The 144,179-nt window shown below is 40.8% G+C and overlaps 2 protein-coding genes across 5 annotated transcripts in view; one reads left to right on the top strand and one right to left on the bottom strand.

Moving 5' to 3' along the window:
- Svopl (SVOP like) overlaps positions 1–17,295 on the top strand; it is a 54,503-nt gene extending 37,208 nt beyond the window's left edge. The window contains exons 14-15 of the mRNA XM_059256555.1: positions 14,551–14,664; positions 17,193–17,295. Coding sequence (XP_059112538.1) covers positions 14,551–14,664; positions 17,193–17,204 — 126 coding nt within the window. The 3' untranslated portion in view covers positions 17,205–17,295. The remainder of the gene's footprint in view (positions 1–14,550; positions 14,665–17,192) is intronic.
- Positions 17,296–24,719: 7,424 nt separating this feature from the next.
- On the bottom strand, positions 24,720–136,837 carry Trim24 (tripartite motif containing 24). Of its 4 annotated transcripts, none has more exons than XM_059257578.1 (19): positions 136,371–136,837; positions 85,259–85,377; positions 80,264–80,411; positions 75,309–75,441; positions 71,907–72,023; positions 66,507–66,621; positions 63,491–63,637; positions 52,628–52,745; positions 49,750–50,018; positions 46,371–46,463; positions 43,645–43,818; positions 41,606–41,741; positions 38,362–38,434; positions 36,809–36,977; positions 34,959–35,287; positions 34,108–34,240; positions 29,774–29,848; positions 25,628–25,777; positions 24,720–25,002 (listed from the first exon to the last, which is right to left on the bottom strand). In XM_059257578.1, exons 1-19 carry the CDS (start codon positions 136,732–136,734, stop codon positions 24,793–24,795), a joined length of 3,072 nt encoding a protein of 1,023 aa, XP_059113561.1. In that variant the 5' UTR covers positions 136,735–136,837; the 3' UTR covers positions 24,720–24,792. The 4 variants fall into 4 exon arrangements, with proteins under 4 accessions (XP_059113561.1, XP_059113563.1, XP_059113560.1 ...); XM_059257580.1 differs by having other exon boundaries at positions 49,852–50,018; XM_059257577.1 differs by having other exon boundaries at positions 46,371–46,544; positions 136,371–136,836.
- Positions 136,838–144,179: the final 7,342 nt, after the last annotated feature.

Here is a 144,179-nt window from a genome sequence, read left to right as displayed (position 1 = left end):
TGGAACTCATTATTTAGATAAGAGATTGTATCACTTTGGAGATATCTTCTAGCTTTAAAAAAAGAAAAAACATATCCTTTAAAAATGTTGTTTTTTAATTTTGAGAATTATACATGAGTGCTGTATTTATCATTTCCCTCTTTCTTTTGTTCCAACTTCTCCCATGTCCACCCCTCACGCCCTCTCACATCTGTGAGCTCTCTCTTTTTTAGTGTTTTTGAGACAGGGTTTCTCTGTGTAGCTCTGGGTGTCCTGGAACTTGTGCTGTAGACCAGAACTCTGTGGCCTTGAACTCAGAGATTCCCTTGCCTCTGCCTCCCGAGTGTTGGGATTAATGGTGTGCACCAGCACTGCCTGGAAAATTTGTGATCTCTTAATTATTGTTGTGTACACACACACACACACACACACACACACACACACACACACACACTCACAAATACAGCTCACTGAGTCCATCTAATGTTGCTCATATATGCATGCGTTTGGGGCTGACTGCTTAGGATTGGATAACTCTCAGCAGGCTTGTACCTAGGGAAGGTACCTAGGTTTGTTTCTCCCTCGCATCCACTCTTAATTGCCGTGGCTTTTCATCTAGGGGTGGGGCCTTGTGAGCTGTCCCCCATCTATGCTGGCATGTTAGTATTGTTGTCATTTCATGGCCACAGCTCCCCGTCATAAGGAGACACTATCTTACAGCAGATATCCTGGTCCCCTGGATCTCAGTCTTTCTGCTGCTGCTTCTGCACTGTTCCCTGAGGCGTAGGTGTGGGGTTGTATTGTGTCATTGCAGCTGGGCATCCCATTGTCAGCTGCTCTTAGCTTTTTGATCAATTATGAATTTCTGTGGTGGTTTCCTTCTGATGCAAAATGAAGCTTCTTTGATGAGGGGCAAGAGCTACACTTATTTGTGGCTATAAGGGTAAATATTTAGAAAGCAGAAAACGTATTGGTTTAGGAAAATGATAGTAGTAGGTTCTTTAGGGAGATCCACCAGCTGCAGGTAGTCGACTAGGTTTATAGTATAAACCGTAAACTATTATAGTTTATAGCTTAAGTTCTCTCGTATTGAGCAAGCCTTAGGCCCTATTAGACAGTCAGTGGGTATCCCTAAGACAGAGATGCCACCATTGCGTCACTGGGGATAGCTTGCCACGCCGGTGATTGCTGTGGTTCTTATGTTTTATAACTAGGTAGGACTACTGATTGCTTTTCTCGCTTGGCAGTTTGCATAGCCTCATTAGATACTGAGGGCTAGTCCTCTAGGAGGCGGCTTCCAGGTCAGTTCTGCCTCAGTTCTTCCAAGTCCCGTGTCCAAAGTGTGTGGTGTCTTCAGCAATAGGTGTTACCTTCAAGTTTGGGGAGGTAACCAAGGGCAACAGCAATAACCTACATACTGTTTTAGAAGTCTCTTTGATTTCCCTGGCCAACAACTCAAAAGGTTTGCCATACTTGGTATCGGGGCTTTTGTTAGACAGTCTATGGCTCTTGAGGTGAGGTATCACCCCAAGTGTCATAGCACCCCCTCTCTATATCTATCTATATGTGTGTGTGTGTGTATTTTTGAGAAAACATAAACCAATATATTTCCCTATGACTTTTCAAACATTAAGTGTGATTTATTCCTCTTCCCTCCCTTCCTGTCTACACTGGCCTCCTCATCCCTGCCCAGCTAAATCCCTACGCCGCCATTTCCCCTTCATAGCGCCTGTGTCCTATTAACCCCCTTTCAAGAGCTCCCTCTCTCTCATCCCCCATGGTCCCTTTCCTGGTTTCTGTGGTGACTCCTGGTTAGATTACTCAGATCTAAAAACTCACAATGTTTGTTTTTCTGGGTCTGAGTTACTATAATATCTTGAGACAGGGTCTCTCTATGTAGCTCTGGTTGGGGATTTAGCTCAGTGGTAGAGCACTTGTCTAGCAAGTGCAAGGCCCTGGGTTTGGTCCTCAGCTCAAATAAAAAGACAATATAATAAGAATAAGTAATTTTTGAAAGAAATAACCCAATTTAAAAATAGGCTACAGATACGAATGATCAAATATCCTGCAATATGAGAGTGTGTCCATGATCTCTTTCTCAGCCTGCTTGTTGTTGATATATAGAGAGGCTATTGATTTTGTGTCCTGCAACTATGCTAGAATTATTGATCATTAATAGTTTTCTAGTGGAATTACTGGGATCTGTTATGTGTAATATTAAATCATCTGCAAAAAGGTACAATTTGACTTTTCCTGCTTGTGTCTCTTTAATTTCCTTCTCCTTACTGCTCCAGCTAGTGCTTCAAGCACGTATCCAAAAGGCAAAGGATAGCGGACAGCCTCGTCTCATTCCTGATTTGAATGGAATTGCTTTGAGTTTTTCTCCATTTAAAAGGATGATGTTGGCTGTGGGTTGTCGTGTACAGACCTATCATGTTGAGCTGTGTTCCCTCCAGTCCCCCTCTCTCTAGGACTTTTATCATGAACGCATGTCGGAGTTGGTCAAATACCTTTTCTGCACCTGTTGGGATGATCATATGACTTTTGTCTTTAAGTCCAATTATATGATTTATTACACTTACTGACTTACGTTGAGCCATCCTGCATCTCTGCAGCAAAGCCACCTTATCATGGTGCTTGATCTTTTTGATACATGCCTGTGTTTGGTTTGCAAGTATCTGACTGAGATTTTTATATGGGTGTTCACTGAAGATTATTGGCCTGTAGTTTTCCTTTTTGTGTGTGTCTTTACCTGCTTTTGATAATAAAGTAATACTAGATTTACAGAGTTTAGGAGTGAGCCTTCCCTCTCTCCCCCTTTCCCCCCTCTCTTGAATAGTTTAAGAAAAACAGGCTGTAGATCTTTGAAAGTCTAGTAGAATTCTGCTGTAAATTCATGTGGCCCTGGATTTTTTTTTTAAACGGAAGGCTTTTTATTACTGTTCCAATCTCATTTGTTATGCGTTTATTTTTGTTGGTCTCTTGTTTAACTTTGGGAGTTTAGATGAACTTACAAATTTATCATTTCTTTTAGATTTTATAACTTAATGGACCATAGGTTTTAAAGTATTCCTTTGTAACATTCTGATTCTGTGTGTGCCTGTTGTAACGTTTCCCTGTTCATTACTGATAATGCTAATTTGGGTCATGTCTGTCTTTTGGTTAGTTGGCCAAGGGTCTGTCATGTTATGTTTTCAAGGAACCAGCTCTTAGGTTTGCTGATTCTTCCTATTGTTTTCTTCATTTCTAGTTCTGCTCTGGTTTTTATTATTCATTGCTGTCTATTGGATCTGTTGCTCTTCCAAATGCTTGGGTTGCATCATTTAGTTATTTGTGCCCTTGTTTTTTTAATGTAGGTGCTTAGAGCTAGGTGTTTCCCTTGGGGCTGCTTTTAATATATCCCAGAGGGCTTGTTGTATTGTGTTTGTATTTTTATTTAACTCCTAGAAATTTTAAATTTCAGTCTTAATTTCCTTTCTGGCCCATCCATTGTTCAGTAATGTGTGATTTAATCTTCATGAGTTTATATAATTACTGGGGATTTGTTTTCTGCTGATTTTAAGCTTTATTGCATTGTGGTCAGACAGGATGCATAGAATTATTTCAATTCTTCTGAAATTAAGATTTTTTTTTGTGTGTGTGTTCCCAGGATGTGTTCTATTTTAGAGTTGCTTTCATGGGCTGCTGAATAGAATGATATTCTTTGGTATTTAGGTAGAATATTCTGTACATATATTAGGTTCATTTGATGTATTTATTTTAATTTTGATGTATATTCATCTTTTGTATTGAAAAAAATGATTTATAGAAATCACCCACTATTATTGAGTTGAAATTTATCTGTGTCTTAAAGTCCAATATGCTTAAGATTGTAATATATCCTTGGCTAATTGTTCCCTTGATTAGAAGGATGCATCCTTCTTTATCTTATGATTAATTTTAATTGGAGTCCATTCTGTTGAATAGTAGACTATCTGCTGGCATCTGCTTGTCTCCTGGTCCCATCTGCTTGGGATACTTTCTCTCATCCCTTCACTTTAAGGTTGTGACTGTCAGTGAAGGTAAGATGATGAGTTTCCTGTAGATAACAGGAAGATGGAAATTTTTTAATTTTTAATTTTGTTTTTTCCAGATAGTGTTTCTCTGTGTAACTGCCCTGGAATGGTTTTGTAGACCAGGCTAGCCTCAAACTCACAGAGATCTGCCTGCCTCTGCCTCCCAAATGCTGGATCAAAGGCATATGTCACCACTGCCCTGCTGAAGATGGATTTCTTTAAAAACAAAACAAAACATTTCTTTTTTTTTTTTTAGATTTATTTATTTATTATGTATACAGTGTTCTGCCTACATGTGTCCTTGCAGGCCAGAAGAGGGCGCCAGATTTCATTATGGATGGTTATGAGCCACCATGTGGTTGCTGGGAATTGAACTCAGGACCTCTGGAAGAGCAGCCAGTGCTGCTAAGCCATCTCTCCAGCCTGAAGATGGATTTCTTAATCCATTCAAATACTTTGTGTCTTTTGATTCGTAAGTTGAGGCCATTAATACTTAAAGATTATTGAAAAGCGTGTGTCGATTGCTGTCATTTTATTATATTTTTTCCTGTTTGTGTTCTTAGTCCTATTTTGTCTCAATAATTATCGCCTCATTTGCTTTCTTTTAATAGTCTCTTGATTATGCTTATTCCTCTTTTCAGTCTGAAGTATTGTGTCAATATTCTGTGTAGGGCTGGTTAGGTAGACATAATTCTTTTAGCTTGTTTGTATCATGGAAACTTTTCCTTTCTTCAGCTATAGTAGATGGTTTTGATAGGTATAGTAATCTAGGTTGGCATGCATGGTCTTTTAGAAATTAAAGTGCATAAATCCAGGCTCCTCTGGCTTTTAAATTTTCCACTGAGGAATCAGCTACTGTTGTTGTTGGGGTTGTCTTTATATGTCATTTGGGATTTTTCTCTTATGGCGTTCAACACCCTCTTTGTTCTGTATATCTACCGTTTTAATTATAATACACCATGGGGAGTTTTTCTGGTCTGGTTTTTGATGTTCAGTGTGCTTTTTATATCTCTTATGCATGTGCCATTCCTTGAGTTGGGAATTTCTTCTATGATCTTATTGGAGATCCCGTCTATGCCATTGATCTGCAACTCTTCTTCATCTATGCCTACAACCCAAAGGTTTGGATTTTGGATTAATTAATGAATGAATGGTATCCCATAATTCCTGCATGTTTCTTTCACGTGTTTTAACCCCCCCCCCCCCCATTCTTTGCTTGTGTGGTTCAATTCCTCCAACTTATCTTCACATTCTGGTATTCTGTCTTCTACTTGGTTCATTGTTTTTAGGCTTCCCTTAAGTTTTGTAGTTTGCTTCCCGAGTTTTTCAGTTCTATCTTTATTCCAGCTTGAGTTTTCAATAGTTCTCCTTACTGAATTCAGTTTTCAAATCTTGAATTATGAGTTTCATTTCATTTTGCCAGGCATATTTTCTTTAGCATTACTCAGGCATTTATTGATACCTCTTTTAAATTCACTGAGTTATTCATTCATTTCTTCTTTAAACTTCTCAAGTTTTTGATGGTGACAATTGTTTTTACATTTTGCATCCTGGGATTCATCTAGGTAATTCTCATTGGAGAGTTTGGGTTTGGGGAATACTGTCTTGGCCATTCATATTGTTCATGCTTTGGGGATGTGACTTGGGCATGTGGTCTTCCTTCCTTGGTTGTATATCTGATATGTGATTCCAGCCTGCCTCAGGCTGGGCTAAGGCAGGACCTGTGTGACCAGAGTTAGGCTTGGGAATGTGGACAGGCTTGATTCTGGGCAGATTCACTAGGGAAAGTTGGTGCATAAGCTGTATACCCACAGGTAGGCCTGAGCGTGTAGGGGATAATATGGGCTACCTTGGAGAACTCACCTAGAGTTAGGCCTAGGTGAGGTGTGGGGATGGCACAGGATGGTATGGGAGCATGCGCCAGGATAAGCTGGTGGACAAGTTCAATTATATGGGTGGACATGTGCATATGAGTGCAGTTGTCCATGGGGGTCTTAAGAGAGCACTGGATCCCTTGGAGCTGGAGTTACAGGGAGTTATAAGCCAATCACCATGGGTGCTGGGAACTGACCTATGGTACTCTGAAAGAACAGCAAACACATTAGATTGCTATGTTACTATCTCTCTACTCCCTCTGCTAACACTTAATGGGGACTTATAAAGGTTTGTTTAGCTCAGCTTTGGAAGTTGAAAGTCCAAGATCAAAAGTGTCCATTAGTTCAGCCTCTGATGAGAGCTTCATGGTCAGCATGTGCAGAGTGGGGAGCAGCAGAGGGGGAGATTACATTAGCAAATGGGAAGTGCAGAAGGCCAAGAAGCTGGAGTCCCCCAGTCCCTCCTGAGCTCACATCTCCAACTGACCTCAGGTCCTTCCACCAGACCCCACTTCTCAATGTCACCTGAACAAAGACCAAGCTCCCAGTGAATAAGCTCTTGGGGGAGACAATGAAATGCTGGCAGTCCTGTTTCAATTTTTGTAGCAGCAAATAAACTGGACAAGGTTCTAGTAGTAGGCTAGAGCCAACTTGTGCTGACTAGGGAAAGCTGGCTCTTATATTTTCAGGAAATTCTACAGCTTCTTAATATGCTGTCATTTAAAGTTAGCCATGGGGAGTGTTTACAACCCCAATGGTTTAGGACTTTTGGTGTCTTGAGAACCTGCTGTTAAATATTTGGCAGCACACCACTGTAAGGTTCCTCCCTCAAGAAATTTACATCGAAATTGGGTAATTTGTAAATATGCAAGTAATATAATTTATGAGTGCTTTGGAAACAGTATGAGTAAAGAGGTGACAAGCTTTGAAAACAAATTCTCTCTGGCAAGTGACATTGAAATTGAGATCTAAAGTGTAAGTTGACATCTGTGTAAAGAGAAAGAGCCTTTTAAGTAGGATAACAATTGCTACAGGATCATGAGGTGGGACAGAGATTGGTGTGTTCCAGAAACAGAAAATTGCCAGTGACAGAATATGGCAGAGTGTTTCTGCCCAGCACAGGAAGGGCTTCATTTGCTAGACTCTGTGACTAAGGTGGTGAAACCCATGCTTCTCTGCCGCTCTAGGTTCTCCATGGCCTTATTTTGGTGTAGGTGGATATAAACCTCCTGTTAGTTGTAATGTACAAATGTCCAAATCATGTCGTTTAACAAACTTTTGTTGTGTGTGCGCACCATATGTGCAGACAGAGGCCAGAGAAAGATGTCAGGTGTCCTCTATTGTCTTATTCCTTTGATGTAGTCCCACTGGTAACTTGGATTTACCTCCAGCTGTTGGCTAGGCTAGCAACCAAGAAGCCCAGTGATGCTCCAATCTCCACCTCTTCCAGCACTGAGAATACAGGTATGCTGACCATTCCCAGCTTTTTACGTGGGTTCTGGGGAATCCAAACCCAGGTTCTCATAGTGCTCTTAACCACTATGCTATCTCGCCAACCTAAACTACTTTTATAAAAACGCAGCCCAGATTCCGACTAGAAATCCCTGAGATGCCTGCCCTCTTCAAGTCTACTGGAATTTCTTCATTGAGGTCTCAAGCAGCAAAGAGCTCTGTGATTTTTTCAAATGGCGGGCTGGTTGTCCCAACACTACCAAACAATCTGTCTTTTGCTGAGGAATTAGAGATGCCTGTCTGCTCATGTCTCCTGCTGCTTGGTGCATTGCTAACTCATTATTTCAGTCCTCAGCTAGCCTGTTTTGTTGCCAATTACATTTCTGTTACTTTGATGATAGTGCTGTTTAAAACACCTCTCCTTCGTTCTTAGTTAGACACAAGAATTATTTGTTTACATTCTGCCTCCTGTGTTTGCCCAAATCCTAAGATTGATTTTTTTAATCTTTTTGACTTGGTACTACGGATTGAACACAGGATCTCATATATGCCAGGCAAACTCTACCATTGATACATGCACACAAATATACACATATATCTCACCACAAAGATTTTGATGGTTTGTTAAAGCTATTGGTTAGAGTTACCTTTTAAAAAATGTCTCTACCTTCCTAAGAATTAAGTTTGTGTGTCCATTTGTTCCTTGTCCATTTGTGCTCCTTTACTAGAACTGTTTTCTTCAATAGCTCCTGAAGTTCACACACAGACATCTTATGCTTTTCTCTTGAGACTTACTTAACTTCCATTTTAACTTGTTTGAATACCTGCTCATGTGTATGCATATGTGTAAGCAGAAGCACATACATGTGGTGAACGTGTAGGCCAGAGATTGACATCAAGTGCCTTTATTATCCTTATTCTCTCAAGCAGGGGGTCTCTTGTTGAATCTGCCAGTGGCCTGGCTTGCTGGGCATTAACATGGGTACTGGGGAGCTGAAGTGCTTTACTCCAAGCCGTCTCCCCAAGCCCTGGCTCTTGTCTTTAACTTACCGTTCTCAAGAAGCCAGCTGACTGACCTTGTTCTGCAGTGGTTGCTCAAGCCTCCGAGTTCTCGGGTTTGTTATCGCATCCTTCTGTGACTGCTGCATCCAGTCAGCATTTGAATGTGTTTCGGATCCCAGCACAGACTGTACACAGTCCTCTGGACTCTCCAGTAGACTTGTAAGAGGAGTTTCTTCCTTGCCCCCTCCCTCCACTGACTCACCAGCCACCCCTCCTCTAGCCCTGCTCAGAGCTCGAAATTCAAAGGTTACTTGAGCTGCCAGCCATATTAAGGAGTTTGCTCCTTTCTGGTAGCTTCTATCATCCTACCTTCTTATTCTTCCTCCTAAGGCCCTGGTGGGTTCATCTCAGTTGCTTTAAGACTTATCTTTATTCTTCTTCCTTTACTTGTTGGATTTTTTTTTAATTATTTTATTTTCTGGAGCTGAGGACCGAACCCAGGGCCTTGTGCTTGCTAGGCAAGTGCTCTACCACTGAGCTAAATCCCCAACCCTGGAAATTTCTTACTGCTTAGTATTAGACACTGATCTTTCCTTCTCATCCTGTGCTTACATACCATCACCTTTGCCGTTTAAATTACCAACTCTCTGCCCATGACCTTTTTTTTTTAAGGGGAGGTGCCACCAGTTTTGCTTTAAATTTTTATTTTTTAATTAAAAAAAACCCCTTACGTGTATGGGTGTTTTGCCTGTCTGTGTCTATGTTTGTGCACCGTGACTGCAGTGTCTGAGTCCAGAGAGGCATTGGCTCCCCTGGAACTGGAGTTATGGATGGTGTGAGTCACCGTGTGTGTGCTAAGATATGGACAATTGTGAGTCACCGTGTGTGTGCTAAGACATGGACAGTTGTGAGTCACCATGTGTGTGCTAGAAACTGAACCCAGGTCTTCTGGAAGAGCAGCCAGTCCTAACCTCTGAGATCTCTCTCCAGCTTTAAATTTGTGTGTATATGTGCATGGATATGCCATGATGTATAAGGATGTCAGTCTTTCCATCATGTGGATCCATCATAGGGCTTGAATTTAGGTTTGGTGGTATCGGGCTTTGCTACTCTCCACTCCGCCCCACCTACCTTGAGATAGGCAGGGTTGCATGTAGTCCAGATTGGCCTCAAGTGCCCTGTGTCGCAGAGGATGACCTTGAAATCCCAACTCTCCTGCTTCTAATCCTAAATGCTAGGATTACAGCTGTGCTGCCATGCTTAAATTCATGACTCCTAAAATTTCATCTCTGCATCTTCTGAGCTCCAGATTCATCTAATTACCTTCTCAGCATTTCCATTGGACTGTCTCAAAAGAATCTTAATTCCAGCATTTCTAATTAAACTTCAGACATCCCCCCCAATCCTTCCCTACAGTTTTTATCAGTTGCTTCACTATTCAGCTGGTGTAAACGAGACACCATGGGCTGTATGGGAATAAACAGACATTATTTTAGGTTCTAGTCAGAGCTCTCTTCCTGGCTTGTAGGTGTCTCCCATCATGGGACATCTGATGTCTCTCTCCTCTTTCTGGAAGGGCATTGATCTTGTCATGGTAGAACTCTGTTTTATCATTGCAAAACAAAAGATGTACTTTTTATTATATTTTAAATTATATGTATGCACATATATCTGTATTGGGGTATGTGTACATGGGTGCATGTTGTATCTCTCTGGAGCTGGAGCTATGGGCAACTGTGAACTGCCTGACATGGGTGCTGGGAATTGAACTCAGGTTCTCTGCTATTACCACCCCCCCCCCCAAAAAAAAAAAAAAAGACAGGGTTTCTCTGTATAAGAGCCCTGGCTGGCTTGAACTGCTTCTGCCTCCCGAGTGTTGGGAATAAAAGCACGCACCACTACTGGCTGGCTAGGTTCTCTGCAAGTGTGGTAAACTAGGCTGGGCGGTGGTGGCGCACGCCTTTAGTCCCAGCACTCAGGAGGCAGACCAGGCAGATCTCTGAGTTCGAGGCCAGCCTGGTCTACAGAGTGAGATCTAGGACAGGCACCAAAACTATACAGAGAAACCCTGTCTTGAAAAACCAAACCAAACCAAACCAAACAAAGTGGTAAATTATTGTTCTAACCATATCTCCAGCCCCAACAATACAGGTAATTTTACAGTTTGCCTTTTAATTTTACCATCAAAACTTTTGGGCATATGAACTTTTAAATGTTTATGTAGTCAATGAAACAATTATTTTAACCTATGGTTAAATGATGGTTTTGTCATGTTTAAGTATCTTTCCATGATACATTTTTTTTTTTTTTTTTAAAATGACAAGGTCTTTCTATGTAGTCCTGGCTGTCCTGGAACTCTCTTATGTAGACTAGACTCAAACTCACGGAGAGTCCCCTATCTCTGCCTCCCAAGTGCTGGATTAAAAGTACGCACAATGCCCAGCTACATTCATTTGCTTCTTACACTTTGATTTCTACTTTACGTTTAAGGCCTGAGGTAAGAATCTAGCTTTCAGAAGCCACAAAAAGATTGGGGATGTAGCTCAAGAGTAGAGAGGCTGCCTCTCTACTCTTGGGAGTGTGCTGTTGACCACTAGCACACTCCCAACCGACTTATTAGTCCCTGCTATAAAATCCTCCGCAGGTACTCACTGATATTTTGTGATTCACCACTGTATTGCTCTGCTCTCTAACCTCCTGTTTAATACCTGAGGCTAATAACTTCCCTCGGGCTCCCTGACAGTTTTCAGGTTTCCTGTTTCTTACATGTTAATTCTTTCAAATTCATTTAAAAAGCATTTTCTTTTCCAATTTGATTGCATGTTCCTACTGGGAATTTTTATTTCCATTAGAATTACAAATTACCTTGGTGAGAATTATGTAAGACTTTAAGAACTAAAACTCATTCATGTGCTGTTTGTTTAATTAATGTCTGAGTATGCATTTTTCTATTTTTTTTCATGCTTGTTTAATTTTGAGCCTAGGATTTATGTAGGCTATGTTCTCCTCCATGTTATGTATCTAAGGATGGATGACCTGCCTAGCACTAAGATTACAAGTGCAGACCACCATGAACTAGTTAGCCAATGCTTGGTGCAGGTGGGCTGCAGTCTACTGAGCTCTATCCCCAGCCCCTTCATGTTTTATTTATTCTTAAATATTTTTTTACACTGTTAGCTGTTTCTCATAAATTTAATGCTGTATTTCCATTATATTCAGTTTAGATTATTTTGAGATTTTGATAGCTTAGAAATGGAGATTTTTGCTACTGTTTTTATTTATAACTTGATGCCATTTTAGTTAGAAAACAATGATTTCAGCTGTTTTAAACCTATTGAAATTTACTTTATTATAGCCAACCAAGGATGTGAGGTTAATCCCCGTTAGCATTTGATGAACACTTGAAAGAGGATAGGCTTTCTGTTGATTTAATAGTGTCTTCAAGTTGTGATTCCTCTAGTCATTCTATTAAGAAAGGGATAGTGGACTCAGCAGTTAGGGGCTCCTGTTGGTCTTCCAGAGGACCAGAGTTCAGTCCTTACCATCCACATCAGGTCTCTCAGAACTGCCTCTTACTCCAGCTCCAAGGGATCTGATACCCCCTCTGGCCTTAATGGGCATCTCATGCACATGCATGCATGTAAGTGGAAAATAAATCTTAGAATGAGAAATGGATACATGAAAGTTTCCAGTCATGTGTTATTCCTCCACTCAGCTGGGTGTTTGAGCTCCTCCATCTTGTCTATTAACCTATGACTTGTCTTGACAGACCCTTTTCATATAAAGCTTCTTCTTGTCTTTGCTCTAGGTTCTGCTTCTTAAGTGTTTCTCCTCCCTGATGAGTTGAACCCTAGTCCATGTTCATACTAGGTAAATGCTCTCCCAAAAACCCCAGCCCTGCCTTTTAGTTTTTAGGGTTTTTTGTGCTGATTATACCTAGGGCCTCCTACAAGCTAGACAAGCTATGTCCTTAGTTTTTGTAACTCTTTTAGAAGTGGAGATCTCTTTTCTTTCGGCTTAGTCAGTGTGGACTGAACTGGAACTATGCATTTTAACTTTTTTCCATCTATTTAATTAATTAATTAACTAATTCATTCATTCTTGTTTTTTGAGACAGGGTTTCTCTGTGTAGTTTTGGTGCCTGCCCTGGATCTCACGCTGTAGACTAGGCTGGCCTCGAACTCACAGAGATCTGCCTGGCTCTGCCTCCCGAGTGCTGGGATTAAAGGTGTGCACCACCACCTCCTGGCTCTTAACTTTTTTTTTTAAATGATGCTGACTGTACTCAGGGCTCATACATGCTAAGCATGGGCTCTAACACCGAGCTACATCCCCAGGTCCCCAGATGACTTCTATAATACTCCATAGACTTCTTGCTTACAAATAACAGAAAATTACTTAAGCTAGCTAAGGTTGTGTAAGAATGTGCAGTGACAGCTATACACCGGATTGCTATGAAGAAGAGCCCTGCCTCTCTCTAGGGAAGCAAAGACTAGACAGTTGCTGGAATAGTTATGTAATTTAAACTCAACTCTTTAGGGTCTTGTCCAACTCAGTACTCTGAAATAGGTGCAAAAAATAAAAATAAAAATAAGGGTAGGGATAATTAGAATCCATTCTGGCGGCAGTGAGAATTCTGATATACAGTAACCAAAGTGGTAAATTCTAGACATGTACTATTATTGATCTCATCACGCACTGTGCAGGCTACCTAGTCTCTTGGTTTCTGTTCCTTTTCTGTTTCCCTAGCCTCCTGCTTCAGAAAGTTTTACTTTGGTGATGAAAATCAAAGAACTGAGGGCTAGGTAACTAGCATTTGGAGGCAGAGAAGAACTGAGTTCAAGGCCAGCCTGAGCTGTGTGAGACTGCACCACCCCAAACCCAGAACCTTCCCAAATCAGAATATTAGCTATCATTTGCTAGGTCAACTCCGAGTAGTTAGAGATGTTAATCTGTTGGGTTCTGTTGACATATGTGGAGTCACTTGCCAGTTTGGAAGGCAGTAGACTTTATATACTGGAGTTGGGTTTCTGAGTTTGGTGTCTTAAAGGAACATACATGGTGGTGGTCTTATCACTAGGCTCTGATTCCCAGAGGCCTGAGACTTTGAGGCTATAGTTCTTGCGATGAGTCAGGGAAAGCTTATCTGTAAAATGACTGGGTTGGACTAGACTAGGTATTTCCAGATTTCCTAAATTGTATAGAGTCTGATTCTAACAGGCTGCCTTGTTCCTTTTTCACTGTGTAGGCAACTATCCTGTTAAAATTAGCTGATAACTATCCAGTCCTTGACTATCTGACAACTTTGGGCACTAGCCTGGAGAAACAGGTACATGGAGTCTTTAGTTATTCAGCAGCAAAGTGAAAAGATCCAGCCAAAAGATGTATGTAGACTGACAGAAAGCCTTTTTTTTTTTTTTTTTTTTGGTTTTTCGAGACAGGGTTTCTCTGTGTAGTTTTGGTGCCTGTCCTGGATCTCGCTCTGTAGCCCAGGCTGGCCTCGAACTCACAAAGATCCTCCTGCCTCTGCCTCCCAAGTGCTGGGATTAAAGGCGTGCGCCACCACCGCCCGGCCCAGAAAGCCTTTTTTATATGGAAAAAGACACCAAAGTTTTGACAGTCAGCTGGATGTGGTGGTGTGTGCCTTTAATCCCGGCATTTGAGAGGCAGAGGCAAGCAGATCTCTGCGTTTGAGGCCAGTCTGGTCTACAGAGTGAGTTCCAGGACAGCCAGGCTACAGAGAAACCCTGTCTCAAACAACAAAAGAAAGTTCTGACAGTCACACAAAACAGAATAGAGATAAGATGAATTAGCAATCTTTTCAGACTCTGGAGATTATCTCTCTTGTGAAAAGAAAAGTTCTACTGTTTTGTCCTGACAGAAGTGGAGGTTAGGAGTTAAGTAGGCTGAATTAGTATAAGAGTGGCCAGGAGAACAGGAAGCTCTCCTGTCTGGCCAGATGTAGGTAGGTGCAATGAGATTGAAGCTGTCCAGTGTTCATTAATGCCAGCCACTCAAGATGCCTCTACCAGCTTGGTCTAATTAAACCAATGTTCCAAAAGCACAATGTATAGAACAGGCTACAAATGACCATTTATACATGTATTGGGTAATGCAAATCCTTTGACATAAAGTAATAGTTGAAGTGACTGGGGCATGGTGAATGAAGTGATTGTTTTGACCTACAGGTCCTAATGAGTGCCTCCTTCCTGGGAGCCCTATGTCTTTTCTCATCTGTCTGTGTTGTGTGCGCCATTTCTGCATTTACTCTCCCCATTGAGACCAAAGGACGTGCCTTGCAGGTAAGTGACTCAGGAAGCTCTTGATTTTCTTACAATTAACCGCTTAAAAACGATTTTTTAATTATGTGTATGCATATGTGTGGATATATATGTGAACGGGTGCAGATCCCCTGGAGTTACAGGAGTTTGGGAGATGTCCAACATGGGTGCTAGCTGAGAAGTGAACTCAGAATAGTAACGTATCTGCTGAGCCACCTTTTAGCTCCTCAGCCACCACTTTTTGACCCAAGAGAAGTTTGGGATATAGGTAGCCTTTACTTAAGCAGGCAATGAAATCTCATTAGAGGGTCCTGATTGAAATTCTAGGTTTCCAGTCTCTCACATGTAGTTTTGAGCAGCAATAAAGGTGAAGTTAACTAAGAATTCACTTCATATATTTTCATGTAAAAGCTACTGTTTAACAAATGGGGCTGGGTTCAAACATCACTGCAGAGCCTTTAGGATCACATGGCTTGGATGCAACAGACTAGCTTCTTTCCCCAACACCCACAGTGAGTGGTTAAAGCTTCAGCGCAGCTTCCCTGGTCCAGCTGTGGAGGGTGCAGCCTGTGATCTCCACTTGCCACAAGAAAACTGACCTCCAGTCCCACTGCACCTGGAAAGCTCCAGAGCAGCATTAAGCCCATCTATCTAAAATGAAGCCTGCCTGAGCAAACACCTTACCAGACCACCATGGCACTCACTAGGGAAGGGACCCATTCATAGGGCCTGATGGCCTCTAATGTCTTCACCACCTCAAACTAATGAGTTCTGCTGCAAAGGACTGGCTTTTATCCCTTTAAATTTTTCTTATCTTCCATGATTGGTCTACTTAACATTAAAGATTATGAAGGCAGGCAGTATTTTGGCCTATGAAATGAAATGGCCCTGAGCTCTGTATTTAGGCTTCTCTGGAGGCTGTGGATAAAGTCAGGGCACAGGCTCCTTAACATACCTCTCTGCTCAAGTCCCTGAGAACTTGGAACTGTGGCTGTAGAATATTATTTTCAGATGTGTTACATTGTTTATGGCTGTGGAACATTTAATGATGAAAAGATGTGTTGCATTCTTTTATGTTGCATTTAACTCTGTGAAGCTGTGTTACTGTGCCTGTCTAAAACACCTGATGGTCTAATAAAGAGCTGAATGGCCAATAACGACGCAGGAGAAAGGATAGGCAGGGTTGGCAGACAGAGAATAAATAGGAGAAATCTGGGAGGAAGGAAAGAAAGAGCAAGAAAACAAGGAGAAGAGGATGCCAGGGGCCAGCCACCCAGGCACAGAGTAAGAGTAAAAGTAAGATATACAGAAGTAAGAGAAAGGTAAAAGCCCTGAGGCAAAAAAGGTAGACGGGATAACTGAAAGTTAAGAAAAGCTGGCTAGCAACAAGCCAAGGGCATTTATAATTAAGAATAAGCCCCCGTGTGTGATTTATTTGGGAGCTGGGTGGTAGGCCCCCCAAAAGAGCAAAACCAACTACAGTAGCTTCCAGTGTGGAGCACAGACACCAATCGAGATTTGGCTATCACTGAGAAAGGAGTCAGGTACATGAAAGGAGGATCTGGGGGCTTTTCTACCTTACAGCAAAATGTTAATAGAAGTCATTTGCAGTTGCCCCATCACTGAATGCTTAAGTGGACAAAATAACTCATGTGTTTCCTTTCAGTATTACATAGGATTACCACACACTTTTTACTAGGGTACAAGTTGGGCAAATTTTTACATCAATGTAAAAAACACCAAGTTTTATGCTAATTTTCCATTCCCTACATTTGTGATGACTTTCCTGCCTCAGCCTTCCAAGTGCTGGGGTTATTAGGTACGAGCTACCACAAGTGGCTCCCAATTTAAAAAGGAGTTTTACAAATAAGACTGAAGGAATCTAACAGATCATTTGATGTTCCCTACGGATGTCCGACTCACTACAGTGCCAAGCCTTTTCCTGTTGCTGGGGCGTGACTGAAGAACTCCGCATTGGGACACGGTAGAATGTTAACATGGTGCAATACATACATGTGAACACACCCTGGCCACTGAGTGCTGGTATGTCTTCAGGATAATTAAATGCATACACATATATACATACCCACCTCACTGCTGTGATCATATGCACATCTTTTCAAAAACAAGAAAACAGCATAACAGTCATCTGTCTGGATAAACCAACTTGCTCACTAGCTTAAAGGTAGTGTTGAGTCAATAAACTTAAATTCAATCATTAAAGAATGTTTGTAGTGCCAGACATGGTGACGCATGCCTTTAATTCCATCACTCAGGACGCAGAGGCAGGTGATGTGAGTTCAAAGCCAGCCAAGATGACATCAAGAGATCCTGCCTCAATAACAAACAAAAACCAAGAAAATAAACAGAATGTTTATGGTGTGAATTTTTTTAGATCATGTCTGTATAACACCAACTTTACATTATAAAAGCAGCATTGTCATTTCATAAACAAGGGTAAATGATGGATCTTAATTCCATGTAAATTATACAATTTAAGGACAAAGACTTACAAACTAATTTCTTTTTCTTTCTTTTTTCTCCCATAGCAAATTAAATGAGGACCCACAATACTATGGCTACCAAAGGAAAAATATTTGATCTTCACTGTTACTGAGTGTCCCAGCATATTGGAGGTCGAGGGGGCAGGAGTTCAAGGTCATCCTTAGCTATAAAAGCAAGTTTGAGGCCAGCCTGGTTATCTAAAATGAAACAAAAAAACTCAACAATCTACCACCAAACCACTTAACCCCCACTACCCAAACAAACCAATAAACCCTGAAATTGAATGGGAATAAAAGGTGGTGGGTGGAGAATACAGCTTTTCTTACTTGGCATCAACAACTACTTAACCTTAGACAAAACACTTAGTATTGCTCCATATGGTCTATGGTTGAAGGACAAAGATTCTGTACTTAAGGCAAGAAACTAGACTGGTATCACTGAACTTAAATTTTGGCCTTTGTATCTTTAAAAAAAAAAAAAAAAGAACTACTACTTTATTCTGTATGTAACTACCAAGAAGCTGGGAATAAAGTTAATTTTTTCCATACATCATTACTCTTTTTTTGTTTTTCGAGACAGGGTTTCTCTGTGTAGCTTTGCACCTTTCCTGGAACTCACTTGGTAGTCCAGGCTGGCCTCGAACTCACAGAGATCCGCCTGGCTCTGCCTCCCAAGTGCTGGGATTAAAGGCGTGCGCCACCACCGCCCGGCCATTACTCTTTTTTAATCTTAGGAGGGACTCACTGATTCTCATGATGCATGTGCAGTTTTCCTGTAACACATAACTACTTACATACTGTTGGTGGGCGTTGTGCACACCAAGTTCTCCTGGGAAAAGCATGCTTCATTAAGAAAACATCTTCTATTGCTTTTCAGGCTTACTGTGGAAGCCCACTCTAGTCTCAGATCCCCAGGCTGGCTGAGGATTTCCCCCTCAGTAACAGTGGAGAAGATCGCAGCTGCAACCACAATGAAATGCTGTTATGTTAGCACACTGCAGCCAAGAGGTGTAACCTCTGCTTAGGGAGCAAACAACCCCTACTCAAACAGTCTATGGATGGCTTAAAATCAGTTTCTTATAAACTTAGCAGTTTAGAGGATTGGTCCCAGGACTCCTGGTAGAGACCAAACAGCCCATCCTATACAGAACGGTACAGCAAGTGTATTCCCTTCCTTATACTTCTGTCAACTCCAGATTGTATCCATTATTATAGCAACGACATGTATGAAATAATGACAAGGAAGTCTGTGTATATTTAGGATGAACATTTTTCTTTTTGGTTTCTTGAGACAGGGTTTCTCTGGCTGTCCTGGAACTTGCTCTGTAGACCAGCTGGCCTCGAACTCACAGAAATCCATCTGCCTCTGCCTCCTAAGTGCTGGGATTAAAGGCGTGCACCACCACCACCCAGCAAACACCAAACACACTCCCCCCCGCCCCCCCCCCCCAAATATTTATCTGACTGGTTGAATCCTGGATTTGAAACCCATGGATAAGCCAAGCATGGTGATGCACACCTTTAATCCATCCCACCACTTGGCAGGCAGATCTGTGTTCAAAGCCAGCCTAGTCTACATGGAGAATTCCAGGACAGCCAGGGCTACTTGCTACATAGACTTCATCTCAAAAAGTAAAGCAAACAACAAAAAACACATGAATTTGAAAGACCAACTGTATTATAGGCTTTTCAAGTTATATACATGAGCCTACAACATTTCTAACTTCAAGCTATATGAAAAGCTCATGTGATTAATCTGGCTAACAGGCAAACAATCACCTTGAAGCCTAGTTATTATTTCAGGCCCAAACTGTTCGATGGAAAACTATGTTGGCTACATTTGCAGGAGCAAGACAAGCCATCTACTCTAAGTCATAACTGGAAATCACAAAGCTGGAGTTTGAAGACACGTAGTTAATCCAAGGCTGGCAGTGGTGGCAAGCCAAGGACAAAGCTAATGGCCCAGCACTCTCTTAAGATTTCAGAATTCTCAGTGTCTGTGGGATACTCAGGCTTACGGAACTTCACGGTGCTACCTAACACTGTCTAGCACTCAGGCTTTTCAGACAACAGCAAATCAAGCCTACAGCAAGCTATTAACATAATTTTAATGGAATCCTTGATAACTAGCTTGATAACACAACTTTTCTACAACACAAATTGCAAGTTGTTTGTGGAGACGGTTGTTTAGCACACTTAGTCATTAGTAGAAACAAATTCCAAGTCATTTCCTTATATGAACTTATTGGGCTTGTTTCACAGATACCTAAAGACCGAGTACTAAAGAATAAAAATTATAGTAGAAATAGTATGACAGGATCTAATAGTTTTGCACAGAGAATCTAAGACTCTTTAGACTAATCTATAACAGGTAATTACTTTCTGTAATATGATGCTGAATTTTCTTTATTTTGGAATTTAATATACACAAGATTAATGTACTGTTAAAAGAGATTGGATTAGGTAACTGTCACTATAGATAAAAGATTACATTTTCTGGCTCACTTGTTTTGGGATTAAGGCATAAGAACACAGGCAAAGAATTTGTTCCCACACTTCCTGCTAAATGGTGGGGGATGATAAAACCACCCTTCTTTCATGCCACATTAGAGAATGTGCAAAGACAGGATTTTGTTAATGTTTTAAACTACCAAGGAAGGCATTTCTAGGATTCAAATTACGTCTATTTATTCTGTTTTAAATCCAATTGATCATTTCCACCAAAGATCTATTAAAAGCTCAAAAGTGGGGCTGAAGAGATGGTTCAGTGGTTAAGTACACCGACTGCTTTTCTAGAGGAACCAGGTTCAATTCCCAGCACATATGTGGTAATTCACAATGTCCGTACCTCATGCTTATGGAACAGAGATGGATAGACGCAAAAAAGACAGCAGTAGACACAAAACACACATTAAAAAGTCCAGTGGTGACTTTAAAATGTTATCACTTACGAGTATCACACTTTCCACAATTTTAAGATAAAGTGAATATAAGCGAAGTTTTAAGACACAAGTCCGCACCCTGTGCTGCCTTCTCCCCAGTGGATTTTCATGACAAAACTTCCTCTGTACTATGAACTGGACCTCTTGTATGTTGGGGTGGCTTTCTTTTCTTTTTTTTTGGTGGGGGGACAGGGTTTCTCTCTGTAGCTTTGGAGCCTGTCCTGGATCTCGCTCTGTAGACGAGGCTGGCCTTGAACTCACAGAGATCCGCCTGGCTCTGCCTGGCGAGTGCTGGGATCAAAGGCTTGTGTCACTGCTTCCCGGCTGGGGTGGCCTTCTTAAACCGTCCTTAGCATATCCTTAAAGAGACTGGATTAGGTAACCAGTTAAAATCTACCTCCAAGGAGGAAAATACTATAGTGTATTTTTTTTCCTATTTGTCACTTTTTTCTTGGTTTATCTTTTGAAGGTCAAGGAAATACGTTTTAGAATTAGAGTTCTCCTGTTATTTCTGGCCCATACCACATCCCCACAGACAACAGTGCTGCAGTTATAGGGATAGACGAGGGCTACGATTACAGGCTCACACTAGGTCAAATACTACGGAAATGCATTTCTTCATTAAGTCTTCCATTACAAAAGTCTCGGCTGCGGTAAAATAGTCACAGTAAAAATATCTACCAGTTAATTTTTATGAAATCCAAAGCACCAAAGTCCCCAATTCCTGTTGCCTCAGATGTTCTTCCCATCTTGGGAAACCTCCATGGAGAAGCCTGTGACCCGACTATCGCAGGAACGCAAGTCACCTGTATGGGAATTATGACAGAATTCCCACCCAAGTCAAAATAAATATAACATTATCAATTATTAGTTTACATGGAACTATAAAATACTTAAATATAGCTTGGTTATTTGATTGAAAAAAAATACAGTAATTGAATTCAGGGTCACATCCACAATTTTAATGATCAACCAATCACTCTATTCCCCTCATTCATATGGACTTTAGATAAACAGGAAATGAATACAACTTTCTTTTTACGACACTTTCAATTGCAACTCAAAATCTTTTGGTTCTCAGGAAGCAACTCACATTAGTTTGGATCAGGCCTCAGCAAAAGGGGAGCCTTCCATACATGTTAAACAATATAAAAATGTACATACCGGTAACAGCAGTGACCTGCAAATGTACCTTCTAAATGAGGAATTGGCAGTGTATTCCCTATTCTGACTGGAGGGGCCTTCCTGACAGTGTTCTCAAGTTACACTTCTGCACCTCCGCTGGGTGGCAGCCAAAGCCCAGTCTTTAGCGTAGAAAGGCAGAGCTACTGTGGTGGGAGTTATTGTACTCTTCTCATTCCTCTATCGAGAAAAGCAGCAGGCCTGTGAATTCAGTACAGCGGGGACCACACTGCCAGCTGCTGATGTGAAGGTGTCGTCTGCCTTTACTACTACTCAGTCCATTTATGCTTCTGCCTTGACCACGCAAGTCGCTGTCTGTGGGAGTTTCCCGACTGCCAGAGCGATCAGGTGCTTGGCACACGGGAAAGCTTTGAGTTGGAGTTAAGTAAAAGTAAATCCCACCCTTCCCATGCCCAGCGCGGTCTCCATATCTATAAACCTCTGCCAAAGGTAATGGTCACATTCAGCAAGAACAGTGTGTCTGTGGCAGGAGAACTTTGATTCAGGGCTCTCAGAGGTAAACGCTGGAATAAGTTTAGATCAAGACTGTTTAATAGTAATGAACATTTTATTTTCTTACCAATGTGGGGTAGAGTTCGACTGTTTTTCTGTTAGAGTTTATGACCATTTAGCTTGGATCCACCTGAACACATTGTTACTTTCAATGATCAGGTCATGAGACTTAGAGATCATGACAATAGTGTTACTTATAGAAAAAAACTCAAGACATTTACTTTTAATAATATATTATGTATCATTACATGAAACATGGTTCTGAACTGTCTTTGATTCAGCAAAAACTTGTAATGATGAAATGTAACATTATTTTGAAAGGTTACTATGGCATAGACTCTAATAGTGACTGTTTGGGGTGTATTAGTAGACATTCTGGCTGAAATACATAAAAATTATGTTTACCTTATTGAAGCCCTGCCTCCCCCTTAGTGGTAATTCTCAAAATAATTACGTAAGTACTGCTTTAACTCAAGTGACAAGTATGGAAGACAGTCTACCAGAGAACAGTATTCTAAGATAGCAAAAAGAAACGTATTGCCCAAAGTTCCACAGCTGGGGCTGGAGAGATGGCTCAGTGGTTAAGAGCATTTATTGCTCTTGCAGAGGACCCAGGTTTGGTTCCCAGCACCCATATGGTGGCTGACAATCCTCTGTAATGCCAGTTCTAGGGTATCCAATACCCTCTTCTAGCTTAGGTGGGTGGGCGCCAGGCGCATACACGGTGCACAGACATATATGGAGGCAAACGAGCATACATGTGAAATAAAATAAATAAATCTTTAAAATATTAAAAAAAAAAAAAGGTTCCACAGCTGTTACACTCTAAATGCTGGACTTAACCACACAAGTTTTAAGGTATACATATCATCCACTCCCCCCAAATAACAAAACAAAACAAAAAACCCCAAAGCCGAGGGCATGGTGGCACACTACTTTAATCCCTGCACCAGGGAGGTAGAGGTAGAAGGACCAGAGTTCAAGGCCAGACTGAACTGAACCCCACTTCCAAGGGTCTATATATTGTCAGTTTGTTCAGACTGTGTTTGCAGAACAAATGTCAGCTGCACATTCAAATCACCACAACAAATATCACCATATAACACATTATTTAGAAAACTGATTAAGACTGTTACAATACATAACTGGATTATAGATTGTTTACTTAGAGAATGGGAAACTATTGCTAATAAGGTATGCACACAACATTCTCCAGCTAACAATCTTAGAAATGTGACATGGATAGGAATCATCTTCTTTCCCCCCACCCAAACAGGGTCTCATATAGCATAGTCTGGCCTCAACCTGGCAATGTAGGATGACCTTGAACTTTTGATTCTCCTGCCTCCACCTTCCAAGTGCTGGTACTTCCAGCTACATTTTAATTCATGGGAGGCAATGCAACCAAATACATCCTCATGCCAGCTGTGTTTTCTTCCGTCAACCCAAAGAAAAAATTGTCTCTAGTCAAACAATTAAAAAGCTTTAATACTCAAAGTTTGCTATGGCAAACTAAAGATGCCCTTGTATTTGTCAAGTATTGGGCTAGTACAATGGTACAATGATTTTATTCTATCTTAATCTCATTGGTGCTTTGTTCATCTCAGCCCCCTCCCCCCAAAAAAAACCCCAAAACAACAAAAACACCAAAAACCAAATAAGCAAAAGGAATAAATCTTTCTTCTCTCTCCCAAAAAGAAATTAAATTCTAAATAAAGGCAGATCAATGATAAAATATGGAGTTCTGTTAAAAACAAAAAAACAAGTGAGCAGAAGGCCAGCAAACAGATGCTTCAGAAAAAATATTTTTTCCCACTTACACCACCCCCCATAATTGATTTCTTCCAAACCCCACAATATACTTTCCACTTGAAATGATAAAGACAGATGAAAGCCCTTTCAGGGAACTTAAACTGGGTGGCCACCAGGGCACAAGTTGAAATCTTCTATCAAATATTGTATGTGTACCCTATTGTATTTTATATTTGACGGTACTACTAAAAGCCATACTGCAAGCTGGGCAGAGTGGCACACACCTTTAATCCCAGCACTCAGGAGGTAGAGGCAGGTGGATCTCTGAGTTCAAGGCCAGCTTGGTCTACACAGTGAGTTCCAGGACAGCCAGGGCTACATAGTGAGGCCCTGTCTCGATAAAACAAACAAACAAACAAACAAACAAAAGCCCCAAAAATAACAAACAAGAGAAAAGCCACACTGAAAACCATGAGGCTTGCTCTACAAGCACCACCTGCACAGTAGGGGGGAAAAAATCAAACAGCAACAGCTAACATGCACACTTACTTCCTTAAAGGAAGCTGAAGAAAAGGTAGATCTAGGAATCCATCAAAGAATGGCCTTGAAGACCTGCTATGCCCAGCATCTCCAACAGACAAGATAAGAACAAAACCAATAAGCAAACATTTGTTTTTCCTGATTTCCTTTAATGCATTTGCCATCTTACATAGACACTACTAGGTGTCTTAAGAGCATCTGTCTACACCTTTCCAGCAGGCACTCGGGAAAGGACTCTTCTTCCCACTCGTGTTTGGGGAGGGCTGCTTTTAAGCACAGTAAACCTAACTCTTATTGTTGGCCATAATTAGTGGGTAGTAGCATTAATATTCTAAAATGGATTACCACATACACTCATATCACACTAAAATCTCGACTTACTTCAAAATCTATTTCTTTCTATTGTAGCTTTTATTCTCGACTGTTGTATGAAATCCAAGAAGTGGGAAGAATGTCTTTTCTTTCTTTGCAGTTTCTTCTTTTTTTATCTTTCTTCCTCCTTTTATTCTTCTACACATTTCCTTCCTTCCTCTTTTTTAAATTACCAATGACAAGAGGTTAAAGAAATGGGTTATTAAAAACCAAAGTCTAGTAAACAGCAAACACACATCAGAGAGGTCACAAACCCTCCTTTGTCATGGTGTTAAATCACTGACAAAGTTTTGTTTTTATTTTGGAAAGAAAATTTTCTTAGAGAGTGTATGGCCGGAAGCTGCTCACTTAAGCAGCTGGCGGTCCTCCAGGCTCTTGAGACGCTTCTTCCGGGGCTGCACAAAGTCATCATCCGAGTCATCACTGAACTTAATATCTTCTGGTTCATTCCTGAATTCTAGTTTTGGAAACCTTTTTTCTGGATAAAGATTCTTTAAAAGTTCTTCAAAATAGCTTTCAAGTTTTATACCAGCATTGGCTACTTCCGAATCAGGCTGTGGGATAAAATAAAGATAGGAATTAAAAGCCAAAAGACCAACATTTTAGTCAATAAAAATAACCTCTCACAATTCTGTTCCTTTCTGGCACACAGCTAGTGGGGGCTACATAAAGTCTAGAGAAGGCCCGCTAATAAGTAAGACTTTTTCATGAATCATTCGAAAAAGAGGTGGTAATGATAGGGATAGATCACATCAGCAAGATGACAAGATCATCATGGACAGGGATCTCACGAATGAAAAAATGTGGTACAACAGAAGAACAAGCAGAACCAACAAGAAAGACACAGTTCAAAGGGACTCAGAAGACTGGTAAACAAGAACTTTTGGTACATTCTTACTATTTCAAGATAAGCACAGAAATCAGTCTAAAAGTACACAGTTTGCAAAATAAAAGGAAGGAATGGCAAATACTTATATACACTCTAAACTATCTTGGTATGAGGTGTCTTGCCTTTGGACTTAGTACATGATAAACTGCAAATCAAGTGTGTCTAAGTCTTCCTAGTAACTTCCTTCATACCCCGGCAACCCTGAAGCACAGACACTGTGGGCACCTCACTGTTGGAGCTGTCTGGGGTAAGATTACTCTTCACACTGCTGTCGCCTCTCCCCATCTCACCTCATTGAATTCAGCACAGTTCTGAAAGATCAATCTAAAATCAGCTACAAAATCTTCAGGCTTTGTATACATGCAATAATCCTCCTGAAGTCTTTTCTTGATGGTTGACAAGTCCATTGGGTTTTTAATTATTTTATAATAATCAGGCACCTTACAAAACAAATGAATTATTATAATATAAATAAGTAGATTGTACCTGGTCCTATAACACATGCTATTTTTCTTCACATTATTTCGTCACTGGTGGAAAACAAAATCAAGAAGCAAATCTGTTCATCAACACTTCCAAGTACCTACTGTGTTTCATACACAGGTTTTGTGGCACTTTCTCTAAAAAACGAACACTTCATATTGGTATATATTCATTGTACACAGTGTTGGGTATCACACAGGTAGTTTTAAGTGCATCATATATGTATATAATGTATCATGACCATATCCCCCTTCTTCCCTTTAGCCCACATTCCCCTTCTCCTATCCCCAAAGTCTCCCCTCCTAAATGCCCAGATCCCATCAGCTTTCAGGTCATAGACGCGTATGGAATACCAGGAGACCCATAGGCCGGGCGGTGGTGGCGCATGCCTTTAATCCCAGCACTCGGGAGGCAGAGCCAGGCGGATCTCTGTGAGTTCGAGGCCAGCCTGGGCTACCAAGTGAGTTCCAGAAAAGGCGCAAAGCTACACAGAGAAACCCTGTCTCGAAAAACCAAAAAAAAAAACAAAAAAACAAACAAACAAACAAAAACAAAACAAAACAAAAAAAAAAAAACCAAGAGACCCATAATTGAGAGAAAATATGCAACATCTTCTGCATTTCATTTCATAGGATTATCTCTATTTGTATCTATTTTCTAGAAAATGACATAATTTAATTCTTTATAGCTGACTAAAAATTCATTATGTAAACACACAGCATTTTTTAAATCCTTTCACCTGCTGATGGACAGCTAGGCTTATTCTATCAGCTATTGTGAACAATGCTATAATAAATGTGAATGTGCAAGCATCTCTGAACATATAAATCAGAAGAGATGAAATAAGTATAAATGGCCAATAAACATTAAGAAAAAAATGTTTAATAACCTTAGCTATCAGGAAAGTAAAAACTGAAATTACATTGAGATTCTACCCCAGTCAGAACGGTTACCATTAAGGAATGAACACGAACACACACACACACACACACACACACACACACACACACACACACACAAACGGGGGTGAGGGGGTGGATAGGGGGGAATGCTGATGGATATGGGAAAAGCGAACTCTTCTACACTGCTGGTGGGAATATCAATCGATTCATTATAGACATCAGTATGGAGCTGCTTGGCAAACTAAAAGCAGAAGTACCCTATGACCTAATTAGCAATGACTTTTTTTTTTGGTTTTTCGAGACAGGGTTTCTCTGTGTAGCTTTGTGCCTCTCCTGGAACTCACTTGGTAGCCCAGGCTGGCCTCGAACTCACAGAGATCCGCTTGGCTCTGCCTCCCGAGTGCTGGGATTAAAGGCGTGCGCCACCACCGCCCAGCAGCAATGACTTTTAATGGAAAATGCCGTCATGTGTTTCCTTTTAAATCTTCTATATGCTCCCTCTTCATTATTAAATACAAAGTAATTATTAAAATGTGCATAGTGGGGCATGCCTTTAATCCCAGCACCTGGGAGGCAAAGGCAGGCAGATCTATGAGTTGGAGGCCAGCCTGATTTATATAGCAAATTCCAGGCTAGCCAGGGGTACACAGTGAGACACTGAGACCCAATCTCAAAAAAAAAAGAAAGAAAGAAAGAAAAAAAAAATTGAGTAATTGTGACGCATGGTTCATGGTTGCTGTATCTAGCAAAGCTATCTGGTAAATCTGATGGAGAGGCCTGGTTGTGGTGTTGGTGCATGTCTTTAATACCAGCACTGGGGAGGCAGATTCAGGAGAATCTCTATGAGTTCCAGACCAGCCTGGTCTAGATAGTGAGAGTTCTAGGCCATCAGAGGCTACAGAGCAAGACTCTGTTTCTTAAACAAGCAAACAAACACCCATTTAAAAAGGATGGATCAAAGTGATTTTGTCTTGTACTATTTCAAGTAGTGAAGGGCCTGATCCTCAGTTCTGACACTCAATAGCATGACCCTGAAAACGTTAAACCTGATGAAAATCAGTTTATATTCCCAATGAATAATCCTGGCAATTTCAGAGGATTAATGAGGGGATTTTATCAAATGATTTACATCAAGAAAAAGGGGTTATTAACTTGTGGCTGTTGCTACTGGTAAGCCAGAATCATAAAAAGCAACAATTTTGGGTTACATTTTTAAGTATGTACTGGCAACGCAAACTTCCACCTCTTTTGGGTTTGAAAGATCCTTTCTCCTCAAGTACTTATTTCCTTTTTGGGGCTGGGGCTGTAGTTTAGTAGCTGTATATGTAAGCCCCGGGTTCAATCCACAGTACCCTAAGAAAAGTCTTACTTCCAAAAACTCAAATATTAGAAATAGACATGGTGATGCAGTGGGATCCCTTCAAGTTCCAGGCCAACATGGGCTACACAGTGAGATACATATTCACTGTACAAAATAATGGGCTTAACTGCAATATTTTCTAACATAAAATTGACTATCCCAAGTTAAATTATTTATGAGTTTTCTTCTTTCTAGTTTGCATTAATTTTTAAAACCCAACAAACCACAAACAGAAATGTAATTGGGAGGTGGAGGTGGGAGGGTCAGGAAATTCAAGGTCATTCTCCCTCTACACTGTTTTGAGGCCAACCTGGGAAACAGGAGATCCAGTCTTAGAAAACCCAACCAAACCCAACCCAACCACAACCACATTTATTCAGTTTCAGAGAGAGCTTCAGGTACCACAGAAAGAGAACATAGTTTAGGTATGGGATCCTTTCTGATACTGTAAAGGTACCAAAGTTATTCCATACTTGCAATAATCTGGGTGGGATGAGAAGGATATCCAAGAAACAAACAGAAAGTATCAGCCAATTGCCATTAACATTCATCTGTTTAGTGAAATTACGTCACTTGTAGGATGATGAATAAAACTTGATATCATCATGTCAAGTGAACTAAATGAGAGAAAATGAAATACTACATATGGTACGTAAGTGGAACTATGTGGAGGGAGGAAGAGCCTTAAAAGTGGTAGAGAGGAAACAAGACAGGGTAGTGGGAAAACAAAAGACAAATTCTGTCCTCTGTCTTATGTGGAATTTAGATTTAACACCTCCCCCCAACCTCCCACATACATAAATGCAGGTGCACACACATGTACTACAAGGAAGCAGAAGGCTTGGGGAGAGGAAGGCAATCAGTGGGAGAAGACACTATCTAGGAGGATAGTGAGGGTGTGCGTGTGAATGTGAGAAAATGAGCAAACTGAATGATGTCTATGTTTGAAAACAGCATATAAAATACTTGGTTTCATTATGACAACTAAAAAAATTAATTAAAAAAAAAAGCTCGGCGGCGGCGGCGGCGGTGGCGCACACCTTTAATCCCAGCACTCGGAAGGCAGAGCCAGGAGGATCTTTGTGAGTTCGAGGCCAGCCTGGGCTACAGAGCGAGATCCAGGAAAGGCACAAAGCTACACAGAGAAACCCTGTCTTGAAAAGCAAAAAAAAAAAAAAAAAAAAAAATAGCTTGTATTTAAGATGAAAGCAGTGTGTGAGTGTGTGTGTGTGTGTGTGTGTGTGTGTGTGTGTGTGTGTGTGTGTGTAAGATCTGGATTAGGAGTCTGGGGAGAAAGATCAGTCAGCCAAGTGCTTACTATGCACCCTGAGGACATGATCTGACCACAGCACCCATGTAAAACGCCAGGCATGACAGCACATACTTAGAAACCCAGCCCTGAGGAAGCAGAGACAGGAAGATTCCCGTGGATTACTGGAGAGCCAGCCTGGACTAATCCATGAGTCCTAAATCCCACGGAGAGATCCTGTCTCACAAAACCACATTCAAGGTTGATCTGTGCCCCGTCCCGTCCAATACCTGGACACACTCCCCACAGGACCACCCACAAAAAAAAATTGTATTAGATACAAGAAATTATTGAAATGATAAAGAAATCAGGTTCTCATAAATCAAATTAAAAAAAAAATTATCCGACCATGTAAACAAGTACAAATGACACTAATACTTACAGTTAGAGGAACAGGGTCTTGGAAAGCCAGGCTCATTTCATGGCAGTAAAGAAACAGAAGCAGGCGTTCACATTTCTAGTGAAAAACACAAATAATAAAAACAATGAAATCATAGCTTATTTCCTAAAACAATTCGCAGGCCTCAGAATAAAAATTAAAGCCTGAGGAATACATAAGAAACATTAAATCTAGCCAGGCAGTGCTGGTGCACACCTTTAATCCCAGCACTCAGGAGGCAGGCAGATCTCTTTGAGTTCAAGGCCAGCCTGGTCTACAGACCGAGTTCCAGGATAGTCAGGGCTACACAGAAACCCTATTTAGAAAAACCAAAAACCTAAACAAAAAAGAAAGAAAGGAGGGAAAGAAGGAAGGAAGGAAGACAGATACAGACAAATACACTCAATCTTTAGGTTTTGTTTTCCATTAACTAACAACTTAGGAAATATGGATAGGAGAGTTCTTGTAATTAGGTCAATAAACCAATCTCACTAGAAAACACACATTTTGAGTTCCTCAAGACAAAACTGCCTCCCCACCCTCACCCCATCATTCTAGTCCAGCTGTGTGAATCAGCAGTCACTGGAGGAAGCAATGCAGTGCAGAGCCTTTTCCCTGTAAGCCCTGACTTGTAAACAGAGACAGCCTGTTGTGAGCTCGGCCACTTCCTCCTCTCAGGCCAGTGACCGCCTCCCAGTGAACATCTACAGTACTGGCAATGAGTGCAGGTTCCCTGTCTTACACGCCAATTCTCAGATTGTTTCTCTTTTTTTGGGGGGGAGGGGGGGAGAAGAGGTTGAGACATGGTTTCTCTGTGTAGCCCAAGATGTCCTGGAACTCACAGAGATCCACTTGCTCAGTGCTGAGATCAAAGGTGTGTGATACCACTGCATGGCTTATTCTTTTATAAAATGTATTTTGATAAATTCTTTACTAATAAAAAATTATAGTTAAATGTTAAATAAATTTTCATGTGGTCCAAGTATGGAATTATTTCCAGGAACATTGAATCAAAAAGTCAATCTTGCTGTCAATTCTCAAAAGATTCTGAGAAACAAAATCAATTAGTGATAAAAAATGAAACAGGACAAAAATTAAAGTGGGCAAAATTTAAAAGCTTAGACTAAAGCTAGGCATTATATCTCATTCCTATAAACCTAGGGATGGGAAGCTGAGGCAGGAGGATCACCATCTGATGACAGACTGTACTAACAGTGACATCCTGTCTCCAAAAAAAAAAAAAAAAAAAAAAAAAATCAAAAACAAAGCTGGGCATGGTGACCTGTAATCACAGGTACTTGCAAAGTTGTGAACTCAAGGCTAGGATATGGCACACGGACAGTTCTAGTTTAGCCGGACCTATAGAGTGTGTCCTTAGGTTAAAAAAGAGAAAGAAAGAAAAGAAAAAAGGAAGCTTTAGGTGGACAGTCAGTAGAGTGAGGAGTGCCTGGGCTGAGTGAGTTCCAAGATGGAATGTAAGAAAGCTAGATGTGCTAATGCATACTTAAAATCCCAGCAATATAGATGTGGAGAATGGTGGCACCTTAGGGCTCACCGCCCAGGCAGCCTACCCTGATCCCTAAACCCCAGAGCAATGAGAGAGTATGTTTAAAATAAATTCACCTGAGGCTGTCTTCTAGCACTACCCCTCCAAACCAAAGCCCAGCTCTATCTACGAAGGACATACAATTCATTCTGTTCAAGTATAGTATTTTAAATTACCTAGGTAAGTTTTCTTGTGTTTAATTAAGAAGCTACAGTTCTATGTAAGCACAAGGACCCAGATTTGGATCCTTAGCACCCAAGTAAAAAAGCCAGGCATGGTGGCATCCAGCTGTAACTCTAGCGTGAGAGAGGAGGAGGAGACAAGTGATAGCCTAGCCCCAGGAGCTTCAAGTTCAGGGACAAGCCTTGTCTCAAAAATAAGATGGGAGGCAGAGCCAGGTGGATCTCTGCTGTGGGATGTATGGCAAATGTGTTGCTAATTAATCAATAAAACACTGATTGGCCGTTGGCTAGGCAGGAAGTATAGGCGGGGCAAGGAGGAGAATAAAGCTGGGAAGTGGAAGGCTGAGTCAGAGAGACACTGCCAGCTACCACCATGACAAGCTGCATGTGAAGATCCTGGTAAGCCATGAGCCATGTGGCAAGGGATAGGTTTATATGGAAATGAATTAATTTAAACTGTAAGAACAGTTAGCAAGAAGCCTGCCACGGCCATACAGTTTGTAACCAATTTAAGTCTCTGTGTTTACTTGGTCGGGTCTGAGGCTGTGGGACTGGCAGGTGATAGAGATTTGCCTTGACTGTGGGCCAGTCAGGAAAACTCTAGCTACAAATGGCGTCCAACGTGGTGGCAAGAGTTTCCACCTAAAAACTGAGAAAAAAAGATTCTAAAACGGAGCTAAAAACAGTTCCTAATTGTCTCTCTCAAATGAGTGGCAGCTGCTGGTTTGAGCTACTGACGGGTTCCTAGAGTGTGTGCTCGACCTGCATTCCCCTATGGCGGGAATGAGGCCTCTGCAAATGGCACATTAAGCTGCATGGTGGATTTAGCCTTTGCAGGTACAAAACAAAAAAAGAGGTTTCTGGACTACATGCTGCTTGGATAAAAGCATAGACCCATGATAGCTCCCAGAGCTGGTGGTAAACGTAGCCATGCTGGGAAGCTGAGGTGGGCAGAGCCAGCAGCCACAGCTGCTGCAGTTTAAAGCAATAAATTCACAATAAGACAGATTCAGATGTAATAGTTTACAATGTGTGTAAAATATACGTAGGCTTGAAAGAGACAAAAAAGGTGATATATAGAGTTATAGAAACAAATACATAGTTTTAAAAAATAAAGTCTTTAAAGAGACAGTAAAGGTAGTATAAAAAATAAGCCACGTGAAGATGAATATTACACAGAGAATCTGGATTGTGTTGTCTTTGGGATTTTTAACTGCAGAAAAACATTTGATTGTAAAAGCTGTTGAGTTATGCCAAAATGTATATTTTAAAGATACCTTGACTTCAAAATTTGGATATAAGGATATGTTGCTTTGGAAAAGAGTCTCTTTTGTTCCTACAGAAAGCCAGAGGCTATGGATTTGTTCAAGATTAAGATACATCAGGTTTGACCAGCCAAGACCCCCTGAAGGTCTCCAATGACACCATGGCCCAGATGATCCAACATCCAGAATGGTTTGAAGGTATCTGGCTCAGACGATACAGCCTCATGGACTATTCCATAATTCTAAAATTTTCTTTGTTTCCCCATAAGATACAGCGCCCCCCTCCAGCAGGAAGTAGTAAGAGAAGCTACGCCCAAATTCCCAAATTATATGTAATTTTTTTTTTTTTTTTTGGTTTTTTGAGACAGGGTTTCTCTGTGTAGCTTTGCGCCTTTCCTGGAACTCACTTGGTAGCCCAGGCTGGCCTCGAACTCACAGAGATCCGCCTGGCTCTGCCTCCCGAGTGCTGGGATTAAAGGCGTGCGCCACCACCGCCCGGCCTATATGTAATTTTACTTTGTTAAGGTTAAAACCTTCCTTTTTGAAAAAAAAAAAAAAAGGGGGGAAGTGCTGTGGGATGTATGGCAAATGTGTTGCTAATTAATCAATAAAACACTGATTGGCCGTTGGCTAGGCAGGAAGTATAGGCGGGGCAAGGAGGAGAATAAAGCTGGGAAGTGGAAGGCTGAGTCAGAGAGACACTGCCAGCTGCCACCATGACAAGCTGCATGTGAAGATCCTGGTAAGCCACGAGCCATGTGGCAAGGGATAGGTTTATGGAAATGAATTAATTTAAACTGTAAGAACAGTTAGCAAGAAGCCTGCCACGGCCATACAGTTTGTAACCAATTTAAGTCTCTGTGTTTACTTGGTCGGGTCTGAGGCTGTGGGACTGGCAGGTGATAGAGATTTGTCCTGACTGTGGGCCAGTCAGGAAAACTCTAGCTACAGATCTCTGTGAGTTCAAGGCTAGCCTGGTCTACAAATCGAGATCCAGGACACGCACCAAAACTACACAGAGAAACCCTGTCTTGAAAAACCAAAAAAAAAAAAAAAAAAAAAAAGTGGAAAGCAAAAAAGAAAGATATGTTAGGTCAACCTCTGGCCTCCATGTGTAGAGGCATGGGTTAGATCCCAGATGAGTGCAGACAGACAGACAGACACAGACACACACACACAGAGCTTGTTACTGATTATTTAAAATTTGTATTCTTCTGCGTGTAGAAGGAAAGGGGGAAAAAAGGAGAGACTTAAAGGACAAAGAATTCAGTATAAAAATCAACACATGCAACAAAAATACTAATACTAATTAATACCCTAGTGTGGAAATGTTCAAAAACTTACCCTTTTATCTATTGGTGTTAATTTAGTAAGGCCTTCGGTTTTCCTTTTTTCTGAGTTATGACTGGGAACATCACAATCATATTCAACTTCTGGCTTAGATAAGTCTCGGCAGAAAGTACAAATCCATTCTCCACTGTTGGGATAACGTACCTTTGAGTTCTGAGTATATCAGGTCTCTCTTTCCCACCCTTCCCACCACCTGCAGGCCATCTATGACATGTTTCTTTGGCATGGGTTTTATTCTCTGTCTATTTATCACTTACTACTAGGTACAAAGCAGTATGGAGAAGAAATGGAAGAAATTTGATGCAAAGGTCTAAGAAGTTAATAGTATTAAAGTCTGACTAAACATCACACTTCTGATCCTCCCCTCTCTATCTCCTCATGCTTGGTTAGAGGTGTGTGCCACCAAGGCCAGCTAGGGCCCATTATTATTTATCACAACAGATGAGCTTTCTGAGAGGCACAAACACTGGGAATCAGCGAACAGGAAACTGTAGATCAGAGTTAGGGACTTTCAAGTATGCATTTGTGCCAAATGGAATTTAATCTTTATAAAGGTTTTGTGTTATTAACAATTGTCAAAAATTTGTAACGACTGTTACATTTAAAAAGCTCTTCCTCCCACCTTACCCTCTTCTCCCCCTTCTCTCCCTTTACTCTCTCCTTCCACTCCCATGTCACTGCTTCCAGTTACATCCATTTTCCTCTAGAGTGCTGGGACTTCTTCTATTTCCTTGCAGCAGTGGGGAACAGCACTCTGGGCCATGTGTATGCTAGCCAAGAAGCTCTAGCACTATGCCACACTCCTAACAATACGCTTTATACTTCAGAGAGAAGCACTGTTTTACCTCGGGAAATTTGTCAATGTGGGCACGTGACAAGTGAGGTGGAATACTTTAGGACACTTTTCACAGCAAAGGAGTTCCCCTCCATTTTGACAAACTGCACACCAGTCTTCATTGGGGTCATCCTCCTTCCTTGTCTCCCCGACATGCACAGGGGACTTCTGGGAGGCATCCAGGCACTCAGGCTTTCCATTTGAGGAATTTTCCTGATGAAGTCCAGGTTGATCTCCTGTGCTATCAGGAGCATCAGATCTTAACATAGCTTCCTCAGAAGCAGAGCTCTGATTGCTGTTTAAGAGGAGGGAAGTAAGTATACTTCTTGGATAGTTAGTCTGCAACCAAGAGAGAGAACATTATTATTTATGTATGCATGCATGCATGTTTTGAAAGTGATCTTTTAATCTTTTAAAGACAAAGTGGGCAGTGTGGAAGTCAATCACATGAACTGTAAAGATGGTTTACTGAAGCTACTAATTCAAATTACGTTTCAGACACTATGCTGGCTAGTTTTATGTCAACTTGACAAGCTGAAGTCATCTGAGAGGAGGGACCCTCAATTTAGAAAATGCCTCCATAAGATCGGGTTGTAGGCTAGCCTGTAGGGCATTTTCTTAATAGTAATTGATGGGGGAGGGTCCAGCCCATTGTGGATGGTGCCATCCCTGGGCCAGTGGTCCTGGGTTCTATTAGAAAGCAGGTTGAACAAGCCAGTAAGCAGCACCCTCCACGGCCTGTGCACCAGTTCCTTCCTCCAGATGCCTGACCCATTTTGAGTTCCTGTCCTACCATCCTTTGATGAACTGTGAAGTGGAAGAATAAACTAAATAAACTCTTTCCTCCCCAAGCTGCTTTTGGTCACGGTGTTTCATCATAGCAACAGAAGTTTAATTAATACAGACACAAATATTATTCTGCCAGGATTAAACTAAATTCTGTGTTTGACCCTAGGATGGTGAAAATTCCTAATCAAAACCAGAAGCTTTTATTTATCTCCTTTAAATTTTGTTTCTGAAATTTGAAAGTAACAAATGTGGATATAATTAAACATAGACATTCTTTGGAGGTAATTATTTCCAAATTTAATTTGTTCCAGGACAACAAGTTTGCTTAGTGGGAAAAGGTTATCAGAAAACCTGAGTTCACTCCTTGGAACTTCCAGAGTAGGAGAGACTCTAGTTCAGCAAGTTGTCTTGACTTCCACATGCCCCCTGACACTCCCTCACCCCCCTCGAGACACACACACACACACACACACACACACACAATGTAATTTAAAATAGTTTTAGTTTGGTGTCTAGAGAGCTAGCTCAGTGGAGAACTCGGGTTCAGTTCCCACGACGCGCATGGTGGCTCACTCACAATCACCGGTACCTCCAGTTCCACACCTTGTACAGACCTGTACAGATATCAGACACACATGTGGTGGACACACAGGCGGGCAAGACATTCATATAAACAAAACCAATCAATCAATCTAAGTTGGACAATTGAGCTTGTTCCACTGTCTCGTCTTTCCTTTCTCCTTCCTCTTCTTTTCTAAATGCAATGTGGGAATTCTGCCTCAGCCTCTGAGTAGCTAGAATCCATCGGAAGCACACACTACTGTGCCTAGTTTATCTCCATTATTACAGTAAGTCTCTCGCAGTTTGCTAAATTCTCTTGGTACCCATCACTAATGCCAGTCCCCATGGGGCTGTAAGATCCTTTGACTACTGTCCATATGGTTTTCCCCTCCACAGATGCCTGTGGAGCTTCTGTTCTCATACTACAGTCTACTTTGTGGGTGTTGTATCAGGACTACCCTTTTCTTGCCTCTTAAATGGAAAGAGTACTGTAAGCACTGATGTAATTACATTTTGAGTTCTAGATTCTTCATCTGATTCTTGTTTTACTATCACAACAGGAAAATCATAATTTTCAGGTGGTCCACTGTTTTCTTGTTTTATTCGGATTGGCTCCAACATGACTACTGGGACTTTGTGTGTAGAATCAGCTCCTGCTGGTTTGCTGGAAGAGCCAGAGCTATGAGGGAGAAAGGAAGAGAGGGATACAAAATTAGACAACCTAAAAAGTAGTAAACTGAAGAACATCCTGCAATAATGTAACTTCACAAGAATAACCACATTTTATATCAGCAGTGAATGATTAGTATTAACACCAATTTCCTTGATACCAGAAAGGCCTACAGACTAAGCTTTCAAATAGATTTATCATGTATCTGAAAAGGTATGTAAAATCTAATTTAAGTATTCTTAGGCTCTCTAACTGCTCAGCTAGATCTGGGGTCTTAGAACTAACATCGTTTTACTCTTTCCCAATTCCCTGTCTAGTCACAAGAACTCTGGGGACAATAAGAACTCCGGGCCTTCATGCACAGTTTGTGTTAAGACACTAGAACATCATTTGTTGGTGGTTGCTCTTTAAAGGGAGTAGCTGGACAGAAACCTTGCACCATTAGCCAGTTTGTTCCTATGGGACTACAGGCCATCTTCCTCCTAGAGAATGCTGCTTTCAGATGATTAAAAAAAAGCCCAAAAACCAAAAAAAAAACGGGGTTTACCTCTAGAAGTAACTTTCAAACACAGTGAGGGCAGAATTAAATATCAACTTAAAGAAGGAACTTAATTGTAAAGAATTTCTTTTAAATTAGAACCAATGTTTGATCATTCTAACAGTCATAGAACAATGAAGGAAAGATTGCTTCTTCACTCAGAGACAGAGGCATGGGCATCGTCACAAGTTAAGAGGCCAGCCCCATCTATCAGTGAGTTCCTGACCATGTGATAGCCTGTCTCAAAACAAAACAGCAGCAGCAACAACAACAACAACAAAAACCAGTAAGGAAAATATTGCTTTTTCCTAAATTTATCTACATATTACTATAACTACTTTTGTCTTTGCTAGCATGTCAAATACTATCTTAGTTTTAGCATTTAGAAAAATACTTCCTATCTTTAAAGATTAAAGTTGTGCTAGTTTAACCACCCTATTGTATTAAAATATTAGTTAAAAATCAACAGTAAAAAAGATGCACCAAGTATCAAAACATGGACAACTGCAAGCTATTTATGCACTGTTAGTTGGCTCTTCATGTCCATGGCCTTCACATGATGGGAGGGAACGGGCCTGTAACTGAACATGTACAGACTATTTGGGGGGTGAGGTGAGTGTCGTTGCTCTCTAGACAATGCAATATAACAAGTTTTACAAGACAATCACATTGTATTAGGCACTATCAGTAACTAAGAGATGATTTAAAGCATACACAAATATATGTGCAGGTCACATACAAATACTGTACCACCTAAAAGACTTGAGCATCTGCAGGCTGAGATGGGTCCTGGAACCAATTCTCTGTGGATACTGAGGAAAGACTATACTAGTAAATATGGTTAAATCTATTTACCTTCCTCGGCTCCCAACGCTGGAGGCACTAGGTGAACGTATTGGGGGATGGACACTAGTCATAGTAACAGGTCCTGAGGAGGAGGAAATAGACGTACATAAGTGAATTAACAATTATGTGTTCAGGTTTGTTGAGTGTGTTTACTTAAATTTTACCAAAACCAGGAACATCCAATAAAATTCTATGAAACAATAGCACATCTTTAATATTTTGTTACACCAAAAGTTTATAGTCATGGTACTATTAACTTCTGGCCAGTAAGAAGGTCTGAGCATTACTGGCTATCTCCATACTCTCAACCTGAAGTACTAGTAAAACATTTTCATCAAGTCTACCTTGCAGTAGAGTAGAGGATTACAGTGCCAGTGAGAACTACAGAAGACAAAGGACTAATATATAAGGTGGTCAAGGGGACGGCAGAATGGCGTAGAGGTTTAAGGTACTGGTCAGCAACCCTGACAACCCGAGCTCAATCCCTGGAACCAAAGCAGAACAATTAGTGGGAGAAGCGAAAGTTAGATTCTGATGTGAAGCAACTGGGGGGGGGGGGGGGAAAGAGAGGTTCTGAACTGCTGTCATAACAAAGGGTCTATGCTCAGGCTGCTGAGATGGCTCAGGAGGTGGACCGACTTGCTGCCAAGTCTAATGACCTAATCTAGATCCCCAGGACCCACACATGGTGGAAAAAGAGAATAGATTCCTATAAGCTGTCTTCTGACCTCCATGTGCATGCTGTGGCACTTATATACATGTGTACAGACACAAGTAAGTAAGGGTAATAATATTAAGTAAAATCTATACTCTGGAGGCAGTATAGGGTATACAGTAATCTGTCCAGGGTCTGGCAGTCCATAGTAGATAAATGTTAGTCTTAGGATTATTGCCACAATGCCTTCAGAAATGTTTTGCCAAGTTATACTATCAGTACCTATGAAAGTATCTGATGACATTTTCATCAATGATATTGTCACAATTCAAATCTTGGCTAATTCAGTAGTAAGAAACCAAATCCTGTTTAGACTCTTCTCATGATGACTGGAGAGAGGAAACATTTTTGTTTAGTCTGTTTTGTTGGATGGCTTTACTGTGTAGGAAATACCCGTTTCTGTGTCTTTCAGCAGCAACAAGTACATTCTAATTTATTCATATGTACTTGTCCTTTATTTGATTGTAAATTCACATTTAAAATAAGAATCTCCACTTAAATTTTGTAACCACTTTATTTTTTGGTCACATTGCAGAAAAATTAAGTTCACTCCTTTCCATTATTCCACGTAGATGCTGTTGTATGGCTAACTTCCTCAGAACTGAGAGAGTCTCTCCTCCAGGGAAAAGGGAGGCTCCTAAGACTCAGGAAGATGCGGACAAATACGAGGCTAATGAAACTTTTCAAAATTCAGGATGCTCAAGAAGTTAAGATTCAGACAGTTAGGACATTCCCATAGGCAAGTGCTGGGACAGAAGAGATTCTTTGGTGGAGGGCCTGCAAACTATGCAGGTGGCCCAGGAGCCGGCTTGGCGAGCTATCAACCACCCTGGGCAGGGTCTGGGGAGCTCAATGAGCTCTCACTGGGTCACCAGGCTAGACCTGGATGCAATTCTTTCTCTGGCTTGTCACCAGCTCATTATCCGGATGTGTCTGTTCATGTCTCCTCAGGAAGTCACACAAGAGACACCTGCTACGTCACGTTTCCAGGAGTAATATCTAGAGTGTTTCTTGGAGGAAACAAGTAGGTATATATTATTATTATTATTATTATTATTATTATTGTTGTTGTTGTTGTTATTAGGTTTTTTGAGACAGAGTTTCTTTGTGTAATCTTGGCTGTCCTGGAACTCACTCGGTAGACAAGACTGGCCTCGAACTCACAGAGATCCACCTGCCTCTGCCTCCCAAGGGCTGGGATTAAAGGCGTGCGCCACCACTGCCCGGCTTGTTCCTTTAAGACAGGGACTCACCACTTAGTCCCGACTGGCCTGAAACTGAAACATTCACCTGCCTCTGAGTTCCCCAGAGTGCTGGGATTAAAGGCGTGTGCCACCACACCCAGCCTAAGCAGTGCTCTTAAGGACACCTAGTCAGTAGCTGTGTGAATCAAAACTTAGTCACGGCTTTCCCTTTGTTAGTATCAAACGTAGACTTATTTGTGACATGCACATGTTTACGGCTGCTTCTGGTGCCCAGGCTGGCTGCTGCGGCTCTGAACCTTGAAATATCCTAGCCCCTCTCAGAGGTGTTTCCTTAGGTGTGAGCACGCTCTTCCCTATGGGGGTGAGAATTCAAAGCCCAGCTGTGGCCTCCATCACCTAGCAAGCAGTGCAGCTGTTACTTCGAGGCCTTCTGTTTTTATAGTTTATGTTCTACAAGTGTATAGCTCAGTGGGAGAGTGTTCACACCATGGTTTCACCACCACAGCCCGGGTTATAAAATATTATTTTTTAAAAACATTTACTTTTATGTGAATTGAGTGCTCTGCCTGCATGTACATAAGTGTACCACATGCATGCAACGCTCGGGGAGGCCAGCACTGAAGTTACAGTATAAGGCAGTTGTAAGCCACCATGTGGGTGCTGGAAAAGCTGGTATGACGCAGGAACAGGAAGTGCTCTTAACCACTGAGGCATCTCTCAACCTCCTTATATTAAGCCATTATAAACACAACTAAACAACAATGAATAAACAAACCACCAAAGACTGCTCTCTTCTTGTGTATTGTATTAATAAAATTTGACTCTAGAGAAATTACATTCTAGAAGAGACCATATCACAGGCAACTATATTAATGAGGGTATGATAAAAATTTGCTCATTGGTTCCTATAATGCCAATAAATTTTGCTGACACTGAAGAAGTACAAAAGTTTAACCTTTGTTTTTTTCTTTGTGAAGAGTACTAATTTTACATGGTATAAAAACTCAGGATGGCGAGGTGGGCTCAGTAGGTCAAAGCACTTGTCACCAAGCCTGACAATCTGAGTTTGAAGCCCACTTAGTGGAAGGTGAAAATCAACTCCAAGTTGTCCTCTGACTTCCGCATGTGCACTATGGCATACAGGAGGAAATACATACACACATAAAATATATAGAAAGGGAAGCCTCAAGATACAGTTATCATTATCATTTTAAAAACGAGGCGGAACCTCCCCCCACCACCAAAAATGAGGCAGAGAAGAATTTTTAATGATTATGAGTAAAAGTATGAGTAAATACTAGCAAACATTTACAAATCCAAAAGGCGCCTTTACCTGCAAGGCCTGGAGACGGCACTGATGAATTTGGTGACTGCACTGTTCTGTTTGATGGAGGTCTGGGCTGGCCATGATCTACACTTGTATCTTTCCTTGCAATATTGTCCAACATGATAGTACTTGAACAATCAATCTTCCAAGAGAATAAATTATTTCAGAGCAAATTATCTTTGCAAACTAAAAACTACTTTAAATTTACAAGAAAACTTCAATCTTAAATTCTATCTTTGTTTGAGACAGGGTTTCTCTGTCTAGCCCTGACTGCCTGGAACTTGCTTTGTAGATCAGGCTGGCCTTGAACTCACATAGATCTGCTTGTCTCTCCTTCCCAAATACTGGAACAAAGGTGTGCACCACCACATCCAGCCTTTTCTTTCCTTTTTTCCTTTTGGTTCTAAGTACTACCAAGTCAGACACAAACTGTAAAGTTCTGCTAGACGATTTCCCCCATCAACAAGTTAAAATCAAAGTTTATTCTTTATATTCTACCCACAGGAAATATACTGAGGACACATGCACCACATCGTGCATGTGTATACACACCCACACCCCCCCCCCCCCACAATGAATTAGAGTTTCATGCTTCAAACACAAATACTCTGTCATGCCTAAATACACCCAAGTTTCCTAAGAACATATACAATTCCTTATGCATTTCTACCCTTTCTCAATTCGGATTCTGTAAGAGAACTGTGTCCTATGGCCAGGGCATAGACTGTGCATAATGAAATAATACAGAAGAAAAGGAAGGAAGAAAAATTTCATTTTCTATAAACTCTCTCTCTCTTTTATGGTAGTGGGAGCTGGGGGATAGGAAGCAGACAAGGTCATTTGTACTGTAATATTCTTAGGTACTACTTTAGTCACTAATTTTCAGATGGTGCATAAAGGATTTGTTTTCTTAATGTAATGAAAATAATTTATATTGCGGAATAATCCTAAAAGCAAGATAAAACCTAAAATTTAGACTAAGTTTTCTTACATCTGATGTATACATAAAAAAGTACACTCTACCCATTTAAAATATGTGCATTATAAAAACTGAAATGACTTGTGAGATTAATAATGCAAATCATTAGGAAGTAATAATTCATCTCAACTTGCATAAAAAAAAATCAAAGAAAATTTAAAGGTTCTTTCATAATCGTACAGATTATTCCTTCCAACAAAAATGTATAAAATACTTCACAAATGTGAATGTTTTATGTTTGGTTGTAGGCACATCATGACATTGAGATTACCTAACCTTGAAAACAGGGAATACAGGGGTGAAGAGATAGTTCAGCAGTTAAAAGCATACTGACTGCTTTTCTTGAGGACAGGGGTTCTATTCCCAGGACCCACATGGCAGCTCACAACTGTCTGTAACTCCAGTTTCAAGGGTTGTGACACCCTCTTTTGGCCTCCAAAGGCATTAAGCACTCTTGTGATGCACAGACATACATGTAGGCAAAACACTCATACACATAACAAATAAAATTTTAAAAAATAAAAGGGAAAACAAATGATGAAGGCGTGGAGAAGCAGCAGCAGAACACTGTATTTTCTGCCTTTAGAAAGATTTTAAAAAGTCACTTGTCAAAACTAAAGACCCTAAGGTTTGACTCATTACTTAATTTAAACATGCAAGGACCCAGGGCTAACTCTCTGCGGCAATATGCCCAAGTAGACGTCTGCAGTTCAGCTACTAAGGGAATCACTGCCTATTCCTGGATCTTACATTTCCGGAATTCACTCGACTCTTATTCTCCACATTCTAGTCGGAAACATCCCAGCTATTCTTTAATCCCACTCCCTCCTTTCCCAGCCTTGATTCTATGATGTATCATCTACGAACATCTTTAATGTCAGAGTCCAGAAAAACATTCTTCTGTATGTCTAAGTGTTAGAGCTTCTAATTTTACACATTTTATTTCTAAAGAGTAAAACTAAGCTTTAAGAAATACATGAGAAACCAATAAACCTTAAATTAAATCTAGATTTACTGACACTTTTCAAAGGAAGTTATTAGTACATATTTTCTTCTATAGACTTACATCTGGAAGGGATGGAAGGTTGTAAGACCCTCCCACTGGCGCGCTCAGATCAATCATGGGTGAATTATAAGCTTTTCCATCGTATCCTGCTGCACTTGTGATTGTGGGACTGGAAGGAGTGGAGGAAGAGCTGCTGGCAGTTGTGGGCGGAGCCTGTCCACTGCTGATCTGCCACTGGAGTACAAGATGAGAAGAAAAACCATGACTATAACCACTCACTCAGGTATGGGAGACAGAAGACACAGTCTGCTATGTTAGCTCAAGTGTTATTTGAATGGAAAGAACAAGGGCGCGAAGATGCATATTATGTGTGTACACACACATGTGTCAATCAGATCAAAAAGTAAATAAGCTTCTTTTTTTTTTTTCTGGGAGAGAATAGTCAGCATATACGGGAAAACCACCTCACAGCCTTTGTAAAATATATATACATATATATGAAATGAACAAGGAATAAAAGCATACAAAAAGCAACTTCAAAATAAATCCGGAGAATTAAAAACATATTTTCTTTTGTCCCTACATGAAATGCCTAAAAATAATGACCACAAATTGGGCTTTCAGGGTTTTATACTCCTCTTTCTTACATATGAACTCCTCTTTTTCACATGTGAACGGGTAATTAAACCTTACTGAGGAAAGCCTTCACACGCACAAAGTGAAGTTAAAATAAACACAAACAAAGATAATGCTAGGCATGCTGAATGACACAAAACTGAGTCATGCTGTTTGGTTGCTTTAAAACCTACACAAAATATGGTATAGATGATGGTTAGACAAAAAGGCATACAGTTAATATGTACTAAGGCAAAGTGAACAAAATGTTCCCTGTATTGAATAAAACATTGAATTTGGTATATTTGAAAAACAGTATGAAAAAAAAAATCTCAGAATAAAATATTGGAGGAGGGGCAGACTGAATGGTATCCCAAAATTATTCAGCAGAAAAACTGCCCAAACACATTATCATTTATATATGGATGACACCGTAGAGTGATGTTCTGAAACGTCATGTTTTGGAAAATCTTACTTATACACATAACTGTTAAAACTACATATAGGGCTGGGTGGTGGGGGCACACGCCTTTAATCCCAGCACTCAGAGGCAGAGGCAGATGGATCTCTGTGAGTTCGAGGCCAGCCTGGTCTACAGAGTGAGTTCCAGGACAGCCAGAACTGTTTCAAACAGAAATCCTGTCTCGAAAAGCCAAAAGAAAACAAAAACTACAAACAGAAATATACGAAGTTGAGTGTGAATGTCATCTTCAGCTCTATACATGCAACCATTTTATCTATCTCACCCCTATATACCTTTTCCTCTTCCCCTTCAAAGAATAATGAATCACAGTTGATGGGTACCTTTCTACATTTTTTCCCCTTATCTATAAGATAAAATACACACAGAAATGAGACAGAATCCCACAAAAATTTTGTAACATGATAGCTTCTTACTAGCCAAAAAGTGTATCTATTCTATGAGCACGTTATAATTTGATGAATTTCTGCATTAGAACTAATTTCTGGGGCCAGTGGTTCAGTACACAAAAGTACTTGTTGCCAAGCCTGCCGACCTGATCCCTGGAATCCACACGGCAGAAGGACAGAATAGACTCCTACAGTCTGTCTTCTGACCTCAGGCAGCAACTGTGCTAAGAGCATTGCCCTACCCCTACATCTTTGACAGTCACACAAAAAGTACATAACATTTGTAAATCTGATTTTACAAAGCTTAAAAAAATAAGTCATATTTCTCACAATATTTCTCCTGGTTTATTTGCTCTTTTATTCATTTATGTTTAGATTTTTGTCCAGAAAATAGTCAAGAAAAAAATTAAAAGCATCTGCTGAAGCATTAAGACAATAAATAGCCTTCTCAACACTAGCCTGTTCCCACAGAACTTTGTTTATCCCCCTGGCAGGAGTGCTTCAGGTATACCTGCCCAGGAAATGCCAAGGGCAACATGTTTCCTAACCCTTAGAGAGGCAGCTTACCAACAGCCCCGCTTTGGCCTTGAGACCTTCTGTCTCATGAGCACAGCTGGGACAGCGATGAGAAACACCCTGCATGCTTCTCTGCCCCTGCTCTGAAGTCTGTATGCTGGGCCATTCAAATAGTGGAGAATAGCATTAAGCCCCTGGCTCTGTCACTCTTGAGTTCAGCTTTGGTTCCTTGGTACTGGTCACTGACAGAATGTAATAATCTACCCATTAAAATCTAATAAATGGAGCAGAGGAGAAGTTGAATGCTTGAAAGGTGCCAGGTATTTTTACATACTTTAGAAGAAATAACTCTCAGCATAACTCTGCAAGGTACTCATATTTTTATAGCTGGAGTGAGATCTAAAAATAATGTACTTGGCAAGGTCATAAACTAGGAAAATAAATAGAATTTGATGCCAAGAAACAATTTAAACCTTTACTTATAATGATGAAATAGAACAGGTATGAATTTTTAAATATTATTAAATAAAACCTGGGGATGTTAAATCAGACCCTGATTATATGAATAAACAGAATGCACGGACTCCTTGATTATAAAGCACTGAGATGTGTTTTGGAACTCTGTCCCCACACATCTGTTTCTAAGTACACTCTGTAACTTCTAGTCATTTAAAAAGGCCAGCAAGCACCCTTCACCACTTACTGTTCATTGTAAGTTCCTATGCTCTGAAGCACACAGAAACAGCAGAGATACAGAAGCAACTGCACAGAAAGGTAATACACACCTGTTTTATGGCCTGTTGAGCCAAAAAAGCCATCTGAAGGGGGTTGGGTTTTATTATCTGTCGTGGCACATTCTGGTTTGGTGGATATCTCAGCTGTTGAGGATAAGGAGGAAGAACTGGTCCATTGGGTTTAGGACTGTGGTTCTGAAAGTTTATTAAACGTGGCGGCGGATGCTAGAAAACAGAAATGAAAGCACTGCAGTAACAACGGCCTCCTAAAGAGGCCCAGATCTTCCCTGTATAAAATCCCCAAGGATAGTAGCTCTGCCACAGAAGACTCACTAAGACCCCAGAGGCAAGGGAGAGGACGGCAGTAATCTAGTCTTAAAGGGGAAGGGGAGTGCCTAAGAAGGGAAGGAAGGAGGGTCAGTGTAAGCAGAAGGACCGAGGACACGGGAAGGAAGGAAGGAAGGAAGGAAGGAAGGAAGGAAGGAAGGAAGGAAGGAAGGAAGGAACTCTCCTGGTGGAGGAGGTGGGGAGGAAGCACACCTGCTTGTCTCCTCCACTGACTGCTCCAAGTGAGCAGTCTTAGCCACCCCCCCCCCCCCCAGCCTCTCATGCCAATCCCTTTTGATCGCTCAATTGTCTTTACGGTTGGGAATTTATTGCTTCTTCTTTGAGATATCATAAATGTGTATCAGCAGAACTTCTTAGAGCAGGGACTACTTCCCACATTCACAGAGAAGCAAGTAAGTCCTTACCACCTACAAGGCTCACGGAGCAACAACTCAACTCCGACACTGTGAAGGCAGACAGCTTCAAGTATAGCTCTGCCCTCCCCGGCAGTTTCTCCTACTTTTGCATGCATTCTCCTACTCTAAATCACTTGCTTCCTTCCCCCCTTTCTCCTTCAGTTAAGAATATATTACGGAACCAGTGAAAAACAGACTTATACACTGTTTCTGGGCCAACTGAAATTCCACCAGGTGAAGAGCAGAAATAGAATTAGTGGAAAACTGCATAGAGAACAAGTCAGAAACCCTAACAACTCTTTTTGATTTCCCTATAAAACTTATGACATGAGGGTTTTATTTATTTATTTATTTATTTATTTATATTTATTTATTTATTTTTTCAGAGCTGAGGACCGAACCCAGGGCCTTGCCCTTGCTAGGCAATCGCTCTACCACTGAGCTAAATCCCCAACCCCGACATGAGGGTTTTATACTAGGAGAAAACAAGCAGAAAATAGTGAGGAATTCCGTTAGAGCTTTTCCAAGGTTTTTCAGGGAGAATAGTCATTTTTCAGTCACCTTACTCTCATCCTCTCAGTAACTGCTCAACACAAGAATTCAACCCAAAACATGGCACTTGATGCCAGAGCACTGGGACCAAAGGCTAGCCCTGCCACCATTAAGAAGCTTGCATGTGAGCAAGGTGTAGGGGCAGTACTCTACCCATTTCCTGAGCTGCTACAGTTGGGTTAATTGATGAGAATATTTTGACAAACCCAAAAGACTATTAAAAAGCAGATACCATTTTTTTGGGGGAAGGGATTGTTTCAGAGACAAGGTCTCGCTGCAGAACTCTGGCTGTTCTGGAACTTGCTCTGTAGACCAGGCTGGCTTCAAATTCAACAGAAATCTGCCTGCTTCTGCTTTCCGAGTGCTGGGATTAAAGGTGTGAGTCACCACCCAGCTCAGATATGATCTTAAAATCAATAGCAAAAGTAGTGATATTTTGCTCAAATAATTCATTCAAGAATTACAAGATGAAAAGAAAACAACTGAGCATGGTGAAATTGCAGGTATGGGCACAGTGAGAACAATAGCTATCTATACATTATGTATAGTGATAATGTCAGTGTTCTCCAATGAGCAGATATAGCCATAGGGTGTAATGCATAGACTGTATAGCACTAAATCAGTCTATCAAGTCTGCTCTGCTTATTCTGCCACATAATGAACTATTCTACATTTGCTGTCACCAATGCTTTAAGAATGCAAGTGACATGGTTCATCTTCAGAGGAAGAATTATGGAACTATCATGTAACTGACTTTTTACAAGCATAATGCTTTCAATCTACCTGTCCACATGGGCAAATGTAGACTATGATTTGCATACTCCACATAACCAGAAGCATAAAGAGCCACCACCTGTTTTAGACAGGCAATACAAAAATTACATGTTCATGTACAAAGTTACATGTACAAAAGCTGGTAGAAAATGAAGAAACTAAAAATATAGGAAGACAGTAAACTAATAGCCAGGGGGAAAAAGTGGAAATGGTATTTGACAGAACAGATTTAAATAGACGTTAAGAAAAAGGATAGAAGATTAAAAATAATACATAAGGAAAGATGTAAGAAGTACTTCTAGGTTAGAAAATTAAGTTTTATAGTAGAGACTTTATATAAATTATACCACTAAATGCTATGGACTGAAAATCAAAAGCCAACTTCTGAGAAAAGTAGGCTGAAGGCTTGGATGCTATTTCTGTTTGTCATTGCACACACACACACACACACACACACACACACACACACACACAGACAGAGGCAACTTCCTTCACATGGTTAGTAACTGCTTCGGTTACTTCTTAATGAAAAGGCAATTCATTAAGAGGATGGGTTCACCCCTTTCCTGGTTAGAAACTAGAGACAGAACATGAGCTTCAGCATGTGCAGGGCCTGGGGTGTGTCCCAGCACCACAAAATGAGAAAATAACAACAGCAAAGCATGTATGTCTGTAACTCCAATCAGGGTTGAAGAATTCTTTGAAAGGTATTTCCATGTTGTATTAAACTGCTATTCAAAAGGCTATGCCATTTAGATACTTTTTCCATAAAAAAACCACATTATATATGCTAGTGTTAGTAAACTACTAGTCAAATAAACTTTCTCCCCTAATTAATGTTTTCTTTGATCAGTTATTCATATCTGTATTTTCCCCATTTCCTTTTTGCTTTTGTTGCCAAGACATTTTGAACTAAGCTTTGTTCTTAATGTAATGAGAATTCTTAGCATAGTTCTGTCCAATGAGGTTGACTTGTATAAAACTCCAGTTCATTTGTATTTGTGTCATTTACCAAAATCATTAAAAACCCCTTGTCCAAACAGGGAGAATACAAAATTAACTAAAAATTGTAAATCCTAAGAAAGAGATGGATGAACTCTTTACCAGGCCTTTATTCATCTAGGTATGCCCAGAGCTAACCTAACAGGACTGGTAAAACTATTTAATAAAAGCACATAGAACTAAACTGGATTGGAGGGCTTGGAGAGACGGCTCAGTCAATTAGGCACTTGCTGAGCAAATGTGTGGGCTGTAGTTCAGATCACCAGAACCCATGTGTGGGGGGTGTTGGAGACTGCAAGCTGCTGAACACAATCACACTACAGTTATCTACGTTAGGACAGGCCTGCTTCCAAATTTACCTGATGAGAGATGGAAGGCTGCTGGATGGGCCCTTGCATCCTAGGGTTTGGTAAACCCACAGGTGCTGGCCTCCGTTGCACCTGTTGCCTCTGAGCCATTACCTGTTGCTGCATATGCTGGAGTCGTAACTGAGCTAGGCTGATCTGTGTTGGGAACTTGGATAACTGGTTGGAAGGTAAACCACCTGGTGGCTGGGAACTCTGTTCCACGACAGGATTCTGCTTAGGTATTTGTGGTTGGCTCTCTTTATCTTCGATTACTAAAGAACCTAATTAAAGAGAAAGAAAACAAGATAATAATTTTTGTTAATTGGTGAAATACCACATTTTATATGGCTACTGAGTTGGACTTCAATTGACAAAGAATTTTGGACACAGGACCCCTCTAAACTATTAAAAGTAGAGGATCCCAATGAGCTTTTTATGTATATTCTATAAGAACTTACCATATAAAAATTTTTTATGAAAAAAATACTCATTCATTAAAAAATAATAAGACTTCCAAGAACAGCCATCTTCCCAGCCCACATTTTCTGTTTCTACAGCCATTTCTTTCAATAGGTGGATCAAAGGGTTTGAGTCCAGATACTGGCTGTATTGATGAGCAAATGGCTGTATATGTCTCAAATGGCCTGCAGGGGTCGCTGTCAGCTAGCCTCAAGAGTCTCTCTGCTCTCCCTTTTCCCTTTGTGGGATGTCTTTTGTCTACTTCTCTCCCTTTGTGCAATGTGAAGAGAGCATGGACTCCTTCTCCAGCTGTTGTTCCCTTTCTCACATAGAATCTAGTCTTGGGGGAGAGAACCACCATGTCTGATGAGTCTATACAAATCCAGGAACTCAAGACGCCATCAAATGAAATATTGCTTGTTGAGAAACAATGTCTAAGGAACTTCGGGGCTTTTGTTTGTATCATTTCCCTGTGGTGAAACTGAAGAGCAAAAGGACTATCAAAGACCAACCAGAAAGCCTAGTGGTAACTTCTGACTGCACTGCTTGCACAGATCATCTGCTTCCTAATGTTACCAAGTGCTAATTTTTCTGACTCAATGAGCTCTAATATTTAAGACTGAGTGCTTCTCTGTATGGTGTCTGTCAACTACTTACACCCTCCCTCCCCCTCAGCCCCTTTCTGTGCATTTGCACAGCTTATAACCTGACTAGGTAAACAAAAGATCTAAAAGCCAAAACAAATGGGAGGGTAAGGGAGGAAAGGGAGGAAAAGAACAATCTGTAAATAAAATGAAGCAACTGAGCCACTAGAGGCTTGAATAATGCTTTTAAACTTACAAGGCTGTCCAACCTTGACACAGTGCTGCCATCTATAAAGCTTGTGCTTGCAAAGTCAGAAATTAGTTATTAAGAAACAAGTTTTGGCCGGGCGGTGGTGGCGCATGCCTTTAATCCCAGCACTCAGGAGGCAGAGCCAGGCGGATCTCTGTGAGTTCGAGGCCAGCCTGGGCTACCAAGTGAGTTCCAGGAAAAGGCGCAAAGCTACACAGAGAAACCCTGTCTCGAAAAACCAAAAAAAAAAAAAAAAAAAAAAAAAAAAAAAAAAAAAAAAAGAAAGAAACAAGTTTTGGGGAGAAAAATCTCATAATAAGTTTATGATTTTGTGCTGGGTAGACTGTGGGCTGGGCATTAGGATTCTACAGTCTACCTTGACCTCACAGCCAGCTAGCTTACACTGGCCTGAACTATGTGAGACTTGTGCCCTACCCACACCCACACCACCACCACCACCACCACAAAAAGGGCAACTTGGGGCTAGAGAAGTGGCTGAGTGGTTAAAAGCTCTTGCTGCTTCCAGAAGACTCAAGTTCAGTTTCCAGCACCCACATTAGGCAGGTCACAACCACCCTATAACTTCAGCTCCAGGGATTAAATGCCCTCTTCTGGACTCCATAGGCACCTATATAATGATACACATACAAACACCTAGGCACAATGGAAGTTCAATAACAAACAGCACAGGAAATAGTTATTTCTTTAGAAAACATTCTAAATATCAAAAACCCAACTGACATGGGCAATGTGAGTCAATGACACAATACGTACACAGCTATGATCTATAGCACCACACAGAAGAAAACCTCACCCTAAACATCAAAGCCTCCGTATCACATACAGTCAAGAGGAAATACATTCTGATATAGAGGTAACAATACAAACTGGATTATGGGGTCTGGAGAGATGGCTCAGTAGTTAAGAGCACTGACTGCTCTTACATTCCCAGAACTCAAATGACTGCTCATAACCCTCTGTAATTCCTATTCCAGGGGGATCAGGTGCTCTCTTCTGGTCTCTATGGGCACTGCACACATGGTGCATAAACATACATGCAGGCAAAACTCCCATATACATAAAAACAAAACAATAACAAAAAATAAACCCTAACTACACACAAGATTCTATGGGGAGGAGGGCACTCCTAAATCCCTAACTTAGATACCCTATAAGCTAACACATTTTTATATCATCTCAAAACAAGTATGTATATATTCATGCATCTGTGTTACCATATGAACATATTAATGATATACTAGAAAAAGTGTGGCTGTAAAGCAAGATAATGGATGGGGATGTTATATTCAGTAACATGTCATGACCAATGAGAGCTCTACACCAAAATAGTCACACAAAGAAAATGTACATAATATGCTGGGCAGTGGTGGCACACGCTTTTAATCCCAGCATTCGGGAGGCAGAGGCAGGAGGATCTTTGTGAGTTTGAGGCCAGCCTGGGCTACAGAGTGAGTTCCAGGAAAGGCGCAAAGCTATACAGAGAAACCCTGTCTCGAAAATCAAAAAGAAAAAACAAAACAAAACAAAACAAAAAACCAAAAAAGAAAAGAAAAAGAAAATGTACATAGTAGCCTACCCAAGTTGATAATATTTTGGGCCCAGAAACTAGGATCACAGTGAAACTGGATGGTGTTGTTGGTCACAGGAGAAGCATCACACCTTGCACGAAGAAGGTGCCGTAACCGATATGTAATCTAGAAGGAAGCAGAGAAAGAACATTAGTAATATTTCTTGGGCAAATAATGTATTACCTGCCCAGTGAATAGCTGAAACAGTTTCTGCTATGTATGTAAACAATCACATGTAGGTTATAAAAATGGCCATATAAGTCAGGCATGGTGGTGTATGCCTTTAATCCCAGCACTCCTGAGGCAAAGACAGGAGGATCTCTTGAGCTGAGGATAGCCTGGTCTATATAATTACAGGACAGTCAGGGCTATACAGAGACCTAGTGTCTAAATAAATAAGCAAACAAACCAACCAAACAGAAAGATGGTTATATAAAATTTTCTGTTCAAATGTTACAATTTTGTGATATGGCTCAGCTGTATTATGGCTTATTGAACTAAAAAGTATCTTTTTTTTTTCCGTTTTTTCGAGACAGGGTTTCTCTGTGTAGTTTTGGCACCTGTCCTGGATCTCGCTCTGTAGACCAGGCTGGCCTCAAACTCACAGAGATTCCCCTGGCTCTGCCTCCCAAGTGCTGGAATTAAAGGCGTGCGCCACCACTGCCTGGCCTAATATCTTCACCTGGCCTAAAAAGTATCTTAAAGTAGCAAGTTAAAACTGTCAGAGCATGGTCCAAGAATGGGCTCCTGTGAGAATTCTGAGGTTTGTGAGAAAACTCCAAGAAGTCTTGTGACCTCTGTTTCTTCAAAACACAGAACTGTTCTTGGAATGTGTTTTCATGCTCCTCCCAGGTGTAGCGGATAGGAGTGAGTTCTCTTCAGCAGCTGTTACTCACGTGCCTCAGTGGAAAAGCATGTTTTTGCCACGCGTGGCTTGTCCTTGTGACTGAACACCTTAACTCATGCGATACTTCTTAACCCTCAGGGTATAAATTGTCTGATGCTCTGAATAAAGTTGGCTACTCTGCATGAGACTTTAATCTGCCTCATATTTAGGCCCCGCTCTCCCAGGTTCATGGAACCAACCAGAACAGTAAACAAAAAAACAACTTTTAGAAGGACACTTCACAAAAACATCCACTCACTTTCCCCTTTTTTTGTTGTTTTCGTGGTCGTCAAGATTTACTACCTTTATATGCACGGCTATTTTGCCTGCTTGTATCTGTGTACTATGTTCGTGCCTGGTGCCCTGAAGGACAAAAGAGGGTACTGGATACACTGGAACCAGAGTTAAAATGGCAGCTGTGAGTTGTCACATCAATGCTGAGATTTGAACCCAGGACCTCTGTAAGAGCAGCCAGTGCTCTTAACTGCTGAGCCATCTCTCCAGCCCCCTCCCCCATTACCTCATTCTTTTAAAGTATTCAGAATTGAGGATTACAGAGAATACAAATGAACCTCTGTTTAGGAAATGGAATTAGATCTGCTTGTATGATGGTTCTCATGACTTCTCATTATAGCTGTTTACAAACAGACATCTCATGCGATCTTACACCAGAAACTTTCCGCTATGTTACAGCCTCCAACACGTACTTTCTTCTTTTCCCACATTACAATTCTTGACAATTTCAATATCCAACTAGATGCTGGGGTTTACAGCTTACTCTGGTGCCTAAACACCAGCATGACAAGTGTAGTTCCTATAACTTTTGCTCTTAGGACTTTTCCTCTTCTTCCATCTTATTTTATTCTTCACCTACCAATACTCAACTTAAAGCAAGCCAACCAATACAATCACTCCTTACACATATTCACACTCCTCTTTCATTTATACAATTACACACACTCTTTCTCAGCAAAACAACCCGCCCTAACCTTTCTGTCTGAACTTAATGGGCCTGATAAAGCAACTGACCTCACTTCCACTCTGTGGCCGGCTACTTCAGGTAGACTTGCTGTCTGTCATACGGCATTTCACTGTTTGTTCACTTTCCTATTCCCTCCCTTAAACAACTTCAGGGGAGGTTTCCCATTTCTAGCACTGGGAATTCTCCAAGATAGATACATGATGGCTTTACATGCACGCACACTTTTAATGGATTTCTTTTTAATGGAATGATAATGGTCCTCCCAAGCAACTTCCCAAATAATACAAGCTATTGCCATTGCCCTTGGTTACCTCCCAGCACTTGTAGGTAATACCCCATTGTTGAAGACACCACACAATTTGAACATAGGGGGAGTATAGTTTGAACTAACATGGAAGCTCCTCCCTGAGGATTATACATACTGCCAAGGGAAAAAAGCAACCAATAGTGCTGTCCAGCCTACGAACTACACAACTGATCCATCAAGATGTCCCCAATGGTGCAATGGTGGCACTTATATCAGTTGTCTACTTAGACTTAAGGCCTGCTCCATAGGAAGGAATTCATGGCTGGTACTGTAAACCTAGCCAACTGCCTGTGGACCAAAGTGCCTGCTGCTAGATAGCATCATCTAGACATGACAGAAGCAGCACCAGGACATTCCAAAGATATGGTTCCCTCGGTAAGACTGCACAATGACAATAACACTTGACATGCCAATATGGATGGAGGAAATTCCACAAAGTCTCACCTCTAGATGAAGAGCAACAAGCAATCAATGGCTGCTGAGAAAGAGAGTATCTATCAGTTTTCATCAAGGACGAGCTCCCTAACAGATCATCTAATCCAAAGTGGTCAGCCCAAAAGACATCCACATATGAGCAACACTAAATGGACTCAGTAGTTTATTTGTTTGTGTGTGTGTGTGTGTGTGTGTGTGTGTGTGTGTGTGTGTGTGTATAATAAAGAATTAGCCATGAATTTGAGGGGTGGGCATAGTAAAAGCCGGAGGAGTGGAAATAAAGTAAATACAGAATCTGTGTAGAAAATTTAAATCTTTTAATTACTGAAAGAAGAGCAATAGAGAGAGCCTAGAGCAACAGCTCAGCAGTTAAGAGCACCTTGCTGCTCTTGCAGAGACCCAGGTTCAGTTCTCAGCACCCACATGGCAGCTCACAACCATCCGTAACTACAGTTCAATGGAAATGGGCCTCCTCCTGCCCTCAAGTAGCAAGCACACATGTGGTGCACACACGTAAATGTAGGCAAAACTTGTATACATAAAATAACTCTAAATAATAATGATGAAAAAATGAAGAAAGGGGGGCTGAAGAAACAGTTTGGCAGTTAAGTGCACTCGGTACGTTTGCCCAGCTTGGGTCACATCCAGCAGCTCCCAACTGCCCTCAACTTCAGTTCCAGAGATCTGATGCCCCCTCTGACTTCGGCAGGCACCCTCATTCAAGCTGCATACACTCACGCTCTCCTATATCCCAGGGCCATCTTAGAGAGCAGGGCTGGGTTTACTTATCCCTTCCTTCTTTGGTGTTGCTCATCAGGTGGACAGTGGGAGTGGTTCAGGACCAAAGTTAGCTGAACAGTTCTCAGATGTCCCACTCACCAGTACAAAGTAGTGAGGAACAGAGAGTAAAGTTAAGTTTATTCCAGACAGTTTAGTTTGACATGTTCCCAGGGCCAGGCTGATGCTCAGCACAGGTATACACCTGGTTCTTGGATGCTCTTTGTGAAACCCACTTAGAGGGCAGGGCAACTTACCTAATCCATGGAGAAGCACACTGTCCACTACCCATAATAATTACTGCTTCCCAAGGTCTATCCTATGTGCAGTCAGTCACACACTGGGCTCAGTTTCCTGAACCTTTCAGACGGCTGGGAGTGAAAAGGGTGCTCCATCCCCTTCCCTGTCTCTCATTAGAATCTTTTTTTTTTTTTTTTTTTTTTGGTGGGGTGGTGGTGGTGGTGAGGGGGTGTTCTGACAGGGTAGCCCGGCAATATTTGTAGTTAAGTTAAAAGAAAAATAAAGCGATCTGTTTTCTAAAACAGTAAGCTTAGGCGTGCCTTCTTAGCTGGCTCAGAATTAAAGCAGCGTAATTGTACAGTGGGAAACGGTACTTCTGCAGCACCAGCCTGCTCCCAAACCCAGACAAGCTAGATTCAGGCTGTTTTCACGTTGTACATACATTTCTGTGCTAACTGTCGTAGTAAGTCTCTTTCCTCCTTTTCTGATCTGCTCATCCTCTGCCCTGTCGCCTCACCACCATGCACGGCTCTTTCCTCTGCAGGGTTCTAAAGCGCAGTCTCTGGCCTCCTGTTTCTGTGTAGCACTAAACTTCTTCTGAGCATCCCCTCCATCATGCAGCTGGCCCCAGCTTTTCTCCACTCCAGACCTGGAGTCACCTGTGCTCTTGTGATCACCCTCAACAGTCTCTGAGTTTTGCTACTTCCTATTTGTAAAACTAAAATGGAGCTCTAAGGGCAGAATCTGTTTTTAGCTACTGTCCCTTGACACTCAGAATGTTGTCTGGCAGGTGGAAATATTGAATAGCTAACTGTTGAATAAGTAAACTTTCTCCACATGACTACAAAACCTCAAACAAATAGAATAAATTTTGACAAAATGTATGAGTGTACTTTGGAGACTGTGCATGTGTTAAGAGCACATAACACAATGAACCTTGCCATGTTCTTCTCCCTCTTACTTTTTCTTACTCTTTAACAATTCTGACTATAAATCATACTCATGAATGTTAACCCAACTTTGTATTGCCCAATGTTCTCACAAGTTTTAGCATTTTTTAAAAATGCAAAAAACATTTATTTACTAATAAAAATGGAGGCTAAAGATATAGTGCTGTTGGTAGAGAGCTTGCTAGTATGCAGGAGAAGCCGTGGGTTCAATCCTCAGTACCATATAAACTGGGTGTGCTGGTACACACCTAATCCCTGCATTCAAGAGGTAGAGGCAGGAAGACAAGAAATTCAGACTACATGGTAAATTGAAGGCCAACCTGAGCCACAAACAAACACAACCACTGAAAAAGTATCATGTAGTTTTCAATATGTACTTTTTTTTTTTTTTTTTTTTAGTTTTTCAAGACAGGGTTTCTCTGTGTAGCTTTGCGCCTTTCCTGGATCTCACTCTGTAGACCAGGCTGGCCTCAAACTCACAGAGATCCGCCTCTGCCTCTGCCTCCCGAGTGCTGGGATTAAAGGCGTGAGCCACCACCGCCCGGCTTCAATGTGTACTTTTATGAACAGATTTTCTTAGGAAGACAGAATCTAATTTCAGCAGCTTGTACCAGTACACTGATTTGCTACGTAGTTTACTCATTCTTTGAACACCTCTGCAGCCACGATCTGCATATGAGTGAGGTAGTGTAGGAAGTGTCCTCTGTGCCTCTCACATCACATAGAAAATGCTCTCCAGGTTCATCCTAGACAACTGACAGTCTGCTATGGTTCATATGAAAACTCTCACCAATACATGCTGAGATTGAATTCATCAAGTGAGTCATCAAAGTACTGTAGGTTGGACTAATGGAACCAATGCCCCCTGATTGTAGGACTTGACATGGGACTGGGAAGAAAGCCACTCCAGCTGATTCATATATGCCTTGTTGTTAAGGGATGCCTTTTCCTACCTTGGAACATTACACTCTCTACCAACACAAAGGCCTTTACCATATGCAGGCCCCTGAATACCACACTCCAGTCTCCAGAACCATGGATTGAGAAAGCTTTTGTTCTCTATGATGAATAGTACTTGTTATAAACATTAAATTGCAGGTAACTTACAATATATTAACTTCATCTGCTTTGGATATATATCCAAAAGCTAGATTACTAGATTGTATTAATAGTTCTACATTTACCCTTTTTTGAAGAACATGTACACTGCTTTTTAATCACAGCTGTACTAATTTACAGTCACCACCAGTATAAAAGGGTTCCAACATGTCCAATACTACAAAGTCACTTAATAACTTCTGTTTATATAATTTTAAAATTGTTAAAGTCTGCTACCACAATAAGAACCCCTCCATTCTCTTCACTCAGAATCTTGAACTGTTAATAATTATTTGCTCCAGGATCCACTCAACCCCTCCCACACACATTATTGATCTTCTCTGAGAACATGATGTAGACACAAGGTCTTATATGTGCTCCAGTGTGAACTAAAGTAAAGCAAAGATCTAATATAATCAAATTCTAAACTAAAAGCACCTGATTTAGGCTACCATCAATCCAAACACTTGGCCTGGTTCCTCTGACACATTCCCTCCATTCTGAGTACTGTCTAGTTTCTGGTACAGCAAGATACTCTGTACACTCCCCACTTCCTTTTTCTTAAGTACTTGGAAACCAGGAGAGTGGTATGCTCAACTATGGACAGCACACAAACATACAGAAATGCACATCTGTAACTATACATATGTAGCTGTCTGCCCATACAGAAAACTGTTTGTACTTCATGACTCCCTCTAACGCAACATAACTTGGAGCACTCCCTAGCCTTGTTTCTATCTTTCTAAATATGTTCATAGAAGACTGAATAACATTACCACCTTCAATACACTTGTATTTACTAATTTAATAGTTGTATTTGTTTATCTGACAAATTCAACCCAAATCCAAGACAGTCCCTCGTCTTACAAGATTTCTGTTATTCCATCATCGTTTGGTCCTGAAATGTACCTGCACAGGCTGGTGGTGTTGACACTAGGCCTCTAACTGTGGTGCTATTTTGAAGGACGTGGAGCCTGGCTGGTAGAAGGAAGTCATACCTATTCCTAGTTCTGCTTCGGGGTTGCTGCCAATGTGGCTGAAATTTTGGTGGAACTGTGAACCAAAATAAAATCGGGACTATCCAAACTTTTGGATACTTTGTCACAGCTCTGACTATTGGTCCATGTTTTTGGGTGGTTCCCAGTCCTTGTTATACTATGTCTCTATTTATAATAATGATACCTCCATGCCAGGAAGACACAGGAATTTTCATTTTTTAAAAATTTATTTTTTTCTCTCAGAGACACATTATACAGACCTAGTAGTTTCAATATCAAATGTGGATAACTTAAGGTTTCTTGTAAGAAAAACAAATAAGAATATGAGTACTGGAGCTGGAGAGATGGCTACAGGGGTTAAGAGTGATTGCTGCTCTTCCAGAGGACCTGGGTTCCCTTCCCAGTACCCATGTTGGAGGACTCACAGTCACTTGTAACTCCAGCTCCAAGGGTTGGATGCTTCTGGCCTCTGTGGGCACCCAAAAACATACACATAAATAAAACTAATTTTTTGAGTACTTCCTTAAGGGTAAGCAACTATAAGTAAAAGGAATTATAAGACATATTCCTTGGCTATAACTACTTCTAAGCTAAGTTGTAAATCCTTTCTATTTAATATTGAGATTTTATTTATACCTTGGAAATCAAGTAACTATTTACATATTTGCTGAACAGATAACAGAAACAGATAACTTGGCTCCTTGTCCTGTGTTAAATGCTTAGGATTTTTACCTGCTTTATTATCTATCTAAACTGTGAGCTGTTAAACTTGACAAAGCTCCTGATGTGCTTTAGATAACCTAGGCCTAGATAGTATGAAAGATATAACTGAAGGTTCCTTAACTCTACATGTTCATCTCTTCAGACCTAAGAACTTAAAATGAACTCAAGCTGTATTGACACTGAAAAAAAAATCTAACTATTCAACATAACAAGGAAAAAAACCCATAACATTAAAAAAATTTTTACAAAAAGTAGCAGATTTGGGTTTTTGGTGAAGTGGGTGGGTAGCAGAGGTGCCACGGAGTGAATCCAAAGCCTTATACCTAACAGGCAAATACCTTACCATCGAGCCAGCCCTGGGTCTACAAATAGCTCCTTTTAACAATTATTATATTTGTATGATTACTTACCTATGTGCTCGTATGCACATATACATCATGTGTATGGAGGTCAGAGGACAACTTGTATTGTATTGGTTCTTTCCTTCTACCATGTGGATCCTGGGGACTAAACTCAGGACATCAGGCTTGGCAGCCAGAACCTTTACCTGCTGAGCCAAAACAGCTTTTTGACACAGAAATTCAATATGCTATTACCTTTCTATTGAGGTTTAAACAGACTTTAAAATTAATGTCAGTACTTCTGAAAATCACTTCTACAAAGAGCATGGTCACCTATAGGTTCTGTGAGACGTTCACCATTGATCTTTCATTGAGCTCCTGTACTGTCAAGCACTGAGCGACACCAAGTTCTGTCCTTAAAGTCTTAATATTTGAGTGGCTTTTTAAAAAACTAGTGGTTTTTCCCTCTTTAATATATTGATTCATTAAAAATTCAGGGATAGGCCGGGTGGTGGTGCACGTCTTCATTCCTAACACTTGGGAGGGCAGGAGACCCAATCACCTCTGTCATCCCTGCTCCTTCACACTTTCCTATCCATTGGAGTAAAGAAATACCCACTGCCATCACAAATGACTGCTTTCTTTTCATATAGTCTCAACTAACATAATTTTCCTGCCTTCTTTCTAAATACACAGATTTAAAAGTTTAACAGATGACAAGAGAAATTCTAAGAAAAGTAATGTGAAGTTTAAATATTTCAAAATATAGTATTTTATGATTGGCCAGTTTCTGTCTCTTTCTCCGATTATGAAAAGATGAACTAACTAAATTAGAAGACATAAAATAAACAAGTAAGGCTAAATCATACTAAAATACTTCTGCACAGTCAAAAAATAATTAAGCAAAAAGGTTCCCCTGATTAGGAGGGAAAGTTTGCAAAACACAGACAGGCAGACAGACAGACACCCATGCACGCACCACGAAAGAATAGACATTTTCCCAAATGGGGTTGGAGAGATGACTCAACAGCTGAGAAGATTTGCTGCTCTTTCAGAAGACTATTTAGTACCCATATTGGGTGCCTCATATGGTCTATAACTCCAGCTCCAGGGGATTTGATGCCCCTGGCTTCCGCAGTACCTGCACACATGTGCATATCCCTATATTCAAACACAATTATAAAAAAAAAAGTCTTTAAAACTGTCCAATAGGTCTATGAACAGGTGCTCAACCCCACAAACCAACAAGTTAAATGCAAATCAAAACCACAAGGATTCACCACATTATCAACTATGGCTGTTCACTAAACAATGGTCGTAAGTGCTGGTGAGGGTTAGAGATTGGTGGGAATGTAAACTAGTATAGCCATTATGGAACATTGTGTGGTCAGTCTTCAAACAATTAAAACTAGTACTATATACCCTAGCAAGCTCTCTAACTAAATATATTCCCAAAGAACTGAAAAACATGGCAGAAATTTTTGGCCTTCCATGTCTATTGTACTTGTCATGATGGTAAAGATAGAAAAACAACTTACATGTCCACTGATTGATAGACGTATATATACAGATCTATATACCTCTGTGTCTACTGATGGATAGTGATAGATATATTTACAGATCTACATACCTTCGTATTTCAATCTCATATACAATGGAATGGTATTTAGCAAAAACAAAACAAAAAACAGTAACAACGACAAAACTGCCATTTGAAAAAAAGAATAAAATAGTAGGCTATGCATTGTAATTGAAATTAGCGTAAGATAGAATTGCTTTATTATCATATCAAATCTCAACACAACAAAAAAGTCAAATATGTAGAAAAAGGCCAATAATGCTGAAGGTCAAAGACTGATTTTCAAAAAAATTAATTACAAATGTGTCTATATAGATTATTTTTTGCTTAAAGAAACAGTAAAAACAACTAAATCACTGTTAATCATGAAAGAAAAAAATGTAAAACAAATCAATTCATAATCAGGAATAATTTATAAATGCTTATAAATTAGTATTATAATAGCACTCAGCCACACTTTGAGAGACTTGCCTTTAAATGATTTATAAATATTTCTACAATTTAAATTATTTAATTATTAATTAAAATAAGTAGAACTTCTATAACACATATGTACTATCTCTGTCACTTGATTGAGGCCACAAAGAATAAAGGACAAAAGATGCGGAGTCTTACTACTTAAGACTGTAAGTATCTGTTGACTTTCTAAGCCACAGTCTTGCTATTCAAATCAAAGTTGAGACCAACAATATAAGCAGCCCTGGAAGCTTGATGGCAAAGGAGCTCGGCCCTGCCACTCAACAGACAAGGTGCGTACTGCAGGGACAGTGGCAATACTTTCAGTAAGTTCACCAAATCCTAAATCACCCTTGTGGGGTGCTGTTCAATATCCAGCAGAACAGGCTGCAGTGTGACAGATGATTACAGAGTCAATGGGAAGGAAGGCTTGCTTACACTCTTCACAGGACAGTGTTAGGCATGCCATGTACTTTTCATCATTTATCCACTGAAATGACTGGGTACATCTAGTAATGATGTAAATATTCAACATGGAAAACGCATGCTGTAGGTGACAGGAAATCTTTACTATTGGTATTCATTAGTACACTGGGTTCATTTGCCACAAAGGGTGAAAGAAACAAATAGGAGTGGCAACAGGAGACTCAAATTGAGGTTACATCAAATATATTTCAGGTAAAAATATTTTACAAAATCAAATATTTTGGTCAATTGGTAAAAAGCAATTAAGGGTAAAAAGATAGACTATCAATGTGCTGCTGAGGTTTTTCTGGGGGTAAGGGTTTATCTGTGTGTTTGTTTGTAGACAAAGTTTCACTATACAGCCCTGGTAGGTCTGGAACTCTCACTAAGTAGACCAGGGTAGCCTACCTCAATCTCTCCCAGAGCTGGGATTAAGACAGGGACCCTTCCTTCCTTCCTCCTCCACACCCCTCCTCCCCTCAAAACAGGGTTTGTGTAGCCCTGGCTGACCTAGAACTAGCTCTGTAAACCAGGCTGGCCTCGAACTCACAGAGATCTGCCTGCCTTTGTGATTAAAGGAGTGTGCCCCCCCCCGCCCCCCCCCCCCCCCCCGACCGTGCGTATTCCATCTTACCAGTCGCTTGCTGTAAAGCAATGCTGTACTGCTGCCACTGGAAACAGCCCATTTAGAAAAATGCATGACGTGCTCTAACTGCTTGGAAAGTCCAGCCACTTCCTGCTGTTGTTGCATAAGTTTCATTCTATGGTCCTTTGCAAGACTCTGCAAAGAAAATAATTTCAGAATTAGTCTCTATACCTCCCATTCATTTTAATGGTTATTTTCGGATAATCAACTCAGAATAAGAACCACTCTATATTCAACTGACAGTAATCAAAAATGATCGTAAGCACTTTGCTGCATAATACAAAGGATCTCTCTGAATGTAATAAAAGTACAGTCTTCATGTTCTCTCGACCTTTTGCCTACAGGTCTGGTTTTATATTGGTCTCTGTGTAGGAATCTTGCTAAATTAAACAAAAAACAGACATGGATAATGTCGTAAATGTTAAATTCAAAACACACAAATAAAATGGATATATCATCCAACTATCTACTCAACTTACTAGTTCATCATATGATTTAACCAATTCAGAGTTCTACTTTTTTAGAGATTCTAGCTCCAATTGTAACTAGTTTTACCTAGAATCATGCCAGATGGTAGCTGAAACTTATCTTGTATTTGTTATTTAAAAAAAAAAAAATCAATTATTTGTCTTGAGAGTTAATAGAGGAGCTAGTAGATAAGTACTGTTAATGCATTCTCAGAGGTACTACATAAAAACAGAATAATGGAGGGGGGGGTGCCCTGGAGAGATGGCTCAGAGGTTAAGAGCACTGGCTGTTCTTCCAGAGTTCCCGAATTCAATTCCCAGCAACTACATGGTGGCTCACAACCATCTGTAATTTGATCTGGTGCCCTCTTCTGGTGCGTAGGCAGAATATTATATACATAATAAATAAATAAATGATTGAAAAAAAAAAACCCAGAATAATGGGTTCAATGCCAACATGCTCCCCCCTCCCCAAATCGGGTCAGAATATAGACTTTCTCCACAGAAAATATATACTTAGAAAACAGACAGCAATCAGAAATGGAAGGCATTGTACTGGGGTTATTAAAAATAAAATACAAGCCGGGCGGTGGTGGCGCACGCCTTTAATCCCAGCACTCGGGAGGCAGAGGCAGGTGGATCTTTGTGAGTTCGAGGCCAGCCTGGTCTACAGAGTGAGATCCAGGAAAGGCGCAAAGCTACACAGAGAAAAACTTGTCTTGAAAAACTAGAAAGAAAAAAAAAAGAAAAAACAAACACACAAACCTCATCCATAACCTAGGAGAGGAGGAAATAACAGGGCTTTCTATTAGCTTAGCACAATTAGAAAAATGGAACTGAACTTTCATACCTGCCCTAGTCAGTTCTGTTTGGACATGCACACAGCTGCACTGCTGAGCTACCAGAGGCACTGCTAACAGCCAATGGCTTTGTCACATCTCCCTTCAGTCTGACACAGACAGAAGACAATTTACCTAGCAGCTGCACTTGACCTCTGCAAAGTGCAGTGCGTCTTTGGATTGGAGAAGAACTTTTTGAAGACTTTTGAGAGGACTGGAAATTGAGAATAAGAAACTCTGGTATCTTGGTTTCATGAGGTAGCAAATAAAACTGGCTCCATTTATCTGCTCACAGGTGAATTCTGAACCTGAAGAATAGGCATGAGGACTTGAAGCATATTCAACAGGTAAAAATTTCAAGTCGAAGTTTATCAAAACTGACACTGACGGCCAAATAAATTTTTATAGATTCTAGAGTCTCATCCTTAACTTTTTGAACACTCTTCAAGTGAACAAAGCCCAGGCACTACTCTACAGTATGGTGAAAGTGATGTGTGTCAAAAACTGAAACCATCAAACTCTGCTTAAATGTGCCCATTTTTAAACAACAACTGCAGAACCTTGAAAACACAGTTACCATAACCGACACTGATTCCTTCTATCTAAAGCACTTCCTAACTATTTCCATAATAACAGAATTATGAACAGCCATGTTTTCTGAGCAGGGACAGGACCTTCTGACAGAGATCTTAACAACTGGTCAACTATGAATTAAAGATGAACTAGATTGTTTTTCTAGTTGTCTGTATTTCAATTCTTTGCATACTAGCACTCTCTAGACAAGAAAAGAAAAATGATCAAGATAGTCCATTTTAAAACTGTTCTACCTGTAATTATAAGCTATCCCGTCTTGAGCATACACACCCTAAATGTTGCTTTCAAAACCAAGACTATAAAATGCAGCTGGGTATGGTGGTAATAGCCTGGAACCCAGCATCCAGGAGGCTGTGGCAGGAGGATTTTGAGTTCAAGGTTAGCCTGGGCTACACAGGGAAAAAATGCAGGAAAAAAAATGAAGATTATATAGTATTGAGGGCAAGAGAAACATTATACCTATCTGTTTTATTTCTGCTGCTGCTGCTTTGCGTCAAGAGTCTCAGTATGGAGGCCTGGCTAGCCTGAACTCACAGAATTCCCAACCTGCCTCTGCCTTCTGGAAGCTGGAATTACAGGCATAAACTACTACACCTGCTTTACCTAATTTCTCAGAAGATTAATTAAATGCCATGCACTACTAACAACGGGCTGTAGTAAAAATGTCATTTGGTGTTTTATCATTGTGCAAGCATCATAGAGTGTACCTACATCAACAAAGACAGATGGCCATGAGGTGACATACTATATAATCTTAAAAGAGATCATTATTACAGCTTGCTACTGATAGGAACATCATTATACATTGCAAGACTGTATTTGAAAACTAAATATCTCACACAGCTCATCTTTCTAGAAAATTCTGCTCAACTCTATTATCCCCTTGGTAATACAATGGCTGTCACTTCAGCAAATGTCTAAGATGATTGACTGATCAACAATTCACAGAGATCCCTGGTACGGCTTTCTGTTCAGGGCTGTAGAGTAAACTGGGGGATTAAGACATCCTGGGGTATGATAGGGCTATAAGCAGGTGGCCACAATGCAGCATCTGGCAAAGGCAAGCATGTTGAGAGGTAGTCCCGAGGCACTGCCCCGACTCACCTCAAGCTGGTGCAGCAGGGCTTTCCCTTTCTTGTTTATCTCCACCATCAACGTAAAGATGGCAACTTTAATATCCTGTTCCACCTGCTTTTGGTTTTGATTTACTTCAATTATTCTGAAAAATGAAATGAAACAGACAGAATATCTAAAATTAATGGCAGATTTTTCAAGTATTCAAACTGGCTATTTTAATATCTAAATTAGGCCAAAATGTTTTTAGTCTTTCAAAGTTTTATCTCCAAGTCTTATTTAATTTTCTAGATGAGAAGACGTAAGAAACAGTAATTCAGTTAAACAAAACTTGGAGAGTAAGTACATTTTAAAGAACATGTTTTTAAAAGAAATATGTCACACAGCAAAAGCAATATGCTGACCTAAAAGGGACAGGACCAGGGAGTACACTACTGCTAGGATTTATAGTCAAGATGAAATAAAACTGTGACTGGGAACAAGTTCTGCTTTGTAAGTGTGATACTCTGATCTCAGGTGTCTGAATTGGCAATTTTTTCCCCACACCAGAAGAGAGGAGCAGAAGACAACAATCAGTTTACTGTTCTAAGTGGCCTGGAGGGTAAATTGCTTGCTGCATGAGCATGAGGACCAGAGTTCAGATCCCCAGCACCGACATCAATGCAGGGCAGGTGTGGAACCCACCTGTAATTCCAGTCTAGCAAAGTGGAGACAGGGTACCCAGAGTGACTGGCTAGCAATACGTGACAAATCACCAGCTCTGGGTTTAACTGAGACTCTGCTTCAGTGAATAAAGTACAAGAGCAATGGAGGATGATCCCTGACATTAACCTCAGGCCTCCACATGTGTGGACTCACATACATGTGCACCAGCAAACATCAGGTGCCCGTACACACACACACACACACACACACACACACACACACACACACACCCTCCCAATACACATGAAAATGGGGGAAGGGTCTTGAAATAAACAGCCAAGTAGCTGAAAAGGAGAAAAAATATTAACAAACTTAAAATATGATTAGAACAGATTTACTAATGAGCTTACTTAGGAAATGTTGGGGGCACAAAGGTTCTTGTACCCAGAGATCACAATGGACACCAGGAATGTTAATCATGCAGGGGTGTTTCCTCAAAGGAGGAAATAACTATTTTCTGCTGAGAAGGCTGGGAGTGGACATTGTTAACTACCTGGTGCCCTTTTGCTATCTGTAGAGGCAGACCTTAACCAAATCCCCCAGAATGTTATCCCAGACTCTCCCTTCTAGGTCTTTATCTTTAGCTCCCAGTTAGCAGAAGTCATCCTTAGAGGAAATATCACATGTATTTTATGGCCTGCTGACCTCTATGCTATCAAAGACCACACTAGATCTGAGGCCTTTTAGCTATAGAACCCGCCTTCAAGGCCATACGTAGTTTGCAAAGGAGTTTCTATGTAGTCACAGCTTAAGCTTTAATGTGCACCTGAAACTGGAATGATTGTTGCTTGGAAACTTTTTCCCAAATTCTATATAAACTGTAGTCTGCTTCCCTGCCTACCATGACACCTGCAGGGGCCCCTTAAGAAAAATATTAAATTACATAGAAATAAATGAAGCTGAAGGTCTCTGTCTTAGTATTAGTCAATAATGTTAAGATAGATAGCTTACTAACTGGTTTCTCCTAGTCACTAGAGGAAAATAAGGAAAACAGAATATACTTCTGACTCAATTAGAATGTAAGTTTGCTGAAGTTGTGCTTTTATAAAATCTTTCATTAGGGCTGCTTGCTCTTTAAAGTCCTGTCATCTTAGAAGAGGCAAACTTGTCAAACTGCCTTGTTTAAGAAGCTGGAGCTGTGTTTCTTTGCCTCAGTGAACTCACTCAACTGCACAGAAGATTAGAAAGTCACTAGTCAGGGCCAGGCCCCTCAAAGCACTAGCTAGGGCCCAGCCGCAGGCTAATAATAGTCCCCGTCCCCCTTTTTTTGAGTACCTAGTTGAATCCTTTGCTGGCTTGAACTACTTTATGTTTTATGAAACAACTACTTTTAAAAAATTCTTAGAGACAAACTGACAGGAAGAAAGAGTAGCGCCATACACCACCACACTGGAACAGCTTACTGGAGACATTTGGTGCCTATGCACCCAGTGCCACACAATTACACAAAGCTTTGTTTTTCCTGCCTGCTCCTCCCACAGGCACTCTAAAATTAAGATCACAGTTGCAGAGACTGTACTCTGTCGTCAATTCTGAAGATAATTGTTTGAAATCAATATTGTTTCAGAATTAAGGAAATCAGGTAGGGGTTCAAAGCAACTGAAACTCCCTTAAATCTTCAGTGGTTCAATGGGATGAATAAGGAAAACATTGCCATATTTTAAAACAAATTAATAGCAAAGTTAATATAATTTTCATGTTTCTGCAATCAGGTAGGCTACAAATATATATATGTGTGTGTGTGTAGGCATTTCAGTGACAATGCCTCTTATACAAGAGACTTTGAGCTCAATCCCCAGAAAGGAGGAGAAGAAAAGAACAACAAAGGGAAACAAGAGGGCAATTAGCACCAACCTAAAGATTCTTTACTAGCACAACTCAGAATAAAGTCTCCTACACAGTAATGCTATTATTCTGTTTAAAGAAAGTGGACCATATCTGTAAGCTGACAACTTCTGAGATTTAAGAAAGAGTATCAGAAACTTAAGATAAGCGTTAGCTACATAGCAAGTTCAAGGCCAGCCCAAGCTACATGTCTCAAAACAAACACCCAAAACGAAAATGCACATAGTAAAGGAATCCTAGGCAGCCGGAGCTTGGCAAACATGGCTATGGCAAGGCCTTGCCCTTTCTCCATTCTATCTGCCTTGCTAAAAACCTTTAGATTGCATTTCTAAATTAGTACTGAGGTCTATTCCCTTACTTGGCCACTTCTTCCCCCTGAGGCTGACTACCAAGGTCCAGCTATCAAAGTATTGAAGTCCAGCAATCAAAAGCCCCCTTTGGCTCACCTAATTAACATGCCCAATTAAAATTAAACACCTCATCCTAACACAGGGGACCCTTTCATCTGTATAAACTGCCATTTGTCTATGTGCCACATCTGTCTCCTCTCTATCAAGACAGTCTTTTGTCCTTCCAGGGCAGATATTCCTTCCCCCTCTCCCTTTCCTCTATCTCTTGTCTCTGTCTCTTTTATTTCCAGCCCTCTATCCCTCTGGGGCAAATAAATCTCCTTTGTACTGAGAACTTGATTTCAGGGTGTCTTGTGCTGATTCTGAAAGACCCTAACCCTTCAGGTTCACACCCCCAAGCCCCAAAAGAATGAGAAACTAAAAAAAAAAAGCTAGTTCCAAGGGCAAACTGACTCAGCCATTACTCAACCACCCCTGCCACAATGTAACAATGTAAAGAGATCTCTGTTAAGAGATGCGCTCAACTGTGACTGGGATAATTGCAAGTGTTCCAGGAAGGACCACTGTAATCTTTGTGTAACCTTCACTCCCACCCTGATAGCCCCCTTGACGTTTTGGGAAGAATGTGCATGCAGACCTGACTGTACCCACTCTGTGATCAGGCCATGATCTTGTGAAATTAGCCTCTAGACATAAATCAATCAAAACGAAATTGTATGGGAATTGTAATCTTATGGCTTTTGTGGGGTTTTCCTTTAAAAGTACCCATGTGGCTGCAGTAGGCGCGACTCTTGCCCTCAGGACAGGGGGAGCCCAACTGTACAGCTGCATCAATAAACCTCTTGCTGTTTGCATCAACTGGACCGGAGTCTGGGTTCTTGGGGCACCCACTCGAGAAGGTAGTACCCTGGGTCTGGGGTCTATCAATTCCATTCCTTTCAATGTGGATCTGTGAATTCAAGGCCAGCCTGGTCTACATAGTGGGTTCCAGGAAGCCAGGACTCTACAGGTCCCTGTCTTATAACAAAACAACAAAAAAAAAATATCACACGAAACATTGTTTCAAAAACAAAACGAAACAAAATCCCAAACACTCCATCCCTACCTGTTTCATAAAACAGTTAAGAATATCAGATTATGATTGGTTTTAAGCAAGATGAACCACAAAGGCTGACAAAATATTGAGATACACATAACAGTCTCTCTTATTCAAGATCTTTCTACTCAGCACTTCACCTGTAGACAGTAGCAAGTTACTTTTGTGCATAAAACAAAAGAGGACATGACATTGCTTGGTTATGCTAAGGTCCAATGTGAATGTCAGCAAGTGCCCTAAATGGGATGTGAGACTGGGGAACAGCTGATTTCCTTCATGGAGCAGAAAAGGCTTAATAAGTAGTATCTAGAAAAACAGACAAAAAATAAAGTGTTGTGTAATAGTTTTCTGGAGATTGAAACATTCCATCCTACAGGAAAGCTCCTTAAACTGGAAGGTAAACAATTCAAAATAGCTTCAGGAAGTCCCTGAAACTGGCCAGCTTCACTAAGTTTCTCCCTGCCAGAGTAAGGAATAAAAGCTGAGAGCTTCCCTCAGAGTGGAGCTGAGTTGCAAAGAAGCCTCTTGAGACCAGACAAGCTGCCTAGAAGAGGTTTAGACCAACTCAGGTACCTGGCAAGGGCACTCCCCAAACTGCTAAACTGCCTGTGGGCTGTGCAGTGTGCTCCAGGTTCTCAGTTTTGTGAGCTGCCACCCATACTAATGTGGGCTTTGGTGATGCAGCTGCCTTTGAGACAGTTTTGCTCCCCACATTCCTATAAGTAACCCCAATAAAATTCATTGGTTTGCCAAATTGGACTTTTATGGTTCTTTTTCCTCCAATTCCTGCCCTCCAAATTCATGATATTTTATTATTGTTACATATATCTGTATACACATATGTATGCATGTATATGATATATATCATATATGTGTACAAATATATACATTGTGTGTGTGTGTGTGTGTGTGTGTGTGTGTGTGTGTACTATCTGGGGTGAGCAGACATGTGTGTTGTCTCCCCTCACCAGGAAATACTTGGCTGCAACAAAAGGGTATATCAAAGTTTAGTAATGCCCAGTCTCAGTGTGCTTAAAACTTCCACCCTGCGTGACTATAGGATCAGGATCCAGGGAAGCATCTTGAATATTAGCAAACATAAAAATAGCAATTAAGTACATATTCAAGTATTAAAATAGTTACGTTATTGGCAAAGCTGACTTTTTTTCAATCTTAAAAAATTAAAATTAGAAAACACCAGATGATTATAAAGACATACCAGACAAATAAGCTATATTTATTATACATTTTCATTTTATTAGTGAAGAAACTGCTTTCTAACCAAAATTTCTGAAAAAGCCTTACCAACCATGAACTATTTGTAATCCAAAAGCTTACTAATACTTTACAGTGAGTAAAGAAAAAAAAATCTAGAAATATATACATTTACCATACAGAAATGATTTATTTATAGTTTCATAAATATAAGCTTACCTGTTTTGGATCTGATTTCCTGTATACTTTATATATTTTGTCTTTTCCATCAGTTTGGTGATTAGTGTATCTATGATCACTTTTTGATTCTGAAAAGCTTCTTCTATAAATTGATATCTGAAGAAATAATAAGCAAATAACTTCATACATATATCTATACAAAAAAGTCCAAAAGTTAAAAAAATAACTAATATAAGGAGAGAATATGGGGCTGGAGAGATGATCCTGGTTAAGAGAACTTCTAGAGGCAGCTCACAACTACTTATAACTAAAATCCCAGAGGACCATGCTCTCTGTGGACACCTGAATCTATATGCACATACAAAGACCCACACATGAATAAATGAATCTAAAGAAAGAGAGATAATTAAAAAAGCAAACCTTTGAAAATACCGAATATGGGCTGGCAAGATGGCCCCAGTGGGTAAAGGTGCTTACTGCCAGGTCTAATTTTGATTCCTGGGACCCCCATGACAGGAGAGTTCCCATAAGCTGTCCCCCGACCTCCACATACATAATGTGGTATGCATGCATGCATGCATGCACGTGCACATGCACAAAGTTTAAGAAGGCAGGTTTTCCCATCTGCTCAAATTATTACTCTAGAAAGGAGTCTTTAGATACTCTTTATTCAAGAGTGTAGTAAACACACAACATTCATAGTTTTAGAGGTTTATACAGCTCATCTGACAGATGTAACAAAAAGCACTCAAAGATTTAAGTAAATTTGTTAAGAGGTTAACTATCTTGGTACTTCATAATCATGAAAGCTTGCTGAGAATAAACACTTTCACCAGGTGGGGTGGTGCAATTAATCCCAGCACTTTGGAGGCAGAGGCAGAAGCAGGCAGGCCTCTGTAAGTTCCAGGACAGCCAAGACCACTTATGCAGAGAAACCATGTCTTAAAAAACCAAAAACCAACCAACCAAACACTACTTTCAAGATCATTTCTTTTTTTTTTTTTCAAAGATTTATTTATTACGTATACAGCATGTATCCCTGAAGGCCAGAAGAGGGCACCAGATCTCATTACAGATGGTTGTGAGCCACCATGTAGTTGCTGGGAATTGAACTCAGGACCTCTGGAAGAGCAGTCAGTGCTCTTAACCTCTGAGCCATCTCTCCAGCCCCCAAGATCATTTCTAAATAGTAAGTAGCTTTGTTTTACAAGCTACAAAACTGTTCTTTTGGGATAAACAGGGGAAGGCATTTGATATTGTACCTCTTGATAAAGTCTTGAGTGACCTACAACATGACACAGCATTTAGCGTTGTTATTAACCTGGAAGTCAAGATGGCTAACTGTGGCAAATTATAAAAGAGAAGCAAATAAGAAGACAGGCAAAGTATACATCACAGAAAGAACTTTAGGGCTAGCAAGATGGTGTAGAAGGAGGAAGTATTTTCCCTAAGCCAGAAACCCCAAGTTCCATATTGAGTCCTACACGGTGGAGGAAAGAGCTGATACCTGCAAGCTGTCCTCTAACCTTCTTCACAGGCGTGCCCTCAACATAAACAATGAACTAGTTCAAGTGCTGGGCCCTCGGAGGCTGCCGCAAGAGGTTCTCTGTTAAGTCTGAAGTCATCCTGATCTATAGTCACTGCTATACAGTGAGACCCTTTCTCAAATAAAGAAAGCTAACATTTTTAAAGTATAAAGAGAATAACTGCAAACCTAGAATTCTGCCCAACGAACACATTCTTAATGTAAATGAAGGTGAAGAACTGGACGTAGTGGTTCTTTAAATCCAGCACTAGGGAGGCAGGAGGAGGATCCCTGTGAGTTCCAGGATAGCCAGAACTATATAATAAAGACCCTGTGCCTCCCCCCCCAAACAAAACAAAAAAGGTGAAAAATATTTCAGACAATCTGGGGGCTCTATCTCTGGTATAGCCTCAGTAAAGTACCCTTAAGTAAATGAAATACTGAAGGAGACCCATGAAGGAATAAGAATAATTAAAATCACAGGCAGCAGCAAAGTTAAATGAATATTGACTTAGGCAATAGGAGTAATGGCATGTGTATAATATATACCATATATGATAAAGCAGGGGACCTATTAGGAGACAAAGGTTGTATTCTAGTAAGTTTCGGGTCCAGTCCAGGAAGAAGGTAAATACAAATTAGCACCAGATAAGACGGTAACACTGAAAGCAGTCCGGGCCAGTGAGATGACGCAGCAGAGAAAAGCACTCGCTGCACGAGCCTCACAGCACCACAGGTTGATTCACAGAACCCAGGTGAAAGGAGGAACTGACTCCCAGACACTGTCACACATGGGAGCCTGCACTCAGACACACACAAACACACACATACACAGACATACATACACAATAAACTTAATTTTTAAAAAGCCACTCATGGTAGCACACAACTAAGGAAGATCTCGGAGTTTGAGAGTAGCCTGGTTTACATAGTTCCAGACCAGACAGGGCTACATAGTGAGATTCCACATAAACTACAACAACAAAACAAAAAACCACCAAACAGACAAAACAAAAAAGGTCCCACAAAAGCAAAGTCTCCTCATTTTGTTGACACTAGCTAACTAATACCTTGTTATTTTATAAACAGCATGGTAAGCCAGTAACTTTCAATATAGACTGACTTTGGCCTATAGGACATTTGGCAATATCTTAGGGATATTTTAAACTTATTTTTTAGCTTTCATTCATGGAGGCAGAGGCATACAGGGGTACAACTAATGTGAGAGCCAAAGTTACATTTTAAGTTTTAATTACTATGCCTAAGAGATCCATGAAACAAAAATGCCTCTGATTTGTAAGAGCCCAAGGACAGATAGTTCCTGAAATGCTGGAGGCTACTGTTTATGGGATATAACAAGCCACATCTTTTCACTCCCCTAAACAAGTTTGTTTGACCCAATTGCACTGGATGTGCTTGATCACATGTGGGTGAGAGGTTCACAGGCAGGAAATATGTTAGGCTGTATGCTTGCCCCTGATTGGATGTAGGCTGGAGGTACAACAGGATGTCTACTTGCCCCTGATTGGACCTGATGGGAAATACTTAAGTCACTGTAAACTGTGATTGGGGGCCATTTCCCAGGAATCTGGGTATGGACCTGGCCAGTATTTAATTAAAGCTTATTTCAAATTTGGCTTTGAATGGTGGTAGTGGTCTTATTCTTGATTGGTGGGATTAATACTAACACCTAAGTGATGGAGATCAGGATGCTGCTAACCACCATACAATGCATAATATTCAATGTACTGTCTGGACCAAAATATAAAGAAAACTGAAACTGAAACCCCTGCATAAGCCAGCTTGCCACTGGCCAAGCAAAACACACACAAATTGCCATTCCTCTGGAGCAGCAGTGGTCTACAGGCACATAAAAGGTGTGCTGCCAGTCTGAATATGACAAGAGATGCTGGTACCTATGCTCTTTGTGTTCTAGCAGCTGGCAGTCCCGACATGTCAGCTTGTCACATGTTTCACAGTAAAGTTTCAACTGCTCCTTCTTATGGAATGGACAGAACACTGGTCGCTGACTGGTCACACCAACTGCCTCTGCAAAAACAACAGACAGCAAAAAGAAAATTAATGTAATTGAATAGAAAATCATTAGATGGTCCATTTCTCCTCAATTCCATGAACATACAAGAGCTACATTTCTTTCATCGACGCAGTTAACCACCACTGCATTACAGATTTTCAAATATTAAATATTCTTAAGGATGGTGGCTAAAGGCATCTGCCTCCAAGCCTGATGAACCTAGACATACATGGTGGAAGGAGAGAATCAATTCCCACAAGATGTCTCCCACAAAGTGCCCACACACATACTCACATGGAGTAAATTGCAAATAAACCAAAAATCTTCACAAAACACTTTTCAAGCATTTCTTAAGGAAAACAGGTAAGACTTTTACTTTAAGGAGTAGTTTAAATGGTTAGATATGTAATGAAAAAATGTGGTTTATAGAATTAGAAGGTCTTAAGATAGTTCCTATATGTATAAACTAAGTGTTTTCTATCCTCAATATGAGACAGGAGAATCAAAATGTGAGGACTTGAACTGGAAAGGTGGCTCAGCAGTTAAGAATACTTGCTGCTCTTCCATCCCAGCAACCACATGGTAGCTCACAACCCTCTGTAACCACAGGTCCAGAGTATGATGACCTCTTAATGGTCTCCACATGCACCAGGCACTAATGTGGTGATGCATAGACATACATGCAGGCAAAACACCCATACACATAATAAAATAATTTTCTTATAAAGTTGTGGACTGGTCTGGGCCAGCTCTGTAAATTGGCTCTCATGAATAGGGCCATAGTTGAATATGTATCTCTGATTTCTGTTGTTACTGACATATTTCTTCTTCATAAGATAGCTATATTTTTAGTGTATGAATTCCCCCCCCCCCCAGCACACACACACAAACCCAATACTGGGATTTAAAACTAGAGTTTTATATAAGCTAAGCAAATATTTTACCACTGAGCTACACCCACTAGCTATTTTTAGTTTTGTGAAGAGACTGCACGAATTTATATTCCCATCAACACTATAAGGCTTTTCTCCCTGCATCCTTGTTAGATCTTTTATTATTATTATAGCCATTCTATTCTGACTGCGGTGAGATAAGATATAAATGCAGTTTCATTTGCATGTTCCTGATGGCTTAGGCAACTGAACATTTTTTATATAGTTACTATCCATATTTACTTCTTTTATTGACTGGATTATTTGAGGGGTGTGTTTTGATGTTCAATTTTTTTAGTTCATAAACTGTAAACTTTTTATGTGTGCTCATGTGTGTTCTGGTGCACATATGTGTAGTGCATGTGTACACATATGAACATGTGTGTATAGAGACAAGAGATGGACCTCAGGTGTCATTCTCCAGGATCTGGAGCTTCTCATTAGGCCCTAGAGCTGTCTAATAAGCTAGGCTGCCTGGCCAACAGGCCTCAGGAATCAGCATGTGTCTGTGCCCCCATCCCCAGATGCTTTATCACTCAGATTACAAGCAGAGTCATCATCGTGTTGGCCTTTTTTTTTTTTTAAATTTTTCGAGACAGGGTTTCTCTGTGTAACAGCCCTGACTGTGCTGGAACTCACTTTGTAGACTAGGCTGGCCTCAAACTCACAGAGATTCACCTGCCTCTGCCTCCCAAGTGCTGGAATTAAAGGTTCGCTGCCACCACCTGGCTCCATGCTGGGCTTTTTTAACGTGGATATTAGTGACTGAACTCAGGTCCTTGTCCTTGTACAGCAAGTACTTTACTAAGCCATCTCCTCAGCTCCTGTGTATATTCTAGGCCTTAATCCTTTGTCAGATTAATAGCTGTGGCCTTTTTACTTCTGTATTTACTTTGCTGAACAGGAACCTTTTAGTTTCATGAAATCCCACTTGTCAATTGTTGTTATTATTTCTTGGTCTAATTTGTCCCTTTCAGAGGCTGGAAACATGACTCAGCAGTCAAGAGCACTTGCTGCTCCTCCAGAGGACCCAGTACCCACATCAGGTGCCTCAAAGCTGTGGCTTTAGCTCCAGTTCAGATATTCTCTTATGATCTCTGCAGGCACTGCATGGGTGTGATGCAAACAAGCACGCACCCACACATTCACAATAAACAATCTTTTTTTTTTTAATTTAGGATGAGGCCTGTTTATTATTTGTGATCCTAGGAATTGAACTCAAGGCCTTGTGCATGCTAGGCAAGCACTCTACCATGAGCTTTATTCCCAGCTCTGTTAACAAATCTTTAAACAGTCCTTTCTCAAAAAGTACATGCATAAACAAATCTTTAAATAGTCCATAAAAAAGCCCCCCTCCCATAGGCAAACTTTATTGAATTTAAATATTGGAGACATCTAAAATATTTATATAATTTTAAATTCTTAGAAAAACCTTAGAAGTAGCCAGAAAGGAAATTGAGTTAATAGTTTTATATTATCTTACCATGATTTAATGAAAAGTTGACAATATAAAGTAGTAAAACCAAAGAACTGGGAAATTTTCCTTCTTTTAAATAATTCTTGGGGAGACTGGAGATACAGCCCTGTTGGCAAAGTGCCTGACTAGCTCAAATGAATCCCCATGTTCAATCCCTGTCACCTCATAAGCAGGGCATGCTGGCTCAGGCCTGTAACCCAGCACCTGAGATGGGAAGGCAGGAGGATCAGAAGCTCCAGGTTTAATAAATACATCATACTTACTCACAGAACTACCCAAGTAGAAAGCAAGTAAAAACAAAATTCCAAAAACTCTGCAAGTACAGAATATTTTAATATTAACTGAAACAGTGATAAACTGTAATTCAAACACTAACCTTAAAACACAAGTCAAGTATATAGCTCACCTGTCCTAGTAATAAAAAAAACTTTTTTTTTGTTTTTTTTTTTTTTTGGGCGGGGGAGACAGGTTTTTCTCTATTATGTAGCTCTGGGGGTCCTGGAACTTGCTATGTAGATCAAGTTGTCTCTGCCTCCTAAGTGCTGAGATTAAAGGTGTGCATCACCACACCCATCTCTAGTAATAGAAATTTAAAACAAAATTAAGGTAATTGAAAAGAAACATAAGATTGGTGGACTAAAGGGCATTAAGTAATTGGGTAAATATACCCAAAGAGCTATTTCTATAAATAAAAATAAAACCAAACCTACCATGTAAGTTTAAAAAAATGGTAAAAATATAGAAAACTCACAATGAAAAAAGAAAAATAACCATAGAAAATTTGGTAGTTGTTATGATTCCCGATGTGAAATGTTCCCTCACCTCTGCTCTGCTCTGCTCCCCAAAGCTCCTGTTTTAAAGTTCTCAGCTGTTGAGTGAATCACTGAGATGACAGGATTATGAAAGACTGTAACTAGACACCAGGACTGATCCACTCTGCTTCTTCCTCCCAAGTGCTGGGGTAACAGGCACATGCTACCAAACCTTCCTCACGCTGAGGACGTTCAAATTACTTTGTAAGACAAGCCAGAGACCTTTGCTTCATTTTAACTACTCATCCGTAACCACATCATAAAATTTTTGTTGCTCAAATTCATGCTATTTCTTTAATTATCTATTCAACAATCCTACTTTCTAACCTTCTTAGTTTACTATCCTGGCTGTATTTACTAATCCCTAATCAGTTATAGCCAATAGTCACCCTATAAATCAACACTTTGTTCCTCCTTTATGCAGTAAAACCCAGAACACGTCAATATACCACTATATGACTCTCTTATGCTGTTGCATTTCCATAAGATCTGTCCAGCTAACTCAACCTATACATGTCCAATTTTCTATACCAACATCCAGACTGCCAAGACCCTATGCAGGAAGTGTCATGGTCCACACTTCAAGCAATTCTTCAGTTTCTGTAGCTAGAGTTATTTGGCCTCCAACCTAAATCCTTAAATCTGAGGTTGGTACTGTTGGTAAGTATTCTAACATAATTTAGTGGGCCCAACTATGGTTATTTATTTACTTACATTATTATATACTCCTGTATAGTACATGAGGCATCTGTCATTTTCATTTCTAATACTTAGCAAAATTTAGAACATAAAGGAGGCACACACACTGGTTGACTCAAAAACAAACAGTAGGAAAACAAATCTTAAGCAACAGAACAATAATGCATATGAGCTCTTAAAAAATTATGCTAAGTGGGGCTGGAGAAGAGAGCTGGTTCACTGGTTGTGATGACCAGCCTGATTCCATCTTAAGGATGGAAGCCATTTTGTTCTAGGTCAGAACAAGTTCATTTCTGTGGGCTGAAACGTTCAGACTGACCTGCTTCCACCTGTTTCTGGATCTGACATGCTCCCCACACTCACCTTAAAGGGAACCTGATTAGATGTTCTGCCAAATAATTCTGAAATGTTTAGCAAAGTTCCCACATAACCACAATTCCACTGAACATTTCCCAACCTTTGAAAACCCCCTTGGTCTTGCAGGTTTGGGGGCTATATAACCCTACCCTTCTTCTGTGTTCGAGGCTATTTCTCAAACTCCACTTTAGGGAGCTAGCCCTGTCTGCCAGAAAATAAAGCTCACATAATTTGACCAAAGAACTTGGTGTAATGGTCTTCACTCTCAGTGGGATTAACAAGAGCAAAGGTTTTTTTTGTTTCTCTGGTTTGATCACACCAAATTGAATTTACAGAAGCAGGAGAGCTGGGAATATAAATTAAGGTAAGATTCAATATATAATTCATACTTATCAGCAACTCTAAGTACAATTTCCATTAGAATGTTGACTTCTTTGTATTAAAAAGCTATTTTAAAGTGCATGTAATATTTATAGCTGTATCAAAGCAAGTCAGTATAGGAAATGTAAAAATCAGTTCTGAGAGAAAAAAGGAGAAGAGCAGAAAGCAGATTCATTACCTGGAGATACTTCTTCTTTCTGCCGGACTGTGTGGTCTTTGGTGAACTTCACCCGCTGGTGAGCTCTAATACACGTTTTGCAGAGCCATTCAACACATTCTACACAAAACCCATTGGCTTCTGCATTGTCTTCACAGCTTGTACATACCTAATAAGAAAAGGATCTGGTCACATCAATTGTTAACAAATATTAAAAAGAATAAAATACCAACCAAATAGACTATCAGTTTTCTTATATTATTCTAAGTTTAAATTGAAAGTATGTATTAAACTATATGCATATAAAATGAAGATACTTTGCATAAGAATTGTCTTTTAGACAAGGTCTCACTATGTATCCCTGGCTAGCCGGAGACTCACTATTTAGACCAGGCTGGCCTTCAACTCATAACACCTGACCGTCTCTGCCTCCTGAGGTCTAGGATTAAAGGTATGCAACACCAGACAGGACAAAGATTATTTAAATACATTTTCTCCTTAGCCTTTGGACTGATATACTAGGCACCCATATGATCACTTACAACCATCTGTAACTCCAGTTTCAGGAGATCTGACATCCTCTTGTGGCTTCTGTGGGCACCGGGAATACACATGGTGCACATATATACATACATACAAACACCCATACACACAAAATAAAAATAAATAAAACAAAAATAAATCTTAAAAAAGATTAAGAATTGGAGAGCAGTTAAGAGCAGTTGTATACAACACTTGGTTGTTCCTGGCACCCAAATGGCAGCTCACAACCATCTGTAACCCAGTTACAGTGACGCCAATGCTCTCTTCTGGCCTCTGAGGGTACCAGGCATGCTTGCTACATATGCATACATACATGCAGGCAAAACACTCTTACAAATAAAGTAAAAATAGGTATTTTTTCAAAGTAATTTTAAGTACATTTTTCTTCATAGTTCAATATACTAGTCATTCCAAGCACAAGGCTAGGTACTGAGTATACAATAATAAGGAAAAGTAAACACAGTCTCTGTCCTTATGACACAATCCTCTTAGATAGAGGAACAAGTTCAAATTCAAGTTATCCCACTAATTAGCTTAATAGTTGGGCTGTATGGTTTTTGTCAACTTGATACAAACCTAGACACATCTGGGAAGAGGGACTATTTTAAGTCATTTATTTTATTTATTTTTATGTATATGGATATTTTGTCTGCAACTATATCTGTGTAGCACAAACATGCAATGCCTGGAGAGTCCAGAAAAGGATATTTGATCCTCTGGAACTGGAGTTACAAATGGTAGTAAACCACCATGTGGATGCTGGAAATTGAACCCAAGTCTTTGGAAGAACAATCAGTGCTCTTAACCACTAAGCCATGTCTCCAGCCTGGGAAGAAGAAATCTTAATTGAGAAAATGCCTCCATGAGATTGAGCTATAGAAGGGCTGGAAAGATGGTTCAGTGGTTGGGAGTGTTGGCTGCTGTTTCAGTTCATGGCACCCACATAACAATTTAGGGCTGTTTGTAGTTCTGGGGAGATCTAGTGCCCTCTTCTGGCCTGAGTGGGTGCTACATGCATATGGTACATGGACATGCATGCAGGCAAGGTGCCTATACACATAAAATGAAACATGAAAAGTAAAGAAAAGGATTGGCCTGCAGACAATTCTGTGGGGTGTTGTATTGATTAAGGATTAATGTAGGGAAGGGACTACCTCACTGTGAGCAGTGAAATCTCTGAGTGGGTGGTTCTTGGTTATATGAGCAAGCTGAGCAAGCCACGGCATGGGGAGCAAGCCATGAAGTAGCATTCCTCCATGGCCTATGCTTCAGGCCCTGCCTCTAGGTTCCAACCTTGAATTTTTTGCTACTACTTCCTTTGACAATGAACTGTATTGCAGAATTTCAAGTGGAAATAAACCCTTTTCTCACCAAGTTACTCTGGGTCATGGTGTTTTATCACAGCAATAGAAGCCATAACTGCAACAATGGTGTTGAGCAGGATACAGAACTCATCGTTAAATTGAGGGCAATGATACATATTTTACTGAGTTCTTCTTAAGATTAAGTGGGAAAGACATTATTATAATGCTCAAGCTGTTAAGAAGTGCTAATAAAAGGAAATGTACAAAAAGTTGTCAGCGCTTATGATGGAGACACAGGATTTACCCAGTTAAAGCTTCTTCCTAAAAAAAGACCTCATCAACACCAAGCTATGAAAGCTACTAATTGAAAAGCCTTCTAGTCAGAGAAAAGCACAAAAATGCAAGAAGAACATGGCAGGCTTAAAGAACTAAAAGAAAGCAAGTAGCATTTTAGTTTAGGAATCAAGGGGGGGATTGGCAAGAGAAGGAGCTGGTGGTAAGGCAGGCAGGGGTCAGATCAAGGAAGGCCACATGACAATGGTGGTCTTTGTCTGAAGAAAGATTAAATAAGGAAGGCATGGATAGACCTACATTTTTAAAATCCCTATTACTGCAGTGCAAAGAACAGAATAGATAAGTGCAAAGCATTCCCACGTAAGGTAATTGGAATGAAGGTTAGTATAAATGAAGATGAGAACAGAATGGAAGATTTAGAAAGTGAAATAAGTTTGGAGAGTGCACTGGGTATGGGACGTGAACAAGACAGAGTATCTAGTGTATGTATCTAGCTGGTATAATGGTGTAGATAGTGGCAACACTAAGTATCTTTGTAGCTGGAAACAAAAATGCACATAATTCAGAAGTTGCCTATAGTGGGTGGTTGTTTGAGCCATGCCCTGAAGTACCACCCCTAGTAAGGTAGTATGTAGCTGCTATACCTGCCTATGACCTTGAGATACATGCCCCTGGGACGTGGCCATTGGGGACCCTTAAGACCTAGGATGTATGAACCTGGCTCTCTCTTCACTTTGCTACCTCGTGGAGAACAGCGATGGACCATGCCTTACCCTTCCAGGATCCTGCGAGAAATTCTCTTATTCTGTCTTGTGAGTTAACCCCCCAAATAAATTCCTTTGACCATTAAATAGACTCCGTGGGTTAATCCCAATAGTGGCCAAATTCCAAATATCTGTTATTTGCAAGAACCCAAAATCTGCCTTTTCTTAGGGCTTATCATCTTCACCTTTTTTCACACTGTTGATAAATGCTTCCCAATGTTACTAATTACTTGTACAATCTGTCAATCCTCTTTGCTTTCTCAAGGCTACTCTGGATCCCATCTGCCACTTCTCTTCCTCTGATTCTGTAGGGTTTTTGCTAGACCTAGGGATATCCCCTTGAGTTCAATTATTGTGTCTGTAAGGGTACCACTTACATCTCTAATCTTCCACTGTAGGCTACAAAAAGGAATGAGGAATGTCTAATATGCACCACTCCAGATCTCTGGTAAGTGAAACAAAATATAAAATGCAAAATAGGAGCAAGATGTGGTAATACCTGTAATCCTGGGAGGGAAGCAAGAGGACTGTGAGTTCAAGGCCACTCTGGACTGCATGGCAAGAGTCTATTACAAACAAAACAAAGCACTCAGCAAGGTAGGAAGTAAGTGCCACTGACAGGTCTAGAAAAACGATTAACTCATAGGCTCCAAAATCAGTTTCTCTCTCTCTCTCTCTCTCTCTCTCTCTCTCTCTCTCTCTCTATATATATATATATATATATATATATATATATATATATTTTTAAAGATTTTATTTATTTATTAGGTTTACAGCATGTATGACTGCAGGTCAGAAGAGGGCGCCAGATCTCGTTACAGATGGTTGTGAGCCACCATGTGGTTGCTGGGAATTGAACTCAGGACCTCTGGAAGAGCAGTCAGTGCTCTTAACCTCTGAGCCATCTCTCCAGCCCCAAGTTTCTATATTTTTATCCTTAGAGCAGGCCAATGAGCCCAGGGTCTCCTGCATCTACACACTACACCTAAGGTAAACCCACAGCCAATTCCATTAGGTAAAGCTGGTTTCACAAGGAGATAGTTTATCCCCGGCAGCAAACCCAATGTGGCCTTTGGGGAGCAATATGGATACTGCTAAAACAACAGAATTTTAATTAGTATCAAATAAGTTCTTTATAAATAAAGTAAACCCTAAATCCTTGTAGTTATACCTCAGGAATAAGAAAGTTGAAAATGAAAGGGTAGGGGGAGCACAGAAACTAGTTACAGATAAAAAAAAAGAATTCTCAACAGATAAAATTAATAATTTTTTCCTAACTAGAACTAGAATTAGATTTAGTTCTTTCCTGGATCTTCTGTTACAAATAAAAGAAACCATCTAGGAGACACTAATGAATTAAAACTCACATGTCCACAAGTTTTCTATACTTGGTACACGCAAGGGAATTTACCTTAACAGGTCCATCCCATGATAGAAGACCATAGATTCTCCCTATGGATAAAGTATCTACATTTAAGCTTAAAGGAGTGAAAAAGATGTTGTTGCACATCAAAATTCAGCACCTTGGACAATGCTACTGACCAACGCTTTCAAGCAACACCACAAACACAAGACTTTCTTTCTTAAACATATAAACCTCTGAGATAGCTCAGCATGTAGAGCTGTTTCCTGTCTGACACTGCAAGCCTGATGACCTAAGATAGATTCCCAGACTACACATAAAAACGGAAGGAGAAAACAACTTCATTAAGTTGTCCTCTAATTTTATTATAGCCATCAAGTGTGCACAGACATGTGCACGATATGCATACATGGCACTCCACACATGTAGTATGCTTACTGGAATGCAGGCAAAACACCAATACACAGAAAAAGAAATCTTTTCAACTAAAGTAACAATTTCAACACCCAATAACTCAGTACAAAGAAATTGAATAATGCTTAAATAGCAGCAAAAGGTTTCTCTGTAGCATACAGAAATATGATGATAAAATCATGGGGTTCTATACTGGCACTATTCACTATTGTTCATACACTTAAAAAGATATAGTTTTTGTCTATTAATGTTCTAAAGTTTGGCTTTTTCTATAGATTCCTCTAGCATTTAAGCTGCTTCATCATAGGTAGTGAAGGCTTGAATTTACACTTACCTGATTAGACTTTTCTACTGTACTACTGGGAACCTCAGTGGTGTCCTTCACAAAAAAGTTGTCTATGATGTGTCTTTCAGCACATTCTTGACTGCACACGGGGCATCGAATGACTCCAACTGGGAAAGACAAAATTGAATTTGAAGTTTAATATACTGAGACCACTGCATCTCATTTAAACTGTAACCGGAGGGGGTTTTTATTCTTAACATTTTAAAGTTCATATTTGCTTTCTAAATTCATAAGGGATTTGTGTGTATACATATACTATATATACTAAATACACTAAATGTTGCAAAAGCCCTTTTAATTTTAACTGGCATGCCCAATGGCTTTTGTTTTTACTGATCAGCAACTTCTCTATCACTGTTTTGCAAACCTAAGTCGTTTGTGTTCTTTGTGTATTTGATGGGTCATCCCTGCACCCCAATGTCACATATGTTTTCTATAGAACAAGAAACTCTGAATCTCTCCAGACTTACAGAATCAGAATTTCTGGAAGAATTACAATTATCTGTTTAAAGCTTCCACATTATTTTGTGTTTTCCTTGAACAGATGCAAACTGTTTCTATGGGGGAAAGTCCTCTCTCATAGATAAATATAATACATACAATGCACTGATCTAATATAGACTTAAGGAAACTCGAAGATTTTCTGATACTCATGGTTTGAATGTCCCCTACAGGCTTAGCTGGCAGCACTATTTTTGGGTGTTTGGGAAATTAAAGGAAATAGGTTAGTGGATACATGTCTTGATTATATTTGGCCCCCAGTCCCTCTACTACTTTCTGTCCACATGAGGGGAACAGTCTCCTCTAAATGCTCCCTATGTCACCACAGGTCCAGAGTCACCAGAGCAAAGACTGAAACATCTGAAACCATGAGCCTAAATAAATGCTCTTTTCCCCTTAAACATCTGGTATTGTCATAGCAACAAGAAAAGTGACTGATACAAATACATTTGTACAGTGAAATGCATAAAAACAAACACAAAGGAATCCAAAGGCCAAATTTATCTATGTATATTCAGACAACAAACAAACAAAAGTCCTAGGGCTGCAGAGATGGTTCAGCAGTTAAAGAGCTGACTGCTCTTCCAGAGGACCTAGGTTCAATTCCCAGAACACACATGGCAGTTCACAACCATCTGTAACCCCACTTCCAGGGGATCCAATGACCTTTACTGAGATCAGTGGGAACTGCACATAAGTGGTGTACAGACACACGTGCAGGCAAAACACTCATACACATAAGTTAAAAAAATTTTAAAAATCTCTTAAAAATCCATCTGAAATTTCACACATGTGAGAATCTAAGTCTGACCCTCAACAGATGCAAATTAAAAATTTAAACACACATATGTACATTTTTACCATTTAAACTGATTATGCTTTTCCACAAGAGCCATAGGTTATCTAACAAAACTCTAATACTAGGCATGAGAACCCAGTTTTTGAGTCATCATTAAGGGGAATACAAGACACTCCCCAAATAATACATGTTATTGCTGTTGCCCTTGGTTGCAGTATAGAGCTTGAAGGTCAGTCCCTATTGCTGAAGACTCCATGTACTTCAGACAAACTGAGCTTGGCATAATATCAATTATAATTACTATCAGTCTACTAATTCATATTTTATCCTTAATAGCCATAGTGGTTTTCTTGTGCCAAATATGAAAAGTAGATTGATAAGATACAAGCCTCAAAAAGACTTACAAATGAAAATAAAAAAAAATACTCAGACACAGAGGAATTTAGAAAGAGCCTACCATGCCACTACATGATAAAACTGAAAGGGGAGGCCCAAGTTTGTTAGAAAACCTTGGTGCTATGTTGTTTAGCAACTTTAAATGCTTGGGACAATGTTAAGAATCAGGAAAGAGGTCTGAGTAATTTACTAAAATTATACAAGGCCCAAAAGAATCTTCATTAATTTTTTACAAATGACCTCAACTGTAAATAGAATAGTATCAGATTCAGAAGCCAGACAAATATTAATCAAATCTTTGAGTTTTGAAAATGCTAATTTAGAATGCAAAAGGGTGTTAGGCCTTTAAAGGCAAGATCAGCACCCATAGAAGAATGGGTCTGAAATACAGCTGATATTGGACCCCATACTTTTAATGATGATACCTGGATATGGGCAGTGCTTTCTAAAAATATCAAGAAAAATCAAAATGTGGTAGACCAGGTCATACAAAAAGGGAGTATAGGCAAGGTGCTCCTAGAAACAGTGTTTATTCTAGAAGTAATTCAAGCAGAAGGCCCCAGCCTTCTGGAGTATAGAAAAGGTGTGGCAGAGGCAGGCATTGGACTAATAAATACAGATCAACAAGGGACAAGCAAAGTAACCCTTTGCCATGGGGAAATGCCTTGAAGGGCCTCCTGTAAGCCCCAATATCAAATTTGGCTCAATCATTTCCTGCTAGCATCAGAGAAACTCATCCACAGAGCAATTAAAAGACTTATGCCTGTTGTTAAAAACAATACTGCTCTGGATGTAATCAAGGACAGAACATCTTCTAAATAAAAAGTTCAGGAGAGACCAGAAAACAAGTATTTTGGCAAAGTGCTATAAATGATCAGAGATCAAAGCGAAAAATACAAATAAATGGCATTGAAACTGAAGGTTTAGTAGACATGGGAGCAGATAAGTAACAAAACTTTCACCAATATCTCTGACTCCAGATTGACCTCTTTGGGAGGTAAATATTTAGCTTCTAGGGATTGGTAAGAGAAAGGTAAAAGAAAGTGTAAGATGGGTCAAGTGTATAGGACCAGAAGGACAAGTAATAAAATTAAAGCCATATGTGGCTAATACAGCCATGAATTTATGGAGGATGTGATCTGCTTGCAGCAATCGAAAAACAGACTAACATTCCTGTAGGGCCCTGGTCTCCTCCCATATTGAGTAAAGCCGTTGCCTGCTTGCTGACCTTGACCAGATGTCCACCCTATTCTAATTCCCTGCTGGTATCCACCCTCCTGAATGCTTTAGGGAAGTTCCTTGTTTGTGTATCCTGCATATTGGGCGTTAACAGCTTAGATGCAAGAATGTAGAACATTCAGTAGCAAACTTCTGCCCTCCGGGGATCTCCCATTGTGCTGTAAGCCTGTATTTAAGGTTTCCTCCCTCTTTCAATAAACGGCATTCGGCTGGCACCCGGCTTACAGCCGTGGCGAATGACTCGCTGTTTCTTGTCTCTATTTTTTATCCGCAGCCCCTCGCTCGGACATGGTGAACGGGTGACAGTAACGCGGGCGTTACCGTTACAAATGGAGGTCCCTACCGAGATTCTACCAAGACGTTACCGAGATCCGAGAAAGAAGGGACAAGCTGATGGACATCCGAAAGGTAAGGCTGGCCAGCAATTTAAAAAAAAAAAAAAGAAAAGATAAGGGTGAATTGAAATGGGTGTAGCTAGCTCACAGTCAGTTGATTGGACTGTTGAAGCAGGAAGGCACCGAAGTTAAGAAAGGGCAAGACAGCTAAAGATTTTAAATAAAAAAGGAAATCTTCCCAATAGAGAAGAGGGAAGGAAAGGAAATTTCCCATTAGAAAAGGGAAAAAAAAAATTTTAATCAAGAAAAAAGGATTTTCCCTGTAAAAAGGGGAAAATTTTTTGAAACTAGTCCTAAAGATTGGGGCCCTGTAGAGGAAGGATGAAGGAAAGAGAGAAGCCTCTTCCCAGTGGTAATGGAGGAAGAAAAGACTTCTTCCAATTGTAGAATTTTCAGGATAGCTGAAACTCTGAGCTCTTTCTGCAGTGTAGCATCTGAATTACAAAGAATCAGCAGGTAGACCTCATTGCTGCTGGCTGAACAGCAAGAGAGCCCAGAGGTTAGAAGTTCTGCTGTCTGTTTGCTTATTTTGGTTCAAATGCTTTTTATTTCTCCCTCAGAGTGGGAATAATTCAATATTTAGGATCCCTTCGTGGGAAATGTTTTTCTGTTTTTCCCTTATGGTGGGAATAACTCATTAGGTAGTCCCTTCATGGGAGTAGGAAGTTTAAACATGAGTTTGTGTGTGCGGGGCGCGCGCCCAGCAGCGGCAGTGGTGGACATGCACAAGATAGCTCGGAGCGGCGGGCGGACAGGTACAGGCCGGTGGGAGGTGGAGCTGCAATGTAGTGCGGCCCGGGCGGGCACCAGCACTAGAGCCCGGGCACTGGACGGAGCCAAAGCTAAGCCACAGCTTCAGCTCGCTCCAAGCCAGCAGAGTCCGGGAGAGGGACTAGCGCCTAAAAGTTTAAACGGGCCCAACTTCTGGTGAAAAATGGTTTCGGTCAGACATGGAATGCTAAGTCAATGCTGTTGAATTTCCAGGGATATTAATTATTCATTGTATAAAGGATGTTCTGTTCTTTTGATTGTCTTAATAAATGTTTGGATTCTCATGGTAGATAAACTAAGGAACAGAATTCATAATTGTGAACTATGTATTAGGTGTGCTCTTGTCTGTTGATCATTACTGAAAATTTGGCCCTGCAATTTAAGTTGCTTTCTGGAAATTCTTGGTTTAATTCTATAGAAATATAACACCTGAAATGTATTGGGTTGTTCGCTTATTAAATAATGTTGCTAACATAAACCCATAAATAATAATCTTTTACTGATAAAGAGATTACAAAATTATTTTTCCAGTAAATAAAATACAAGTAAATTGTTTGGTCCACATTGTTAATATTTGGCAATTTACATTAATGTTACTTGGAATCTATAAAAAAGGATCCTCTTTTTAAGATTTTATAAAAATACTCAGAAGTATTACCTAAAGTTACCTCTTAATCCTGTAGAGATTGTATTTAAAGCTTTTATAATTGGTATATGTAAAAAGGACCATGAAAATAGAAGCTGGTGATAAAATTGCTCGATTAATATTGCTTTCCTATTTTAATTGCAAAATGGCACCTATATGTAGAACTGGAGGCTTTGAAAGTATAGGAAAAAGGTGTTTTGACAAACAGTTATCAATGATAAACAGCCTAAGTTAAAAATAAAATTATATGGGATTGAAATTAAAAGATTACTGGATTCTGGTGCTGGACATATCTATAACTTCACAAGAATCCTGAGATCCCAACTGGCCTCTACAAGAAGTCAGGAAAATGGCGGCTATTACAAGATCTTAGAGCTGTAAATAATACCATGCTTCTCATGGGAGCAACACAGCCTGGTTTGCCTGCCCCATGGCAATTCCTAAACATTGGCATTTAATTGTGATTGACTCATATGGATGATATTTTATTGGCTGCTAAAGATAAAAAACTTGTTTTTGATGCCTTTTCTAAATTACAAGAAGTTCTTAGCCTGGCTAATTTACAGATTGCCCCAGAAAAGGTACAGGTGTCTTTTCCCTATCATTATTTAGGTCATGAATATTTTGTTTTTCTCATTCACCTACTGGAGCGTTTTGGCAAACAGGTTCTATTCTATGGGTACATTCCCCAGCTTCTCCAGCAAAAAACATCACTCCTTATCCACAGGCTATTGCTCAGATTATATTTAAGGGAATCAAGATCAGTGTTCAAACTTTTGGTAAGGAGCCAGATATTGTGGTGACCCCATACACCCAGTCTCAAATAGCATGGTTGCAAGCTAATGATAATGATTGGACCATATTAACATGCTCCATGCAGAGTCAGTTTGATACTCACTACCCCTCCAATGATGTGTGTCATTTTTTTTAAATTGCATCCTGTTATATTTCCCAAGATAGTACGGATGACTCCTATTCCTCAGGCCCGTGTGGTATTTACTGATGGCACTTCACATGGTTTTGCTGTGGTAATTTCTGGTAACATAGTGAAGAGAATGAAAGTTCAGGGCACTTCTGCCCAAATGGCAGAGGTACAGGCGCTGTTGCTTGCTTTACAGATGTTTTCTGACGAGAGTGTAAATATTTATACTGATAGTCAATATGTGGCACATGCCATTATGCCTTTGGAGACAACAGCCTACATACCATCCATTTCTCCCATTCATGAATATTTATTGGAAGTGCAAGGACTCATATGGTCCCGCTCACATAACCTTTATGTGGGCCATATTAGAGCTCACACTCAATAGCCTGGACCTCTAAGTGAAGGTAATCAGAGGGCTGACGCCATTACTCGTATGGCTGTCACATTAGTTTGTTCTGCCTTTGATAAGGCTACTCAGTTGCATCAACGTTATCATCTTAATGCTGGATCTCTTCGTCATCATACAGGCATAACCCGGGAACAAGCCATCCAGATAGTTAAATCATGTCCTATTTGTGTTGAATTTTTACCTGTTCCTCATTTGGGAGTTAATCCCCGAGGACTTTTACCTAACCATGTGTGGCAGATGGACGTCACGCACGTGCCTTCCTTTGGAAAATTACAATATATCCATGTGTCTATTGATACATATTCTCTAATTTTTGCTTCTGCTCATTCAGGGGAAAAGATTAAGGATGTAAAGAATCATTGCCTTAATGCTTTTGCTTACATGGGAGTGCCAAAATGCATAGAAACTGATAATGGTCCCGCCTACAGCAGTACGGGATTTTCAAAATTCTGCCAAGACTTTTCTATTGTTAATAAGACTGGTATTCCTTATAATCCTCAAGGACAGGCTATAGTAGAACGCTGCCATCGTACCTTAAAAACATATATTTCTAAAGTAAAAAGGGGGGAGCTAGGGGCTCATCTCTCCTCTCCACATTCTATTCTTTCCCTTGTTTTATATATTTAAATTTTTTATTGGTGGATTCTGCTGGAGTATCCACTGCAGATAAGCACTGGAGGGCTCCTGTTGCAAATCATCCTCTGGTGCGATGGAAGGATCTTTCTACTGGCACTTAGAGGGGACCCGATCCGGTGTTGGTGTGGGCCCGGGGATCTGTTTGTGTCTTTCCACAGGACAATGAAGTTCCTCTTTGGGTTCCTGAGCACTGTGTGCGCCCTGTGGCTGCTGCTAAATCCCGACATGGCAGAGACCTATTGGGCCTTCGTAAAAAACTCTCCCCTTCTGATGCCAATGGGGATTGAGAGCCCAATACGGCCAGCCTTGGCAAACATTATTGTAAGCCTAGGAAGTGTAGCCATGTGGTTGGATTCTTCAGAAGGTAATGTATGGTAACTTTTTTCAAAAATGTTAAGAATGTGTCACACCTTGGAGATTAAGGATAACCCCGAAGGTCAATGACCTTCATTTGTTAACAGTAACATGCCAGCTAAGCCTTTTCACATTTTGCAACCCTCTTCAAGCTGGTGTAGTACCTACTTTTCAGGAATGGCTCTGTGCAACATCTATTGGCCTCCTGAAATTCTTCTAGCCTCTTTTGAAGACACCTTAAAATTTGTGAGCCTGAATGTAGCCATTTATGAGACCATTAGTTCTGCTCCTTGTTTGCTGTTTTTGTTTTTGTTTTCTTTATGGTTCTTAGTTGTTCTTTTGCAGACCTGCCAGCCTAAGTAGTGCTGGGATCAAGAAAAATGGGCCTTGGTTTTTCGTGTTCCTGGAGCTGCGTCCATGCCAGTGGACCATGGCAGTTAGACACAGATGATGTTCACACGCTCCAGAAGAGACTCGGACATCGATGTTGCCATTGTTGCTGTTACAGCGGTGGTGGCCACTGCTGCTACTATTTCTGGGATGGCTATTTCATAATTGGGTTCTACAGCTAGCACAATGGAGATCCTGGCAGCAAAAGTAGCTACCACAGTTAGTTAATCTTTTATTGGGCATGATAAATTTAATTCTACATTTATACATTTAAATTGGCTTTGAAAGTTGTAAAAATTATTTAAACTCAAGTTTCATTTGTTTTTGGGATACCACTTTACAAGGACTCCTATTTGCAGTAAGGCTCGTTTAAGAAGGGAATGGCTCAATCGCCTTTAGCCTCCTGGCTATGGGTGGGTTAGGACTACTGTTGGTCTTTTCTGGGTCGCACAGATTGCAAGCCCAGCGCCACTTTGAGATCTTTGGCAACAGTTTACTCTACAGCTCACGTGGTTGAGCCTGTATGATAATGAGTATTCAGAGACGGGTAATGCTTGGGGGGCGCTCACCAACCTAAGACAGAGCACTTGCGGGACCTGGGCAGGTGTCTCCATGACGGGTAAGGTGACCTGCTGACGTCCCACGCAACCTAAGTCAGAAGCTCATTTTTTAGTAAAAAGGGGGGACCTGTAGGGCCCTGGTCTCCTCCCATATTGAGTAAAGCCGTTGCCTGCTTGCTGACCTTGACCAGATGTCCACCCTATTCTAATTCCCTGCTGGTATCCACCCTCCTGAATGCTTTAGGGAAGTTCCTTGTTTGTGTATCCTGCATATTGGGCGTTAACAGCTTAGATGCAAGAATGTAGAACATTCAGTAGCAAACTTCTGCCCTCCGGGGATCTCCCATTGTGCTGTAAGCCTGTATTTAAGGTTTCCTCCCTCTTTCAATAAACGGCATTCGGCTGGCACCCGGCTTACAGCCGTGGCGAATGACTCGCTGTTTCTTGTCTCTATTTTTTATCCGCAGCCCCTCGCTCGGACATGGTGAACGGGTGACAGTAACGCGGGCGTTACCGTTACACATTCCTCCAATGAAGAACTGACTAGTCCCTGGAATTCTCCTATATTTGTCATTTAAAAAGAAATCTGGAAAAATGGAGAATGTTAACAGATTTAAGAGCCATGGATAAGGTGATTCAGCCATGGGCTCTTTACATCCTGGAATTCCCTTCCCTTCTTTATTACCTAAAGGGTGGTCTATTATAGTGATTGATTTTTTACTATAACTTTACAAGAAAAGGATAAAAATTTACCTTCACAGTGCCTACTTATAATAATGTTAAAGGGTATCAGTGGAAAGTTCCTCCACAAAGAATGTTAAACAGCCCCACCTTGTCTCAATATTTAGTACAACAGCTGTTAGAAATAATTTGTTAACAGTTTCCTCAGCCTAAAATTTATCATTAAATAGACAGTATCTTACTGGCTGATTCAGATATGATACCTTAGGGAAAAAAAAAGTTTAATGAAGTGAAGAGAATTTTGCCTTGATGGAGATTACAAATTGCTCCTGAAATAATACAAAGGGGAGGTTCCATCAATTATTTAGGATATAAAATAGGTTTACAGAAAATTTGAACACAGAAGGGACAAATCAGGAGAAATTTAATGATTTTCAAAAATTTTGGGGTGGTAGTAACTGGCTACATCCCACAATTACATTAACTACTCAAGAGCTAAATAATTTATTTCAAACCTTACAAGGTGAAAAGGGCTAAAATAGTCCAAGAAAACTATCAGCTGAGGCTGAGAAAGAATTGGATCTGGTAGAAAAGAAACTATAGGATGCACATGTGGATTACTTGGATCCAAAGCTTGGTCATATTTCAGTTACTTTGCCTTCTATTCAATCTCCAACAGGAATTCTTATGTGGAGAGAAGATAATATCTTAGAAGAGATATTTTGAACACACAGAGTAAAAAAAAAAAAAAAAAAATTAAAGACCTGTATAGAAAAGGTTTCTAAATTGATTCTGAAAGGAAAAATGAGACTTCATCAATTAGCAGGAACAGACCCAGCAGAAATTGTGGTACCTTTTACTAATGCTAAAATTGCCTTATTATGGGCAGAAAATGAACATTGGCAAAGAGCTTGCAGTAATTGTTTTGGCAGAAATTAACAACAAATATCCCCAAAGCAAGAGACTTCAGTTTATAAAAAGAACTAATTGGATTCTCCCTCAAGTGTTTTATTAACTTTGGATTTTTTAAATGCTAATGAGAAAGGCACGACAGCTGCAGAGAGACATTGGATAGCAGAAAAAAACTGAATTAAATCAGCCTGTATATTTTAAAGGTGTGTTAACCTCAGAATGGAAACTGGGATATGTGTTAGGTTGGAGAAAAGGTGTTGCCTTTGTTTCCACAGGAGAAGAAAAGCTGTGGATATCATTGAGATTGATAAAGATTAGATTCAAACAGGAGAGACTTCCTGAATAATGAGAGATGACAGTTCATCAGACAGCTTGGTCATTCAATCCAGACTAACTTATAAAGACAAACAAATACCTTTCATCTGATCAAGTATGGAAAAAATAAAAATATAATAATATTTTTTAATGATAATTTATAAAGGCACACTTGCTTTACTGGTGTGAAATGGTTCTTAAATCACATGTCTTAATTCCATGTTAGAATGTTAGACTGTAGACTGCCACATGGTCCACACCATCTTGGAATCAGCTTTGGAGTTTTCTTTTTAAATAAAAATAATATTTTTGTTGTTTGGTATTAAAAATATTTTAAGTAAATTCAAAGGATTACTACAGTTCAAACTTGTTTTCTAAAACTCTAAGAGGTGGAGTGATTTGGAGCTAAGACTAAATATTTGAGAAGTGAGGTGGTAGTCCATGTCTCTAATTCCAGTAGAAACAGATGGACCTCTATAAATTAGTTGTTTTCTGAATTCTAGAGTTACAGTGAACAAGGCTGTGGTGGTGGTGGTGGTGGTGGTGGTGGTGGACGCCGCCTTTAATCCCACTACCCATGGAGAAAACTCAGATATAGCTCCTAACTGGTATGTTTTCATGCTATAGAAATCACATACCATATTTACACATTGTTATAAAAACTCTCTACAGGGTTAGTAGAAAGGCAGCTAATTTCCAGTGGGGAACAGGAACAAAGAGCAGCTTTTGTGACTGCCAGTAAGCCTGCAACCCTAATTTTGAACCAGATAATACCCTAATGATGGATATCATATTTACTGGTGAACTGGCAACTGGGGACTCTTCATAAAGCAAAAAAAGAGTCCACCAATATTTGCCAATGTCCTTTGTGATCTAAAAATAAACACATTTAAACCTTGAACTTATATATAAAGAGAAGGAGAATATAGGTATATTTATCCATATATACTAAGGTATATTTAGCTTCAAAATTTCAAAAGAATTTTTTAAGTTGAAAGATAATACTTTTTCTGTTGCCAAAAAATATTTTGCCCTAGGAAAGATATAACCTGCCAAAAAAAGGAACCCCTAACCCCAGAGTTAGAGTTGGGATGTTTTGCTTTTATCTTTTCAGGAGAATAAAAGCATCCAACTAAGGAATCCACAGACCACTGAACAAGTGAAAACATCTGAAGAAAAAGGACAGATCATCAAGAGAAAATGTCCCAAGAAAAAAGAGTAAATTGGCCAAGTGGTATTGCCTACTACCTCCAGCTGAGTGGCCTGAAATTCTGGCTCCAGACTAGTGACCCAAAGATCAGTTTTGGACTACAAACTTCTCAGGACAATAAAACTACTGCATTCATATGAGACTGATGAAACTATTACAGAACTTTAAACTCAAAAATACTTAATCCTAAGATTGCCAAATACAACCAAGCTGGACACGGTGGAAACCTTGGAAGAAATAGCTTCATTATGGTAAATAGTTTTACTGTGTTAGAGTTAAAACCTTTCCTTTTTATTTGGACAAAAGGGGGGGGGGAGACGTTGCAGTATATTTGATCACACTGTGAACCCTGAGATTGAGTTATTTACTGGAAAAACCTGTTTCTAGTTGTGATGTGGCTCAACACATTTAATCCAAGAGTTTTCTGCTTGAATATTGTAAACAGGATTAAATAAAGTCAACCATAAGTCAAGAGGTTGTCAACCAGTTGACAGGAAGTGAACATAGGATTATTAAGAAAAACCATAAAGAGTGAGAGGGAGTCAGGAGGACTGATAGAGAGATGCATAGAAAGCAGAAGGGAGGGACATTCAGTTTGAGAATCTTGTCTGAGATGGTGGAGGAGGAGGAGGAAGCTTCTGGGATGTTGGCTAAGGAGGAAGGTCAGCTGGGTATTTCTCTGCCTCTCTTGCACTAACAGGCTTTCACCCCCAGCATCTGGCTCCCGAGTCTTTACTGATAAAATTGAACGATTGAGATTTTGTTAAAAACAACTATTATCCATTCAGGAGCGAGGACACAATTAAATCCCTACTTTTCCTGACCCCAAAAATAATTATCTGAGTAGATTAAAAACTTTAAAATTGGCCAGGCATAATGGTACAAGCATTTTATCTCAGCACTAGAGAGACAGAGGTAGATGGGTCTCCGTGAGACCACCTAGTCTACATAGTGAGGCCTCATCTTAAAAATAAAGAAAAAAAGAAAAGAAAAGAAAGAAGGGAAGAAAGAAAGAAAGAAAGAAAGAAAGAAAGAAAGAAAGAAAGGAAGGAAGAAAGGAAGGAAGAAAGAGAGAAAGAAAGAAAGCACTTTAGAATTTGGCTGGTGAGATGGCTAAGTGGATAGAGATGTTTGTCACCAAGTCTGATAGCGTAAGTTTTATCCCTGGGACCAACACAGTAAATGGAAAGAACTGCCTTCTCCAAGTTATCCTCTGACTTCCACCAATGTAGAACAGGCACTTCCACAACCACAGATCAAAGTGTAATAAAAAATATCTGCTGTAGCTGGATAGCTAACGACTGCCCCCAAGTTCAACAACGAAAGTGGTGAGACTGCATGATAAGGCCTAATAGGAAGTCATAGTCATTAGGAGAGTGTCCTTGTAGGAAGTCTTGTTTGTTTGTTTATTTTCTGGGACAGGGTTTCTCTGTGTAGTTTTGGCCCCTGTCCTGGAACTTGCTCTGTAGCCCAGGCTGGCTTCGAACTCAGAGATCCACCTGCCTCTGCCTCCCCAGTGCTAGGACTAAAGCCGTGTGCCACCCCCACCCAGCTTGTAGGATGTTTTATGACCCTGACTTCTTCCTCTTGATTTCTACTTGCTGATGAGGTAGCTGAGTGACTTTTATTCTGCTACATATTTCCACCATGATGTTCTGTATTACCATAGGTGCAAGGCAATGGAGACAATCTACCATGGATTGAAATCTATAAAACTGTGAGCCAAATCTATGTGGCTACATCCCCTATTCTCCTCCCTCGGCCTCCCGAGTGCCACCATACCTAACAAGTATTTTCTCTTTGTAAATTGACTATCTCAGGTAGGTGTGTGTGTGTGTGTGTGTGTGTGTGTGTGTGTGTGTGTGTGCATTTTTAAAAGGGAAATCTAACCATATAGTCTCATAGCAACTTGTGAACTCAGAGTAAGAAAAAATTTCTTAAGCAACAAACAAAAAGCAAGATCAAAGGAAAAATGTTTTCAGAAATACAGGTAATTTCCAGGTATAGTGGTGTTAGTCTTTAAATTCCAGAAGTTGGCAAGCAGATCTGTGAGTTTAAGGCCAGCCTGGTTTATATAGTAAGCTCCAGACCAGCAAGTACTGCACAGTGAGACCTCGTCTCCCAAAAATAGAAAAGAAATATAAGTAATTAAAAAATTGTTCTGCTGAATTTAAGAAAAGAAGCCCTTAATTAAACATATGATTAATATATATTAGCCAAAACTTACATAGTTAAAGGTTGCTAGGAGGAGCTTGAGGCCCTACCACTGCCCCCACCCCAGATTGCTAGACAGTTAATGGTTGCTTCAAATGTGTGTGACAAGGCCCCTCCTCTCCCTTAGATTATAAGCAGTTAACAGTGGTTGAGAAAGAGACATTTTCTTCATGTGTAGCCCATGCTCCTCTAAGTAACCACAATTAAACTCACTGGTTTATCATGTACACTTGAGTAAAACTGTTTCTCTGTTTCCATCATGCTCTACCTGAGGTGAGATGTTTTATAGTTCTTTTTTCATTTTGTTTTTTGAGACAGGGTCTTGATATGTTGATACTTGATATGTAGCTATGTAGCAGAAGTTCCTCCTGTCCCACCTGGCCCCGAGGTCCTGTAGCCCTTTATAAAATAATCGTTCAGAGGCTTATATTAATTACCGACTGTATGGCCAATGGCAGGCTTCTTGCTAGCTAGCGCTTTCATCTTAAATTAACCCATTTCTATTTATCTATGTATCGCCATGTGTTCCGTGGCTTTACCTGTGTCCCATTACATGTTGCTCCTTGGAGGGCAGTTCAGTGTCTCCTCCCACTCTTTCTCCTCTCAGTATCTCTCCTGGATTTTCTCACCTGGCTCCATCCTGCCCTGCCATAGGCCAATGCAGGTTTATTTACTAACCAATGGGAACAGCATATATTCACAGCATACAGAAAGACATCCCACAGCATAGCTAGGCTGGCTTCAAAAGAGATGCCTCCCAGAACGATGGGATTAAAGGCAAGTGCCACCATGTTAGGTCTAAAGCCACCCTCCCCTCAGGTTCTCTCCAGGCTGACCTTGAAGTCACTAAGCAGCTGAGAATGAACTTGAGCTCCTGACCTTCCTGCCTTCACCTCCCACCTGTCTTGAGGTAACAGACATGTTCTGCCATGTCCGCCATTTTAAAGAAGTGATCATTTTGCACTGACAGTGGTTACATAAATCTATACACATATGAGGAAATGGAACCTAACTACATACACTACCATGCTAATGTCAATTCTCTGACTTTACTATTGCATTACGGTTATAGAAGACATAACCATTATGTAAAATATACTGTGATGTCCTGTGAGTCTATAATTGTTTCAACATGAAACAGTCTTAAAAAAACAAAACAAAACCAAACCTGTTCTTGGAAAGTGTTTTTGTGCTCCTCCCAGGTGTAGCAGATAGGAGTGGGTTTACTTCAGATCACTCATTATTGCTTGCTGTTGTTAATCAATTAACTGTTTAAACTATCCTTTATATGTCTCTATGGAAAAACATGTTTTTGACAGGTGCAACTTGACCTTGTGATTATATACAGCTTGAACTCATGAGAGAGAACTTTACTCATGACCTTTGTTAACTCTCAGAATATAAATTGTCTGATCCTCTGAATAAAGCTGGCTATTGCATGAGACTTTAGTCCACCTCATTTGCCAGCTCTATTGTCCTAGGTCCCACCACCTCCAGAGGGGTGATGTGCTCCCATAACCATCTTCCTACACTTGATCCTTTGATCTCGCTCTAATTCTTTTCTCCCATTCCCTGTCATTTACCTTATCATTTTCTTATTTTATCTACCTATGTTGTTTTAGTGCCTGGCAATCCCAAGCAGAATATAATTGCCATTAAGACCGAGGTGTTTAGTCTGTTTAGTTCACTGTCTGTGTAGTCCAAAGCACCTTACAAATGGGCCTGGCACATGGTGTTCAATAAACATTTGTTTAGTAATTGTATAACTCCCTTTGTGCAAAACACATACCTGTTATCCACAATTAAAAATCATTGAGAAACTCATACTTTACCATTTGGAGATAGCATTTTACATAAAAGGCCTGCCTTTATAACAGCCTAAATGACTACACAGTAGCAACAAGTACACTGAAATAGTAGACAGCTGGACAGGAACAAAATAAACACAAATGAAATAAGCAAATCAGCCGAATCAAAATGAAAAATTTCAAGAAAGCATACAGAACTAATAAAACTAGAAGAAAAACCTAAGTAATTATGATTAACAAAACATTCTGACAGTGGCTATTGTAGAGTAAAAGGGCCAGCCAAAAAAACCCACCCTGGCCCTGAAACTAGTATCAAAAGGCTAAAAAGGGCCAGTGAAAGAAACACAGTTGGGCTCTAAAACCAGAGCCAAACCTGCCCCTGTCCAACTGAACAGGAAACCAACCTATCTCTGAGCAGGAAACCAACCAATCCCTGATCAGGAAACCAACCAATCCTTGAGCATGAAATCTAGCACCTTGACCCTGAACGCAAAGCCAGTGAAAATTAACACACCTTGGCCCTGAAAACTGAGTCAGTGAAAGAAACACTTTAGCTCTGACCAGAACCAAAGAAACCCACCCTGACCCTGAAACCAGAACCAAAAAAATACACTTTGGCCCTGGAACCAGAGCCAGTGAAAGAAATACCCCCGGGCCCTGAAACTAGAGCCAAAAGGCTAAAAAGGGCCAGTGAAAGAAACAGTTTGGCCTTGAAACTAGAGCCAAATCTGACCCTGACCCACTAAATCAACCAGTCCTGGAGCAAGAAAACCAACCAATCCCTGAGAATAAAATCTAGCCAATCTGAGCTTGTCCAAGCTCAAGGGGATCGAATTCTGACCAATTCTCTCAATGCAAATCTTCCCCCTGGAAAAACTTCACCCCTAAGAAGCCCCATATAAGCCCCTCTGTGTGTTCAGTTATCAGCTGTCCTTCTCCACCCTGACAGAGGCAGCCACTCTAATGGATTCCCCCTTCCCAAATAAATCTCTTTCCTACAAGAGTTTTGGGTGAAGATCTGTTGCTGGCAAGGAGTAGAGCAGAAGAAGAAAGGGTTACTGCTGCTGGGAAGCTCTCTTGGGGAAGGGGGAGAACAGATTGCTACATTTTTGCAGGGAGTTCCCCTTTAGCACAGTGAAGCAGAAAAAGTAACATCTTGGGCCGGAGCTGAGAAGAAAGGGATACCTCTGCTGGGAAGCTCCCTTACCTTAAGGGGAGGGGTGGAGCAGAGCTTAGCTGTAATGGCTCTGAGAGGAGCAAGATTGTTACATCCTGCAAGAATTCTCCCCATTGCACCCCAGCTTCAGATATAGCCTGACTTCCCGACAAGCCAGGAAACCTTTCTCTTCACAGTTGTAGGTAGCCGGGATACCTCCCTTCACAGCTGTAGGTATAGCCTGAGTTCCCAACAAGTCAGGAAACCTTTCTCCTCACAGCTGTAGGTACCCGGGATACCTCCCTTCACAGCTGTAGGTATAGCCTGACTTCCCGACAAGTCAGGAAACCTTTCTCCTCACAGCTGTAGGTACCCAGGATACCTCCCTTCACAGCTGTAGGTGTAGCCTGACTTCCCAACAAGTCAGGATTCCTTTCCCTTCAGAGCTGTAACACTTGCAGCTATGTCTCGAAAGAGGAAGCTGGGCCAAAGACAATCAGTTGAGCTCTGTCCTGAAGCAAATAAATAGCTTCTGAGCCCCAAGAAGAGAGCCCTTATCAAACTCAAAGACTTGTCAGCTTCTGTATGAGCTCTTATTTGGTTCTAGAAGAGACCAAGAACCTATAACCTTTACCATATCAGTTCTAGTGCATTCAGTGTTACTATGACTTATTCATGGTCACACACTCTAAATGGGAAATTTGTGATTTGAATCCTGCCTGATAAACATTTAAATAGACAGATGCTATGGCTAGGGGCATACCTCAGTGGAAGAACATGCCAAAAGGTCCTAGGTTTGATACCCAGCGCAAAACAGAACAAAAACAATTAACAAAAGCAAACCCAGCATTGGCTTTAAAGCCATATAATATAGACCATATAGACGCAGATTAACCCTCTTTATTGATTATAACTCCTAATAATCTTGAACCAGCATAGCCTATCTACTGTTATCCTCACCAACTTGGTGAAGATCCCAAATTCGCACTTCTAAATTTTATTTCCAAAGCATATGCTTTCAGTACAAAAATAAGCAAACAAAACAAAACCTAACAAAACGGTAAGACATTTCATATCATACAGTAAATATAATGATGAGGATATGGTGAGAAATGTATTGTCAAGCAACTACACCATGCTGTTAACCACACAAGAGTATATTCAGATAAACTAAGATTGATATAATATTACTGTAATACAATCTTACAGTATCATCATTGCAGTCCATCTGTTAACTGAATGAATTACGTGGTCCCTGTTTATCAAAAGACTCAAGTAATAGCTACAAAAGCATACTTTACATTAAAAATTTAATGATTTTTATATTATGTGTATGAGTACTTTGCTTGCATGTACGTATGTGCATCACATGTGTAAAATACATGCAGAGGCCAGAAAAGGGTATCAGATCCTCTGGAACTGCAGTTACAGATGGTTGTGAGCCATGGATGTATGCTGAGAACTGCAAGAGCAGCAAGTGTTTATTGCTGAGCTATCTCTCCAGCTCCTGTATTATTTTCTTAAGATGCTGGGGACTGAATCCAGGGCCTCACACATGCCATCCAACTGCTCTGCTACTAAGCTACATACTATTAGCCCAGAAACCTACTCTTAACTACACACACACATACACACACACACACACACACACACACACACACAAACGAAATACATTCATCAGGATAAATTATTCAGGTGAACTTGGACATTTCTTTCTTTCTCATTTGTAGTTTTTAAGTGTTAGGGATGCAACATCTTGAAATGAGGAGCTGACTGGAGCAGCCAGATCCCTGTTCCTTTTGTCTTGGAAACAGGATATCCTTCAATGCTTTAAGCCCAATGAATATTGTTGCTACCGCGTTATAACCCAGTGTAGCTGCTTGGTTTCTGTAGTTCCTCACTTGCAGTATATAAACAAGACTTCATCTGCTTTGGACAGCTTTTCTAGGCTTTGAGGAGCTGGTTCGTAATGAATACTTAGCTTCTCCTGACCCTTTGATGTCTACTTTGAGTAATAAGCCTCCATCATGTAACTTGGATATATGTTCAGTCTCACTGCACTTAACTAAGTAGTAAAACTGCAGCAGAAGATGTAGCAAGCTAAAACAGTAACCAGGTTTCACAGGAGAAAAAAAATAAAAAACCAAAAACCTAGAGAAAGCAAACTGATGGATACAACAAGGGTTACCATCAGAAAGTACTACTTAATCATAAAGAAGTCGATTCTTCATGAATCTACAATCTTAATATACAATGCACCTAACAGAACATAATACATAAAAAAATAGACATAGCTGAAAAGAAAAAGAAATTTGCAGTATAGTTGGAGATTTCAACTTTCTTCTCTCAATGATCAACAGAGTAGTGAGCAAAAAAATCAGTAACAAGAATTGAAGAGTCAAATAACCTGATAAAATGACATTTAATTAGCACTCACCAATACTGAAATGTAAATTTAAGTGCAAAAGGGAAGATGTAACATATGCTGAACAATAAAACATGTTTTGAAAGAACTAAAAACAGGGTTGGAGAGATGGCTCAGTAGTTAAAAGCATTGGCTCCTACACATATACACACAGAATATAGAACAAGTCTTTAATCAGAATTTCAGAAAGAAAATATGATGGGCAAGAATTTCATAGAAATAAAGTAATCCTGAAAAGTTTCCAAGATGAGTGAATCCAAAGTAGAATGAAAAATATTTAATATGCTAAAACTGAAATCAAAGACAGAGAGAAAACTCTTTAAAGAAAAGGAATGAATTATCTGAAAGAAAAGAAGAAACACAAGACTCTTAGCTACACCAAGGGCTTCAGAAAACAAGAGAAAGCTATTTTCCCCCAACCAGCACCACAAAACCAAAACCAAACAAACAAAAACAAAAACATCCAGTCAGCCTGGCATAGTAGCATATACCTATAATCCCAGCAATCAGGAGGTAGAGGAAGGAGGATCTAGAATTCAAGGCTAGCCTAGGCTACAGGAGACTGTCACTCACACGCACGCACGCGCGCAAAGAAAAGAAAAAAAAAATAAAAACAAAGAGAGGAGATCCTAAACTAGGCAGATATATTATTAAATATCGTATAAAATGTACTACTTGAAAATTACTATAAATCAGTCTTGATATAACAGACTTGATAATAAAACTCAATGATGTGTTACCAACCTAGCAAACTTTATGGTTATTAAAATCACTTACTTTTAGACTTTACTTTTTATGTTGATTTAAAAAAAATTGTGTGTGAATGTGTACATCATTTGCCTAAGGTCACAAGTCAAACTTCTTTCCTTATCACTATTTCACCCCCTTACTGTTGTGGAATATTAATTGAAGATGTGTTACATTTGTTTATGCTGTGGAACGTCTGTTTAATAATGATGCAAAGTTGTGTTGTATTCTTTTATGTTGCATTTGTTTAACTCTGTGAAGCTGTGTTACTGTGCCTGTCTAAAACACCTGATTGGTCTAATAAAGAGCTGAACGGCCAATAGCTAGAAAGGAGAAAGGATAGGCATGGCTGGCAGGCAGAGAGAATAAACAGGAGGAGAAATCTGGGAAGAGAAGGAGCAAGAGAAGGAGAGGAGGACGCAAGGGGCCAGCCACCCAGCCACACAGCCAGCCACAGAGTCAGAGTAACATAAACAGAAGTAAGAAAAGGAAAAAGCCCAGAGGCAAAAGAGAAGATGGGATAATTTAAGAAAAGTTGACAAGAAATAACCCAAGCTAAGGCCATGCATTCATAAGAAAGAATAAGCTTCTGTGTGTATGTATTTATTTGGGAACTGGGTTGGCAGGCCCCTCAAAAGAACAAAGAGTAAAAAAAAAATAAAAAAGTTACCAACAATACCTTACCTATTACCCTTTGAGTAACTATTTTTATTAATTGGTTTATTAAAACATTTTGTTAAACATTTTCTAGTTTATCCAACACCTAGTATTTTGTTTTGTAAAAGTATTTTTCTTACACAAAAAAATAGCTACATACTGTATATCTACACTGCAGCTTGCTCCTGTTCACTTACTATGGTGATTCATTTCCTATCAGTAAACATACAACAGATCTGACTGATGTTATCCCCCTCCAATACACTCACATTGGGTGATTAGATCTGGTTTATACAGCATATATCTCCTCTAATGGCTTACTTTTATTTTTTGTATTAGAGATGACACAATGAGTGTCTACATATCACTTTAGACTCATGGCAGAAGTGCTTTTAAAATAGACTCCTAGAAGTGGGTTTATGGGTCAAAAGATAAAAGGATCACCAACAGTCATTTCAAAGACTGTCAAATGGACCCTCAGTATAAATGCATGCTATCTAGTTTCACAAAGTCTGAGGGCATGTTGACAAACTTTTGGATTGCTGCCCAAAAGGTAGAAAGTTTTCTTGATATAGTAGATTTTAATGGATGTATTTATTAAAACTTTAGCATCTTTTCAAAATATTCATTTGTAGGTCAGAGGCAGATGATCTTGGTGATTTCAAGGCCAGCCAGAGTAACATAGTTGAAACCTTGTTGAGAGAAGAGTGGGAGGGAGAAGGTGGGAGAAGAGAAGGAGAAAGAGAGGAAGAGATAGACTAGAATCTGAACTCTCTTTGTAAGATGGAAACATGGCACTTTAAACTGCCCAAAAGAGACTACAAAGACATACAACTACCTCTTCCTGTAAGAGTAATCCAAGCCGGGGTGGTGGTGCATGCCTTTAATCCCAGCACTCGGGAGGCAGAGGCAGGTGGATCTTTATGAGTTCGAGGCCAGCCTGGTCTACAGAGCAAGATCCAGGAAAGGCACAAAGCTACACAGAGAGACCCTGTCTCAAAAACAAAAAACAAAAAAACAAAAAAAAAGAAAAACAAACAAACAAACAAACAAAAAAGAGTAATCCAAATGGGCCTAACATCAATTGATATATCTATTACATAATCCCTACAACTAAGGCTCAGGGAATGCTTGAGAAGAGGGGGCAGAAAGATTGTAAGAGTCAGAGGACCAGGTCATCTGCTGGCAGCTTGTTACGAAGAAAAACAAAGAGTAATCCAAATAGGCCTATCAATCATGGAGAACAAGCCTCAAGAAGGCTGATACATATGAAAAAAAAATTTTTTTTTAAGATGGAAGGGGGTCAGAAAGATGGTTCAGTGAGTAAAGGCACTTGCTACCAAGCCCAGGGACCTGAGTTTGATCCCCTGGATCCACATGGTGGAAGGAGAGAACCCACAGGTTATCCCCTGACCTCTATATGCATGTGTTGGCTTGCACACACAAAAATAAGTGTAATTTTTTAAATGAGGCAATGTGCTTTGATCTCAGAAGCCTTTCCCCTAGAGGCAATTGTTTATAGATCTTTACTTACAGGTGAACTGACTAAGGTTGATAGACCCCAAAATCTAGGGTCTCAAGTGGGCGCCCCAAGAACCCAGACTCCGGTCCAGTTGATGCAAACAGCAAGAGGTTTATTGCGGCTGTACAGTCGGGCAAACTCAGCTCCAGAGAGCAAGAGTCGCGCCTATTGCAATCACATAGGTACTTTTAAAGGAAAAACCCATAAAAGCCATAAGATTACAATTCCCATATAATTTCATTTCGATTGATTTATGTCTAGAGGCTAATTTCATAAGATCACGGCCTGATCACAGGGTGGGTACAGTCATGTCGCATGCACATTTTTCCCAAAACCTCAAGGGGGGGTATCAGGGTGGGAGTGGAGTTTACACAAAGGTCACAGTGGTCCTTCCTGAACACTTGCAATTATCCCAGTCACAGTTGAGCGCATCTCTTAACAGAGATCTCTTTACATTGTTACATTGTGGCAGGGGTGGTTGAATAATGGCTGAGTCAGGTTGCCCTTGAAACTAGTTTTCTTTTTAGTTCCTTATTCTCCTGGGGCTTGGGGGGTGCAAGCCTGAAGGGTTAGGGTCTTTCAAGGTAATGCCATCTTGTTCTAACTTCACTGTGTTGGCCTAGACACTTCTCACCCTTCCACCCCCTACCCCAATAGCCACATCTTCCTTGGCAATGCTTTGGGACCATCAGTGACCCTGACCATGCACGGTCCAGATGCATTAACCAAAATAATTAATGTTTATGCAAGCTAAAACAAACTGAAACTAACTAGAGGAAGTGCAAATCAAAATTGTGTTGTGTCTGGAAAATACTGCTTAGCACTGCAAAAAGACAGATGTTACAAGGTTATTCCAACCCCTCTAAGAATACTGATGTCATTGTGGTTTTTGCCTTTAAAAATGGTACACCCCTGAACTTAGGGGCACCAAGAAACATTTTAGAGGTGTTAGCCTACTCTTGGTCTGGCTATTATTAAAAGACTCTTCTGGCTTAATTAACATAGTTGTTAACAACTATCTCACATGTATCATTTCGCAAAACCTGTCTGAGTTAAGGAAAAGCATACATTTTCCTTTTCCCACTCTCTATCTTCCCTTTTCCCATACTGACCCAAATCCGAAGCCATTGATCTGACACCTGGCATTCTCACACCACCATCAGCACCACCCTTCCCTCACGCAGTTTCTTGTAGTCTCCCATTCCTGTCCTTCCTACCTCAAAAAGCACGACTTCACCCCTCTTATTTATCTACCTCCTCCCAGCAGCTGCTGGCTTACCTGCTTTGAGTCCCCATCTGAGAAGATTTTTTTTTTTAATCGATTGAGACTAAGAACCAGCAAACGGAGACCCTAATTCCCATGAACACGGTTCCCTTGGAAGAGCTGCCTGCATCTGCATTGAAAAGATCATGCTAGGGAGCTGAGAGCACAGTGCAGTGGCAGAGCACTTATTGTGTCTTGAATGAGGCTTTAAGTTCAATTCCCAGCACCACTCTCTCCTCTTGCGACACCCTCTCCCTGCCTCCCCCCACCCTCGGCCTCCCCCCTCAAAGTTGCTGGGACCATAGTTCAGCATGTACAAAAAAGACCCTGGATTCCATCTCAACACTACTGAATCCCCAGCCTGGGTGCAGAAATAATATTCCAGTTGGGCTGGTTTAATCACTTTGGCTAAGGAACCACTCCTAGGAAGATGGGATCACCTTAAGCCATGCTAAAGAGATACATGAAATTAGTTCTTTAATGAGATACTGGAATTTTCCTTCTCAGAATCCCTGCCTCTAGTGTAGAACTACAACCATTTGAGGGTGAAGATCATAAATCTGCTTGCTCTTGAATTACTCAGAAAAGTGTAGCTTTTCCTTTTCTTCTCTTTTCTAAGCATGCTTTCCCTAACACTTTGGGCTCCCCTCATGCCCGAAACATACTGGACTTCTTTACCAAGCTTCCCAACTCACATTGCGTCCGACTGCCGGCCATACACCTGGCCTCAATGCCAGTTTAAATGGCATGGCCTTTTCCTCATCCCTCCTCCATTCATCTCCTCTGGGCCACAGGTGAACTTTTACAGTTTCCCTGCCTTGTGGTTTTTCTCTTAAAAAACGCTAACAAAGCTGTCCTTGTACTTCCATCTGAGTCCATTCTTAAATTTATTTATTAATGAGTCCAGGAACCCCAAATAGAGACCCCGATTTCCCCTGTATCAGCACCAAAAAGCATGTTGCATAAGGTAGTCATGGCAGAGCACCTCTGTAACCCCAGCACCTGGGAGGCAGACACAGCAGGACTGCCTGGAGTTGGAAGCTAGGGAGGAACAACAACAAAACTAGATAAGAGTTGCTTATAGATTCTATAATTACCAAGTTAGTACCAAGCTTTCTAACATAAATACAAATCTCTTCCAAAATGTTCAATATCAGGCAGTTTATAAGCACTACACCTGTTCTATTCAGCACATTTCCTGAAATCTGAAGTTCTTCTAGCACTATTCTTTCTCAAATTCACTGCAAGCTTCTACCCTGGGACTTTCACTACCCTGAGAATTCCTTGCCTAGAAACATTAACCTAATTCTCTATATGCTTTATGACACATGAAGCCTAAATAGTTTCAAATAATCATTAGCAGTAATGTTGAATAATCACTAAATAAACTACAAGATGTTGTTTTGTGCTTAGGATACCATATACTAGAAAAATACAGTAAACAGTTATTTAAAATCAATCTAAAAGATTTATTTACATGTTGGTAAAACAATCTGTAACAATGTCCATTGGTTGTATTTTTAAATTTGGCTTATTATTGTATGTGTCTGTGCACAATGTGTGGGCACATGTGCCATGGGTGTGCATGTGGAGGCTGGAGAACACCTTTGATGTGACTGGTTCCCTCCTTCCATCTTTATGTGGATTCCAAGCATCAAACTCAGGTCTTCAGACCTGTGCAGTGTGCCTTGACCCACTGAGCCATCTAGCTGACTCCTGCCTGGTAGAATCAATACTGTGATACACTGCAAATTTTCATTCTGGTAGCTTCCTCTTGAAGCACAATGATATATTTTCTCTTATTTCTTTTGTTACTAAGTCCTTTCAGTAGATAGAGCTAAGAAATACACAAACACACAATGTCCCCATACCTTTCATAAAAGACATTGAGTAGTACAGATCTTGTGCCTTGCTATTTCCACTTACTATATTACTACAGCTTGGAATTCACTCTGTAAGAGTCTACAGCAGTGGTTCTCAACCTGCAGGCTGCAAACCCTTTGGGAGTCAAATGACTCTTTCACAGGGGGTCACCTAAGACAATCAGAAAACACAATTTCCAGATGGTCTTAGGAACTAGACACTGCTCCTCTATCTACTTCCAGGCAGGTCCACCCACATGCAGATATGCCCACATACAAATACCCAGCATGACGACATCATTGAGCCAACTCCATCACATATACCCCAAACAAATAGAGGTGTATGTGACAGGGTTGGTGCCATAACGTACTTACTCAAACCAGTCACACATGTGTAGAGAGCAGCTATTGTGTTGCAAGCAGCAGTTTTGGAGATAAAAATGACACTTCATAAATAGTAATTACTGGGTAAAGGTAAAGCTATTAACTACTGATACACACACACACACACACACACACACACACACACCATGGGAACTTAATCTGGATGCAGATGCTAATTAATTTATATTCAGCTGTGGTTGATGTGAATACTACTACCTTTTGATACTACAGGTATGCAAAAAAAAAATCCAACAGAGAACAGTAAATCATAGGAAACTTTAATGAATTGTATTGACTGAACTATGCCAATCTTTTGTATTATTAAAGCTATTGTTGCCGGGCAGTGGTGGCGCACGCCTTTAATCCCAGCACTCGGGAGGCAGAGCCAGGCGGATCTCTGTGAGTTCGAGGCCAGCCTGGGCTACCAAGTGAGTCCCAGGAAAGGCACAATACTACACAGAGAAACCCTGTCTCAAAGGAAAAAAAAAAAACAAACAAACAAAACCCAAAAAACAAAAAACAAAAAAACAAGAAAAGAAAAGAAGACACAGTGAGGATTTTTTACAAGTATGGTTTTACCTCAACAATTACAGCAGAAATTGAGAAATCACAATATGTTACCTGTTGTGATGGTCCATCAGTCAAATCTAGGAAGCCAAACAAACTAAAACACCATTTTGATAGCAAGCATCCAAGCTCTGATGGCAAGGATACCAATTATTTTAGCAGCAAAGCTGATGGACTCAAGAAAGCCACACTTGACACTGGTGACAGATACCACAACCACATGGAAGCTTCGTATTTAGTGGCACTCAGAATCATCAGTTAGGAAACTTTATCCACTGCTGAGGATTTACTGTTGCCAGCAGCCAAAGACACTGAGTTATGATTGGAGACAAATTTGTTGTGCAATTGAGTGCGATTTCCTTATCTAAGGTCACGGTCTGCTTACTTGGTCGACATCTTTACCATCTTGAATGAGCTGTTTTCTCCAATTTACCCCCCGCCCCCCCCAAAAAAAACAGGGTATCTCTATGTTGTCCTGGAACTCTGAAGACCAGGCTGGCCTCGAATTCAGAGATCCTCCTGCCTCTGCCTCCTGAATGCTGGGATTAAAGGGTATAGAACCACCAATTCATTTTTTAATCATCTGGCTGTAATTCACTTCTGGAAAGTGCTATGAACTGCTGTCCTGCTTTCTGATTAAAAAATGTTTTGAGTTCATCAAGAAGCTCAAAAACACAGTCTAAAACTTTCCTTCAACAACCATCTCACTTCAACGTGAAATAGCAGAGCTGTCTTCAGTGCATTCAACTCATTGGACAGTTGCAAAAACAGTCAACTGTTTAAAGTACTTGCCTTTAAAAAATGGACAGAACTTACAATGTTTTTCACGACTTCTTGTAAGTCTTGTGGCATTGGATTCATTGCTAATATTTGCCAGTGAATAATATACAGTGAGTTCTGGTGAGTTTTGGTGACTCATTGAGTACCAACATTGAAGTCCCGATCAATATCCTAGCATAGCTGGAGCACCATCTGTGCAAACACCACAGACCTTTTCCCAAGAGATCTTACATGAATGAGTTCAATTTATCATTGTAAGGACCAAATGTAACATGTCTCGATTTGGCTGAAGAAATATGATCATTCCAAATGATACTTTGGTTTTGGCAAAAATAAAAAAGGATGAAAATAAAATTTACATATTGTCTACCTTATCTACTTTCTTTGAGGAACATGACACTGAATCACATGAAAGGATTATGATGATAATTTCTGTGAAAGAACACTTGCACATGCTTGCAGATGAAATTTCATTTCATTTTCCAGAAGTCCATTCACAGTCAAAGTTGAAGATGTTCCTGAGACAACAAGGAGTTCACTGAACTTATTAACAGTGATACAGAGATAAGTGAGAACTACTATCTCTACAATGACAGTTACAAAATTCTGGACCAAGTGTTTGCAACCATAGCCTGTTCTGTCTGAGGCTGTATTTCATCTTCTTCCATTTCCAACAACATCTCTTTGTGAAACAGGGATTTCCAGCTTGTTGGCTAGCAAGTCTAAATACAGTGAGAGACTTGCTGTGGAAGATGATCTTCACTGTGCTCTTGCAAAGACTTCCCTGAGAATTTCTGGTCTGGTGAGAAGAAGCAATCTCAACCTTCTCACTGATGTTGGGTTTTTACTCATGCTGTCGCAAAATGTAGCAATGTAATTCACTTTTGTGATGTTAAGACTGTTACTCATGCTATACCATGCTTCAAGACAAAATTTCATTTATTTGTAATTAGAAATAAGTATTTCACAATCTATAATTATATATTGCTTTGATTAATCACTATGCTTTATGTTCAATTTGTAATAATTAAAATACATCCTGCATATCAGATATTTACATTATGATATATAACGATAGCAAAATTACAGTTATAAAGTAGCAACAAAAGTAGTTTTATGGGGGGGGGGGTCATCACAACATGAAAAACTGTATTCAAGGGTTCCAGCATTAGGAAGTTTAAGAACCACTGGTCTATAGGGATCTTTCATTTTTTTTACTATCTGTTCAATGACAATCATTATTAACAATGGAGCATCACATTTTATGCTTTTGTATTTACATCTTTGAGGTTCATTCCTAGAAGACTGTGCAGTCAACAGAAAGTGAATTTTCAATTTTACTAAATCCTCTTCAATATGTTCATCACACAACATTCCCATTGACAATATAGTGAAGTGTCTTGCTTCCACACAGCATTAATGCCAAGGCAGAATACTAGATCTTTTGGAGCAAATAGTTTTCTTTTAAATGTAGAACATTAATTTCTCATATATTCCACATATAATATGTAAAGTGTTTTATTTTACAAAATAGACAACTATAAGAAAATTTTATTTTTGCTTGCATTATTAGGTTCTTGATGGCCTTTTTGTTTTGTTTTGTTTTTTGTTTTTCTAGACAGTGTCTCATGAATCTCAAGGCTGCGCTTACTTTCTTTGGTATCTAAATTATGACATACTTCTCTATTTCTTCGCAGTCTCCTTGGTAAATTCTTCCTAATCTACAAGCCACTGTGCTGCTAGGTAATTTTCTTACAGTACCATCCAAAATGGAAGATGAAGAAAAAAGACCTCACTGGGTGGTGGTGGTGGTGGTGGTGCATACCTTTGATCCTAGCACTTAGGTGACAGAGGCAAGCGGATTTCTGTAAGTTGGACAGCAGCAAGGTCTGCTACACAGAGACACCAACTAAGGACAGAGCCTGGGACCCATCCAGGCTTGCCCCAAAATGGATAAACTATAGCTTTAGCCAATCCCTGATAGCCCTAGCCAATTAGACATGTACTAACATAACTGACAGTCGCTTAAGCCAATCACAGATAGAATTCTAAGGCAGTTAGCATTCTTTCAACTATGTATAAAAAGAGCCTGCGAGCTTCTTTAACATTACCATTTTGCCTTTGTGTTGGATGTACAATCCCGACGCCTTTAATCCCAGCACTCGGGGAAGGAGCCATAGCAGTGGGACATGACCAGACCTGACCCCAGCATTCTGACCTGGGGCCCAGCTGCCGATCCTGTGAAGTCCAACAACTTGGAGGCGTTGGTGAGATTACCCTACTGATCAACTGTTCAAATGAGATCCATTTGGGAGAGGTTTCAGAATCCTACACTCTGAGGAAACAAGATCAGCTGAGGAGTTGGTGAGCGAGCAAAATGCGACCAGAGAATGCAAGTCCAGCCACCAAACCAGATCACCAGAATCATAAGCCCACCCTACACTGAATGGGAACAGGTAAGGCCCCATCTCTGGACCAGAGACCAGGTCTCTAGCACCTAGGCCCCAGCCAGCAGGCAGCTACCTCTCCCTGCTCCCTTGCCAAAAAAAAGAACAAACAAAAAACAAAAAAACAAACAGCCCCCACAAACCGAACAACCACCGGAGTCATAAGCCCACCCTGCACCGACTGGGGACAGCCACTGGAGCCTCAGGGACTGGACAGCTGCTTCTTCCCCTGTCCCCTCGCCAAGAAAACCATCCCATGGGACACCAACAACCATGGGAGCCATAAGCCCACCCTGCACCAATTGGGAACAGCTACTCCCTGAGACAGAACCCACTAACACTGATTGAACTAAGCTGCTCGTGGAGAAAGAGAGCTCAACAGCACCGATTCGACCAAGAACTCCCAGTGGACCAAGACTATCAATTGGAACAAGAGAGGCACCTTCAGACATAGACACTGCCTGCACTGAGTGGAGGAAGAGATGAGTAGACACCAGTGCAAAAATACAGGCAACAACATAAAGACCTATATGACACCATCAGAACCTAGTGATTCTACACCTGCAAGACCTGAACATATCAAGGCAGAAGAAATCAATCCTAAAAATGACTTTAAGAAAATGATAGAGGCCCTTAAAGAAGAAATAAAAAATTCCCTTAAAGAGTAAATAAAAAATTCCCTTAAAGAGGAAATGAAAAACTCCATTAAAGAGGAAATAAAAAATTCCCTTAAAGAAATGGAAGAAAAACAAACAAAAAATTGGAAGAAATCAAAGAAAGCCAAGAAAAAGTAATTAAACAGATGAAAGAAACATTCCAAGATCTGAAAAATGAAATTGAGACAATAAAGAAAACACAAGCTGAGGGAATGCTGGAAATAGAAATCCTGACTAAACGAACAGGAACTACAGAAACAAGCATAACCAACCGAATGCAAGGGATGGAACAGAGAATCTCTGACACTGAAGACACAATAGAGAAAATAGATTCGTCAGTCAAAGAAAACACTAAAGACAAAAAAGTCGTAACACAAAACATCCAAGAAATTTGGGACACCATGAAAAGACCAAACCTAAGAATAATAGGGATAGAAGAAGGAGAAGAATACCAACTCAAAGGCACAGAAAATATATTCAACAAAATCATAGAAGAAAATTTTCCTAACCTAAAGAAAGAAATACCTATGAAGATACAAGAAGCTTACAGAACAAAAAATAGACTGGATCCAAAAAAAAAAGTCCCCTCGACACATAATAATCAAAACACTAAACATACAGAACAAAGAAAAAATATTAAGAGCCGCAAAGGAAAAAGACCAAGTAACATATAAAGGCAAACCCATCAGAATAACACCAGACTTCTCAATAGAGACTATGAAAGCCAGAAGGTCCTAGACAAATGTTATGCAGACACTAAGAGACCACGGATGCCAACTATTATACCCAGCAAAACTCTCAATCACCATAGGTGGAGTAAACAAAATATTCCACGATAAAACCAGATTTAATCAATACCTGTCCACAAACCCAGCCCTACAGAAAGGACTAGAAGGAAAAATCCAACCCAAAGAAGCTAAACACACCCATGAAAACTCAGGCAATAGATAATCCTACACCAACAAACACCAAAGGACAACACAATACAACCACAAAAAATAACAGGAATTAACAATCACTGGTCATTAATATCCATCAATATCAATGGTCTCAACTCACCTATAAAAAGACAGACTAAGAGACTGGATAAGAAAACAGGATCCATCCATCTGCTGCATACAAGAAACACACCTTAACTTCAAAGACAGACACTACCTCAGAGTAAAGGGCTGGGAAAAGGCTTTCCAAGCAAATGTACCTAAGAAACAAGCTGGTGTAGCTATCCTAATATCTAATAAAATAGACTTCAAACTAAAATCAATCGAAAGAGATCAGGATGGACATTACATATTTATCACAGGAAAAATCCACCAAGATGAAGTCTCGATTCTGAACATTTATGCCCCAAATACAAAGGCAACCACATTCATACAAGAAACATTACTAAAACTTAAATCGCACATCAAACCCCACACATTATTAGTGGGAGATTTCAACACACCACTCTCACCAAAAGACAGATCTACCAGACTGAAACTTAGCGAAGAAATAAAGGACCTAACAGATGTTATGACTCAAATGGACTTAATAGATATCTACAGAACATTCCATCCTAACACAAAAGAATATACCTTCTTCTCAGCACCCCATGGAACCTTCTCAAAAATCGACCACATGCTTGGTCACAAAACAAATCTCAACAGATACAAAAAAATTGGAATAAGCTCCTGTATCTTATCAGACCACCATGCCTTAAAGTTAGACTTCAACAACAACAAAAACTATAGAAAGCCTACAATCTCATGGACACAGAATAATGCCCACCTGAAACATCAATGGGTCAAGGAAGAAATAAAGAAAGAAATTAAAGATTTCCTAGAATTCAATGAAAATGAAAGTAATACATACCCAAACTTATGGGACACTATGAAAGCAGTGTTAAGAGGAAAATTCATGGCTCTAAATGCACACATAAAGAAGATGGAGAAATCCCATACCAATGAATTAACAGCACAACTGAAAGCTCTAGAACAAAAAGAAACAAACTCACCCAGGAGAAATAGACGCCAAGAAATAATCAAATTGAGGGCTGAAATCAACGAAATAGAAACCAAGAGAACAATACAAAAAAAAAATGAAACAAAGAGCTGTTTTTTTGAAAAAAAAAAAATCAACAAGATAGACAAATCCCTAGCCAAATTAACCAAAAGGCAAAGAGAGAGCACCCAAATTAACAAAATCAAAAATGAAAAGGGAGACATAACAGACAACGAGGAAATCCACAGAAATCATCAAGTCATACTTCAAAAACCTGTACTCCACAAAAATGGAAAATCTGGAAGAAAAGGACAATTTTCTGGATAGATACCACATACAAAATTAAATCAAGACCAGATAAACCATTTAAATAGACCAATAACCCCTAAAGAAATAGAAACAGTCATCAAAAGTCTCCCAATCAAGCCCAGGACCAGATGTAGAATTCTACCAGACTTTCAAAGAAGAACTAATACCAATACTCTTCAAATTGTTCCACAATAGAAACAGAAGGAACACTACCAAACTCTTTTTATGAGGCTACAATTACCCTGATACCCAAACCACACAAAGATGCAACAAAGAAAGAGAATTACAGGCCAATCTCCCTCATGAAAATTGATGCAGAAATACTCAACAAAATATTTGCAAACCGAATCCAAGAATACATCAAAAAAATTATCCATCATGACCAAGTAGGTTTCATCCCAGGGATGCAAGGATGGTTCAACATATGAAAATATGTCAATGTAATATACCATATAAACAAACTGAAAGAAAAAAACCACATGATCATCTCATCAGATACTGAAAAAGCCTTTGACAAAATTCAACACCCCTTCATGATAAATGTCTTAGAGAGATCAGGAATACAAGGAACATTCCTAAACATAATAAAGGCAATTTACAGCAAGCCAACAGCCAACATCAAATTAAACGGAGAGAAACTCAAAGCAATACCACTAAAATCAGGAACAAGACAAGGCTGTCCACTCTCCCCATATTTATTCAATATAGTACTAGAAGTTCTAGCTAGAGCAATAAGACAACAAAAGGAGATCAAGGGGATACAAATTGGAAAGGAAGAAGTCAAACTTTCACTATTTGCAGATGATGATAGTATACATAAGTGACCCCAAAAATTCTACCAGGGAACTCCTACAGCTGATAAACTCCTTCAGTAAGGTGGCAGGACACAAGATCAACTCAAAAAAATCAGTAGCCCTCCTATACACAAATGATAAAAGGGCTGAGAAAGAAGTCAGAGAAACATCACTGTGGTGGTATTTTACTTGTACTGAAATGTGATTTTAATTGTATGTTAATAAATAAAGTTGCCTGGGGGTCAGAGTTTTAGAGCCATAGCAAGTGCGTGGCGGTGGTGGCGCACGCCTTTAAGGACCTGGAGGGCGGTACATACAGGCAATGACAAGGCAGTCACGTGTTTAGGTTTACAACCAATGAGAAGGCAGAATAGCTAGACTATAAAAAGGCATACACAGAGGAAGTAGGCCCCTTTTCGAAGAGCTCTCTTGGCTGAAGCAGGATCGCTGAAGCAGGAAGGGTAAGGCTCTTAGTTCTGACCTCCTGGCTTTCTTCTCTGAATCAGCTCTGTGTTTCTTATTTAATAAGATGGTTGGTTACATCTACATTTGGCGCCCAACGTGACAAGAATCCATTAAAAACCGCTTAACTTGGCTTGGCGGCAGGTCCGGGTTCGGGTTCCCGCCAGGGCGGCCGGCAGGTCTGGTTTCCCGCCAGGGTGGCCGGCTCCCTAGCCTGGGCCCAGGTTGGCTTGGCCTCAGGCCGGACTAACCTTGAGCTACTTGCTTAAAGCCAGTGCTACAGGCCGGGCGGTGGTGGCGCACGCCTTTAATCCCAGCACTCAGGAGGCAGAGTCAGGCGGATCTCTGTGAGTTCGAGGCCAGCCTGGGCTACCAAGTGAGTTCCAGGAAAGGTGCAAAGCTACACAGAGAAACCCTGTCTCGAAAAACCAAAAAAAAAAAAAAAAAAAAAAAAGCCAGTGCTACAAACAACTCAGGCCTGCCCTGCCGAACAGGGCCCCTGCCTGTAAAGCCAACGCACGTGGTTGGAGCTTAAGGTAGCCAGAGCCAAGGCTTGACTAGGCTCAAGCGGGAACACGTGGCTGGATTCAAGCTCTTAGGCAGAACTTGTGGCTACGCTTGCTTGCTCTCTCCCTCTCCCTCTCCCTCTCCTCCCTCCTCTCCCTCTCCCTCTCCTCCCTCTCCCTCTCCCCCCTCTCCCTCTCCCTCTCCCTCTCCCTCTCCCTCTCTCTCTCTCTGGACTCACACCTCAGACACTAGGTGGCTGTTTTGAAATTCCTTCGGATTGGTACTGTTCTACAAGGACTTGGTAAGTCATTTAACATATCAGATATTTTAAAGAAAACTATTTAAAAGAAAATTTTTTTTCCACATTAAAAAAAATGGGTTTTCTGTGTACATTGGAAGAAAATTGGGCTTTGTTTGCAATTTTAGACAGTCTGACAATGGAACATCTATATGAGAAGATTAATGTTGATCGAATTATGCATTTTATTACTATGTTTATCCTCATTTTACTATTTAAAAAGATAGTCAATTTAAGTGCCAGGGTGACAGCTTTAGAAAAACCTGTTAAACCTGTAAAAACTCAGACAGAAGAAACTAACAGTGAAGTTGCTTCAAGATTGGATCATAGGGTTACAGAAAGAAAGCCTGTTTTCACACAGTCACCCTTAGTTTGTCCAGTAACCGTACAGCAGTTGCCTGATCAAATGACTACACAAAATATTTGGGCTCCAATTGAAATGTTAGATTTACGAAGGTTTAAGGAGGCAATAGTATCTTATGGCATGCATTCCCCATATGTAAAGCAAATGTTAAACTCTTGGTCAACATATAATAGGATTGTACCACAGGACTGGCGGGAGCTGGCACAAGCTGTTCTTGAACCCAGTCAAAGGCTTCAGTGGCTAACAGCCACAAATAATATAAAATACCTTGGGATAACACTAACTAAACAAGTGAAGGACCTGTTTGATAAGAACTTTAAATCTCTAAAGAAAGAAATTGAAGAAGATATCAGAAAATGGAAGGATCTCCCATGCTCATGGATACATAGGATTAACACAGTAAAAATGGCAATCTTACCAAAAGCAATCTACAGATTCAATGCAATCCCCATCAAAATCCCAACACAATTCTTCACAGACTTGGAAAGAAAAATATTCAACTTCATATGGAAAAACAAAAGACCCAGGAAAGCTAAAAGAATCCTGTATGATAAAGCAACCTCTGGAGGCATCACCATCCGTGACCTCAAGCTCTACTATAGAGCTATAGTAACAAAACCAGCTTGGTACTGGTATAAAAACCGACATACGGACCAATGGAATCGAATTGAAGACCCTGACATTATTAATCCATGCACACATGAACACCTGATTTTTGACAAAGAAGCCAAAACTATACAATGGAAAAAAGAAAGTATCTTCAACAAATGGTGCTGGCATAACTGGATGTCAATATGTAAAAGATTACAAATAGATCCATATCTGTCACCACGCACAAAACTCAAGTCCAAGTGGATCAAAGACCTCAACATAAATCCAGTTACACTAAACTTAATAGAAGAGAAAGTAGGAAGTACTCTTGAACGCATTGGCACCGGAGACCACTTCCTAAATATAACACCAACAGCACAGACACGGAGCACAACAATTAATAAATGGGACCTCTTGAAACTGAGAAGCTTTTGCAGGGCAAAAGACACGGTCAATAAGACAAAAAGACAGCCTACAGAGTGGGAAAAGATCTTTAACAACCCCTCATCTGACAGAGGATTCATCTCCACAGTATATAAAGAACTCAAGAAACTAGGTATCAAAATCCTGAACAATCCAATTAAAAAATGGGCTAAAGAGCTAAACAGAGAATTCACAAAACAAGAATCACAAATGGCTGAAAGACATTTAAAGAAATGCTCAACATCCTTAATCATCAGAGAAATGCAAATCAAAACAACTCTGAGATACGACCTTACACCTGTCAGAATGGCTATGATCAAAAACACTAATGATAGTCAATGTTTGAGAGGATGTGGAGCAAAGGGAACACTCCTCCACTGTTGGTGGGAATGCAAACTTGTACAACCACTGTGAAAATCAGTATGGCGGTTTCTCAGAAAATTGGGAATTGAATTACCTCAAGACCCAGCCATACCACTCTTGGGCATATACCCAAGGAATGCTCAATCATACCATAAAGATACATGCTCAACCATGTTCATAGCAGCACTATTTGTAATAGCCAGAACCTGGAAACAACCTAGATGCCTGTCAACTGAAGAACGGATTAAGAAAATGTGGTACATATACACAATGGAGTACTACTCAGCAGAGAAAAACAATGACAGCATGAAATGTGCAGGCAAATGGAAGGAACTAGAAAAAATCATCCTGAGTGAGGTAACCCAAACCCAGAAGGACAAACATGGTATGTACTTATTCAAAAGTGGATTCTAGATATAAAGCAAAGAACAATCAGACTGCAAAAACAAAACAAAATAAAAACTCTATTCGTGTATGAAATTTATCCTATTATATCCACCCCAACACTTTCCTCAAGACCCCCCCCCCAAACATTTCTATCTCCTACCTTCATGTCCTTTTCTTTTCCATCCAATTAGTGCTGCCCACCCAAATGCACACAGGCATGGGGCCATCCAATCATGCATGGGCAATGTGGTGGTTTGAATTTGAATAGGTATGGCCCCCATAGACTCCTGTGTTTGAATGCTTGGCTCATAGTGAGTGGCACTATTAGCAGTTGTGGCCTTCCTTGTTGGAGTAGGTGTGGCCTTGTTGGAGGAAGTGTGTCACTGTGGGGGTGGGCTTTGAGGTCTCCTCTGCTCAAGCTACACCCAATGTGGCACACAGTCTCTTTCTGCTGCCTGTGGATCATGATATAGGACTCTGAGCTCCTTTTCCAGCACCATGTCTGCCTGCATGCCACCATGTCCTGCATGCCACCATGTCCTGCATGCCACCATGTCCTGCACGATAATAATGGACTAAACCTCTGAAACTGTAAGTCACCTCAATTAAATGTTTTCCTTTATAAAAAAGAAAAAGAAAAGAAAAAAAAAAGTCCATTTGAGTAACACCTGAATTTTCAATGGAGACTCTGAAAGCCGGAAAAGGATGAATGTTCTACAAGCTATAAGAGACTACAGATGCCAGCCTGGACTACTATATCCAGTAAAGCTATCAATCACAATTGATAGAGAAAAGAATTCCACAATAAAAGCAAATTTAAGTAATTTCTATGTAACAATCTAGCTCTACAGAAGGCACTAGAAAGAAAACTTCAGTCTGAAGAGTGTTTGGAAGGAGTCTGGTGAAAGATCCACCTCAACGCCCCCCACATCTCTTTCCCTAAACCCGCCCCTTCAAAGCCCACCAAACACAGCTCCTCCCCAAACCCGCCCCTTCAAAGCCTGCCAAACACAGCTCCTTCCTGAGAGAGGCTCAAGACCACTCCCACAGGATATCCCAGAAAACAGATGTGTGGTTCTTCAGGTCTGGCTCCTGCCTCCTCTCTGGGGATGGCCAGAGCGCTTTACCCATTAAACCTGGTCTTTCCAATTCGGAATGATTTGGTTTGCTGCGTCTGCAGAGAGGCCTTCAGGAGGCCTACAACTTATCAAAGAGATTAACTATACCCACGAGGACACAAGGAATAAATAATCCAAGAACAGTAAATTAAAGTAGGGGAGAAATAAATACCTACATCACAACAAAATAAAAGAAATCAATAAACACTGCTCATTAATAACTCTCCACTGGAGTCCAAGCCAATCCAAGCCCCTTTCAGAGGTCCTGATGAAAGGACAAAGGGAATGCTAGCTAGTTCTGTGTCCTTGTCCATTTTGGGTCTGGGGCCAGGGCCTCAAGGGAGTCAGGGTTTTCTCCTCTGAAGGGATGTGGTTATCAATACCAAGGCAGCTTGAGATATCCTGTGTTCCCTTCATGCAATATTGCTTGATAAGCATCCTGCTGACTTTGTCCCATTGTGTGTGACAGCTTTCTGCTGATTTTGAACCATTTTTCCCTCTGCAAACAGTATATAAGATGTTGTGGTACTTAAACTTACTGGCATGAACCAGCATATTTATTCCTCCTGACCTCAGTTTTCTGTCTTCTGTATTTTCTCATCCTCTGTCCTCCCCTTTGAGGACTTGCAGTTTGAGACCCTCATTCCTGCAAGTTTGAACCATTCTCTATATTAATGGTTTTAATTCCCCACTAAAAAGACACAGACTAACTGACTAAAAAACAGGATCCATCCTTCTGTTGCATCCAAGAAACTCACTTCACCATCAAGGATAAACACCACCACCTCAGGGTAAAAGAAAGGAAAAGGGTATTCCAAGTAAATGAACCCAAGAAGCAAGCTATTACAGTATTTGATAAAATAGACTTCAAAACAAAATTAAGAAGAGATGGAGGAGATACTACATATTCATTAAAGGAAAATAATCCACCAAAAGAATATTAATATTCTAAACATTTATGTAACTGATACAAGGCATCCATCCACATTCACAAAAGAAACAGTACTACAGCTAAAATCACATACTGACTCTCATACACTGAAAACGGATAACTTCAATACTCCACCATCTTCAATACACAAGTCATCCAGACAAAAAATACAGAGAAATGCTGTAGTTAAATAATAATGTAAGTCAAATGGACCTAGCAGACATCTATGAACATTCTCCCCAAACACTAAAGAATATACACGCGTTTAATCCCAGCACTAGGGAGGCAGAAGCATGTGGATCTCTGTGAGTTGGAGGCCAGCCTGGACTACAGAGTGAGATCTAGAACAGGCACCAAAACAACACAGAGTAACCCTGTCTCAAAAAAAAAAAAAAAAAAAAAAAAATCAGCAGACTTCCTATATACAAATGACAAGCATACTGAGAAAAAAATAAGGGAAACAACCTTCTACAATAGTCTCAAAAAACAAAACAAAACAAAACAAAAAACCCAAAACCAAAAAGCTGTGTATAACAAAAACTTTAAGACACTAAAGAAAATTGAAGACAGTATCAGAAAACGGAAAGAAAGCTCTCCCATGCTCAGGGGTCAGTAAGATTAATAGAGTAAAATTGCTACCCTATCAAAAGCAGTCTCCAAATCCAATGCGATATCCCTTATCACTTATCACTTGCACAAAACTCAACTCCAACACAACTTCTCACAGAACTCAAAAGAGCAATTTTCAACCTCAAATGGAAACACAAAATATCAGAATAACTAAAACAATCTTGAATAATAAAAGAACTGCTAGAGGGGTTATCACCATCTTTGACCTCAAATTGTACTACAGAGTTATAGCAATAAAAACAGCATGGTACCGGCATAAAAACAGATGTTTTGAAGACCTAAACCTAGGTCCACACACCTATGGACACCTGATTTTTGATAAGGAAGCCAGAAATACACACTGGAAAAGGACAGCATCTTCAGCAAATGGTACTGGTAAAACTATCTGGCTGCATGTAGAATAATTCAAATAGAACCATACTTATCACCCTGCACAAAACTCAACTCCAAATGGATCAAACACTTCAACATAAGGCCAGATACACTGAATCTGATAGAAGGGAGAGTGGGAAATAGTCTTAAACTCATTGGCACAGAAAGGACTTTCTGGACAGAACACCATTAGCATAGGCACTAAGAACAACAATAAATGGAACCTCAATAATGAAGTAACCCAGACCCCAAAAGACAAATCTGTTTTCACTTACTTGTATGTGGATATTAGCTTTTAAGCTTTCAATATGTATGTTACAATCTGAATAACCACTAAGTTGAAGGACTTTAGTAAAGGACCAGGGAGGGAGGAAAGGATCTCCAGAGGAAGGAGAAAATAGAATGTAGTGTTATGGGAAGATAAAGGGGAACCTAGAATAGAATTAAATAGGGAGGGTGATGGGAGAAAGAGATAAAAGAAGGAGCACAAGGAGGAACAACCAATATTACAGGTTATTAGAAAAACCATACAGAAACATACTTCGGTAGAATAGTTGTTCTCAATCTGTGGGTCATGACCCCTTTGGAAGTGACCCTTTCGTATGGATCACCTAAGACCACTGGCAAACACAGATATTTACAATTTGTAACAGTAGTAAAAGCACAGTTACGAAGAAGCAAGGAAAATAATTTTATGGTTGGGGGGTCACCACACGAGGAACTGTTTTAAAGAAAGGGTCACAGCATTAGGAAGGTTGAGAACCACTGCTATAGAAGCTTCCTAAAATATATACACATATGTAAGAAATCTAAATGGAGTCACTAAATAACAGGGGAGACAATGCCCCAACTAGATACATCAAAATGTCCCAAAATTCCAAGTGAAATTTCCAGTGTCAGGAATGGGTTCTATCTTGTCAAATCATTGGCCAAAAGTGTCCCATGAAACATCCCCTCACCACAAATTATCACTTGCTCTTTATAAGGCTACTGGTTCTTCTCTACAACCCGATGGTAAGGCCTCTGGCTGAAAACAACACTTACTTATGTCATTGAACATGGAAAAGTCCAGCTGCTGCCTAACTAGAAGTTTCATCCCTAACTGGCTAGCATGCCTGGTCTTGGCACTCTGCATGGAACCAGAGGAGAAAGGGGATTGATCATCAATATCACCCAGTTACTAACCCTTTAACCTACAGTAGAGACCCACCTACAAGATATATACTGGTGCAATAAGACACCAATGCTATGACAGTAATCAACCACTTTTTGATTGGATTTAAGGCCCATTCCATGAGATAGAATTCATACCCAATACAGCTAAAGTGGGCAAGAATATGAGACTGGATAGGTTATGTGCCTAGGGGAAAACCTAATACTATTATTCTGCTAAAGGAACACAACAATTAAAATTACTCCTAATGACATACTGCTGTACCCATAAATCAGTACCTCCCTCAACCCACATCAGAGAAGCTTCTTCTTGTAATAGATGGGAATTAACACAGAGAACCATAACTGGGCAAATGTACAGAAAGTGAGAGACTTTGGATCACTCAGTCCTAAAGGGAATGTCTTCATCAAACCTTCTCCTCAAGGCCCAGGGATCTATGCAGGAAAAGAGACTGTAAGAGCCAGAGGTGATGGATGACTCCAAGGAAAGAATGTCATCTATACACAACAGGACTGATGCACATATGAACTCAGAGACTGTTGGCAGCACCCATAAGACCTGTACAGGTTAAAGTGAGAAGGGATTCCACCCCTAAACAAGAACCTATTTACAACTGATTTACCTGCTGGAAAAGGGGAAATCAGTTTTCTCCAGTGGAGCATCACTGGGTATATGGATGGACCACATTCCAGGGCAAGCCCTATGCCCTGGAGTAGTTGGCCAACACAAAATGAACTCCATGTTTTTGTTATTACTATTCTTATTTTTTGGTGGACGTTTTGCTTCATTTTAGTAATTTTTTTTGTTGTACTGGTCTTTTGTTTTGGTTTTGATGTTTTGGGTTTTGTTGTTTTGAAAGAGAAAGAAAGAACGTAGAGTTGGTTGGGTAGGGAGATGGGATCTGGGGGGAGTTTAAGGAGGGAAAAAACATGATCAAAATAAAAACCCAAAGCACCTAGGGGTCAGAAGATGGGGAGATTCTGCTATGACTCAGCTCCAAGGAACTTACATTAGTTATAAATCAACTCCCCAAATTGTGCCTATATTGTAGACTGTCAGTTAACAAAATTGGGAGGGCTTTAGCACAGCTCAGTAGTAGAATGCTAGCATGGCATTCATGAGACTCTGGGTTCAATCTCCAACACTGCAAAATTAAAGGAGAGTCTTAGAGGTGGGGAACATTGATGGTGCTGGAGAGATAGATGCCTCATCAGTTAAGAGGGCCTGCTACTCTTTTAGAGTTTGGTTCCCAACACCCATCAGCAACTCACAACTGCCTGTAACTGCAGCTCCAAGGGACCTGACAGCCTCTTCTGGCCTCTACAGGCACTCACACACGGTACACATTCACAGATACACACATACACATAATTTTTTAATTGAACACATAACTAATGAATAGAAAATCTTCAAAACAAAATGAGCAAAACTTGAAAAGGAAACAGATTAAAGTCTTGTATTGAATTAAATCTGACCCCTGTCAAAAGTGTGCTTTGTATTCTGTAGAAGTAGCTCTTAATAGTTTAGTACTCTGGTTGGACAGTATGTCACCACCATGTTAACATTGCTCCAAGATGTTAGTTTTCCAATCTAACATTCCAGAGAAAAACTCAACTCTTAACTCTTTTTCTACATAAAACAAATGGATACTAAGAAAATTACAGTGAGCCAGGCATGGTTCACCTGTAACCCAGCACTTGGGAGGCAGAAGCAGAGTGACTACACAAGTCTGAGGCCAGTTTAACCTACAGAGAGACCCTGTCTCAAAACACAACAAAAGGACAGTTAAGACTGAGGTGGTTTTTTTTTTTTTTTTTTTTTTTTTTTTGGAGTCATTCATCCTTGTTCCCTTTAAGGAGTAGTCTTAAAGGAGTAGTCTTAGAAAAGCAATTTAGATGAGGGGTCTAGAAAATTGATTATAATGGTAGTTTAGTGATAAATGTAACTGTCTAATTCTACTGTTGATACTTTTTTCAAGAATTAATTTTATGTGTATGGGTGTTCTGGCTGCATGTGTCTGTGTACCACTTGCACACAGTGTCTGCAGAGGCCTGATGGCGGCATCAGATCCCCTGAAGCTAGAATTAAAGGCTTCTAAGAACTGCCCTATGGGTCCTGGGAATTGAACTCAAGTCCTATGAAAAAAGTAGCCAGCACTCTTAACCACTGAACCATCTCTCAAGCTTCTACTGTTGCTACTTTTATGTTTTAAGTTGAAATATGTTTATTTAGTAAAACTATGAGCCTGAAGTGTGGCACACTCTATGTCAGCATTTGGGATGTAGAAGAAGATAAAGAATTTGAGATCAGCCTGTCCTGTGGAATAAACCTTCTGTACACAGTGAATATGTATTACTTTCATTGGTTAATAAAGAAGTTGACTAGCCAACAGCTGAACAGGATAAGGTTAGGCGAAAGCGCCAAACTCAGAATGTTTTTGGTTGTGTTCTGACAAATAAAGCTTGCTTGGAGTCAGAGAACAGAGCCAGCCTCTAGCTGACCAAAATTAACCATAGACGTTTGGAGGACTATAAACAGAGAGGAGACATGAAGCAGTGAAGCAGGGCTGAGAGAGGATCTCTGCCTTTCTGGAGAAAGGAACAGAAGAGGTAGGAAGTCACTGGCGGCTGCTCCCCTGCTTCTCTGATCTTCAAGATTCTTACCCTGATCTGACTCCTGATTTTTTTTATTTGTAAAGAATAATTAGATTAGGTAACATTTCATCCTTCTAGGGTCTTTGATGGAGTTAAAGACTAAGTAGTTAAATTTATAGTTTTGCTTAGTTATGATAAAAAGCAAAATAAGTATAAACTAAGTATTTCCTTAGTTATGATAAAAAGCAAATTTAGACTCACAAAGATAAGATAGAGTATTTTCTCTAATTTTTCCAAGTACAAATAGACTGGATACTTCAACTGGATACTTAAGTAATTCTTACTTAACTGTTTTTGTTGTATATAATCTATGTCAAAGTTAAAATCTTCCGGGCCAGGCGGTGGTGGCGCACGCCTTTAATCCCAGCACTCGGGAGTCAGAGCCAGGCGGATCTCTGTGAGTTCGAGGCCAGCCTGGACTACCAAGTGAGTTCCAGGAAAGGTGCAAAGCTACACAGAGAAACCCTGTCTTGGAAAATCAAAAAAAAAAAAAAAAAAAAAGTTAAAATCTTCCTTTTTAATTAGACAAAAAGGGGGAAATGCTGTGGAGTAACCCTTCTGTACACGGCAAATATGTATTGCTCTCATTGGCTAATAAAAAAAGCTGACTAGCCAACAGCTGAACAGAATAAGGTTAGGTGCAAGAGCCAAATAGAGAACGCTGGGAGGAAGAAGGATGGAGTCTGGAGTTGCCAGCCAAATGCAGAGGAAGCAGAAGATAAATGTGCCATGCTAATAAAGGTACTGTCACGTGGTAGAGTGTAAATAAGGAATATGGGTTAACTTAAAATGTAAGAGCTAGTTAGTAATTAGCCTGAGCTATTGGCTGAGCATTTATAATTAATGTAGGCCTCAGTGTGTTTATTGGGGAGCTGCTGGCAGGATAGAAACTTCCACCAACAAGCCTGAGCTATATACCCTCAGATTAGTGGCTCTACATCTCACCTGCTTAGATATTGTTTGACTCATGATGCTTGTACTCAGAAACTCATGAGAAGAATGATGTTAACAAAGTAAACCTTATTTCAAGCACCCACATACATGAAGTCTCACTAACACTAAGGTCTAGAACACCAGTTCCGGGGATTCTTGACTTCCTTCAGGCCTCAGTGGTCACTGCACGCATGCAATGCATAGATACCCTCTTATGGTCTCAAAGGGCATCAAGCATACATGTGCACAAACATGCACAAAGACAAAACAACCATGCAAAAGAAACTTTTTTTAAAAGCATAAAAGTTTGAAAGGCGAGAACCTGCATGGCTATACAATGCTGGTTCTAGAAGCAATTATCACTAAATAAAAAATCTCAGTCCTAGGGGTCTGGGATGGCTCAGTGTTAAAGAGAGTCTGCTGTTTTTGCCACAGAAGGCCAAATGGACCAAAGTTTTACTCTCAGCACCCTTACTGGGCAGATCACTGCCACTTGTAACTCTAGCTCAAAGGATCCAATGCCTTCTAGCCTCTACAGGGATTGTACTCACGTGCACACACCCACAAAGAGACTCACTCATATAGAAATCCTCTCCAAATACATGATCTTGCTCCTCTGGGTTACATACCAGATGTGGATTACAAGACTCTACTGCTAGGCCAGCCTCGTGGTACATGCCTTTAATCCCCAACATTTGAGAAGCAGAGGTAGGTGGATCTCTGTGAGTTCCAGGGCAGCCAGAGACACATAGAAAGACCCTGTCTCAAAACAACAACAACAAAAAAAAACTCTACTGCTGACACCACACACTTGAGTTCCAAGACATAGAGAAATCAAGCTGGAACTGAGCTAGAAACTTCCTTTCTGGTTAGGCTTTCAAGTGCCAGAAAGTGCTCTGCAGGCTGCTGGGGGTAGGGGTAGGGAGGCCAAGGGTCTCCCTGAGCTGTGAACCCTACAGACTACAATATTAACCTGCCTGGGAAGATGCTCAATTGTAATAGTGACATGACTGTTATGAGGGTAACCAACTGCCTACTGTTAGGATTTGAGGCATGTTCCTTAAGAGGGAATCCATGCCTCCTAATATTAGAAACCTGATAAAAAAATTTCATGCTTGTTAGGTGTGACAGTACATGTATTTACTCCCAGAACTTGGGAAGCAAAGGCAGGTGGATCTCTGTAAGTTCAAGACCAGCCAGGTCTATACAGTAAGACCCTGTCTCAAAACAAAATAAAACCCAAACCACCCATGCTTGGGGAAGTCATACACCCAAGGGAGTAGGGAGCACTTACTATTCTTGGTTAGTAAACAGACACGGTATAGAAGTGCCTCCTAAATATCCTGTCTATAGAGACAAGTGCTACTCTTAGTCTTAATCAAAGAAGACTGCAGTGAACCATGGTGAATACAAAGACTCATGGCTACAGAAGAATCTAAGTATAAATGCTGGGTAAAGGTGCAGCCCTAAACAAGACATATATATCTACCACTCTAAGCTTCAGGAACATCAAGGAAGGGGGTGGAAAGAATTCAAGAGCTGGAAAACAGAAATCCTGCAAAATGCGGAGATACATCCATTTAATCAGAAACTTCACAGTAGCTGTGGTTACTGGTACTGAGCCTGTACGAGACTGGCCCTGCCAACAGTCAGCCATGAATGGGGAAGGGCCTCATGACCCCCTACTTTTTCTGCTACTATTGGCTACTGACACTTCTAGAAAGGTAAGTCATTATCTTCAGTTGTGTACTCACTGATGAGCCCACAAACCCATGGTCACATAGATGGTTCTTGGTTAAATTCAATGGGTTACAAAACAATACAGAAAGTCATAAACATGGAAAAGAGATTTGTAGGAAAGAAAGGAGACTGACAGGGACGGCAGATGGGTAAAGGAGGGTGTGTGGTGGGGGGAGGGTGATCAGAATGTATTATATACAGGTATGAAATTATAACAAAATTAATCAACTAAAAAAAATTAACAACAACAACAACAAAACCCCCTTGGGCTGGTAAGATGGCTGAGCAGGTAAAGGTGCTTGCTGCCAAGCCTGGTTATGAGTGATTTCAATCCTGAGACTACATGATGGGAGGCGAGAACTTTCAAATATAGATCATCCAGCATGCAGAACACAAAATGTTAAAACAAAGAAAACCTTTAATAGAGTGGCTGACTTGGCTGCCCAGGAAGTAGTCCTAGAACTAGTGGGGCCTCTCCAAGTCTTAGAAGCTCTGCCAGAGCCCAGCTTACCAGACCACTCATAATGCATGCCAGGGAAGACTGACTGTGAAAACAGGAACTAGCCATACAGGATAAAGGATGGTGGTAGTAGATGCTGCTGGATGGCAGATCCATCCTTCTCATGAGTCTAGGAAGATGAAGGGTTATGGACCTCCACCAAGCTACCCACCTAAGAGCCACCAAAGCTGTTGAGCTCCTCAGATCCAGGTATTATGTTCCAAATTTGAAAGCCTTATTATAAAGACACCACCTTTAGATGTGCCATCTGTACTCAGGTAAACCTCAAAGGGAGAAGATCCCACGAAGAATCCAGGCTTGAGGAAATGGGCCTGGGGAACATTTGGAGTTGGACTTTATTGAAATCAGGCTGGTTTTGGCTGTATTTGCTGGTGTCTGTAGATACCTTCTCAAAATGGGTGGAGGCCTACTCCTCCCAAACTGAGACTGCTCCAATAGTAACTAAGACACTTCTTCAGGAAATAAATCCTAGGTTTGGATTGTCCTAGCAATGTCCTGGCCAAAGTGTCTCAAACTCTGACAAAGTTATTAATTGGAAATTGCATTGTACATATAGGCTAGAGCTCAGGTCAGGCAGAATGGATGGATAAAACTCTCAAAGGAGACTCTGACCAAACTGGTCCTGGGAATTGGCAAAAACTGGGCCAGCCTCCTCCCTTTGCCCTGCTCAGAGCCCACTGTACTCAATACTGAGAGGGGATTACTTCTTTTTGAAATTATGTTTGGGAAACCACTTCCCATCCTCCCCAAACTCCAACCTATTCTCCAAGCAGAAATGTCTAATCATTCCCTTCTCAAGAACTTGCAGGTTAGCAGGAACTTGCCAGGCCACTGGCCAGAGTGTGAAGGGAATCCTGCCCTCTCCGACCTCTGAACCACCCACTAGTTCCAGCCAGGAGACTTGGTTTGGATAAAGTGGATCCCTACCTGGACCCTGGAACCTGTCTGGAAGGGACTCTACCCAGTCATCCTTACTACTCTAACTGCTGTCAAAGTAACTGATGTCATCCATCCCTTGGATTATTGTTTTGTAACCCATTGAATTTAACCAACTAAAAACATTAAAAGAACCATTGAGGACAATGACAGATGGACCATCACTTGGACCTCAGACTCTTTAAAGATAAGACTGACCAGAATTTACTAACCCAGGATACATAATTTCTATCAGCCCTGAATTCCTGGACATAGGAACTCAAACACCAGGGATAAGAATCTCTTATGTCCCTTCCAGTAGTGAAACAATATAGATCTAGAGGAGGGACAAGGGTCAGTAAATCAGGCTATGAAGAAGACTAGATAGAGTAAGGACTTCAGAAATTACAATTTTATTCATGCCCTGCCAATGGCGAGTTACCCTGCCCAGGACAACATACCTGCATATTATCCTCAAATTATAATCTTGCTTCTTCACCTTACAATAAGGCTTCCTCAAATGCCCAATAAACCAAATTAGCCTAGAAGACTGCATATTCTTTCATGCCCCTGAAGCTACCTAGCTCATACTAATGGTTATCCTTTACGTACATTCCTATAATGGAGAAGAGGGGAAAGCTCATCCTGGCCTTGTCTCAAACAGGCCCCAATTCTAGCCCCATCTCTAGTAGGGACAGGAATAGCCAGTGCAGCTGCCATAGGCACCTCAGCTTTGATTGTTGGGAATCAAAACTTTAGGGAACTCAGTTCCCAGATACACTCAGACATAGGCCATTTGGGGAGTTCTACTTCTAGGCTGAAGAGCCAAGTTGACTCCCTTACAGAGGTAGTCCTACAGAATTGAAGGGGGCTAGATCTACTTTTTTTTTTTTTTTTTTAATGAAACAGATAAGACTTGGCATGGCCTTAAGAGAAACTTGCTATTTCTGTGCCAACCAATCAGAGGTAATTAGGAAAACCTTGCCACGGTCAGGGAAAACCTTAAAGAAAAGGAAGAAAGGAGACACAGATCAGAGAATTGGTATCAGGCCGTTTATCTGGTCCCCATGGCTGACCACCCTACTGTCAGCATTAGTCTGATTCTTAATCCTGATCCAGCTAACTGTGGGGCCCTGCATCCTCAACTTCATGGCCAATATATCAGAGAATAAACTTAGTTAAGCTACTGGTCCTTAGGACCAATCATGTCCCCCAGGACAGGACAAGTCAATGTTTCGCCTCATGCCCATAGAACCAATTAAAGAATATGATAGGGCAAAATAGTGCAGAGGTTTGTCTAGCTTGTATTTTTGCTGAGGCCACTTTAGGTTTGACTGGAGAATCTTGTGGAAAATTACCAAACTCTATTCTAAGAACATGAGGACAAAATGCTCAGCTAATTTATGTTGGCTTCTGTTAAACTGCCTGCTTGTGCAAACCTCCTCCTCCAGCTAACTGCTTATCTTAGCTTTCTGTTAAACTGCTTGTTTGTACAACCACTCCTCCTTGCAATCACCAGCCAAGATAACAAGATGTGTTTTTTACCTTTAAAAGCTCCTTGCTCTTGGGCGGTAGTGGTGCACGCCTTTAATCCCAGCACTCGGGAGGCAGAGGCAGGCGGATCTCTGTGAGTTCGAGGCCAGCCTGGTCTCCAAAGTGAGTTCCAAGAAAGGCACAAAACTACACAGAGAAACCCTGTCTCGAGGGAGAAAAAAAAAACTCCTTGCTCATAATCAGACTACAACCCATAGCTCAGAGAAGCTAGGAAACAAGGAGGACCCTAAGAGGGATGTATGGATCACCTTGGGAAGGGGAAACAGAGGAAGGAGATCCCAATGAGTAAACTGGGGATGGGGGGTGGGCAATACAGGGGAGGGGATGGGGAATAAGAACATGAGGGAATGGGATGGTTGAGCTGAGGGAAGGACAGAGTGGGAGAGCAATGAAAGAGATATCTTGATAGAGGGAGACATTATGGGGTAAGAGAGAAACCTGGTGCTAGGGAAATTCCCAGGAATCCACAAGGACGACCCCAAATTAGACTACTAGCAACAATGGTGAGGGTGCCTGAACTAGTTTACCCTGGTAATCAGATTGGTGAATACCCTAACTGTCATTATAGAGTCTTCATCCAGTAACTGATGGAAGCAGATGTAGAGATCCACAACCATGCACCAGGCCGAGCTCCGGGAGTCCAGTCAAATTGAGGGAAGAGGGATTATATGCGCAAGGGGGATCAAGATCATTATGGGGAAATCTACAGAGACAACTGAGCTAAGCTCAAAGGAACTCAGATAAACTTTAGTGCAATAGCTGTGGAACCTGCATAGACCGGACTAGACCCTCAGCATACAGGAGACAGTTGTGTAGCTGAGTCTGAGGGGCCCCTGAAACACAGTGTGATCAGGATCTATCCCCGGTGTATGAGCTGGTTTTCTGGATCTCATTACCTATAGTCGGACACCTTGCTCACTCCTGATAAAGTGGGAAGGGGCCTGGTCCTGCCTCAACTGAAAGTACCAGGCTTAGTGTCCCCCCATGGGAGAACTTACTCTGTTGGAGGAGGGGATGAGGGTTGAGGGAGTGGAAGGCAGGGGGGTGGGGGTGGAGAGTGGGGTGTAGCGGGAGGAGGGATGAGGGGAGATCTGTGGTTGGTATGTAAAACGAATAAAAAATAATTTAAAAAAAAGCTCCTTGCTCTAAAATATATAGCAGTGGTTTTCAACCTTCCTAATGCTATGACCCTTTAATATACAGTTCATTATGTTGTGATGACTGGCCCCTAATCATAAAATTATTTTTGTTGCTACTTCATAACTGTAAGTTTGCTACAGTTATGAATTGTAATGTAAATATCTGATATGCCACCCCAGTGAAAGGGTAGTTAGACCCAGGGGTCTGTCCCACAGGTTGAGAACCACCATGTTGCATTTGCACCCTGAATACCTGAATTCCAGCCAACTGGAATAAAAACTTTCAATTGGCCATACATTACTTCTGAGTGGTATCCAGTGGACTCCCCATAACAATAGAGACCCATGGAAAATAGTTTCCTATGACGAAAGACAACATAGAGCTAAGTGAATCTAAGACAACAATCCAAGCCCTCAACCGCAGCCCAACCTAGTGTAATTAGTTAACATATTAACTCAAAACAGTTACTTCCCTTAAAACATGCTGAAAGTGACTGGCCACCAGGTGTGATGGCTCAAGCCTGTGATGATCCTCACTCTGGAGAGGCTGAGGCGGGAAGATTGCTAGTTGTGAACAAGACTGGGTCACTACATAAGCCAAACAAAACACACACACCAACAAACCAAAAACCACGAAGAGAAACAGACTTCTCTTCCGCAGTTATTTAGTATTTTTAAAAGACGTCAATTTGCCCAAATATTTGCAGCATTAAAAACTTCAAGCGTTCTCCCAGAAATGACTGTTACTTTAAATGCTTTAAACCTGTTAACATAAGCAATAGGAACTACCTGTCAAAAACTAATTACCCAATAACACCACAAAAGAGAAAGTAACTTCCAACTACTGCGTGCAAAACACTTTGGAAGTCTATTTACTTTCTGCCCTTTATCGTGTCGCTCAAAATAAAATCTCCGAAAGCGGCAGACAGCAAAACTCCTTCTCCCGGTTCCTTTGTCCCCAACGGAGAGGCTAGGGAGAGGGAACTCATTAAGGTAAAGAGCTCCGAACGCACAAGATTCGAAACAGACGGCAACCAATCTGCAATCAATCATCAAAGAAACTCCCCATCACTTCATCTCCATCCCTCCCTCCCCCTCTCCGGCTCGCATAACCCGGGTGTACACGAGCTGATCCGGATCGTATGCAACCCGGACAAAGCTACGCGGAGGCAGCGGGGAGCTGCAAACTCGCCGCAGCCGTCAGAGCTCCTCAAAAGTGAGGGACTCGCCGAGTCGCTTGGCCAGCCGGGGCCCTCTTCACCCCTCCCTGGTCGCGTGATAGCGGGTCGCGCCCGCCACCTCGCGGGCCCCTCTCACCTTGGGTAGCGAATGGCGAAGGACCACCGGCCGGGGAGCCTGGGGCGGGGGCGGGGGCGGGCGCGGGTGGAGGGGTCTCTGCCGAGCCCGGCGCGGGCGCCGACAGCATGAGGTAGCGCTGGGGCGCGGGCAGGCAGCGCTGGCAGAACGAGTGCAGGCAGGGCAGCAGCTTGGGCGCCCGGCTCTGGATGTTCTGGTGGCACACGGCGCAAGTGTCCAACAGGTTGAGCCGGGCTGCCTCGCCGCCGCTCTCTGAGTCCGGGCCCTGCCGGCTCTCGGCCTCGTTCTCTCCGCTCGGCGCCGCCGCTGCGGGGCCCCCGGCCGGAGCCGCCGCCGCAGCCGCCTTCTCCACAGCCACCTCCATTGTCCTGCGGCCGCCGCCGGGGAAGCGGGAGCGCGCTCACCGCCCGCCGCCCCCGACGACCTCCGCCGCCTCCCGCTCCTCCTCGGAGGCCGCGCGGACTCGCGGAGGGAGCGCAGGGAGGAAGCCGCCTCCCGAGTGGCGCGGCCGGAAGACGCGGAGCTGTCAACGGGGACCGGTTCCCGCACCGCGACGCCGCCGCGCGGGCCACTAGGCAAACCGCCGCCGAGACGCTCGAATCCGCCCAGCGCGCCCTCCCGCGCCTAGCAGCCTTTCTCTCGGGCCCCTTGGACCACCGCGGGCCCCGCCCCCACCTCCCTCTCCCAGCAACCGCGGCGACAGCAAGCGCCGAGCCAGCCAATGGCCGACGCGCCTGCTCAGGGGGCGGGGCCCGCGGGAGCCCGCGAGGCTCGGACGGCCCCCGCGGGAGGCTGGGAGTGGGCGGAGCCAGCCCCCGCTCCGATCGCCGAGGACCGCGGCCGCTGATTGGATCGCTGTGTGTGTGAGAGTGTGTGTGTGTGTGTGTGTGTGTGTGTGTGTGTGTGTGTGTGTGTGTGAGTGTGTGTGTGTGTGTCTCGCCTCTGAAGATAGTAAAGGGATCGTTTGTTAAGGAGCCGGAGCCGGCGCCTGGTTCGGCCCGCAGTTATGGCCCCGCCTAAGGGGCGGGGCTCCACCTTGTCTACCCCACCTGGTTAATTAAGAAACTGCTTGGAAAACTGCTTCTACTACACGAGCTGGAGAGGAGGGAGGCTTGTGGGAGGGCCAAGGGAGGATGAAGAAGTAAGTAACGTGCAAATGAGAAAAGAACCAAAACACGTTGTGCAAGCACATTCACATTGTGTGAAAAGGGAAGCGTGCAGGCAGCTTGAATTTTTTTCTGGCCCTGAATTCATCTCCGTGATGAATGAATGAGTGTGAAGTATAGGGAGAGAAATTGCAAGATTGTCGGAATTTGAAAAAAAAAAAAAACTACCCCAATGGAAAAAGGTGAAATTAATTTTGCCTCTTAAATGAATAAAAGCAGTTAATTTTTCAAGGATTAAATAAAAGATTTGCAAATGTCTTAACTACGTGAATATTAAACTATTAAATAAAAATTCAGATGTGGTGGCACACACCTATGGTGATATTTTATTTCGTACTAAAGTGTTATTTGTATGTTAATAAATAAAGTTGCCCGGGGCTCAGAGCTATTAGCAAGCCCTAGGAAAGCCGGGAGGTGGTGGCATACACTTGTAATCCCAGCACTTGATAGGCAGAGCTGGGTAAGTTTCTGTGTGTTCAGGGATACAGCCAGCATTGGAGACACACGCCTTTAATCTCAATACCAACCATAGAAGACCTGGAGGTCTATACAGACAGGCAGTGACGAGGCAGTCATGTGGTTGGGTTTACAACCAATGAGAAGGCAGAACCGAAAGTCTTTATAAAGACTTTAACACAGGAAGTAGCTCTCTTTCGGAGAGGTAGGACCACCGCAGGAGGAAGGGTAAGGTTTTAGCTCTTAGCTCTGACCTCTTGGCTTTCTTCTTTGCATTGGTTCTGTGTTTCTTATTTAATAAGACGGTTGGTTACATCTACACACACCTATACTCCTAATACTCCAGAGGCTGAGGCAGGAGAATCACTACAAATTCAGGATCATCCTAGGTTATACTCAGTGTAAAACCCTGTCTCAGAGTGGGAGGAAGAGCTCAATTTTAGTTTTAAGAGTTTCAGTGGCCAGCAGTGGTGGTGCATGCCTTTAATCCCAGCACTTGGGAGGCAGAACCAGGCGGATCTCTGAGTTCAAGGCCAGCCTGGTCTACAGAGTGAGATCCAGGACAGGCACCAAAACTACACAGAGAAACCCTGTCTCGAAAAACAAAAAAAAACAAAAAAAAAAAAAAAAAAAGAGAGAGAGAGAGAGAGTTTCAGTATTATATTTCATGTCTTCCCTCTCCCACGCTTGTTACCGGAAATTCTGGGGAGTCCCATGGGAGTTGCCACCTGTTACTAGGGAAATCAGAGTCCCCTCTTGAGGTTCTTTGTCTCATTAATAAAAGAATTTAAGAACCTCAAAGGGAAACTGGAGGAAATTTTATTAGAGTTTAAAAGAAAAAAACCCAATGCAGGCAAGCTGTAAATCTTGCTAGCTGCCCAGAGGAAGATGAAGAAGTGGAAGAGAAAAAAGCCATGCCATTTTTGTTAAGCAGACCTAGAGGTCAGTCACGTGGTTACAAACAGCCGCATGGCCAAGAGGGGAGCTTTAGAGGAAGAGTAAGGAAGCCCAGAGTACCAGAGAACTTGTATTAGGCCAGCCTCTAAAAGAAAAACAAAGAAGAGAAGAAGAGGGAAAAGATGGACAGTTCTGAGTCAGGATTCCTGGAGAACCTCCTGGGGAATTGCAAATACTGCACTAGGGACCAGGAATTTTGTGAAGGGAAATGTACACTATCTCATTAAAGGGTGGGTTATTCCTCCCTCTCTTTAGCATGGATTAAGGTGAACCTGCCTTCCTTAGCCATGTGATTGTCAGGCCCAGCTGGATTAAGGTTTAAAGATGAAGACAATGGCATGTCACCAGCCCAGAGGTAGATTCCATTGTTTTGGGCTAGTAGGCAACAACTTTTTCTTAATGGGCTTTTAATAAAGATAATAGAAATTACATGTAAAGCTAAGTGTGGTGGTGCATGACTTTAATTCCAGTACTTGAGAGGAAAATGCAAATTGATCTCTTGAGTTCAAGGCAGCGTGATCTACACAGAGAAATCCTGTCTCTAAAAACAACGAAAAGCTGAGTAAAGAGCTTCCTGGAGCTTGAAGTGAGAGGAGACAAGCTTTTGTACATACATGACTTAAAAAGCTTATATGCTGTTAATCACAAAGATTTGAGGAGACAGACCACAGGCACAAATCATCATGGTCAAATTTATTAAAGTAAGCTTTTTATTCATGTATACAGGCTCCCTTCCCTTAAGATGGGGTTCAAGAGGTCAGCCTCGGACATGAGGAAGACCCAGATTTTATAGTTCAGGGGCTGAGGGTTTTCAAATGGAGGATTTGGCAGGCAAATTAGTCAGGGTTACAGAAGCAGAACATAAGGTGGTCATAACAAAGTAGTCATAACAACCTTTTAAAACAAAGGTAGGGTTGCAAGATGGTCATTACAACTTTTTGAAACAAAGACATGATTGCTGTTTCCTGGAACAGGCAGTACAAGAGCCACTTGTAGTTAAGGTTACAGCCAATCCTTAAGAAACAGAAATTTAATCACAAACAAGAATGAACCTAGTTTGTCTTTACTATAAGATGGTTTTCAAGCCTAAAACGGAGGCAGGCTGGTTCATCAGTGCTTAGTGTAAGTGAAGTAATTCTGGACATAGCTCAGAGGAGGATATTGTCCTGTGTGTAAGGCTTTGCTAAAACTGAGATGATCCTGGAGGAATTAACTAAATGACATCAGAGTGGCAAACTTGAAGTCAGCAACACCTCCCAACTTGCTTCCCAGGACAGTTACTAGGTCTCCAGTATCAGGTTCTGCCACTTAATTGTCTTTGATCACACTGTGAAACCTGAGATTGCATTATTTACTGGAAAAACCTGTTTACAGTTATGGTGTGGCTCAGCCCTAGAACACACCTTTAATCCAAGTGCTTTCTGCTTGAATATTGTAAACAGGATTAAATAAAGTCAACCATAGGTCAAGAGGCGGAGCAAGCAACCAGTTGACAGGAAGTGAACATAGGATTATTAAGAAAAGCCATAGAGGAGGAAAGGAAATGAGGTGGACAAAGAGAGAGACACACAGGAAGCAGAGGGAGGAACATTCAGTTTGAGGGGTCTGGTTTGAGACAGTGTAGGAGAAAAAGAGGTTTGGGGGATGTCAGCTGAGGAAGAAGATGAGCTGTGTACTTTTTCTGCCTCTCTGAGCTAACAGACTTTCACCCCAGCATCTGGCTCCCGAGACTTTATTGGTAAAATTGAATGACTGAGATTTTGTTAAAAACAACACTTAAAGGCCAGGCGGTGGTGGTGCATGTCTTTAATCCCAGCACTCAGGAGGCAGAGGCAGGTGGATCTCTGTGAGTTTGAGGCCAGCCTGGTCTACAGAGTGAGTTCCAGGACAGGCTCCAAAGCTACACAGAGAAACTCTGTCTTGAAAAACAAAAACCAAAACAAACAAACAAACAAACAAAAAATAACACTTAATGATCTTCAATGGCTGTTAATTTTTTACAGATGACCTTCTAAGCCTTTGTAACATGCTTTGTGTATTTGGGGATTCAATCTTGGACCAAAATTATTCATACACAAAAGGCATCTTGTTGGCTGGAGAGATGATGGCTCATCAGTTAAGAGTGCTTGCAGCTCTTCCGGAGGACCCAAGTTCAGTTTCCAGCACACATTTAGTGGCTCATAACTGCCTATAACTCCATACCCCAGGGATCCAACATCCCCTTCTGGCCTCCACAAGCACACACACTCACATGTGCATGCATATACACATACAATTAAAAAATACAAATACATTCTAAAAAAATAAATAAATAAAGTGCCTGTACTCAACACTCCCTAAACAATATAGCATGACAACTATGCAATATTTACACTGTATTGGGTATAAGTAATCTAGATTTGATTTCACACATACAGGTGGATTTGTATACATTATATGCAAACACTAGGCTATTTTGTGAAAGAGAAGTAAGTATCCACAGAATTTGGTATCCATGGGTATCTTGGAACAAATGCCTATCAATATCCCAGGGAAGCCTGTAGCAGTTTCTCAGCCATCTCTTTGCATAAGAATGACCTGGGAAACTTACTTCAATGCAATTTCTTTCTCTCTATCTCCATTTTGAATTTTAGCAACATTGAGAGGTGTTAAGTACATGTTTCCTCTAGATTGAAATATCTCTTCCAGGAGGAATGAAGGAGGTTCTAGAAGCTCAAGAAACTTGTAAGACTCTTTTTTCAAGACAGGAGAGGTCTCTGCCAAGAAGCAGGTAGCCCGAGAATCATAGCCCAACTAGAAGCCCTCTCCATACTGGTCCGCTTGCCTAATGAAGCCCCACAGACAAAACCATCAGAAACTGCAGGAGTACTGGTCCTCACATACACCTGACATGAAGGACCAGAAGAGGCCACCTAAAATGCAGGCAGGCATCTAAGGGAATTACCAAGGACTGACAATCTCCCCTCTCACACTAGCCAGAACCTCAGGAGCACTGAGGTTGCAGAGATCCCACCATTCCCACTGGCTCCTCCTGCATACAGCACCGTGGAGAGCCTGCTAGAGCCAGAGGGATCTGAGAACTTCACCTTTCAACTCAGCATAGCTGTGCCAGAAATTCATGCCTTGAGCATTCCATTTAGTTCTTAGCTTGGGTTATTTAATTCCCACTCCTGTGGCTACATCTCATGAAAGCTTTACTTTTGCTTGTATATTACTCAGGCAAAATTTTATGACTGTTGTTTATGTTTCTCTACCTAATTTACTATAAAGCATTCTTTGCTATAGTCTCCAGCCACATCTCATATACTCTCCATTTTATTCCTGTGTCTTCTTTCTGTCATTCTTATTCTTTCCTCTTTCTACTCCATTTAGATTTATTTTTTCAATGTGTACAAGTGTTTTACCTGTGTCTTAGTTATTTTTCTATTGATGTAAAGAGATACCATGACCAAAGCAATGATAAAAGAAAGCATGTAATTGAGAGTTTACCATTTTAGAGGGTGAACCCATGACCATCATGGAGTGTTCGTGGCAGGCAGGCAGGCAGGCACAGTGCTGGAGCAGTAGCTGAGAGTGTACATCTTAATCTACAAACATGAGACAAGAAGAGAGAGAGACTAGGCCTGATGTGAGTTTTGAAACCTCCAATCCCACCCCCAGTGACACCCACCAACATGCAGGTCACACCTTCTAATCTTTCCTAAACAGTCCACCAACTGAGAAACCAATCATTCAATATATGAGCCCATGGGAGCCATTTCATTCAAACCACCACAGCCTGTGTGGATGTTATATGCACCATTTGTGTGCCTGGTGCCTGAGGAGGCCAGAAGAGAGTGTCAAATCACCTGGAATTGGAGCTAGGGATGGTTTTGAACAACCATGTGGGTGCTGGGAACCAAACCCAAGTCTTCTATAAGAGCAGCAACTGCTCTTAACTGCTGAGCCATCTCTCCAGCTCCTATAATACAATTTGATGTTACTTAAATTGCTCTTGGTTGAGGATGTAGCTCATTTGGTAGAATGCTTGCCTAGTGCAGGAAGCTGGCATGTACACACCTATGACTCCATCTCTTCAGAGGTGGTGGCAGGAGGATCAGATGTTCAAGACCATCCTCCTCAGATAATCATTTTCAAAGAAAATTATCTTCCATGTTTTTATCCTTCTATTCAGGTTTGGAAATAAAATATCCTTCACAGCCTCATGTATTTTAAGTCTTGGTCCCCAGCTGGTGACACTATTTTGGGAGGTGGTGGAAATTTTAGGACGTAGGACCTAGTTGGAACAAGTAGGTCATTGAGAGCATGCCCTGGAAAGATGAATCCTGTTACCAGCTCCTTCCTCTGTCTCTCTGTTTCCTGTTTCTCACAAAGGGAGCAGTTTTGTTCCACTGCACTCATCTACAACAGTGTTCTGCCTCATGATGGACCTTGGAGTAGTGGAGATGTCTGGCCACACACTGAAACCTCTGAAATCATGAGCACAAATAAATCTTTTCTCTTTTTTAATTGTTTTCTCAGGTATTTATTGAAGAAACAAAAAAGTCTAATATATCTTAATATCACAGAAGATATATTTTTCACTTCGCTTAAGTATGTATGGCCTCTGTCTTTTAAGTATAGACTTATCATTTTAGTTTCTTTTATCTAAGTCATGTTATTTCCTTATCTGACTATTACTCTCTGTTGTAGAATACTGTCCTCTACACATGGCATTACTATCGCCCTCTTGAATTCTCAGCAGTTGTGAGTACCCCTCATAAGGCCTGCTCAAGAATGGGCATATACATGGTCAGTCAAGCAGTAGGGAAGGGGGCTCACAAGGCTCCACCCCTCTCTGAAGGCAAATAGGAAGTCACTGGTTTCTGGGCACAGAGACATTGTCTCCAGTGGTATAGTTACTTGTAAGTTCTCCATGTTCTCCTCACCCATGCTCTTGTACATAACCCCAGTTAAAGTCAGTGGTTCACCAAGCTATGCTTGGCTAGAATCCTTTCTTTCTTTCTGTTTGTGCTGCCCTGTCTGTAATGAATAGATGTTTCTTTGTCTCCTCAGGAAGTTCACACAATGTTCTTTTTGTAAGTATTGTTCCAAATACATGTCACAAAGATCCACACTGCTTGTGGATTATTGTTCTTTAGTTCCAGTGCTTAGAGTCTCTCGTTCTAAAACTTTCTGTCCCCCTCCCACCCTGCTACACTGAAAGCTTTTCCCAGTTTCATCCCCATCT

Source organism: Peromyscus eremicus, chromosome 3, assembly GCF_949786415.1.
Source record: "Peromyscus eremicus chromosome 3, PerEre_H2_v1, whole genome shotgun sequence".
Lineage (NCBI taxonomy): Eukaryota > Metazoa > Chordata > Mammalia > Rodentia > Cricetidae > Peromyscus > Peromyscus eremicus.
Note: the sequence above shows the minus strand (reverse complement) of the source record. Positions and strands in the feature narration are given on the sequence as shown.

Excerpts from the sequence above, each read along its gene's own strand:
- Trim24 (XM_059257577.1), bottom strand. The coding sequence starts at position 136,734 with ATGGAGGTGGCTGTGGAGAAGGCGGCTGCGGCGGCGGCTCCGGCCGGG. Across the intron at positions 34,241-34,958 it reads ACATTGACAAATTTCCCGAG|TGGAGAATGGATTTGTACTT; the intron begins GTAAAACAGTGC and ends TTATCCCAACAG. Across the intron at positions 25,778-29,773 it reads AAGACCCTGTTCCTCTAACT|GTGCCTGATTATTATAAAAT; the intron begins GTAAGTATTAGT and ends TTGTTTTGTAAG.